At 42.9% G+C, this 144,179-nt stretch overlaps 1 protein-coding gene across 5 annotated transcripts; it reads right to left on the bottom strand.

Annotated features, from left to right (window-relative positions):
• Window positions 1–51,386: 51,386 nt before the first annotated feature.
• Window positions 51,387–129,480, bottom strand: LOC147435576 (dual specificity protein phosphatase family protein). Of its 5 annotated transcripts, XM_086488593.1 has the most exons (12): window positions 129,362–129,400; window positions 129,202–129,294; window positions 128,954–128,986; window positions 72,514–72,683; window positions 72,235–72,436; window positions 71,123–71,299; window positions 68,309–68,469; window positions 67,166–68,213; window positions 66,951–67,097; window positions 54,430–54,657; window positions 52,451–52,608; window positions 51,387–52,371 (listed from the first exon to the last, which is right to left on the bottom strand). In XM_086488593.1, exons 5-12 carry the CDS (start codon window positions 72,376–72,378, stop codon window positions 52,125–52,127), a joined length of 2,310 nt encoding a protein of 769 aa, XP_086344719.1. In that variant the 5' UTR covers window positions 72,379–72,436; window positions 72,514–72,683; window positions 128,954–128,986; window positions 129,202–129,294; window positions 129,362–129,400; the 3' UTR covers window positions 51,387–52,124. The 5 variants fall into 5 exon arrangements, with proteins under 5 accessions (XP_086344719.1, XP_086344717.1, XP_086344720.1 ...); XM_086488591.1 differs by lacking the exon at window positions 128,954–128,986 and having other exon boundaries at window positions 129,362–129,480; XM_086488594.1 differs by lacking the exons at window positions 129,202–129,294; window positions 129,362–129,400 and having other exon boundaries at window positions 128,954–129,002.
• Window positions 129,481–144,179: the final 14,699 nt, after the last annotated feature.

Genomic DNA, 144,179 nt, shown 5'->3' with positions numbered 1-144,179 from the left:
AAGAGAGAGAGAGAGAGAGAGAGAGAGAGAGAGAGAGATAAGACGAAGAATGCCAATAGAATATTAAATTTGTTGTCTAGGTTATAAGTTTTTTATCCTCATTATGAGTAGCGACGAGGATGTGGGACCGTCCAACCGAAACACCTATCTCTCAACGAGGGTCTTATGTCCTTGTAATCAATGCAAGCATGCTGTGCGACGGACAAGACGTGTTTCTTTGCAGCACGTTCGTGAATTTGGCGAGTTCGATCCATCTATTATAGATCGAGTTGTTGCCAATTATAACTCGTCGGACTCTGACGCTGGCCAACAAGCAGCAATCTTGCAACCCAATAGACGTATTCGCAGGCGCTTTGGTCAAGCAGCATATGTGAGGCCACAAGATGTAGCCTCTGACAGCTCGGGGGATGATCATGCAGAGCACATTCCCAACGAGGCAATGTTTGAGCCCGAGATTGATGAAATGATTGAGACGATCATGGATTCAGAAAGGCTTATCTATGATGATATGAAAAGTGAAGCCGATACATCATTGTATAATGGAGCTCGTATGTCTAGATTGAAAGCACTCCTGGTTCTTCTCAACATGCAGGCAAAGTTTGGATGGAGTGACACTAGCGTCACAGCGCTTTTCAGGTGATCTATTACAATTAGTTTACTTTAATAGAACTCATGGTGTATAATGATCTGATAGATTTTTACACGACTGTATCATATTTTTATGTTGTGTAGATTGCTGAAAGAGCACATTCTACCAGCTGACAATGTGATGCCAGATTCCCGAGATGAAGCAAGAAAGATTTTGCGAAACTTGGGGATGGATTACAATTCTATCCACGCTTGTCCTAATGACTGCATTCTTTTCAGAGGGGAATACACAGACATGGAGAAGTGTCCGAAATGTGATTCCGAAAGATATCGAGTAGATCTCCACGGGACAAAAATTCCACAAAAGGTTTTGCGACATTTTCCTTTGCTTCCTCGCATCAAGCATTTCTTCGAATGTAAGTCCATGGCCGCAAACAGCATTTCTTCGAAATGTGGATCGTATGGAGCAATATTGGCCGCAAACAGCGTCTGATGGATCGATAAAACTTCCTAAAGCACCATGGATTTTCACAGGAGCCCAAGAACGCAAAGTAAAAGAGGCCATTCGATCTTTGCGGACCCCCACTGGCGTAATGCACTCGCTCCGAACGTGTTTTACTAAAGAAGGAAAGCTTACCGGTTTGAAGTCACACGATTGGCATAAAATGTGTCAGGTACGTTCATAGTGGACTTTAATATCATTGCATAAAATGTGGACTTTAATATCATTGCTGCACATACTTTACAGTTTATTTTACCGGTTGCCATTGAGGGATGTTTGTCTCTCGACATCCGTAACACAATCTACAAACTTGCAAAGCTGGTGCAATGGATCTCACAAAAGGAGATCGACGTAGACTCCATACCATTCGCCAAACTAAATGCTGCGGAGCTTGTGTGCATGTTTGAGAAACATTTTCCTACTACAATGCTAACCATTCAGGTGCATCTTCTTATTCACATAGTTGATGAGGTGGAAATAGCTGGCACAGTTCATTCCAGATGGATGTTCTTCTTAGAGCGTTTCATGAAAACGCTTAAGGGATATGTGCGTCAAAAGGCACGTCCGGAGGGTAGCATGGAAGAAGGTTGGTTGGTATCAGAGTCCCTAGTGTACATTGGAGAGTGGCTAGACGGATTTGATAAATCCCGGGACACGCTATGGCGAACCATAGATGATGAGCGCATATCTGGGATTGTCATGTGCAATCTCGGTGTTGAGAAGAAGATGACGGAAGATCTAGAGGCTAAAATCAACCGATTTTGCATGCTTCACAATCCAGTGATGCAAAAGTGGATTTCACAATATGAGGATGCAAAGCAAGAGCGACAAAGGGCACGAATCGAGTGGAGACGGGGAAGACGACCACCGATGCACTATCCAGCGGTTCTGGAGAGCCTACCAACCTTCATGAGCTTAAGATGGTTGCACAACCAATTGAAAAGCGCACAACAATGCGGTGACGAAGTGACTGAAGAAGAGTGGGAGTACTCTCGGGGTTGCGCGACCAAGGTAAGTTTGCAATGTACGACTAGCAAGTGACTTTATTTATAAACGTTTGAACGGCCACTCATAATCTTTGTTCGTTGTAGTATAAGTCATACACAGCAGCATGGTGTAAAGGTCGACATTTTAGGGTGGAACGAATCGACAAAAAGCGTTTTACTCAAGATTGTGGAATCATGGCAAAATTTGAACAGTCTAGTCGACGACGTTCCTCTGATGCAGATCCCGTGGTGGCGGAACTCACTTACTTCGGCACGCTGCAAGAGATTTTGAGGATCGATTACAGAGGATTTTTTGTCGACTTGTTCGACGTGCAATGGTTCAAGATAATCATGGAGGGTCGAAACGCTACTGTGCGTAGAGGAGAGTCTGGTTTTCTTGAGGTGGATTCTACTAAGAAATGGACTGACCTAAGAGACACTTTCGTACTACCCGAGCATTGTGAACAAGTAAGTATATAAATAGTTAACATCCCCCTTTTACAAGTTATGTGCTTGAAAGCTCTCATGTAAGTTATGTGGCTCTGGCAGGTAGTATTTCATCCTACAAAGTCTACATCAAACTGGTGGTACGTCATAGAGGTAGCCCCTCGTAGTGCAAGGACGTATGAAGGCTACCATGTGCCAATCACAACGACATCAATGGAGGAGATCAGAGAAGATGCTCAATCAGAAGCCGCTGCGGTGGTGCCATACGAGCATCAAGATGCTACTACTCTATATGGGGTGCATGCAGAGGAGCTACAAAATGAAACAGAGGATATGTGTTTAAACGGAGAGCTCTATATAGATATAGGAAGTTATGCTGAGTTATGCGAGGATGAGAGAGAGATCTCTTAAAGCCACAAATATTGTATTTGAACAATTTTGCTCCGTGCTGTAAAAGCTCTAGCTCTCTAAGTAGCTTCCATGGTGTGTAACGCTCTTTTCTACTCGCGCTCACATCTTTTGATTGAAAATTCTGAGTTTTCGACTTGCCTCTTCTACCACTCGATTCATTGCGTCATTTTATTTATATGCGTCATTACGTCATTGTATTTAATGGTCTTTGCGTCATTGTCTACTCTATTCATTCAATATTAAGTTTAAATATTCGTGTGTTTAATGCAGGTATGGATGATGAGGAGTTTCTTTCTTCTTTGTCACCGCAGCAGAGACAGTGGTACGTGGAGCGTCATCGCTCTGGCGCATCATCGCGCGTTCCTACACCATCCGCATCTCCCTCTCTTTCGGAGCATTCGGCGCGCTCCGAAGCTTCGGCGTCGACGAGACGAGCGTCACACTCGTCTAGACACCGGCGCTCTAGTGGTGGCGGTGGCGGTTGTTGTGGGGATTCCGCCACCGATGCCTCCACACCGCCTCGTGTTCGACGAGGCTCTTTACCCTCCCCTTCTTTGCCCGCCCCCACACCAGCCAGAGCATCGCCGTCTACGCCAGGTTTTGCACGGCTGACTGTTCCTAGAAGCTACACACCTCTACCTACTCCGCCAGGAGCCACCCCACTCGACACTCCTCGCTTCGGGGCCCAGACGCCGGTGGAGACACCTGACGTCCGTACCCCCATCGACACGCCGCTAGAGACCCCTGCCGGGACACCCAGGTTCACGCGTCACCGGCCAGAGGGCTTGCCTTACTCCGTCGACATCAGCGGCGGCATCATCATGGATGATGACGGCAAGAAGGTGATCTCGCGCATGCGTGGTCTTTGCTCTCAGCTGTTTAGACACTATATACTAAACAAATGGAGTGAAGTACCAAGTGATTTAAAAAACAGAGTCATCAGCATACTTCATGATGAGTTTCCCGTTCCAACACGGGATCAGCGCTTCAATGAAGACCTGATGAAGATTCGAATGCGCGAATACTGCAAACACAAGCGTTCCGAAGTGCAAAAAGCAATCAAGAATGGGTGGAATAGGCCAGATTGGCTGGCCAAAGAAGATTGGAAGAATGCGAAGAAAGCAGCGCGCGAGAATCCCGACAAGTGGAAGCAACAAAAGGATGCAGCCAGAGCGCGAGTAGAGGCAGGGAGCTCGCACCACTTGGGGAGCGGTGGATGGGCATCATTTGAGGCCGATTTTGTAAGTCTTTTCACATTGCTCTTTATGCATGTTCGATAGTTTAGGGTTTATGAGTTTTTTAGTTCTAACATAATGAAATCTTTGTATGTTTTGACAGTGGTCGATGACAGGACGTGATCCCACACCGTACGAGCGCGAGTACGCAGGCAGGAAGGGCTTAAACGCCCTGATGGACATTCTCAGTTCTCGCGGCGGCATGGTTAGTATTAGGGTTTACTCTTTTTTATTTTTTGTATTGTTTTATAAATGTCGTTATATGTTTATATTTACTGAAAACTGTCTTATTGTCTTTTTTTGCAGAATCCGACAGATACGCCGCTTGGACGCGATGAGACGTCTGATTAGACGACGTCAGTTTAGCCGTAGCTAGATAGCATTAGTTTAGGGTTTCTCATAGCTTATGTATCATGAGACGGATTTTATACGTCTTTTTGAACCATGTATATTATTACATTTGTCACCGCAATTCCTTTTGCCAATCAATTCTTTATGCCTATGATGTTGTACAATTGTCATTATTACATTTGCCAATCAATTCAGTTTGTCTATGATGTGTACAATTGTCAATTTTGCAAACAATGCGTCTTGTGGGTGACTATTTTGGGTCTATTATTTACCTTTGCACTTTTTTTAAAAAGTGAATCAAGTACAATATGGTTGATGGGTGGCAGGGCATTCAATGCCCTGCCACCAAAAAAATATTCTCTCAGGCGTCGCTATAAGCGTCGCTATTTATGGCTCTGTAGCGTCGCTATATGCGTCGCTATACTCTTCTGTGAGAGCGTCGCTATAAGCGTCGCTATAGGCGTCGCTATGAGCGTCGCTATATAGCGACGCCTATAGCGACGCCTATAGTGACGGCTATAGCGACGCATATAGCGACGCTCTCGTAGCGACGCTTTTAGCGACGGTTATAACGACGCCGGGGGTTATAAAAACCCAGTGTATTTCCGTCGCTAAGAGCGTCACAAGAGCACATAACCTCTTGTAGTGTTGGTACGCGCACACCAAGTATCATTGGTCTTGCAGAAGAGGTCAAGATGAAGGTAACCGAAGAAGGATCAAGCGAGAAGTTTATTCAAAGAACTGAAGCAGTGGAACAAGAGGTTAAAGAATCAAAAGATGCTACCCAGTTGGGGGAGGTAAGTCAAGAAAATTGTGTTACAAATGTGAGTACATCTTTAACCTTGAATGAAATAGGCACCAAAGCGATCAATCGACAGCATTGGGCAGTAAGGGTAAGAAGGTGTAAAGTGTTGATTAGGCCTCGTGAGAGTAAGAGGAATGCAAAGGGCATGAAAGATACAAGAGAAGAGGAAGACCAGCCTGCTAGCAAGGCTTTGCAGAAGGTGGACAACATATCAAGCAAAGGGGAGGGTTTTGAAAACGGAAGCCTATGCACCAGCATGGACCCAGGACAGTGTAGCAAGCTAAAGGAATCTTGCATCAAGGCAGTTTCACTTGAGGACCATAACGAAGAGGTAAGTATGACTGAAGGTTTGGAGTTGGATATTTCTCCAGAGCCTTGGCAGCCGAGCAAGACATTATTGTGTAGTGTTATAGACTTGGAGATGGGTAATGCCTCTAGTCTACTGAAGGGTGTTATAAACTTGGAGATGGGTAATGCCTCCAGTATATGTGAGGATGTTCATAGTAAGTTTGATGATCAATATGTTACCAACCTTTTAAGGATGTTCCAAACTCCTCCACAACACAGCATTGTGTTTGCATGGGATGCATCATACCTATGGCTATGACTAGCCGCTATAACATATAGAAAGAAGATCAGCATGGAGATAAGAGCAAAGGAGCCATGGATAGAAAAAAACCTGATAGAATGCAAGAATGAAGACCTCATTCGCAATTTGGTACAATTTTTTACAAATAGTGCATCCTCTCTTTGGAGAAAGGTAAGTGGATTACGCTTGTATTTAAGCCGCAAGGTAGGTGGCTTGCTATTAGCATCAGTAAACGAAGCTCACATGTTTCAGCACACCCAAAAGAAGCATGATATGCTTGCAGTTTTTTCCAATCATGGCAGTAAGCAGGATTCTGAAAACAACTGGAGCTCACCACACCAACAAGGCGGCCATATATGGTGGATTCTTGGCACACTCTTGGGAATCATAATTTTCAGTTCTGTCTTTGCAAGAGCCAAGATGCTCATTTCCCCTCTCGCTACTAGTGGTTACAAATTTAGTCCAATTTGGCATGCAAATTTTATTGTTCGGACACTGCAGACAATGATCCTATTTTTCACTTGGGATCCAGGAGGACATTTGCACAAAGTTCTGGAAGCCATGGGCTTCCCCTTTAATCAACCGACACTATTCCAAGGAACAAGCTATCACTCGGACCTGTTACAGATTCATGAATATCCCAGCAATCTCACCAATGTCCAAATGGAATGGCTAGTTCAGAAGGCAACTCGATATCGGATCCTACAGCTAAGCGGAAGAAGAAACAGAGCTAGAGACATGAATGCCTCTAGCCTTAGGGGGAGGGCTAATGAGGCAAGCTTTTCCATGCATGGGAACCCCCCCATATATTTTTGCCCTTTTACCAAAATATTTCCCATTATATAAGTTACTTTTGATTTTTTCTTCCTTTTTCACAAACAATTTAGCCTTTATTAAATAAATAAGATTTATGCTAATCAATCACGATGTAGCATAAATAAGTAAGCTTTATTTGTTGATCTCTCTTTTGACCTTAAATATTACAAATATATAAATTACATTATATATTTTAGTATTTTCTAATATATTTTTCATGTATGTATATTATTCCACCCTACCAAATATTTTATTCACTAGTTTTCATTTTCAAACCTCAACCCCACTTTCAAATTTCAATAATACCTCCATCTAGATGATTTCCAATCTTTTCAAAACTCTAGGTCATGTTTTCATACACATGAAGGAGCTTACACTTGAAGGCAAGAAAGAAGTCCACTCAAAGGGGACCACCAAAAGACTTTTGCAGCCACAAATAATACATTATTTGGCTGAATTTTTTAAGTAAAGAAGAACCCCAAATCTGAAGGAGCGTTCAACATGAAAGATGTAGCTCGTGATCTCAACTTTTAGCTCAAATTTTTTCAAAATTTTTGGAGTTATGAACGCGGAGCTATGATTTTTGTAGTGGACCCCAGTTTTCTCATGTAATGGTGACACAGGCCATCCCTAGTTTTCTTCCCTCTAGAATGGCTATGGTTCTACAAGTCTTCAAGCATGATTGCAAGAGACAAGGCTATTTTAATGAGGTCTTGGCAAGTCTAGAGTGATTCTATCACCATTTTTGGAGGATCCATCCTCATCAACAAATATCCACCTTCGACAACCTCTCTTATAATTTTCTTACCTCTCTCTTCTCTCCCTAATAAGCTTATGTCTAGCCAAAGCTAGACTATTGTAAATATTTCCTATCCTCTACATCCTACCCACATTCTCTCTTCTTCTCTCTCTATTGACTCTGGTATTTTAAATAATGAGGCGACAAGATGGGAGCCACAGTCACATGCACCCCATTTTCCTAGTCACCAGAGTGCGACACTCACTTCAATTAGAAATATTGCTAAATCCTCTCCTCCTTCCCTATATAAGGAGGCCATGAGAGCTCACCAGGAAAAAAACAAAAAACACACACAACATCACCAAAGAATACACTATGCATTGTGTGTGTGTAGTGCACACACACACACCCACACCATCACCATCACCGCAATCACTATGCTCGTCTTGAGCATGACCTCTACACCCTTAGGCTATGGAAGATGAAGGGCAGCTAAATGAAGGATGATGGCCATAACCCTCGTGCGAGTCTTCGCCATCAACTCCCACCTATCCGCCATGTGCTTTACCACTCTCTCCCTTCTCATTCCCCTACCCTATGCTCCCCATTTCATCGCCTTATTCTCTAAATAAAGCTTGAGGTTTTGTGAGTATGTTTTACTGCAATGTTTTTCCCATGTGAGGTGTGCGGAATCGCCACCTAGTCTTGTGTTTGGAGTGAGCTTGTGTATGTGTGAAGGGTGTGCGGATTCGGCATCCTTCTGTGGTGCCTAAGTACTAAGCCGCACCCTCCCTTACTCGCTCTCTCTCTCTCTCTCTCTCTCTCTCACACACACACACTTGATCTCATTTTCCTTCCTCTTCATCATTACTCCCAAGCATCCATCTCTCTTGGATGAAAAATTTGTTATGGTGGTGTGTTGTTTGCGTCCTAGCCGTTGAAGCTAAGTGGTGCCCCCTGTTTGCTTTACCATGACAGGCTCGAGACGCGCCATTCAGTCCGCGGTGTTTTAGAGGCCGTCAAGGTTCGAAGTTCTCTTTGCTCCCTTCACCATCAATAAGTTCACCCGCTATTCTCACAAAGTAATCTCACAAGAAGTGCTTTATCTAATTTCCTAATTCCATTGCTCTCAAAGTTCATAGGCCATTTACATTACATTGGTATTAGAGCATTTGGTTTCTCTGTTCTTGCTTAAGAAGAGAGGTCCTTAAGTAGCCTATTAATGGTTGAGTTTTTTAATTATATTAGGGTAAGTGGGACAGGGATCTATTATCGGTTTTGTTGAGCCCACTATATGGGATATGGTGCACACCTCGGGAGCTTTGGTATTAATAATGGAGTCTTCTTAGACTTGCCTATGGCTTTACCATTATTGAGCCATAAGAAGTTCGAAAGGAGCTATCCCTTGGCAACTTTTCTTTGTTAGGCCCACTCCACTACTCTCTATAATTAACCAATTCGAGCCGTGGGTGTTACTTAGGTGCTTATTTTCAAAGGCTAAGAGGAGTAGCAACTAAGGTTTTGAATTGCCAAAGCATACACTAAGTAAACACATAAGTTTAATTAACATGGTTGACAATAACCAAGAGAGTAGAATGAGCATTGATAACTTTGATTTTGCGCATGAAGGTGCTAATGATGATGCCCCCATGTTTGTTGACTATCTTGTTACTAGCTGGTTGCAACAAGCTTTGGGCAACCCCGCGTTGCAAGCCAAAGTTACTCAACAACTCCGTGCTTATGGGAATTCCTTTCCTCCCTAAGAGGAGAGAGAGCTTACGAGGCCTCTTGATGAGAACCCCAAAAGAAGACTCTCTCCCATACGTATAGAGGAATCCAAAGAACAAGAAAGGAATGAATCCCTAAGTTCCTTCGAAGATGTGGCTCCATGAAGACGACGGACTAAATGATCGCCAACTCCTCCCAAGAGGAAACGGTTAACAGAGAGGAAATAAAGGAAGAAAAGGGCAAGAAAGAGGTCACCCTCTTCTCCTTCTTATTCACTTTCCTCCTCTTTTGATGAAAGTTATGGCTATCCTCCTACAAAATACAAGAGGGGAGGACATCGCAAATCTTACCTTGCATGGCGAAGGTCACAAAATCTCAAGAAGTTCAAACAGGGAGGAAAGAGTATCTCTTTCCTTACCTATGATGGCACCTTTAGTGCTACCGACAAAGTATTGGCCTTCATCCAACAATTTGATGCGGCCTTTGGAGACGAGGGCTTCATGGAGTCCTCCAAGCTACACCATGTAGCTATGCACTTCCAAAAATCGGCTCTTCAATTGTGTGCTAGCCTTTGTGGCGATGGCCCCAAAGATATGGAAAACTCTACGAGTTTTCATCGTGAAGCAGTTCCTTGCAATCAATGCAAAGGACAAAGTGCTCATCAAATGGCGTAGTTTGAGGCTTCTCTCTCATGAGTCTATCCACAAATATGTGGAAAAGTTTTGGGATTTACATCTCAAGGCTAGGGTCTTTCAAAAGATAGACTTTGCCGAGCAAAAGAAACAATTCTGTGTTGGATTACCTAAAGAGATGGCCGAGTATGTCAACTCTCAATGGCTTGGTTCTATCACCAAAGTAATCCACCACACCATGGTTACTTCGCACATCAATTTCCAACAAGGGCCTAGATGGAATGTCAAGCCCATGGAAAATAAAGACAAAAGTGATGCCAAGAGGAAAACCAATGCCTAAAATTCTTACCAAGGCCATTCCAACAACAACAACAACAACAATCAATCCAAGGAGAAGCGAGTTTAAAAAGGTAAATATAAACTCTCTCCTAAAGAGCTAGAAGCTTTTCGTAAGGACCACAAATGTTTTAAGTGTGAGGATCAAGGCCATGGTTATCGTTCTTGCCCCAAGAGAATTGCCCGCAATGAGACTCCTAGAGCCTCTATGTTTGAAGCTCCAAAAGAGGATACTCATTGCCAAGTATTTCTCCTTTCCTATGCTTGGGGAGAGATGCAAGAGCATGATGCCTTTATTTTGTTTGAACCTATTTCAACTCACAACTTTATATCCATGGATTTGACCACCAAGCTAAGCATACAAGCCCACAAGATGGGAGATACATTGAAATCCGATGGAGCTATCAAGGGACAAGGCCTCTCAATTACTCCCTTAATTGGAAAATTGAGGCTTCATGTCCAAAGTAATGTGAACAAAGAGGATTTCTTCATCTCCCCTCTCAAACATGAGGATGTTATCATTGGGGCACCATGGTTTAACCGCATGGATTCCAACATGAAGTTCCCTGAAAGGAGAATCTACTTCACCTACAGGGAAGAGAGCATGTACATAGATGCTAATGAGTCGGGGAACACCATATCCTTGCAATAAAGGGAATCAACAGGAGTTAGAGTCGTCTAATTTCCTAAACGGATCCCAAGATTTTTTCATTGATGACATCCCTAGTGAACTACCTTTAAAATGAGGGTTGATGACCATGCAATTAAGCTCCTACCAGGAAGCTCACTGCCTAACAAGCCTCCTTATCGAGTTTCACAAGCTCAACAAAAGGAGATCATGAGACAAGTGTATGAATTGGTCGAAAAAGAGATGTTGAGATCTAGCTCCTCTCCATTTTGTTCACCATTGCTTTTAGTGTAAAAGAAAGACGACACATATCCCATGTGTGTCAACTATAGTGCATTAAATAAGATTACTATCAAAAATAGATTTCCCATGGCCGCGAGTAGAAGATCTATTTGATTATTTACAAGTTTTGTCCTGACAAATGCTCTAGACGCATTCAAACTCATGATGGACAAAAATCTTCAGGCCATTCAAAGTCTCTTGAGGAGTACAAGCGACACCTCCAGGTAACCTTTCAAGTTGTGAGAGAGAGTAAGTTTTGCATTACTAAAAAATAAAGTGATTTTTTCCTAAGAGATTCAATATTTAGGTCACATTATCTATAAAGATGGCACTCGTATGGATCCAACAAAGTTAGAGATAATAAAAGGATGGCCTAATCCAAGGAATCTACATGAGGTACAAAGCTTCATAGGTATGTGTGCATACTATAGATGCTTCATTAAAAAAAATATCGCTAATAGCAAGCCCATTACATGACTTAACAAAAAGGAATATTAAGTATTCATGGACTGAAAAAGTGCAAGAAGCTTAAGGAGAATCTTATCTCTGAACATATGCTCACACTACTAATCTCTCAAAGCCATTTGACGTCCAATGTGATCCTTGTGGTAATGGCCTTTGAGCTATTTTGGTTCAAGAAGGGCATGCCATAGCATATGAGAGTCAAAGACTCAACTTCAATAAGTGAGTGTTGGCCAAATACAAAAAAGAGCTAGTAGCTATTCTATATGCCCTAAACACATTGGAGAGGGGGAATGGGAAACACACTCGACACACACGCAATGGCCCCTATATAGCTAAAGGTATTCACAACACCCCTGTCCTCTCAAAAACACCTTCAAAGAAAGCAACTCACACTAGCAGGGCCTCGCATGCACTTCGCCCAACGCACAAACACTCTGCACAATCCTCAGACAGCTACCACATCAATCTTGCCCGCTTCTCGCACTTCCACAATTCAACACCTCTCTCTCTTTCTCTCTCACACACAAGCTGGGGCCCAAGGGGGCGCACATGCTCACACACACCGGCACCACACAACCTAGAGACGAGCAAAGAAGAAAGGGGGAAAGAGGGGAGAGACGACGCCAAAAACCGGCAATGATAACTTCCATTGCAATGAAAAAACACCATGTACAACATCCATGTAGTCTGCTCTTGGCCACACCATGGCCATCACCCATCCGTACAGAGGGACACACACATCCCTCGAAACTCAACCATGTTGTCACACACTTCGACGAGAAAATTCACCGCTAGCTTCACATCGGCGGCAACTTCGTGTCTTGATAGCCCTTGGTAGCCGCCTTCTCCGCAAGGCGCTCGCTCTTTCAAGCCGCTTCACAGGCCACACTCTTCTCCCATGGCTTCGACTGCCGAGCGCACCAAAAAACTTCCCTTTCCTTCTTTTCCATTCTCCTCTTCCCCTCCAACCCAAGGAAAAGAAAAGCTTTTTTTCTCTTTTCGCAACCGCTGCCTTCCTTTTCTTTCCCTTTCCCCTTTTTTTCTTTACCCAAGGCAAAAAAAAAAAATCCTTCTTTAGCAATGGCGCCCGGAGCCACTTCCCTCTTGCAACTTCCCTTTTTTTGTTTTTTCTCCTCCCCTTAATTATTTGGGCTGCCTTCCTTTTTTATCTCTACCTACCATTCCCTTTCCCCTTTTTAATCCAAGGGTCTCTTTTAGTCTATGCTTCCCATGCTATCGATGTCCACACTTGCTCAGACTCACTGATCTTTGCCGTGCCATTTCACACTGGAGCTTCACTTTATGGCCTCCAAACCCCAAGAACTTTGCTACATATGGACTGCCTGAATAACGAGTCATAAAAGCTGGGAAAAACCCCATTCCCCTTCGTTGTGATTGCTTGCCAGCTTGAACTAGACGTTTCCTGGTGCTCATGACTTTGATTAAGAAGCCGTCAATATCAGCTAACTCCCCACATCGCATGCTATTTTCCAGAATCTTCGTGAGCTCTAAAAACATGCTTGTCAGCGTGCCTACCACCACCACGGCCCGGTGAGCACATACCCGACCCCCTGCAAATATTCCACAGGCCATAACTTGCCTGTCTGAGCTTTGAATGGCAAACCGAAAAGACCGGCATGCTCCACAGCCTGAGCTTTACACTTGTATCTAGTGATCCCAATTTCAGCCACATGTTTGTACCTACCTCGTCCGTCGGGGACCTGCGAAGCCTTCTAACTTCGGACTTGCATATCTTTCACACCGAAGCCCTGTTTGACGAGCTGTCTGGACGAGCTTATAGAGCATCTCGAATACCACATTTCGGGACACATTCCTTGCATTTCGAACACCTTGACTTTCCATCATGATTACCTCGCTTTGGAGGCCCCTCGCCTAAAGAAACACTTTAAGCATGCATTTTCGTTGCCACTGTCCTGTTGAGGTCTCCCACACTGGCTTTAGACCTCTACCATGCACCTGTCAGCATACACATCATTGCATTGCACACTTCCTGGCACGGATCAACTTTGGTTTCACCATCATTGCCCACCCCCTAGTTGAACATTTATGTTAACCATAAATAGGCTTATTGCACTAAAAAATTGCCCCCCCAAAACAAACTCTCTGCACACCACAAAACCACCTAACATAAGTACAAAACCTGGCATCTGGTACCTGCTACCTATGTTCATGCGGGTTGCCCAACCCCCTGCTTTACCTGTGATCAACCGCCTGGGTCAAACACCATGTACTAGTCTCTTCCGTCCACCTGTAACACCCTTGCATAGTGTCATACCAAGGCACATAGCCAACTGCATACCCAAACCGCCAACAACATACTTCTAGTATTCCATGCACCCCATGGCATATTGCCCACTCGCAACAAAGCACCTCCAAGAACACCAAATAGAGCACCATCGTGCTCACCATCCAAAGACATACCTGCACCATCGCTTGCACCGAACAGACCTGACATACCTAACCCACCCTCCCAACCATGTAAAGCTAGATCCTCATCCAGCAAATCCTGTACCTGCTCAACAAGCCACTGCACAGCCGCTTTTATCAGCATCCCTTTCAACCACCATTCACAAATCCCTTTAGAAATCTTGGACACAATCTGGGAATCCGTATTCTCTGCCACCACAGAGTGCAGTTGCTGCATAGGAAGCACCTCTATCTTTGGCTCCATGCTTGACTTCTCATCTGCATTTCACTCAATCCCAACATCATCAAGATCCCCCTCATCAATTGGCCCTTCAAGGTCTACCAACACCACCTTCCTGTCGGCTTCTATTACATGCCCTTCAAGCATCTCCTCTACTACTGCATCATGCTCCATCAAGGAAGAGTAGTTCTCTATCGCATTATCCTCATCTTCTCCCCTAGGAAAGGTTTCTCCATCCCGCCTAGCAAAGCTTTGCACCTGTTGTACCACTATCGCACACTCCACCGCCACTTTCATCAGCATGGCCATTAACATGGCACCGCACATCACCTTCACCTGCATATCATCACCTGTAGGCTCGGGATCCTCCTCTTTGTCTCCACTAAACATATCGGTTTGCATTTCACCCTACTCTTCACACACATCCCTCGTATCTCTACTCACATGCAAGAGATCAAACTCGTCATACCTTGACTGAGACGACTCGGTCTCTTAACTCGTATCTGCGTCCATAGAGCTGTCATTTGACCCAATCTCCTCTTCGGTTTCAAGCTCGGAAATCTTCTCTAGCTTCACTGCTTCAACTTCGTCTACAAACCGCACTCCTTGCTCTTTACCGCACTTCAATGGAGCTTCAACAGCTTCACTCGAACTTGGCAGCACATCCTTTGTCCACTCTGGAACCACCTGCAGTTCCTCCACAACTGGAACCGCTCTAGCCGGCATCTTCGGCATGGGAAACATCCTATCTCTTTGTAGCCAACGAACCCTTGGTTCTTCTTGCACCTGCACTTCTCTTTGTACTACCTGTGGCTCGGCTATCACCGCATCACACTGTCTTGGCATCACAGAGCCTTGCAAACCCTGCCTAGCCTCTCGCTTCTTCAAAATTTTCTTGGTTCGCCCTCTCGCTAGAGCTACAGCCTCTTCGTATGACACCTGGCCATCAATCTCCACCTTGTCTCTTACTTCTTCATGCAGGCAATCCAAAAACTTGCTCAATTTTAAAAACCCAACATTCTCAGCAGCAGTTACCTTTATCAACTTTCCTCAAAGGACTTCAAACTCCCATAGGAACGCTTCAAAATCCGCTTCCAAGCCTTGCTTCAAATTGTCAAGCCTTCTCTTTACTTCATCCAGCTGCGCATCTGCTACATATTTGCTTCGAAAAGCTGCTTCCAGTGCTTCATGATCCTCATTTTCCTCATTAGACAAGCCATCGAACCATAGCCTCACTTTACCACGAACCAGGACAGGAAACACCTGTACCTTACCTTCTTCTCTTGACAAATCGCTTTCTAGCACGAACAACCCATAGTCTCGGAGCCAGGTTCCTGCATCTTCAAACCCATTGAAAATGGGAAATCCCGTCCAAGCCATTACTTCTCTAGCAGCACCTGCTCTTCAAAGGCCGCACCTTTGGCATCACCAAAATCATCGCTTTGTCTTCAAATAGGAGCATCGGCGTGCTCCTCCGTGGGGGCATCAGAAGATGGAGAGGGGGAATGGGGAACACACCTGACACACTCGCAATGGCCCCTATATAGCTCAAGGTATTCACAGCACCCCTGTCCTCTCAAAAACACCTTCAAACAAAGCAACTCACACTAGCAGGGTCTCGCCTACACTTCGCCCAACACACAAACACTCTGCACAATCCTCAGACAGCTACCACATTTATCTTGTCCGCTTCTCGCACTTCCACAATTCAACACCTCTCTCTCTTTCTCTCTCACACACAAGCTGGGGCCCAAGGGGGCGCACATGCTCACACACACTGGCACCACACAACCTAGAGACGAGAAAAGAAGAAAGGGAGGAAGGAGGGAGAGACGACGCCAAAAATCGGCAATAATAACTTCCCTTGCAATGAAAAAACACCATGTACAACATCCATGTAGTCTGCTCTTGGCCGCACCATGGCCATCACCCATCCGTACAGAGAGACACACACATCCCTCGAAACTCAACTACGTCGACACACACTTCGACAAAAAAATTCACCGCTAGCTTCACATCGGCGACAACTTTGCGTCTTGATAACCCTTGGTAGCCGCCTTTTTCGCAAGATGCTCGCTCTTTCAAGCCGCTTCAGACGACGCTCTTCTCCCATGGCTTCGATTGCCAAGCGCACCAAAAACCCTCCCTTTTCTCCCTTTCCTTCTTTTCCATTCTCCTCCTCTTCCCCTCCAACCCAAGGAAAAAAAAAACCTTTTTCCTCTTTTTGAAACCGCTGCCTCCCTTTTCTTTCCCTTTCCCCTTTTTTTCTTTCCCCAAGGCAAAGAAAAAAATTCCTTCTTTAACAACTGCCCTCTTGCAACTTCCCTTTTTGTTTTTTCTCCTCCCCTTAATTATTGGGCCTGCCTTCCTTTTTTATCTCTAGCTACCATTCTCTTTCCCCTTTTTAATCCAAGGGTCTCTTTTAGTCTATGCTTCCCATGCTATCGATGTCCACACTTGCTCGGACTCACTGATATTCGCCGTGCCGTTTCACACTAGAGCTTCACTTTATGGCCTCCAAACCCCAAGAACCTTGCTACATACGGGCTGCCTGAATAACGAGTCATAAAAGCTGGAAAAAAACCCCATTCCCCTTCGTCGTAATTCCTTGCCAGCTTGAACTAGGCTTTTCCTCGTGCTCATGACTTCGATTAACAAGCCGCCAATATCAGCTAGCTCCCCACATCGCATGCTATTTTTCAGAATCTTCGTGAGCTCTAGAAACATGCTTGTCAGCATGCCTACCACCACAGCCCGGTGAGCACATACCCAACCCCTGCAAATATTCCACAGGCCATAACTTGCCCGTCTGAGCTCTGAATGGCAAACTAAAAAGACCGGCATGCTCCACAGCCTGAGCTTTACACATGTATCTAGTGATCCCAGTTTCGGTCACATGTCTACCGTCGGGACCTGCGAAGCTTTTTAACTTCGGACTGGCATATCTTTCACACCGAAGCCCCGTTTGATGAGCCGTCTGGACGAGCTTATAGAGCATCTCGAATACCACATTTCGGGACACATTCCCTGCATTTTGAACACCTTGACTTGCCATCATGATTACCTCGCTTTGGAGACCCCTCGCCTAAAAAAACACTTTAAGCATGCATTTCCGTTGCCACTGTCCTGCTGAGGTCTCCCACATTGGCTTTAGCCCACTACCATGCACCTGTCAGCATACACATCATTGCATTGCACACTTCCTAGCACGTACCAACTTTGGTTGCACCAACATGGAAACACTATATCTTGGGGACTTTATTCATCCTACAAATGAATCAGAAAGCTTCAAGAGCTCATGACGCAAGCCAAGCTCTCCGACAAAAAGATGAGGTGGGCAAATTTTCTTTTTCAATTTAAATTTCATATTGCTCACATTGCTAACAAGCACAATCAAGTGGTCAATGCACTTTCACAACGACCAAGGGTAAATGTGGTGTCTATAGCAACTCACAATGATCTATCTTTTATGATAGATGAGTATGCTACTGACCGAAACTTTAAGTACGTAATTAGAGTCTTTGCAGCAGGGAAGAAAAAAGAACCATTCACCTTGAAGGATGGTTATCTTCCAAATGGAAATAGGCTATGTGTTAATCACTTATACAATAAGAAATTCATGTATGAATCCCATGCTTCTCCTTATGCCGGACAAAGAGAAATTCCAAAGTCTAGTCTTTGAGGAGTAGAAACGTATTTCTGTTGGTCTATCATGAAAAGTAAGCATACAAGAGTATGTTCAAAATGCGTGGTATACCAAAAGTTGAAATTTGATCGAGGGAAGCAACTTGGATGGTTTCAATCGACACGCTTAACAAGAAAACATACTATGCCTATCAAAAAGACTATTAAGGCACATCAAATGGCCACCCTCTTCAGATCTCAAAGTTTCAAGCATCATGGATTTCCAACATCCATAGTGTCGGACAAAGATCCTAGAATGACCTGTAATTTCTAGAAGGGTCTCTTTAAGAATCTAGGAAGTAGATTAAATTTCCCTTTCGGCCTATCATCCACAAATGGATGACCAAAGTGAAATAACTAATCTAACGATTCTTGAATCTACTAAAAGCCTATGGCATGGAAGTAGATCAATGTTCTCAATGCGAGAAGTACCTTCCTCTTATAGAGTATGTGTACAATGGCAACATACTTCTATGGGTTAAAGCACCTTTTGAAGTTAAAGAGGAAGATCCAAAAGTCCCTTACTACTTAAATTACATGGGAAGATCTTCGCTACTACTGATGAATATAGCCGAGACTCACAAGAATCTTTTCCAAAGATTAAAGAGGTTATATCCATCTCAAAGCAAAGGCGACAAGGGATGTTGCTAATAAGCACAGAAGAGTCTTAGCCTTTAAGGAAAATGATTGGGTCTTGCTAAAGTTTCGCAAGGCTCATCTAAGGCATACTAAGGGCCACCAAGAGTATTATGCTAAAATAGCAAAAAGATACTATGTTCCTTTTTAAATTCTTAAGCCAATCAATGAGATGGCTTATCAATCAAAGTTTCCCAACCATTGGCTTATGCAACATGTTTTCCATGAGAGCCTACGTAAGCCTTACAAAGGAGCACCATCAAAAGAAGCAATAGTTGTAGACCCTCCAAAAAATAAAGATCAAGGGGTGAAAGCGTGGTTTGGTGGTACAAAAAAAAGACCTATTTTACTTCTACCAATGAAAAAGTGGGGACTTGTAAATTTTTTGTAGTTTACGTCAAAACTTTTCGGACCTTGTGTTTTTAGATTCTCCTTTTGAAGATCTATCCACTGATATATAGTATGATAGGTAGTTTTTCATGTGACATGTAGAAATTGTAGCTCAAAGATTTGTCAAAGGTGTTGTCAAGGATAGTCCTTTTTGTACCACCAAAGCGTGCTTTTAGCCCAAGAAGAAGTACTTCAATCTGAGTCTATCCTACGACATGAAGACAAGGTATTAATAGACAATAAGATTATCTGGTGATATCTTATTAAGTTTAAGAATTATTCTTTTAAAGATGCTAGATAGATGCAAAGAACATAGCTTAAGGGTAATATGAACCTTCTCAATGCTTACAATGATGCCTTAAAGTAAGCATATGAAAGTACATTTTCAATGAACAATGTTTTTGTCTTATAGGACTAGATCTCTTTTTATTGTGCACAAATTTAAATAGTATGCATGCTTACAATCATGTTTGTGGTAACAACGTCTCACAAACACCAAGTAGAACTTGTCACTCTACTTTGGAAGTATGATATGGACTAAAGAGCAGACATGCTTGCAGTAGCTACGTCTCCCAAGCACCAAATGGATTAGTCATCCATCTTGGAATGATGTGTCGTAGGGTAAAAAGGGATCATCTACCCGCTAAGAAACATGGACTAATGACTGGGCTTTATCTTCTCTACCTCATAGTCGAGGACGACTATGATTTCAAGAGAGAGGTGATGTCAAAAAATCTAATACCTAGCTAACCCAAATGATTTTCTCATATTAAACTGATCATTTAATGTGGAAGAATAAACGGGAACAAGAGTTAGAATAGAGACATGTGTTTCTAGACCTATCGTAGTAGGGGACCAAAAGGAGAGATGATTGCATCTCAATAGGGGTCCAAAAGGAGACGGTCTACCAAAGAGCAATGTGCAATAAGTGCTTCTTAACTTATCTCAATAGGGGACCAAGAGGAGAGATGGTTACATCTCAATACGGGTCCAAAAGGACGTAGTCTATCAAAGAGCAACGTGCATCTAATGGAGCTTAAAAGACCTTAGGGTTAGCTTCATTAAAGACCTCCAATAATTAGTGTTAAAAGTCCTTTGACCTTAGGCTTGCTCACTAAGGTGCTTGAGGTGCTTGTTGTGCTTGATGACTAAGGTGCTTGAGGTCCTTGTCGTGCTTGATGACTAAGACGCTTGAGGTTCTTGTCATGCTTGATGAGGAAGGGACTTGAGAAGCTTTCTATGCATGGGGGGTAAGACGCTTGAGTCAAAAACAGACCCTACAAAGGAGGGAGAAAGCCCCAAAGTTAGGGGAATCTCTGACTTAACCTCCCACTCATCCAAAGGACACCCTTTTCTCAAGGGGCACATGGGACACATGTCAGACTCTCCCTATGCTTAGCCACATGATGTGCTTGAACGCTATTCGCTAGGCTAAATAGGGGTCCAATGAGCTTCTAGTTTTATTCAAAAAATATCTAGATACTTTCAAGCTCTTCCTCTCTAATGGGTAAGGAGGAAACTAAGATAACCCATGTGCTTCAAATGCATGCTCCATGTGATTGGCTAGGAGGAGAGGGGTCCAATGAGCTTGAGACATGAGAAAAAGGTAGAACTCGTCCCAAGCAAGCAAGGGGTGTGTTGTGGGGGTATACACCACACACACACACTCACACACTCATTTTCTCGATTCATTCTCACTTGGTGAAAGTAGAGGAACTCCACCTCCTTCTCCAAGCTTGTGAAAAGTGAGAGCCTACACCAACACTCTTGGCTATGGAATGCAAATCCAACCAAGAGCCATGCTGCAATGCTTAAGCTTTCCATCTTCTCCATCTTCATTACTATGCTATTATGTATCTTAGAAATAAGAGTCATGATAAGTGAGGAACTATTTCTTTCTCCTATGGAATGTTTCTTCTTCCTCTTCCCTACCCTCATTCCTAGCTAGCTCTCTCCACCTTCGAAGGTGTTTGAGGCCTTGGGACTGAGGCTTGGGATAGTTAATGCTTTGTACAAAGTTTATGTTATGCTTGTGATGCATGAAGCTTTCCATCTTCATTGCATCACCTAAGTCACAAGGAACACAAAGATTGTAATGTACCAAGTCTCTCTTGATGGGAGAAACTATAATACAAATGCCTATTGGAGGGGGGACTGGCTCCGTATGAATCCGGTCTTCAATAGTTGTCATGTTCTCTAAACTCTCTCTCTTGCAAAAGTATTGTTCATGCCAAGATAACTAAATACCATGTTTATGTTGCTACCATCAATTAAGTTCACCCGCTATGCTCACAAAGTAATCTCACAAGAAGTGCTTTATCCAATTCCCTAATTCCGCTACTCTCAAAGTTCATAGGCCATTTACATTACACATCTTCTGCCTTGGATTTGTCGGATTGAAGTCTCCAAATTTTCAACTTTCAACTTTGTCAATTCTCAATTTGGTAGATGTTGATGTGGATTTTTTATTTTTCATTGTGGATTGTGGATTTCGTCGATTGTCACTTTGTCAATTGATGATTGTAAAACCAATGCTTATTCTCCCTTCCCTTTCTCTCTAGTACCGGTGTGAGAGCCCTCTCACCCTCTCTCTCTCTCTCTCTCTCTCTCTCTCTCTCTCTCTCTCTCTCTCTCTCTCAGACACACACACACACACTCACTCACACAGGATGTAGTGAATGACACTCACTTTGTCACTCACTTACACATGCATTCTCTCTCTTTCTCTCTCTCTCTCTCTCTCTCTCTCTCTCTCTCTCTCTCTCTCTCAGACACACACACACACGCACACACACTCACTCACACAGGATGTAGTGAATGAAACTCACTATGTCACTCACTTACACATGCATTCTCTCTCTCTCTCTCTCTCTCTCTCTCTCTCTCACACACACACACACACACACATAGGCTAACAACAGGTTGTCAGGCGTACAATTTTGACTATTGCAGGTCATTGAAAAAGGATGGAATCGCATAAAATCTGAACTACTTCACTCAATTTTTCAAAGGCTCTTCAATCTGTCTATGGTAAGAAGGACGACCCAACGGGGACTCAACAACTCAATTTTGGTGTTGATCCAACATGCCATGCAAATCAACCATAACACAACGCGTGGAGCCCCTCTCCTTCCTCTAATTTTTCAAACTCCATTACAAAGAGTATAGATAATGGACTATTGAATAATAACAAAAATCTATTGTGTACCTAGTGCTCAAGAAAAACCTAGGTTTAGTATAATCCCATGTACAAATTTTCTCAACTATATCTAATGCACTTTGGAGGCCCTTGCCACGTGACATAAGGAAAGGGCTTCGAGGGGGCACCAAGGCAAAGTAAAAAAGAGAGTGAATTAGGTGCCAAGAAAAGGGTCTCTCTCTCTCTCTCTCTCTCTCTCTCTCTCTCTCTCTCTACATCCATAGGATGGGCCACACATTCGTAAGATTTAACTTGAATGTTAGGACGCCCACAAAAATTGGAGGAAAATACTTAGGTTTAGTATAATCCCATCTAATTTTTTTGAGATTTATCTCTAGTTATGAATGACTTTTATCAACCAAGAAGAAGCGCTTGCCGAAAAGAAGAAGGTAGGTCCTTGATAGAAATATAGTGTATTTGCAAAAATGTTCGAATATGTTTTGGGTCACAGTGTGTATATGTTGTATTGGTTGGAGACCCCTATGCAAAGGACATACCAAGGTATGCATGTATTCTTTTTGAGTTAATTCAGATCAAGTCCTTAAGAGCATTTTTTTTAAAAAAAAACTACAAAGGTTAGAGAACATAAATTTATGTTTAGAGAATCTACAAAGTGGAGAGTAGTTTAATGCAAAAACCTCCAAACATACTAAATTTATCTCTAAAATGTGTGAAAAAAGGTATGGTATACCCAACAAGAAGTTTAATGCAAAAAGCTCCAAACATACTAAATTTGCCTCTAAAATGTGTGAAAAAAGATATGGTATACCCAACTGCTTGAAAAATCCTCAATTTAGTATAATTCCACTTGTGAAATTTATCTCTAAATAAAGGTGAGGAAACCTACAAAGTATAGAGAAGTTGAGTGTAAAGCCTTCAAATATGATCAAGTTGCCCCTAAAATTTCTCATACGCAAGTTTTCTAAGTCTTTATGAGAAAGCACTATGCCTCAACTTTATTTAGCGTAACCCCCCTTACAAAATTTTGAGATTTGCCTCTAAAATTTTAATTTTCCTTTAAAGGCTCAAAAAAACATATATTTAGTGCAATCCCACTTACAAATTTTGAGTTTCACTTTTGAATTTGAAGTCAACCCAAAGTCTAGAGAACTCAAAAAGCTCAAAGAAATCTAGCATAAAAACTTTTAAAAATAGTCAATAATTGTTGGAGTTGCCTCTCCTCATCCACCTTTGCCGTTTGTTGAGGTCTGCTTCTACCTTGGGCTTGCACATCTTCTACCTTGGATTTGTCGGATTGAGCTCTCCAAATTTCATCAACTCTCAATTTTATAGATGTCGATGTCGATTTTTTATTTTTCATTCTTGATTGTGGATTTCGTCGAATGTCGCTTTGCCGATTGCTGATTGTAAAACCAATGCTTATTCTCCCTCCCCTTTCTCTCTAGTACCGATGTAAGAGCCCTCTCTCTCTGTCTCTCTCTCTCTCTCACACACACACACACACATGCATTCTCTCTCTCTCTCTCTCTCTCTCTCTCTCACACACACACACACACACACTACGTGCAAGACATCCATAACAAATTGTGGGACTCCTATCGCTGAATTGTTGAGCTCAATGTACTTCATTAATGCAATGCAAATGTGGAAAGCCTTCATGCAATGCGCCAACACCTCGAGGAATGGCACGTCAACTTTGTCTCTTAAATTCACACACATGGGTCTCTCTCTCTCTCTCTCTCTCTCTCTCTCTCACACACACACACACACACTCACACACACACACACACACACAAATACATGCATCTAGCGTTTGCACTTCGAACGTCAAAATCAAAGATCATTTATGACATAGAAGGTCCGTGCAAACCTTCGAAAGGAGGTTCATGGAGCAACACATGGAGAAATTTTTCTTATGGCCTTCAAAATGTAAAGGAAAGCCACCCTTCAAATGATTTTCAAAAAGAGAATGAATTAGTGGTCAGCCTTGAAATTGAGGGCTGGAGTGAAATAGCCTCCCCAAAAACTATAAGCATAAGTACTCTAAATTTAGATAGAGTACTAATGTCTTTTTGACTTTCCACTATCAAAACTCCTTAGAAGTCTTTTCATTTTCTACCATCTAGTACTTAGCCTTCACTTTTGCATTTTCAATTAAATGTTTTTTAAAGGTTCTCTTTAATTTGAAATGAAGCAAAGTATGGCACATGGAGGGTCTCTCCGTCCTTGAAAATTTTAGCGGCTTCATATATAGTATAGATATATATTATAGATATTGTGTGGGACTCTAGTGATATGCACACTTTCTCTAAGTGTCAATCCCTTCCTTCCAATACACAAACCAAAAAATACATCGAAAAAAGCTTTATGACACGAGTTAATTTTCTCATGCATTGTGTTTTTGTTACTCAATTGCCTTGAGAGAGGACATGCACCACACATGCTCCCAAGATTTACACCTCTTGAGATAGTCTTAGCATGACTTGAATCCTAGTCTTTCTGCATTGCGCGAAGCAAAGGTCTAAACATTGGGATAGTTATGTATCACACGAACATCCTCTTACATTCCTACAATCTAGCACTTGCTCTACGTTCCTACAATCTAGTGCTTGTTCTAGCTAGCTAACTACAGTTGTATATAAAAATCAATCATACTATCTTTGTCATTCAAGGGTGGAAAAGTAATAGTAAAGAACTTTGGTACAATCAAAGTCTAACCTTAGTATGTACACATCCATGTCGATGTTGCAACTTTTGAAGCCCAAGGACGCCACAAGTAAACAACTTTCTTTTTTACAATTCAAGTGTCAACATGCTATGTGAAAGTTCATCCCTACTTTTTACAAAAAAAAATTGGGCGCACAAGGAACAACATTCTTACAAATGTAGGTCTCAACAAGCCACCAAAGAGTCAACAAGTCCTTACAAAACTACATCCCTTGGCATTGGCCAAGGCTAACCAGAGTCAACAAGTCAAGTTGAAAGTCACCAAGTCAAGTTGAAAGGACAAAAAAAATATGTTCTATCAATCATAACCATTTGAGAGTTCAAAAGTGCCAAACTATGCATAAATTCTCAATAGCCCACATGTATGGACTTTTCACTTAACTAGAAAGCCTCTTCTAGGAAGTGCTCAAGGCATGGGCATAATGGGAATCTAGCCTTGAAACATTCAAGCTACTATCTCTATCAAGTTTAGTTGCTTTCAAGGTTGCTTCTTAACGAGCAATTTACTCGTTTTTTGGGTATTTCTCCTGTTTTCAACCGTTGAAAATGCGAGTCTCCTTGTAAAGAATACACTAAATTAACCCAAAAAAAAAGTATGCAATTTAAAAAAATTGGAAAACAAGGGTGCCCATCAAAAATCACCCCGGATTGCTTCACTCAAAAGAGAAAAACTAGTCAATTACAAAAAGCAATGCAAGGTTGCTTGAGCATAACAACTTTGTTACACTCACAATTTGTCTTCACGCTAAAAATTGTGAAGATTGCGCTCATTGGTTCTTTTCAAGTATGGCTACTTGTCAAGGAGCTCGTAATCTATATGGAATGCTCTTTGGCTACATCACGTGTCTTTAAGATTTAGCCAAAAATTCTAAGAAGGGCACATGGAACTTCTAAAGTTGTTGGAACTTCTAAAGTTGTAGGCTGATGATTTCATTTTCAATATATTCAATTGACATGAGGCTAATGTAAACCCCTCATAGATTGTATCATTGTGTACTTTCAAACTTCCCAAGCCCCTAATCAGAGCTAGAAAAAACATTTTTCCTAACCGATCAAAATAAGGAAAAACTGAAAATTCTCCCGGTTTTCACGTCAAAATTTGAAGCTTTTGCCGGTAATTACACTAAAACTTGTGTAAATTTGCCGGTTTTCTTAAAGGCAAACTCAAAATCTAACCGGGATTTTATAATTTCAGCCGGTTAAAATACACTAGACCCCGGTTTTTTTCTAACACTACCCCTAATCGTGGAGAAGCCCTCTCAATTTTGAAAGAGAGATAATTGATACCTTTATTGTAGCCCTCGTTCGTATCCCTAAATAGGATAGATAAATAAACGTGGGCAATTTTGGAACCATTCCATTCTCTCAATTTCAAGGGTGACTACTAACTACTTTTATTTTTTAAAATTACTTGAAGGGTGACTTTCCTTTACATTTTGAATTAAAAAAATTTCTCCCTGTTCAGCTAAATAAACCTCCCTTCGAAAGTTTGCATGGATTTTCTATATCGTAAATAATCTTTAACTTCGATGTTTGAAGTTCAAAAGCTAGATGTATGTATTCGTGTGTGTGTGTGTGTGTGTGTGTGTGTGTGTGTGTGTGTGTGTGTGTGTGAGAGAGAGAGAGAGAGAGAGAGAGAGAGAGAAAAAGACCCATTCTCTTGATGTGTGTGAATATAAGAGACAAAGTCGATGTGTCATTCCCGAGGTGTTGATACATTGCACGAAGGCTTTCCACATTTGCAGTGCATTAATGAAGTACATTGAGTTCGACAATTCAACAATAGGAGTCCAACATTTGTTATCGACGTCCAACACAAATTTTGTGTGTGTGTGTGTGTGTGTGTGTGTGTGTGTGTGTGTGAGAGAGAGAGAGAGAGAGAGAGAGAGAGAGAGAGAGAGAGAGAGAGAGAGAGCACCATTCACTACAGCATGTGTGAGTGAGTGTGTGTGTGTGTGTCTATGAGAGAGAGAGAGAGAGAGAGGACTCTCAAACCGGCACTAGAGAGAGAGGAGAGGGAGAATAAGCATTGGTTTTACAATCAGCAATGAACAAAGCGACAATCGACGAAATCCATAATCGAGAATCAAAAATAGAAAATCGACATCGACATCTACAAAATTGAGAGTTGACGCAATTTGGAAAGTTCAATCCGACAAATTCAAGGCAGAAGATGTGCAAGCCCAAGGTAGGAGCAGACCTCAACAAACAGCAAAGGTGGATAACAGGAGGAAACTCCGACAACTCTCGACTATTTTTTAAGGTTTCTACGCTATCTTTCTTTAAATTTTGTCAGTGCTCTCGCCTTTGAATTAACTTGGAATTCAAAGGCGAATCTCAAAATTTGTGAGTGGGATTGCACTAAATTTAGGTTTTCTCGAGCGTTTTAAAAGCAAATTATAATTTTTGAGGCAAATTTCAAAATTTTGTAAAAGGGGTTACACTAAATAGAGTTGAGGCATAGCGCTTTCTCCTAAAAACTTAGAAAACTTGCATATGAGAAATTTTAGGGGCAACTTTATTATATTTGAAGACTTTTACACTCAATTTCTCTATACTTTTTAGGTTTTCTCACCTTCAAAACTATAATTTAGAGATAAATTTCAAAATCTATAGGTGGGATTACACTAAATTGAAGTTTTTCAACCATTTGAATATACCATACCTTTTTTCAAACATTTTAGAGGCAAATTTACTATGTTTGAAGGCTTTTGCACTAAATTTATTTGCACCTTTGTAGATTCTCTAAACCTTAGTTTATGTTCTCTAACCTTTGTAGTTTCTTTTTTTTTCAATGCTCTTAAGAGCTTGATTTGGATTAACTCAAAAAGAATACATGCAAACCTTGGCATATCCTTTGCAGAGGGGTCTCCAACTAATACAACATATGCACTAATACAACATATGTACACGGTGACCCAAAACATACCCAAATATTTTTGCAAGTACATTGTATTTCTATCAAGGACCTATCTTCTCCTTCTTGGAAAGCCGCTTCTTCCTACTTGATAAAATCCATTTGCAACTAGACATAAATCTCAAAAAATCTAGATGGGATTATACTAAACGTAAGTTTTTTCCTTCAATCATTGTGGGTGTCCTAACATTCAAATTCAATCTTATGAGTGTGTGGCCCTTCCTATAGAGAGAGAGAGAGAGAGAGAGAGAGAGAGAGGCCCTTTTCTTGGCACCCAATCCACTCTCTTTTTTTCTTTGCATTGGTCTCTCCCCCCTCCCCCTTCCAAGCCCTTTCCTTATGTCACGTGGCAAGGGCCTCCAAGGTGCATTAGATATAATTGAGAAAATTTGTAGGTGGGATTATACTAAACCTAGTGAGCATTGATACACAATAGACTTTTTTTATTATTCAATAGTCCATTATCTATACTCTTTATAATGGAGTTCGAAAAATTAGAGTAAGGAGAGAGCCTCTACGCGTTGTTTTTTGGTTGATTTGCATGGCCTATTGGATCAACGCCAAAATTGAGTTGGTGAGTTCCAGTTGGGGTCATCCTCCTTACCATAGAAACATTAAAGAGCCTTTGAAAATTGAGTGAACTAGTTCAAATACTATGCAATTCCATCCTTTTCAATGACCTTCAATAGTCAAAATTTTACGCTTGACAATGTGTTGTCGGCCTCTGTGTGTGTGTGTGTGTGTGTGTGTGTGTGTGTGTGTGTGTGTGTGTGTGTGTGTGTGTGTGTGTGTGTGTGTGTGTGTGAGAGAGAGAGAGAGAGAGAGAGAGAGAGAGAGAGAGAGAGCTCTATTACAAGAAAGTAGACAAAGAAATAGAAAGAGTGAGGTGGATCATTGGGACCAAGACCAAGACCTTTATCAAGATAGCTACTAATGAGAGAGAGAGAGAGAGAGAGAGAGAGAGAGAGAGAGAGAGAGAAGGAGAGATGTAGGAGCCCATTCTATTGTCCAAACTTAGGGGATGCATTCTGTTCCATGCTCTACCCCCCCCATGAGCAGTGGTGGCACTTTCCTGTGCATTAGAGCAATGTAGGGGTTGACGTATTGAGCGATATTTATTTGCAGGTTATGATGGTGATGTAGTAATTGAAGCAAAAAGTTAAAATGGGTCCTTTTCTTGCAATTGTGAATACAAAGAGGATGCATAGCATCTTAGCATTGGATGCATTTGGCTTCTCCTATAGCTAGCAATGTTATTTTAGCTTCTAGGAGCCATTACTTCCGACTACTTTAGCTTCACATATTTGGAGAAGCTGTAGATGTTTTACATATATCCCAAGGAATGTGTGTGTGTGTGTGTGTGTGTGTGTGTGTGTGTGTGTGTGTGTGTGTGTGTGTGTGTGTGTGTGTGTGTGAGAGAGAGAGAGAGAGAGAGAGAGAGAGAGAGAAGAGAGAATGAGTCGTGCAGCAGAGCCATGACCTTCGCCTGCTTCGACGAGTGCCCCAACTACTCCTAGCCGCACGCTTTCTGGCCACCCATGGCTCCCCCCCTCCCACCCGCTTTCCAGCTGGACCCTTGCCATGACACCCATCACGCTGTCTTAGGTACTTCCTCTATCGAATACGCCCGACACTCATGGCCAGCGTTTTACGCGATGTGCTAACTCCTGACGACAACATCAAGGTGAGCATAAGGTTACTTTGAAGCCAACAATAGTCTGGCCGCACCTGTCCATATTCAAAGACTGGGTTGTGGTTCTCTTCTTCACAGGGAAATTACCTACAATGCAAGATATTGGATACAATATCGACGTTGGCTTCAAGAGGGCTGTTGTGGACAAGATATTTTACCCAGATACAGGATTGTTCGAGATATTGTTTTACAGCAAAGAGGATCAATTAGCCTTTCTATATGCGTCCACCATTGTGCTTTGTGGCCAGATAGTGCACACTATACCTTGGCAGCCCATTAAGCAGATTAAAGACGAGCTTCTGACCAAATGCCCAGTTTGGGTTGAATTCGTTGATCTTCCCACCTTCCCGTGGCCTTGTTTAAGGGAGATGCCTGAATCATTTGGGAAATTCTTGTTCTCCCCACAATTCAGTGCATGAACCGCAGAAAAGCCTGCATCCTTTGGCAAACCGACCACAAGCTTCCCGCGACCCTCAAAAGATCTCGAGACAGTCGGAAAGTTGGTCATCTATTTGAATTGGGGTAGTCTTGTAGGCTCTTGCTTTCATTGCGGTCAGTTGGGCCACTTTTCCAAGAACTGCCCCACAATGCTCTTTCCTACAGTAGATCTCATCCCCTCTTACCCTAGAAGCAAAACAATGGTTTCTAGGGAACAAATCTTTGGCAAAACTCATCAGACAGAGAGAAATGCTTCTCCGAACCCTGAACCCAATACCCCTATCACCCCTGCCTATGCAAGTGCACCAAGGGCAGCTAAACCCACCAATCCTAGCAACAAATCAGTCAATTTCAAGGGAAAAACAACCCTATTCAAAACCCCAGGTTCCAACTCCTCAGTACCCTCGACATCAGCTAACCCCAGAGGTATTTCGAACAAGGAAAAACGGTAGCAACAGATAATGAAGGCTTTACTCTATCTAGGAAAACCTTCAAAAGCAGAGGTTTTTCATGAGGTTATGCATCCATGAACTTTTATAATGCCCTCATGGATACATGCCATCCCAGAGACTTTAGCAGCTATGGATACCATTTTGGTTCAGCACAAGTCGGTCAAAAAACAACAAGGCTCCCAAGATAGATCTGCGACTCAGCTCGAAGTCAATATGGTGGACACTGATAGAGAAGGAGACACACAAAGTGTTCAAATCTCTCAATGAAATTAGCCACATACAATGTGAAAGGGTTAAATGATCCCTCCAAAATCTACACTTTCAACCGCCAGCTTCTCTCTATGAATTTAAATGTATGTTTGGTACAAGAGCATAATATCCATCATCGAGCTGGCCAAACCCTGCATTACAGAATCAAGGGCTATTTCAAATGCAAAACTTCGGCATGTTTTGGTCATCTGAATTTTTCCAATTTGCTACGTTTGTAGAAATCTGATGTGGTTTCTTCTTTGCCGCCTCTTGAAGCACCTGCCAAACATGTTTGTGAAGGCTATATTTTGGGTAAGATGCAGCGTTCGAAGTTTCCAAAGGATGGTTCAATTAGGGCCACATGTAGGTTGGATCTTGTGCATAGTGATGTTTGTGGGCCCATGCAAACTCCATCCTTGGGCAATTACCTTCACTTCGTGACTTTCATTGATGATTACTCCAGGCATGCATGGGTATTTCCTCTTAAAGAAAAGTCCGAAGTCTTTATGTGCTTCAAACAATTTCTGGCTATGGTTGAAAATTTCTTGAAATACACTATGGGCACCCTCTGTTCCGATCGAGGGGGGGAGTATATGTCTCATGAATTTAATGCATTTTTGGCTAGTCGTGGGATAAAACACCAATGTGCAGTGCCCTATACACCTCAACAAAATGGTGTTGCTGAGAGAAAAAACAAGTCACTTACGGAAATGGCACGATGTATGGTCAAAAGTCAAGCTTTGCCGCACTCTTTTTGGCTTGAGGCCATCATGTGTGCCACTAATGTACTTAACAGGTGTCCTACAAAAGCTTTGTAGTCTATTACTCTATATGAAGCATGGCATGATAGAAAGCCTTCTATTGAGAACATGCGTGTTTTTGGTTGTTTGGCATATGCTTTGGTGCCACAAACAAATCACAAAAAATTGGATGATAAGGCTGTCAAATGGATTTTTGTTGGTTATAGTGCTTAAAGCAAATGTTACAGGTTGTATCATCCACAAACAAAGCGTATTCTGGTTTCGCAGGATGTAGTGTTTGTGGAAGATTATGTTCAGCCCTTGTTGTCATGTACTAGAGACAGTAATGTAAGCTCACAAGACATTTATGACACTTTGTTGCCTCTTTTCATTGGTGGAAGTCTGAATGTAAATTCCAATGAGGAAAATTATAGCCTATGGGGGTTTTTGAAAATGTTACAAATCAGCCTATTACTGATGCAGATGTACATGATGTACTTCATGAGGAAAGGGCTGAAAAATGAGCAGGCTAGAGGTATGCCAAATTGGCTGGTGCATACATTGCGTGACAGTAAATTGGATGCACCTTTGTCTATTCATACTCGTTCAAGCTCTCACCATGCATCTTATGCATCAGATTGTTATGCTTTGGCTGTCTTTAGCTTACATGATGTTGAGAAACCTCTATCTTTTGATTAAGCACAACATTCAAAAAATTGGATGGCTGCCATGCAATCAGAATATGATGCACTTATAGAAAATGACACATGTACGTTATGTGATTTTCCTCCTGGGAAAATGGCCATTGGTATGAAGTGGGTTTACAAGTTGAAACGCAAGCCGGATGGTGAGATCGATCGCCATAAGGCTCAACTTGTTGCGAAGGCAAAAAGGCATAGATTATGAAGAGACTTTTGCTCCCACTTTTCGTATGACTACTGTACATTTTCTATGTGCACTGGCATCTCATTTTGGTTGGGATATACATCAATCAGACATTGTTACTGCTTTCTTGAATGGTGACATGTTTGAGGAAGTTTATGTAACGCAGCCTCGCGGTTTTGTCAAGAAAGGACAAGAGGACAAAGTGTGCAGATGTAACAAGGATTTGTATGGGTTGAAGCAATCTCCTCGTGGTTGGTATGAGAAATCTGACACTCATTTGGTCAAACAAATCTTTCGTAATAGTCCAACATAAAGCACATTGTATGTAAAGCCTGAGGGTGATGTACTTCTCATTATGGTTCTTTATGTTGATGATTTGCTGATCACTAGATCAAATGAGAGACATATTGCTAAATTTAAAACTGATTTGAATGCTACTTTCAAGATGAAAGATTTGGGTCTGTTGCATCATTACTTGGGTATACAGTTTAAGCAGTGTGATGGTGGTATTACCTTGTGTCAGAAAAGTTACACAGAGACATTGCTATGTATGTTTGGACTTGAGGATTGCAAACCTATTTCCACTCCCATGGAAACAGGTTTAAAATTGAGGCTTCATGACGCTGGTGATGTTGCGGATGTCACTCTTTACCAAACTGCTGTTGGATGCCTCATTTATTTATGCAACACGAGGCTAGATATTCAGTTTGTAGTCTCACAGGTCAGCAGATTAATGCATAGCCCAGGGTCTAAGCATTGGCAGGCTGTCAAGAGGATTTTCCACTACCTTAGTGGCACTTTACATCTTGGCTTGTTTTATCCCAAGAGAGGATCATTGCCGCCAGACTTACATGCTTTTTTGAACTGAGATTGGAGTGTTTGTTTTGACACGGGAGTGTCCACAAGTGGTTTTTGTTGCTTGGAAATTCATGTATATCATGGTTGAGCAAGAAGCAACCTATTGTGGCCACTTCTAGTTCTAAGGCTGAGTACAGTCTTCATAGCTACGGTTGAGTGTGTATGGCTCAGACGCCTTATGGATGATTTGGGTGTTGGACAGGACACTACCAACACTATCTACACTGATAGTCAGAGCGCACTGGCAGTTGCGAGGAACCCAGTTTTTCATGCTTGCACAAAGCACATTGAGGTGCATTACCACTATGTCAGGGAGAGGCTCTCAGCAAGAGAGATCAGCTTGGCTTATGTTCCAACACGGGACAAGCTTGCATATATTTTCACAAAGGCATTGTCTCATGAGAAGCTCAAAGCTTTGGGCTTACTCCCCTTTGTGGACCGATCAGGTCCTTAGGGCAAGGCACTTCCTTTTACTCATGTACCATCTCTCGTTCACCGCACCTCTTTAAGAGGTTTTTTCCCCCGTGCATTGTATATATGCCCATCACTGTAGGGCTATCTATTCTTCCATTGCACAATAATTAATGCACTCTCCATCGTGTGTCTTGAGCTTCCTTCATCTTCTCCAAGCTCTGTGTGTTTCTCTGCAACCCTAATACCAACACGCTACCCTGCTTTCTTGGACTATCTCCGCGAACTTAGCTACCTACAGGAAGTTCTCAAAGATCCAACCGTTCTTTGTCTTCCAATTGTATATAAAGTAGGCCTTGTTATCATTCTCTTATATGGTTTTGAGATTAGGACCAATTTTCTTAAGCCTAGCAATAGTAACAGGCGAATTTCCTCTTGCAATGGCATAAATGTGAAACTACGCAGGATGTCAAGCTCAACACATACGAGGAGGCTAGTATTCTCATCAACATGCTGCTTCCAGGAGTGTGTGTGTGTGTGTGTGTGTGTGTGTGTGTGTGTGTGTGTGTGTGTGTGTGTGTGTGTGTGTGTGTGAGAGAGAGAGAGAGAGAGAGAGAGAGAGAGAGAGAGACAGAGAGAGAGATTCACCCGCTAGAACTCTAATCTCAAGGCTAGATTTGAAGTTGTCTCGGAAAAACCAAAAAAAAAAAAAAGATTTTAGAGTAAAAATGGGTAAACTGATTGAATCCTCATCATATCCTTTTTCTGGTTGGTTAGGAAAAATGCCTTTATTGAGCACTGAGAGAGATTTATGAGGTAGAACGAGATACATGTGTGTGTCCCGTGGCTGTGGAAAGGAAAAGAGGTAAAAAGTAAAAGAGCCAACAAAAAGAAAGGAGAGAATACCACATGAATATGAGCATTAACAATTGATTTTAGATTTGATGCTTACACTCGTAGATTGTTTGTACTGTATAATGTAAGTCATGTCTATAAATTAACAAGCTTGAGAGGAAACAGTTTTATGTGTGTCTGTGTGTGTGTGTGTGTGTGGCAGTTCTAAATATATACATATATATAAACCTATATATACGCAAACGAACACTACAGTTCACACACCACTAATTCTAGGACAATACAATGGAATTGTACAATAATCTATTTGCAGTTGAAAATAAATTTTGTACAAGGCAGTAAAGATATCAATGTAAATCAAGGGGTGAAGCCGTCCCCAACTTCGGAGTAATGTAGCTTCAAGTTAAGTGAACATCCATAGTCATCAATATCTTAGAACTGAATGCTTTAAAAGAAGGTAGCCCTCACCTGCACCCATAGCCACAAGAAAACAATTCGTTAGCACGTGACTGTATGCAGGTGATGCTAGGTATCCCACTTGTTATCCATGTCACTTTTAAAAAAACACATAGTTCATATCTCGTACCTTGTTTTTAATAAAAAAGATCCATGGATTATTGCCAATCCAATACGGAAAGTGAAATCATCATAGTGTAGCTGTTTAATTTTAGGATTCAAAACTTAAAAATTTTTCAAAACCTTAGTAGGTTTTACAGGCAGATTATCCAAGCCAGACACGAACTACCTTCTAATTTAGACAAGAGAGAACTACAAAGTAAATGCCATTAAAGTCCAGATTTCAGTTATGGACAACACCTAATTCGAAATGAGAAGTCTAAAAAAAAATTGACTTTCAAACCAGATCTTAATCCAAAAAACTTTCCAAATATATATATATTTTTTAGAAACCAGAGATACTTAACTAATTTTTAGATCTAAGCCCTTTCAAGCTATAATCCAAAATATTATAAACAACTGCCACTGTCATTATTCAATGACTGACAAATTTTTGTCCAGGTTCGTAATAAAACCAGACATTATACAATAGTTTTTTAGACAGCTCAGTCAATAGAGCAACTCCAGACAATTTCCGAAATATAATCGAAGTAAACGTATCAAGCCAAGAACATCTATAAACTACCAGTAGTAGATATTGCATACTAGTAGGCTAAGAAAAGTTCACATAAATACGAGATATCATATACAAAGCGAGTCAGAAGCTGTAAAGTTTATTTGTATTACTCAAGGAAAAAAAAAGTCACAGCCAGAAGCAGTCATTTGATAAGCTGAATCAGAGATTCGCCAAGCCGACCTTCCATTACATTCATCATCTTGTGAAGTATTATGGTAAAAACAAACGAGGGAGAAGAAACATAACCAAATTTCCACCAAATTAGGGTATGCGAAGTCATTTTCAGCTTTTCGAGCATTATCCAATTAGGCAATAACTCGGAACAACGGTATCAGTTTAGCCAGAGTCTTTTTTTACACTTTTTACGACATTAGGTATAAGCACCACGGACAAAGTCAGCCTGCGGTCAGTAAATGTACCCATCGTAAACCGAACCTTTAGTTTTACAACTTCATCATGGAATTCGACAATCTCTGCTCCCAGTTTTGAGCAATACATATTTTATATATTTTTTATAAAACCATCAACCCGATTCAAATCCCTGCAGTAACTGATTCATACTTACCTTCTTCAAGAAATCGGCATCCTCAGCCAGTCAGAACTACCCTTTCCTTAATAGACAGAATGCCTTCCAAACCACAATATAGCCATACAGATATATCAACAAGAGTGCTGTCATTTCCAATCCAGCAAAGTCAGATTTATCAAATCCCAAAAATACCATAATTTATAGAACCTGGAATTTGTTCCTTCAAAATGTTTATAATACGGGAATCTTCAACTTTAGTCTACGAGGCTCATATCTTCCAACAGTCCAGAGGTAAACACATACCATAATTCCCTATATTAGATAAATCGGTTCCAGAATCGGGTTTATTATTAAAAAATTAAAACAAGACTACTTACCTTCAGTCTGTATAGTAAGCAAGAGAGAGTAAAAAATCATATCCATGCTGGTAAATACTTGTAACTCCAAGTACAGAATCAGCGAGAAGGAGTAAGTCACCCTTGAGCTAACCATTTTTTGGGTTTCTTACCTTTGGTGAGTTACAACAAATCCTATAAAGTTTCATTTTAGCATCCGAATTACAACTAGTAAGCAACAACCCTGGCAAAAAGCAATGTCAGCAAACATTTTCAAGTTTTAAATGCTTCAAATCAACAATCATTTAATGATATGCATAACTTCAATATCTTCATCCCATTACATCCCACTAGGTTGCCCTACAGTAAACTGCTTGCGTCACAGTCATCCGGTAACATTTTGCCCCAACCATAATTTCCAGAATTCAACCAATAACCAGTCCGAACAATTCCTCAAGCACCAGATCAAATTGAAAGAACAGTTAAATTTTACCAGTGTTAACTGATATCTCAATCATAATTTTGAAGCATTAATTCCCGTCAAGCCAAAACAGGCAGAATCCGATTAACCATATCCCCCCTTTTTAAAAAAAATTAGAAACCAACAGAAATATAACCTGCAAATTATAACTAGTAAGCAACAACCCCGGCAAAAAAATCCATGTCAGCAGACATTTTCAAGCTTTTAAATTTCTTAGTTTTAAATGCTTTCAAATCAACAACCATTTACTGATATGTATATCATCAACATCCTCATCACATTAAAACCCAATCGGCTGCCCTATAGTAAACTGCTAGAGTCACAATCATCCGGTAGCCAAATGCCCTAGCCATAATTCCCAACTTTCATCCAGTACTCAGTCCAAACAATTCCTCAAGCACAGATCCCAGAGCAGTAAAATTTCACCAATGTTCATTAATATATCAATCATAAATTTGAAGCATTACTTCCCGTTAAGCAAACAAGCAGAATCCGATTTACGATATCTCCCCCTTTTTAAAAAAATTTAGAAACCAACAGAAATATGACCTGTAAGTTTGAAGCCGAAGCCTCCATGATAGCTTTATCACTTTTTTTCGGCATGATGAATTCACACAGCAACGCAGAAATGAAAGCAACACAGAGGTCACAAATCACAGTGCTAAGTGAGAATAGGCGCTCACCTTATGATCCATTTATAGGTGAGATTATGTCACGCTACAGACGGGCATGAAGACTGAACGCTTCCCCATCGAGGCCGGCTTTCAAGACCCTTCACCCCGGGATCATACTCAGCACAAGATCTGGGACTGAGACGCCAGAAGAGAGCTCCCAAAACGTCTCAGCTCAGCAAAGCCAGGGAATTCCTTACAAGCGGTAGAACGCCAGCGCGCGATACACACAATAGGGTACTGCAGAGAATACGAAATCTTATACAGGTGAGATTTATACAAGGTAATTTTTCCTTATGTACAAGGCGGTCCCACATACACAATAAAACACTACAACAAACTATCTAACCAAATTATGTGTTAACTTGCAAGTGGCAGTAGATAGCAAGTGTATGTAAGCCCATATTTAAAAAAACCGATATACGTTCTTTATACGATCTAGTGCTCTCGATCTTGGTTGGATACAAACCGCCAGTAATCAATAACACTTTATCCCTTCAGAGTCTAAGGTAAAAGCTCTGTTCACTAGGACACATTTAGAGACAGAAGCTAAAGCAAAACTAGATGAGGCCTCTTTTCTTCTTGTTAAATACAACCATTGGGTTCAGTCATCAATCAGTCTATATAAGACGAGCATATCTTTACCAAACCACTGTATAGCAACTGTTGAGAGCAGCTGATTGCGAGTAAAAAGTAAACATCTAACATTGTCATCAGGTGTATTCTACATATTTATCTGTTATGGCTCATACTGGGGAACAGGTTTTAGCAATATCTATTGCACATCTTCAGCAGTCGAGTGAGTCTACTAAGCGAGCCACACTCCTACGTTATGAACGGATTTTATTTCCGCAGTTAGGCACATCTGTGACTCAGACAAAGTTGTGGACATATCAGAACCGAGTGACCAGGGTGACACTTTGGGGTAGAGAGCATTTTAGGAATAACATTCGTCTGGCGATGGTAACTGAAGCAATGGGCATAGTGCCACGATACTATTATGTAGAATATTCAATGAAGCGAGGTTTTTCAGAGCGATTATATCTGCTAGCGCAGTTTCTTCCATTGGGAAAGATTTTTTTGTATCGCAGTTATGGCCAGCCACTCAGAGGGTATTTCAATATCACACCATGAACCTTGGAGTATGGTGTACTCTTATCTACTCGAATCCTACCATTGTCAGAATGTCCAAACACCTGTTTCTACTGTGACAGCTGTTTGTGCGATCATGTCATGGATGGTCTACTAGACATGTAAAAGTGAAGAGCAAGGAGGGGGTTTTTTTTGGAAAAAAACCAAGTTTCTTTCAAACTAAATAAAGTGGTGACACTTGAGAAACGAATCGTGTATTAGCGCGCGTTTGTGTGTGTGTGTGTGTGTGTGTGTGTGTGTGTGTGTGTGTGTGTGTGTGTGTGTGTGTGTGTGTGTGTGTGTGTGTGTGTGTGTGTGTGTGTGTGTGTGTGTGTGTGTGTGTGTGTGTGTGTGTGTGTGTGTGTGTGTGAGAGAGAGAGAGAGAGAGAGAGAGAGAGAGAGAGAGAGAGGAAACAACTTTATTTGTTGTTGCAAAAGGCCTAATAGCCCTATGCGGTTGTGGAATTATAACATCATTACAGGATCCAAATGTCCCAGTACAAACAATTAAGGTAAGAAAAAATGTAAACAAATAAGTGAACCAGTAGAGTTGGCTGGTAGCTCCTCTCCCAAAGCTTGATCTCCAAAGTAAGCCGCAATCCTAAGCACCATCACATAAACTCTCATGGGCTCCTACATCAGGGCATCAATCTCTGAGGATGGTGACGTCGGAGCAGCACCCCAACCAAGAGATGTATGAGCCAAAAAATTAAGGATATAGTTGAGACAACCATGGACTCAGAGATGATGTCTATGATGACATCAAATGTGAGACTGAGACACCACTATATGAGGGAGCTAGAGTGTTTAGATTGAAGATGCTCTTGCTTCTTCTCAATATGCAAGCAAAGTTTGAATGGAGTGACACTAGAGTCGCATAACATTTTAGGTGACTATCTAAGATTTGTTAACTCCAATTATGAAATGATGATGTTTGAAATCTGCATTATTGCTTTTTTTGTATGTAGGTTGCTCAAGGAGCATATATATATATATATATGCTAGCTAATAATGTGATGCCAACCTTGAGAGATGATGCAAGAAAGGTCCTATGACAATAAGGGATGGATAATCCCGTTCATGCTTGATCTAATGATTGCATTTTGTTTAGAGGAAAGTATGCAGACATGGCGTATGTAGACATTCTATTTTCATTGCTCACACACCTTCACACATGGGTAGCTATGGTGAGGGAGGCATGGAATATTTCTTAGCATCTCTATCACTTGAGAAAAGGAAATGGTATAGGTACTACTACCCATCCCCGGAGTAGCTCAAGGTGCTAGGCCATCACACCACCCATCCCCTAAATGATCCACATCTTTGTAGTGATCTGCAGCTTTGAGTCATCTCTCTCTACCAATCGCTCACGTTGTGAAGGATTGGGGGGCTAGCATCTACAACACCTCAAACCACCACAAAGAAAAGAGGATGAAGAGAATAGACATCTCAAGAGGATATGGGTTGATCTTTGTTCACAAATTTTCTCAACCTCACACATGCTCAACCTCGACTAGCTTCCCTCTACATTACCATAACCCCATCTATGAACAATTGGGCTTAAGGAAGCACAAAATCCACTAAATTTTGAAAAAAAAAACAATAAAAATCTTTGCAATTTTGATCATAAAATCCATAGCCTCGCACCATCTCAACAACCCTTACATATACGAGATGGGCTCTATAGTTGCTCCCAACCATGCACATAAACCCATCAAAAACCATGCCAATAATGAGCTATACAAAAAATCATGATGTTCATCCAAAAAACTTGGGAAAAACCATGATGAACATGGGAAAAAACATTCTCATTCCACAACGATAACAAAAGACTTTCACTGCCAAACCTGAGTCGTAGATACACGCATACAAGTGAGCTTTGCTTCATGTACATTCCATCACCAAAGAGCAAGAAGAGGGGTGAAAGTGCAGATTTTACCACCCATGTTCATGGTCCTCTCGATGAGAGACACACTCTCCAATCAAGGCTCCAGCACCTTGCACACACTACATAATCCCCATGTACTATCGTAGGCTACAACAACCGAGGCTTTCTTCTTCCCAATGGAGACCCCAACTCACTCATGACCCTAAGTTGATTAAAAATTTATTTTTTCTCCCTATTCTTAAATCACTTATTCACTCTTTGAAGTCTCAATACTTTTATGTACAAAAAGAGAAAAATTATGTACCCTGCACAACTGGCCCACATGCGTAGAGACAGTTGGCACACACCGCCTTTGTACACTTGGTACAAGAATGATTTATGTACATCCAAGGGTCCCAAAAACATTAAAAACCACTTCTTAAAGTCTTTGGGGTGGATCGCATCATTCCTCAAAAACACGTCACAACGTGATTTCTCATGGACGTGGCATTCTAGTGGTGGAGGTGGATACTATATGGAGGTGGCACCACTGATGCTTTTGACCTGCCTTGCAGTCATTGTGCGCCTTTAACCATCCCCTCTCTTTTTCCTTCCAAACTTGCCACAACCTTGCTATCTACTCCGACTTTTGCTCGACAATCAACCACTCCTTGCTTCACACTACTAAGCACACCACTTCACACCCCTTGCTTTGGAGGTGCCACCACCTATGGCTTCACCCCTTGCTTCATCCCTAGGTTCATCCCTATTGAGACCCCTGTTTTGACCCCTTGATTTCATCACAATATGCGAGATAAACTTCCTTACTCCCAAACCATTCTCACACATATGGCACTATGTACATTGTAACATTTAGTCACATGTAGCAAAAGGCATAAAAAGTAAGGTGCGTTTTAATTTCACATTATAACGTGCCACAGCATGACATCCATCCCCTCTAAACTGGCACATCCTTCGGCATGTGCCACAAATATCTCTTTGTAGGTTTAATTTTCATTTAAGTCAACATACATGTCAATTTTATCATCAGTTTTAAGGAATTCTAACGCATCATCCTCTCTTTCTTCAGTCTCATCCATAAAATTTTCAGCAGAGAATTATTTTTTACTTTCTTGTGAATCGAATGGATATGTGTCACCTCTTCTTTAGAACAATTGGATTCTTTTCCCTACAATAGGAATCTTCATTTCTGTCATGTCCAGTGTAAGCTGCATTCCTATGCACATGCTTAACAACATAAGGACCAAAGAATCTTTTTGGAAGCTTACTTATTGTTGAATGTTGGTTGCCAAGACTAATATCATACAACCACCTTCCTCGATAGCTTTATGTTTGAGCCTATGCCTCTTGTCAAATATGTCCTTATTCTTTAACCTTGAATCTTTTAATCGTGTTGCATAATCTCAATATCTTGAGGCCTTCTTTCTAATTGTTATATGTTCAAAGCAAGAAGGTCTTCCCTACTGATTCCATCCTCCCAAGGTAATACATTCAATGTGGAAATTACACCTCAATTGGCGTTACAGGTTTTTGACCATACATCAACTCAAAAGGCATATAATCAATAATTGAGCTATGAGTTGTACGATGGGTTCATGAAGCATAAGGTAATAACCTAGGCCACTCTCCCAGTTTACCTTTGTAAGCCTTAGCCAAATATTTAATGATACGAGGATGCCCATGCTTTGATTTACCATTCCCTTTAGGATTGTAAGCAGTAGTGAGAGCCAGTTTAATACACAACCTATAGAAAAAAATCCTAGCTTTGTCGACGTCCAACTCACCCCTATCTCATGTACTTTTCTCATCATATCCGGAACAACTAATCACATTTTCCAACCGAAACTCACATAACCATTCCATGCTTTTTGTTCTTAGAGCATAACCTTTAGCTTGGTTACTTAAGTCTTCTCATGCAAGCACTATGTATCTCATTTCCATAAGCCCAACAACATTGTAACTAGATCTACTACCCACTTATAGTTCATGGCCAATGGGTAAGTAGGGTGAAACCCATGACGTACATTTGGATACATGTGATTAGTTTCACAAGACTCCACAAAAAGTGAGAAACATCTTTCTACATACTTTTCCATTAATACCTTGCCGTTAGGAAATAAGACGTAGCTAAATAGATAATTGAGTAGATTACTTAATGGAGAGAGACAGATTTACATACATGAGATTATAGAGTAGAGAGAGAGAGAGAGTACACACGATATACGTGGTTCACCCAATGTGGGTTACGTCCACGGGAAAGCAGCCACTCAATGGCTTTAGTACTTAAAAACAAGAAGTAGTTTTCAAAGGGATTATACCCTTAATGGAGCTCCCGCCTTGCTTCACTCTCACCACCTCACACTCACCTTGTTGCATCAACTTCACACACTATGAAACGTGTGTAGAAATGGCCTCCTTTTATAGGCCAAAAGGGCTGCCCTCTCTCATGAGAGGCAGCCATGTGTAGCCGCCCTTGTGTAGATAAGTCCAAATCGGACCCTCCAATCCGCCCATGTGTGGCCGCCCTTGAGAAGACAAGTCCGCTTTTGAATTCAGCCACCGGCCATTGAATTCGGCCACCGGCCACCAGCCATTGACTTCCGACCCACCGGCCATTGACTACCGGCCACCGGCCAACCGACGGTTGTTTTCCGACCACTTTCCGGTCGCCGTCCGGCCATAATATTCCGGCGAAAAGGAATATTTCGGCGAGGAAAAAAAAAAGTCTCGGGGGCTTTCGTCCCCGAGGCCCCTAAAGTTGCCCTTGATTTTTTGCCGTTAAAATTTTGGTTTCCGGCGAGTGATTTTCCTTCACGCACGTTGGCTTCTCCTCATAATGGGGGCCTTACAAATGTGCGTTTTTACCACAGAAAATTACAAGGGTAAATCAGGCTCCATACTTAACAATCTCCCACTTGGAGACTGATCTCCAAACCAAACCTGTGACTGCTTTCCATTATGGCTTCTTATCCTTGAATGCCGATTGAAGATGAGCAAAAGCTCAACTTCTCCTTGTTGACCACCTTTGTAAACATGTCTGCAGGATTCTCACTTGTATGCACCTTTCCTAGCTTTACTTGTCCCTCTTCCAAAAGAGTGCGTATGAAGTGATATCTCACCTCAATGTGTTTTGTCCTTGAATGAAAGATTGAGTTTTTTGCAAGATGGATAGCGCTTTGGCTATCACTGTACAAGACACAATTGTCTTGTTTGAATCCAACCTCTTCTAAGAATATGTGAAGCCACATAATTTATTTTCTTGCCTCCGTCATTACTACATACTCTGCTTCCGTGGTAGAAAGTGAAACCACTTTTTGCAGCTTTGAAGCCCAACTTACTGCTGTGCCTCCAACCGTGAACACATAGCCAGTAGTGCTCCTTTGAACATCTTTGTCACCTGCCATATCTGCATCAGCATACCCTTCTAGAAAAATATCAGTTCCTTCAAAATACAAAGCATTTGTTATTGTCCCTTTTAGATACCTAAGTATCCACTTCACAGCTTGCCAATGCTCTTTACCTAGGTTGTCCATGAATCTACTCACAACTCCCGCTGCATGTGCAATGTCTGGCCTTGTCCAGACCATAGCATACATTAGAGAACCTACTGCTGTAGCATATGGAACTTTAGACATATAGGCTATCTCCTCTTGTGTCCTTGGACACATATCCTTTGTTAGTTTAAAGTGACCAGCCAAAGGTGTAGAAACTGGTTCTGCATTTTGCATTGCAAACCTTTCTAGTACCTTCTTGATGTAATCTTCTTGAGATAGCTTTATTGTCTTCTTCGTCCTATCCCTTGATATTTTCATACCAAGTATCCTCTTTGCAGCACCTAAATCTTTCATTGAAAAAGATTTAGATAGCTCCTCTTTTAGGTCTTTGATGTCCTGCATGTTAGAACTTGCAATCAACATGTCATCAACATACAACATTAGGATGATGAATTTCCCATCTCCCAAATTCTTCGTGTAGACGCAGTGATCCGAGTTGCATCTTGTGAATCCATGCTCCAACATCCATCGATCAAACTTCAAGTACCATTTTCTTTATGCTTACTTTAAACCATACAAGCTCTTCTTTAATATGCAACCCATTTTCTCCTTACCTTTTACTTCATACCCCTTTGGTTGACGCATGTAGATTTCCTCCTCTAATTCACCGTGAGGGAATGCCGTATTTACATCCATTTGCTCGAGATTTAGATCACGAGTAGCCACAAGGCTTAAGACAAGCCTAATTGAGTTCATTTTTACAACAGAAGAAAATATTTCATTGAAGTCAATACCTTTCTTTTGAGAAAAACCTTTTACCACAAGCCTAGACTTGTACCTTTTCTTCCCACCTTCTTCTTTCTTCACCTTGTACACCCATTTGTTTTGAAGTGCCCGCTTACCTTTAGGCAACTCAACCAACTCCCATGTTTGGTTGCGATGTAGTGAGTCCATCTCCACTTGCATGCTCTTCGTCCATTCTTCTTTGGATTCGTGTTGCATAGCTTCTTCGTATGATTCTGGCTCTCCAGAAACTGAGATCAAGAGATGGTTGAAGGAAGGAACAAACCTTTCTGGAGGTCTACTTGCTCTTTTAGATCTTCGTGGAATAGGTTGAGGCTCCTCATTTGGTTGACGTTGTTGTACATTGTCACCGTTTGCAGTCCTTGAGTCTTCACCGTCCTCAAGCTCCATCTACTCATCACCTGTTTGTTTTGTTTGTTTTCTTTCCAAGTAATCTTTGTACATATTTTGTTCGTTAAAAATTACATCCCTACTCCTTAAGATTTTACCATCTTCAGGATTCCATAGGCGATACCCAAAGTCACCTTCTCCATAGCCAATGAAGAAACAGTTTTTGGACTTTGCATCTAGCTTTGATCTTAGGCTTATATCTATGTGCATGAAAGCCTCACACCCAAACACTTTGAGAAATGCATAATTCACCGGTTTACCTATCCATGCCTCTTCTGGAACTCCCCCATCCAATGCTGTTGAGGGTGACCGATTGATTAAGTACACAAACATACTTACAGCTTCCGCCCAAAGCTCAAGCGCTAGGCATGCATGTAGCCGCATGCTTCGTGCTCGCTCCATGATTTTCCTGTTCATCCTTTCCGAAATACCATTTTGTTTAGGTGTCCTTGGGGTTGTCCTTTGCCTCCGAATGCCATTGCTAGCACAAAAGCTTTCAAAAGCTTGGCTGCAATATTCACCTCCATTGTCGGATCTGAGGCATTTAACTTTGGTACCTGTTTCATTCTCCACAAAGACTTTCCACCTTTGAAATATGGAAAATATATTGGACTTATTCTTCATGACATAAATCCATGTTTTTCTAGTCACATCTTCTATGAAATGTTACATAGTACAATGAGCCACCAAGTGATGGTGTACTTGTAGGACCCCAAACATAAGAATGAATCAACTCAAGTTTTTTATTTTTTCTTTCATTTCCTGATTTTTGAAATTTTACCCTCTTTTGTTTACCATAAACACAATCTTCACAGAACTCTAAGTCCACTTCTTTCAAACCTGGAAGAAGCTTCTTTGTTTGAAGGATTTACATTCCTTTGGCACTCATATGCCCAAGTCGGTAGTGCCACACCGCACAGTCAACTTCTGTAGTTGCTGCACAAGCTGAAGGTTGCGTGCTAACAGTACACAAGTAAAGTGTACCGACTTTTTCTCCCTTGGCAACCACCAAAGATCCCTTTGAGATCTTTCACCGTTTGTTTCCGAATGCAATGTTGTGACCTTCATCATCCAATTGTCCTATAGAGAGCAAATTTTTGCGAAGAGAAGGAACATGCCTAACATCTTTAATCTTCCATTCATTTCCGTTAGCAATTTTGACAGAAACTGTACCTTTGCCAACAATCTCACAAGCTTCATCATCTCCCAAGTATACATACCCAAAATTACCTTTTTTGTAGTCGTGGAAATGTTGCTTGTGTGGTGTCGCATGGAATGAAGCCCCGGAATTTACTATCCAGGAATTAGACACATTGTCTAATGAGAGAATTAGAGCATCTTGCTCTACTTTACCTGCCACATTGGCCTCCGATGTTGGCTTGTTGTCTTGAGACTCTGTCTCCTTCTTCTTCTTGGACCAGCAATCTTTCTTGACGTGGCCCTTCTTGCCGCAGTTCCAACATTCAAGAACTGACTTTGTGCGTGACTTGCTCCGTCTTGAGCGATCATGACCCTTTTGGTTTTTGAACCTCTCCTTAGGCCTTCCTCTTGTTTCCACTGACAATGCAGCACTTGATGATTCTCCTGTACTTGTCCTTCGTATTTCCTCACTTAGGAGAACACCCACAACATCATCAAACTTAAGAGTATTTGTGCCAGAAATAGAATTACTTACAGCCATCACAAGGCTGTCCCAACTATCCGGTAGAGATGATAGTATAAGGAGAGCTCGCACTTCATCATCAAAATTGATTTTCACCGATCGAAGTTGAATTATGTTTTTGTTAAAGTCATTTAGGTGTTCTGCAACTGAACCATTCTTTGTCATCTTTAGATTGAACAAGTGCTTCATAAGAAATACCTTATTGGATGCCGATGGTTTCTCGTAGAAGTCGTCAAGTGACTTCATCAAGTCCTCCGTGGTCTTCATCTCCGAAACATTGAAGGCCACCGTTGACGCCAAGCTTAACCGGATTGTTCCCAGGGCCTTTTGATCAAGGATAATCCATGCTTCATCTGCCATCATTGCGGGCTTCTTTGCAAGACCGCCTAGTGGCAAATAGAGGTCCTTCTGGTAGAGATAGTCTTCAATCTGCATCTTCCAATGTTGGTAGTTTTTGCCGTTGAACTTCTCAATCTTGAGCTTCCCTTCCTCCTCCAGAACTCCCACTCAATTCAAGGAATCCTTTCCCTGAGATAATTTAGCTACGAGCAAACTTTGCTCTGATACCAGTTGTTAGGAAATAAGACGTAGCTAAATAGATAATTGAGTAGATTACTTAATGGAGAGAGACAGATTTACATACATGAGACTATAGAGTAGAGAGAGAGAGAGAGTACACACGATATACGTGGTTCACCCAATGTGGGCTACGTCCACGGGAAAGCAGCCACTCAATGGCTTTAGTACTTCAAAACAAGAAGTAGTTTTCAAAGGGATTATACCCTTAATGGAGCTCCCGTCTTGCTTCACTCTCACCACCTCACACTCACCTTGTTGCATCAACTTCACACACTATGAAATGTGTGTAGAAATGGCCTCTTTTTATAGGCCAAAAGGGCCGCCCTCTCTCATGAGAGGCAACCATGTGTAGCCGCCCTTGTGTAGATAAGTCCAAATCGGACCCTCCAATCCGCCCATGTGTGGCCGCCCTTGAGAAGACAAGTCCGCTTTTGAATTCGGCCACCGACCATTGACTACCGGCCACCGGCCAACCGACGGTTGTTTTTCGACCACTTTCCGGCCGCCGTCCAGCCATAACATTCCGGAGAAAAGGAATATTTCGACGAGGAAAAAAAAGTCTCAGGGGCTTCCGTCCCCTAGGCCCCTAAAGTTGCCCCTGATTTTTGGCCATGAAAATTTTGGTTTCCAGCGAGTGATTTTCCTTCACGCACGTTGGCTTCTCCTCATAATGGGGGCCTTACAAATGTGCGTTTTTACCACAAAAAATTACAAGGGTAAATCAGGCTCCATACTTAACACTTGCTTTGATTTTAGTAAATGTGGCCCATACACCTCTGTGTCTGGCATAAAGACTCTCATGAAATTTTTTGATAAGCTCCCCTTGAGTGTCCTTATCATTCACAACTCTCAAAAGGCATCCCATTTCTTTGTTTTGGATGCTTTCACAAGTACCCATCTTTCAAAAAGTATCCATACATTTTTTTGTGTATTCTTTTTGGACTCTTGATCAAATTGTCCTTCTTGCCTTGTCGAAGTGCTCAAATAACATTTAATAAGAAACCAATCACCTTGATATAAGTCGTTTGCAAATGATTCAGGTGCATTTGATAGGAATCGATGATCACCCTTGGCATGAGAGCTACTATAAACTTAGTGCCTGCATCGTCATCCTCGACATCCATTTCTTCTTCATTTTCATACCTAGCTCTATAAAGCATATCCGCAATTGGATTATGTTTCCTTGCAATATTCTCAAGTTTTGGATTTAAGGACTGTATATGGGCAATCCATCTCAACATAGCAATGTCGAGAATTGAACAGCTTGTGATCATTCAAAGAAGGGGTGGACCTTAAGTCTCCATTATACTCTTTATCACACTTCAGTGTTGTGACTGATTCCCATAATTTGTTTTTTACCTGTGGATAATTGTGATTAGCATTTAGGACCTTTGCCCCAAATCTTACCACATATTTCTTACCATCTGTATCATCTTGCCCAATCACCTATCCAATTCTTGTGGGGCTAATATCCACTATCACAATTAAATGTCTTCCATATTCACAGTTTGTTTTCCTTAAGGTTGAAGGTATAAGCAACAACTTCTTTAATTTCCTCATGGCATGTGTATGCATCTCTTCCCATTGAAATTTTTTATTCTTTCTAAAGATTGATAGAAAGGTTCTGTTGCATCAATCATGATTGTTACCTTAATGATAGATTGCATATATTGAATAAAGCACCTCCTTTTCATATACATCATGTGAGGAATTTTCTCTTCTTATACCACTGTAATCCTGCTCTACAAAGGTCTACGGACGGAACCCCATATATCCCTATATTCCTTGAATTCTTTAGTTGTCTTTGGTAAGGGTTCTCTCTAAGAGTGTCAGTTACTTTCATGGTCCACACAAATTGTAAGGAATTGGACTACACACTTCACATTCCTTTCCTAGCATAAGTGTTCATCGTCTTCTAAAGTTTTAAACTCCCCCTTCTCTTACGTTTTTTCTCTGATGGTCTTAGTCTCAAGTCCTGTTGGCTTCTCTATGATTTCCAAGTGAGGTTCCTGTTTTTCTAGCATGGATTGTGTGATCTACACCAAGTTTCTGTATGCTTCTTCATCCATCACCTTTGTTTCCATACAAGTAGCAAAGATATATGGCTACCCAAGGATAAGAGATTATGTAGAAATCTCCTATACAAAAAAAATTTTGTCATCTTTCACATCCCTTATAGTCACCCTCACATTTAGACAAGCTCCGTATAGCTCCCCTAATGATTGAAGGGGTCACTATGTATAAATTTTGTATATCGGATATATTCAAGGACTATTTATAAAACTCCTTCTCTATGAATTTTTGACGAATAAAATACATCCTTTTCTTATTCAATCTTTTTTTTTCAATTCCATTTTACGGTACCCTTCTGTATGTGAAAATGTGAGAAAAAAATGAAAATCAATAACTCCTATTATATCCATGTTATAGTCACATGATTATTCCCCCTCATCCCTAATGAGAGTTATTTGTTGCACAAATCATCCATCCATAATTTATATTGATTGGCCATTTTCCTTTTTGATATAGACTCTTTGACATGAGGTTAATCTTTGATCCATGATCTATTAGTGCAATATATGGCTTTGTAGTCTCCCACTTTACCGAGCTCTCAGTAGTTTTTCTTTCCTAATAACTCTTATGAGTGGTCTCATATTCATCTTCAGCATCCAAGAAGTGAACCTATTTTACTTCTCCTGTAGACTTGTAAAATCAAACAACGTTTTCATCACCTTGCTTATCATAAACCTATACACATTGTGCATTTAAAGTTTCTCCTTCACCCTGTACATGGATAGCCTCATTAAGAGACTGATGCTTTCTCTTGATAATGTCAATAATTTCTTCATGGAGCTCACGCTTCGCTATGCCAAGCACCTCACCCAAAGTAAATTCAATATTATTGTTCAAAATCCTCTTCCAAACCTTTTTGAGATATGTCACTACCTCTATATCAGACTGTAGCTTGTAAGCTGGATTCTTTGCTTTACCATTTCTTGTTTCCTTCTTTTTTTTAGAAGCTTCCTGTATAGGCACTTCAGGTATAGGTATCTCTTGTGGAGAGGTTGATCTAGGAGCAATATATTGTTTCTTCCTCCACTCTTTGTGACCGTTTTTGAAGGTCCTTATCCCCATTCTCACACCTACGTTTCTCTTGAACAATGGCCTCATTGGCTTCACATTTGGCAATGTACGCATACACTGGCAAAGAGTCTACAAGATCAACTCAACTTGTTTCTAGCTAAATGCAATCTCTAGCTTCAAGCAAAACCTCTTTATTCATTTTATCCTTCATAGCAAATTCTATTGCGCATGGCCACAATTCACTAGTAGGGCTTTGATCCCTCCTTGAGTGTCTATGAAGATTCATCTATGAAAGGCAAACATGGACTTCTTGAGTGAGTTGGCTAGAAAGTAGATATGGAAGTTATGCATAATAATCCATAGGGTCTGTTTGAACTATAAGATTTCCATTTTTACAATATTCTCCTCCTTTAGTCTACTCACAACACTCTTGAGTGCCTCCTTGTCTCTTTCATTGATGGGTGTCAATAGGAGTCTCTCATTGAGAGGGGCCATGAGTGTGAAGCTGCTAAAATCCCAGGGTTTATGATAGCAATTTCTGGCATGCAGAGCTCCAATAGCTATCAAATGGTATAAAGGGCTCAATGTAGGTCCCCACGAATTTTTTGGTAATGCCTAGAGTAGTGATATTTGTCGAGTAGCAATCGCAATCTCTTCTTCATCTAGGCCATTTGAGACCAATCATAGGGTATTAAATTTGGTAAACCTTTCAAAATGTTAATGCAATAACTGATTGAATCCTCATCATGTCCTTTTTCTGATTGGTTAGGAAAAATGCCTTTAATGAGCACTGAGAGAGATTTATGAGACAGAACAAGATACATGTGTGTGTCCCGTGGCTGTGGAAAGGAAAAGAGGTAAAAAGTAGAAGAGCCAACAAAAAGAAAGGAGAGAATACCACATGAATATAAGCATTAACAATTGAATTTAGATTTGACACTTACACTCGTAGATTGTTTGTACTGTATAATGTAAGTCCTGTCTATAAATTAACAAGCTTGAGAGGCAAGAGTTTTGTGTGTGTGTGTGTGTGTGTGTGTGTGTGAGAGAGAGAGAGAGAGGAAACGACTTTATTTGCTGTTGCAAAAGGCCTAACAGCCCTATGCGGTTGTGGAATTATATCATCATTACAGGATCCAAATGTCCCAGTACAAACAATTAAGGTTTTAAAAAAAGCAAAAAATGTAAACAAATAAGTGAACCAGTAGAACTGGCTGGTAGCTCCTCTCCCAAAGCTTGTTCTCCAAAGTAAGCCGCAACCGTAAGCACCATCACATAAACTCTCATGGGCTCCTACATCAGGGCATCAATCTCCTCGTCTGTGAAGAACCTTGTAGGAGCTGCTCTATGCCTCTCAATAAGGCCTGGATGCGGCGATGGAAAATATATCCATGATGTCATCTGTGAGAGGGACGAGGCCGTCGAGATGCACTACACGGTGTGCTCTATCCAGGCGAGTCCCATGAGCTGAAAAGAGACACAGCATAGGGTCTTGCTGAGAGCTGCTGTTGTGGCAGAAACACGTGGAACTCTTGTAATAAACCATGTCTGTGCCTACGTATCTCTGTCAAGAATATCCCAAGGCATCTCTGATGGATGGATATGTGAGAGAGAGAGAGAGAGAGAGAGTATATCACTGCCTAAGGGTTGTGGGCACCAGGATGAAACCTCTGCATATGGCTGTTCAAGGCAGCCAGGCTTAAGCCAGTAGTCTTGCCACAAACATAGCAGATTTGCAAAGTGGGCCTTTTCTTTTGCCATTCCATTGAGCTGGATCCATGAAGTTCCTTGTCAAGCTTGATGAGCGCCTGCATGAAACCATCATTCGGCTGTGAACGAGAATGTGCTGTTTTCAGTTGCTTCCATGCCTGAGAAAGGCTCATATGCCTGTATTCATACACCCCACAAAATGAACTCTTTAAGCAATAAGGGATGGTTCCCACAAATGTACTGTTAGACGCGTTACTTTTGAGTCATCAAGTAGGCGAGTATGATTGTTGCGCTCCGGCTTCTCCCTTCAAAGCAATGAACAAGACACTTCCCAGCTGCCCTTTCGCAATCACGAATGAAGTCGCATGCTTCCTGAAACTTGCAGCTGATATCAGCATTCTCCTGGTCCAGAACCTAGAAAATGAAAGCAAAGAACAGAATTTGGCACCTTTGATTTACATAATGGGCAGAACAGAAAAAAAAAAAAAAAAGCTCGCATGGACACTTGCCGAAAGCAGTCTTTCACGACAATCTTCAATGACAGTTATTGTCTTTGGTAGTTGTGAGGAACCAAGTGGTTCCATGCTTGCCGTACATAACGAGAAGTTTTGAAAGCTTGCACTCAATGAAGTGGAGCGGCTCGAGTCAGGCATAGTAAGCCATTCATAAATCATGGTGACACCTACAATGTGAGCCTTGAGGTGATACTTTGGCACAATTACATGCAGGCATGCTCATGCTCACGCCTACAATGTGAGGTGGCACTTGGTACATGTACACAAGAGCATCTTTGCGCTCATTTTCACCAGCTTGCATGTACGAAGAAGCGAGATAAAATTTCTAATATGAGGCAGAAGGGATGTAGAAGGCTTCACAGGATCCAGCAGCCACCGATACAGATTACCACTCCCAATGTTTGGCAAGAGTACACCAGCATGCTATATGAATTCATGGTGCTCCAAATCAAGAGCCATAAGCCCTCCATGGATCTCTAGGCCAACACATTGCGATTTTTACCGAGAGAGGAAGAGGGAGAGAAGCTAGGTTACGTGGGCTGCGGACCATATATTGTAGTTTGCAGATAACATTGTACTTATGTCAGCGTCTCCTTGGGGACTACAAGAGCATCTGAATGCATGCCATGCCTTCTGCACAGTTAGAGATCTAAGGGTGAATCTTCAAAGGAACAAAGTCATAATTTTGAACACCTGAGCTAATTGGGTGATGAGATCTGGCATTACCATTCAGAGGCTCGACTTGCTATGTTGCGCTTCGTGCTTTAGAGTCTACAAAGGCAGTGTACACGTGTGGAATCCCATGAGGCAAGAACCAAATGTGGCTTTTGGATACTATACTTATCCTGACAATTCTCCACGGGAAGATATTTGGGGAACAGGCCTTATCAGACAAGGATTCTGCCACTAGCAAAGCATGATGAGCTAGAGAGGGAGTATAACAAAGGATTGGATCATAGCTAGAACATTGAACTGATGATATCATGTACCACGAGCACAAAGACCATGTATCATGTTGTGGTTGAACATTCGTACAATGGCGTGTGAAACACTCCATGATACAAGGTGAGGAGGAATGCTAAGAGAGGGGGGGGTGTGTGTGTGTGTGAAGGGTGTGAAGAGAGAGAGAGAGAGAGAGAGAGAGAGAGAGAGAGGTGTTATATTAACGTCTTCCAAAGGCCAAAATGACCTATGAGACCGAAAAGGGTTACATCCATATGGGACTAGTACAATGGTCTTGGTAACGTAAAAAATAAAATAAACGATGGTACCTAGTGTGGGTACAATCACATGAGGGTTAATAAGGTGTACAATGGAGAAAGAATACAATGGTGATCATCCCATGAACTCCCTCATGTGTCTTTGCAGTAGAGAGAAAGTGTGTATCTTACTGTCCAGAAAAGGCCAATTTGGCCCATGAGACCAAATCAGTACATACAATGAAAAAAATCTCTCATTGAGAGGAATAGAAAAATAAGCCTAAAGCTAAAGGCTGAAATAAGCTACGTATGTAAAAATTACATCCATAGTCCAAACATACAAGGTATCCCTGAAGTATCCTCCCTCTAAATTGTTTACCCCATGGGAAGATGTAGGTCACACAGAGAGAGAGAGAGAGAGAGAGAGAGAGAGAGAGAGAGAGAGAGAGAGAGAGAGAGAGAGAGAACTGAGCAAAAAGCGGAAATCATATACGTTCATATAATCCAAATAGAAAGAATACCTCAATCTCCTTGTAGCAAGCTAACTTGTTGAACTCCTCTCCAAAAGACTTGAGTTCACTTGGGCACAAGCACAAGATGTGGGTGATTCCCATATACTGTAAAGTATGTAGAGACTTAGCCGCCATAGCTCCTCCTATATACAGATTCTCCAAAACTTGTGAGGGCCTTTCAGTGTCCGCCCCTTGTGAGATAAGAGTCATTCTTTCCAGCATGTGTTCCAAGCGTACCTGTCAGAAAGTCAATTGCTGTCAATTTCATGAACCACAAAGCATTACGCAATACCGAAGTTATAGTGCATGCACAAGAATCCTTAAAATCAACAGATCAAGTGAGATAACCAAAGTTAGTCTCAACCAAAATGTAGTGAAACTAAATACTTGAAAGGTCCATGAAGAATTGTTGCTACAATGAGCAGGCTTTTGAATAATGCAAGAAGAAAAATGAAGTGGTCCTTTAGAATGATCAATAAGAAACCAAATCTGCTTTTTCCCCATGATGTGGGAGGCTAACCAAGGACAAAACACTTATAGCATCCTGGACTACATGGGTAAGTAGTAGGGAATGATCTCTCTCTCTCTCTCTCTCTCTCTCTCTCTCTCTGTGTGTGTGTGTGTGTGTGTGTGTGTGTGTGTGTGTGTGTGTGTGTGCGCGTGCGCAGGAAAGGAGTCTGTATTTAGTCTACAAAAGAGATGTCAGGTGCAACGGAATTGAAATGGTGACAAGGTCTAAACTTTACACTTCCACAAATCTTTACTTCTTTCCTTGCTTGAATGTGTGCTACTTGGCACAAAACACTTACAGCATCCTGGACTACATGGGTAAGTAGTAGGGAATGATCTCTACTAGTAGGGAACATCTTTCTCTCTCTCTCTCTCTCTCTCTCTCTCTCTCTCTCTCTCTCTCTCAAGTGTTGGGTTCTCAAGAAGTATCTTTTTGATGCATTGGTGACACCGGTTCTTCTTTATGGAGTTGAAGTGTGGGGTGGGAGCATCTCAAAGTTTACTTGGAAAGAGTTTGAGAATGTCCAAAAGCGTTTTCTTACAAACTTTCTCCAAGTTAAGACACAAACACCATATATGCTCCTACTTCTTGAGTCGGGATCTCTTCCAATTGAGGTTATGGGCATGGAAAGGGTTGTGGAGTACATGATAAAGATGCGTCAAAACCCCTCACATCGACTTCCTACAATTGCATGGGAAGCAAGCAAAAAAGTTCAAAAGACGCATAAAAGCAAGATCTTGAGCACGGGATGGATGCAAGACATAAAGAAGTGGTTTGGGAGATGGGATGCATTACACTTGCTACATGATGCTTCAATTGACTCTCAAGTGAATGAAGCTTTTCTACAACGCCAATGTATTACGGCTTGGGAGAAATCCGGTGGGTCACGCTTCATACATTACACCACCTATATTGCCCCCAACTACAAAACCATGTTCTTCGCTGAGAGAGGAAACCGTACTCACACTTACATGCTTGAGCCTATTCCCTTGTCCGCGATACGCACTATCGCAGCAATTCGGCTTAGCTCCCATTTCCTTCGATGCGAGATAGGGCGTTGGGGCAATGGAGAAGAGTCAAATCGACTGTGCACATTATGCTCACTGCAAGTTCGAGAGTCTGAGTACCACACACTACTAGAGTGCTCAGCTTTTGATCACATCCGAACTTGCTTCTCTCACATTTTCAGCCATAACTTAGACCTACACACTTTCCTCTCCCAGCCAAAGTGTGGGCTCTCCATTGCGACTCTCATCACTACAATTTTGGAGCATCGAGAGTTACTCATCAGCCGTACACATACTACATCACATGTAACTTTGGTCCCATAGGTCATATTTGACCTCCGAGGACGATAATAAAATCTATCTATCTAAATCTATCTATCTCTGTGTGTGTGTGTGTGTGTGTGTGTGTGTGTGTGCGTGTGTGCGCGCGCGCGCGTGCGCGTAGGAAAGGAGTCTGTCTTTAGTCTACAAAAGAGATGTCAGGTGCAGCGGAATTGAAATGGTGACAAGATCTAGACTTTACACTTCCATAAATCTTTACTTCTTTCCTTGCTTGAATGTGTGCTACTTGGCACGTAAGATGGTTCCTTTTATTTCTTTGAAGAGAGAGAATGTGAGAGAGAGAGAGAGAGAGAGAGAGAGAGAGAGAGAGAGAGAGAACGAAACCTCCTCTCAAGGACCCCCCACACTGTTATCGGTGTGTTATTTGCTTTTGATTGCGTAAATGAAATGTACACAAATGCAATACGTCAAATGCAAACTCTATTGACTCGACTGGGAAATGTCACCGCGGTAACTCTGAAAAATGAAGCACCTCCAAGGCTGATTTGATGCGCCTTTGGATCCGTCTCGATGAGAGGTTGCTGATGGCCGCCAAGGGATAGATCTCGGGCTGATTTGCGCTCCTGAAGTGAGGAATGAAGGGCTGAAATCTGGCTGCAAAAAAGTAAATCTGGCTGCATTTTCTGACGTGCAAAGCAGGGCTGAAAACACAGATGACGATGGAGCCGATAATGGACAGCAATGGGAGCACTCGATGCAGTGAGGGGATGGCCGAGGAGAGGCTCAATGGGCTCCCGAAGGTCCGCGAACAAGCAAGGAAGGCAGCATTAGCAAATCCAGCACAATTCCGGCGAGAAAAGGGTCTGAAAACTTAAAACACTGGGCTGATTTGCTGATCGGGGCACTTGCTCGCAGTCATGGACCAAAATGCCAAGGCTAATCTACAAATGCAAAACGCTAGGCTGATCTATGGTGCTAGTTCTCAATGATCCAAAACGCTCGCTGACCTGCTCCTTCTAAAGGGCAAAATACTGCTTATGAACTTTTTAGGACTAAGGTAGGGGAAACTTGGAAGACAGTTATAAAAATAAGTCCGATTGATGAAAACAAAGTTATAAATATGCAAAGTTTATGGATGAAACTGCCGCACAACTGCCCACCCGAGAATCCGATTGACACAAGGAATGGCTCATTGGATTCCTCTACCATGCACGTCATGCCAGATGCCCACCGTAGTATAAGGGTTCCAAAACTCGAAAACCTGATCTAATGGACTCGTGCGGAAATGCAGGTCCTACGAACGGGCTCACAAAATTGCCAGTACTAATCCTCCTAGGATACAAGACACTCCTATTTAGAGATATGTACAAAATTGGCTATGGAAGTTGATGAAGCATGTCCACGTAGCGCACACAGCCGTAACGACATTGAAGAATGAAAAGGGTAGAGATATTGTACTTGATGTAAAATTAAAGGGCAAGTCTGTCCTGCTTCAACCGTTTCAAAATTAATAAAATCCAATCTGCTTGTTTATGATCTACTTGAATGAGTTAAATGACAAGAAAACATCCAATATGTCCGACCCTTAAAGAAACAACAAGATTTCTTGCAAGTTCAACCCCATTGTTTCTCTGAGGCCTTGCCAAGAGAGTGACCTCTTCACAGAGACCTAAAGATCACACGATTGGTTTGATTCCCGGTAGCACGCCACCAAACCAGTCAGCTTACCGAGTTAGCAGAGCCAAGAACAAGGAAATTAGTGAAAGAGCTTCTACAAAAGGGTCTAATTCAGCCCAGTACATCACCTTACTGATCGCCCATGGTGTTGGTATTGAAGAAAGATAGATCTTGGAGAATGTGCATTGATTACATAGTCTCAACAAAATCATCATCGAGAACATGTTTCCAATACCTAGGATCGATGAAATATTGGACATGTTATAGGGTTCTACATGCTTTGACAGAATTGACTTGAAGAGTGGCTATCATCAAATCAGGATCGCTCCTGAAGATGTATACAAGACCGCATTCAAGACGTCCTTTGGATTGTACGAGTATTTGGTGATGCCTTTCTGTTTCACAAATGCTCCTGCAACGTTCATTAAGATGATGGACAGGATTTTTTGAGAGTACCGGTCATTTATGGACACCTTTTTCGACATCATCATCGTATTCTCCGCCACCAACTTTTACCGTGACCTGCTGTCAGCAACGCCTCAGTCAGAGCGTCGGGATGCATGCAGAGAGCAGGTGTGGCCCAAATGCCTTGTCTTGTGACTGAGGAGATGTGCCAGAGGCTTGAGCTGCCTCTTCAGCTTCTACAGGAGCTCCACGCGGCCCTCAGAGCACTTCCCTGTGGTAGCTGTCCAGGTGAGGATGGTTTGACTCCCAGCTTTTTCTTAGAGTATTGGGACTTGCTTGGCTCAGATCCCTGCAACGCTTTTCACTACATCCTACACACACGAGAGATGCCTGACAACATGAGTGAGGGCCTGATTTACCTCATTCCCAAAGAGGGTGCCTCCTTGGACAAGATTCGACAGTGGCGGCCCATCACTATCCTCAATTCAGCCTACAAAATTCTTGCCAAGGCTCTGATTTTGAGGATTCAGCCACTCCTAGAGAGCATCATACATGGGACACAGACAGGTTTTGTCAAGGAGCGTAGCATCCTTGACAACATCTTTACTTTCTAGAAGGCATCTACACTCGCGCGCCTCCGTGGTGAGGATCTGGTGATACTTTTTCTCGATTTTGAGAAGGCCTACGATAGAGTTGACTGCGACTTCTTGGAGGGCACTCTACGCAGGATGGGCTTCTCGGATGCTTAGATCAGAGGTGTGTCAGCTCTTTACAGACGAGCACACAGTCAGGTACTTTTGTAAGGAAGTTCTTGTCAAGGACTCCAGACACCCGAGGCGAGTCACTTTGTTCCAGTGGCTAGTTGCACACAGAGCTACAGCTGTGGGAAGTTGGCTAGTACATAATGGCCTTTCGGTAGCCTAGCAGCTTGTGACCATCCTTTGGAGATTCAGCGTCACTATTTGTGGGACTCGCCCATGGCACAGCAGGTTTGGCTTCGGGTTCTTTGACTGATGCCAACTCTTTCCACAGCGCGACAGTACACTTGGGGGTGTTGCTGCCTGGTCTTCCACCAGCAGGATGATAGTGATCAAGGAGGTCGACCTACACTTCAGCCTGCTATACAGAGCTTACCCTCCAGGAGTGGTGCAGTGAGAGAGAGGTGTGTTGTGAGCTCATCTTTGGCCCGTTGCTTCTGCATCTTCGAGGCTCGCCCTGTCCCACTGGCGGAGACTGTTCGTGACTTTTGGCTGGAGTTGATCCATACTCTCAGGGTGTCACAAATTGATGACGTGGTAGTGTCCGGACACACACTCACGCTGACGTGGGCTGACGTGGCAACTGTACGGAATCCCATAATTCACGTTGATAGTACGGACAAGAAAAAGTGATGACTGGTTGCTGACATGGCAGTGCATAAGGATTTCCGCTTTTTACGCTGGCTGGCAGTATGGATTTCCGCAGCTTACGCTGACTGCTTTTTGTTGACAGATTTTAGCCAAGAAGGCTTTTGGGCCAAATTGCTTTTGATTTGAATGCTTTTGGCGGTCTGTTTTTAGCAACCCTTGTAAAACCTTTATAAGTGACCTAAGGGGCTCACTCTACACAGCATCTAGACACAAAGTCTGAGAGCGAGCACCCGAGCGGGTCGGTTGTACTTTGCTCGGCGATTAATATAAAAAGAAATATTGAAAGGAGCGCCAGTCTTTGGGCCACTATCTCTTGGCACGGAACTACGTCGGGCCGTGTCGATTCTCTTTTGATTTGTGAAGTGCTTTGAAGTGAATCTCTGCAGTGTCGCGGTAGAATCTTGACTTGGGTGTCCAAGTTTGTTACAATGGTCTCAGAGCACGGCCGATTTCTCTTCTACCGAGAAATCTGATCCCTTTTCTCGCGACACTTATGGATACCGAAAAGAATCATTCGACCTCTTTTGCAACCGCTGAGGTGGGAGAAGACAACACACAAGATTTAAACGACTTAACAGAACATGAGTACGGGCCACCTCGGCCTACACAGTATTAACTTTTGGGGATGCAACGTCGACAACAGGTTGACGAGTGCACAAAGCAAATGCTTCAGTTTGCTAAAGATCCCCAGTTTGCAAAATTTTTGTCTCAACAGTCCATGGCTCAAGTGCATACTCGGTGGCAAAAAGCCATTGAACCACCAATTAAACCGGCAATCAAGAAACCTCCTTCTCCGAGGATGTTCACTGAACAAGAACTTCAAGAGGTGGTTCAGACCCAGATTGGTTAGCTTTTGGACACGAAGAATCAATCGAAAAAGCAATTGAAGAAGCGCAAGAAGGGGACTGACTACCCTGGTTACTTTGGCCGTCAATCTTCTATCTTCTTTTGCATTTGAAAGAAAGCAGAAGAAGCATGTGCGTTTTGAATGACTACCCAGTTCTTCTTCTTCCTCTTCTTTTAACAATTCTTCTAGCTCTTCCGACTCGAGCGAGAAGGACAGAAAGGGCCAAAAGCGAAGCAAAAAGAAAAGCTTCGGAAAGAGCAAGAAAAAGGCAAAGAAACTCAGATTCCGACCAGTTTCTGATAGCTCTACAGAGGAGTTATCCTCTGACAATTCGGACTCTGATCACCACATGTTTTATGCAAAGAAGAAGCACTTCTACAGAGCCAACCAATACGACTTTCTCGAAGACAAGAGCAAAAAGATCAAGGAGTTCAAAGATGGTGGACAATCGATAAAATTTGAATCCTTTTCTGGATTCCAAGATGCTCCAAGGGCTTTGGCCTTCATCCAACAGTTTGACATAGCCTTCTCTGGAGGGCATTACTCAGAGCACTCCAAGATCAGGAGGGCTGCATCTTTTCTAAAAGGAAATGCTCGAACATGGTGGTCCACTCTTCTTCTAAGGAACGAAGCTCCAGTCAAGTGGTTGAAACTCAAACGGCTGTTTATTTCTTCTTGGCTGACCCGGGAGTACAAACGGGATGTACGAACCGCTTGGAACCATCTTTGAATGACCAAGGGAGATTCTTTGGACGCTTATTGCGAGAGGTTTTGGGACTCTTTTCTACCAAGCTCTTCATTTAAGAAAGTCACCTTTAAGGAACAGATTGAGCGGTTTTGCTGCGGACTCCCTACAGAGATCCGAGATTACTGCCTTGAACAAAAGTCGGATTCTATTCAAGAATTAATGGGTCATGTGAAACGGGGTTTCTCGATACATTCGCGGAATTTTTGACTTACCCCACTGATAAAATCTTGATTCAAAGGACCACACAAACCTCCAATAATGAAAGTACAAAGAAAAAGAGTTCCCAGGAAAAGAAGGATACACGACCCGACTGACTCTTCGAGAAAGGGCTAACTATCTCAAAGAGGGGAAGTGTTTTGGTTGCAGGGAACAAGGGCACATCTCCGCACAGTGCCCCAAAAAGGCACAGTAAGGACAGACTGAAGAGCCAGAGAGTTCTAGAGCAGCCGAGAAACGTGGCAGAAAAGGCAAGATGAAAGCTGGACTAGTACCGGGGATTGCATGGGAATTGACCCAAGCCAAATAGATGAAAGTACACAACATTGCCGAGCTTGGGGCAAAGTGAAAGATCAAGAAGCCCTTATCTTTTTTGATGGAGGAGCCAAGGCCAACTTCATTTCACCTGATTGGCGGCACGGCTCGAGATTACGCCCGACAAGATGGGGCCACCAGTAGAGGCAATTCTAGCGGCGCCCGCCCGGGATGTAGCCATTACACCCGGCTTGGGAAACTTCGTTTGCATTGTCAGGGGTATTTAGGGCACGAGGACTTTTACATCATGGGTGTGACGTCCTCCTAGGAGTCCCTTGGTACCATGAGAACAACGTCGTGGTCGACTATCGGGCCAAGAAAGCAACTTTGACAAATGAAAAGGGCAATAAAATTGTACTTGATGTAAAACTGAAGGACGAGTCTGTCCTTATAGCCATTTCCAAATTAATGAAATCTAGTCTTTTTGTTTACTCAATCTATTTGAAAGAGTTGAATGACGAACACAAAACAAACATGCCTGAACTTGACAAAGAACGCCAAGATTTTCTCCACACACATGCTGATTGTTTCTCTGAAGGCCTGTCAGGCAAGTTACCAGCATCTCGTCCTGAGGATCATACTATTAATCTGATTCCTGGAAACACACCACCAGACCGGCCACCTTACCGTGTTAGTCGAGCCCACAATGAAGAGATCATGAACCAAGTGAAAGACCTTCTTGAAAAGGGTCTTATCCAGCCGAGTACATCACCCTACTGCTCTCCTGTTTTGTTGGTACTAAAAAAAAACGGATCTTGGAGAATGTGCATTGATTATAGAGCTCTCAATAAACTCACTATCAAGAACAGATTTCCGATTCCAAGGATCGATGATATTCTTGACCGACTTCAGGGATCCTCTTCTTTCAGCAAGATTGATTTGAAAAGCGGATATCATCATATCAAAATCGCTTCGGGATCAATCAAGCTTTGGTTTATAAGAATTTTTGGTGATGCCTTTTGGACTTACCAATGCTCCAGCGACTTTCAACCAAATGATGGATAGGATTTTCCGAAAGCATCAAGCTTTTATGGGCACTTTCTTTGATGATATTATAGCTTTCTCCAAGGATGAAGCAGAACATCGACACCATCTGCTACAGGTCTTTCAAGCATTGCGTGATCACAGATTGGTTATCAATGCCAAAAAGAGTAATTTTTTCTTGCCGGGGATACACTTTCTGGGACACATCGTCTCAGCAATAGGAGTACAGATGGACCCAGCCAAGATTGAGACTATCCGCGATTGACCAGATTTGAAGAATGTTCATGAAGTTAGAAGCTTCTTGGGCTTGTGTTCTTACTACCGACGGTTCATTCAAAAGTTTGCAGAGCTAGCTTCCCCTTTGCACCTATTGCTCAGAAAGGAGTCCCTTTCTCGTGGGGATCGACAAAGGTGACTGCCTTTCAGATAGTTAAAGAAAAACTGACTACTGGACTACTGTTGGCTTTGCCAGACTTGCAAAAGTCATTCGAAGTATATTGTGATGCTTGTGGTCGTAGTCTAGGGTCTTAATGCAAGAAGGCCATGTGATTGCCATGAAAGCCGATTGTTTTCAAGGCGAGACTTGATAGCACAGATTTATGAGAAAGAGCTATTGGCAGTGATCCATGCTCTTACTCAGTGGCGACATTACCTACTCGGAGCCGACTTCATGGTCTTTACTGATCATCAGAGTTCACGCTACTTCTTGTCATAGAAGCAGCTTTCGGAAAAGCGGATGCGGTGGGCTAACATCTTGTCGCACTTTCACTTCCGGATTGTCCACGTGCAGGGACAGAAAAACTTGGTGGCAGATGCATTGTCTCGGAAGCCCTTAGTCTTGGCTATTTCCGCGATTCATCATAGAGCTTTGAGGATATAGTTGATCAATACGCCACCGATCCGGATTTTTTCCGTGTATTCACTCGAACACGGAATGGGGAGATAGTAGCGGGATATTCCATACGGGATGGCTACTTGATAAAGAAAACGATGTTGTGCATCACACAGTTGTTGAGGGAAAAGGTTTTGACTGAGTACCATTGTCCACCTTTTACGGGTCACTGCGGCATCGACACCACCTTGAAAGGTATGGAGTGTTATTTCTTTTGGCCAAGACTCAAGAAGGATGTGGACGACTTTGTTTGCAGTTGTTTTATATGCCAAAAGGTCAAGTTTGACAAGCATAAAGCACAAGAATTACTACAGCCTTTACCCATACCCACCCGCCCTTGGGAAAGTATTGCAATGGATTTCATCTTTGATCTCCCGAAGATACAGAGTGGGCACGATGAAATTTGGACTATCATCGACATATTTAGCAAGCAAGCTCACTTCATTCCAGTGAAGAAAATAGTCAAGCCGGACCATTTAGCGAGATTGTTCATTGTACAGATTTTTCGATTACATGGCATGCCTAAGACAATAGTCTACGACAGAGATCCGCGATTCACGAGTTTGTTTTGGAGGGCTATTTGGGAGAACATTGGCACACAGTTGCAGTTCTCGTCATCATTCCACCCGCAGACATATGGGCAACCTGAGAATGCAAATCCAAGTGTTCTAGATTTATGAAGTCTTACATATCTAATCAGAAGACTCAATGGGGAAAAAAGATTCTTTGGTGGAATTTGCCTACAACAACACGGTTCACTCTTCGACGGAGAAGGCGTCATTTGAGATAATTGAAGGTGCTCCGAAGGTTCCACCCTTCCTTAGCACTAAAGACAAGATTTTTAAAGCCGACCAATCCACGAGGGACTTGGACACTGCTTTTGCCAAGATCGAGGCTTTAGCGAAATCTCAAGAACGACATAAGAAGGCAGCAAATTGACATCGACGAGATTTGAAATTAAAGGAAGACGATTGAGTGCTCTTACGTTTTGAGACGGCACGCCTAAGAAAACAGAAGGGAAAGGAGCGGCTTTTTCCAAAGCTCAGCATGAGGTATTATGACCCTTTCCAGATTAAAGAAAAGATAAATGATGTCTCCTTTCGACTCAAGTTGCCCGATACTTGGAAGATTCACAATGCATTCCATGTGAGTCTATTGAAGCCTTTTAAAGGTGATGTGCCAGTTGATGGGGAGCCTGATGAGCAGCCCGAAGTGGAGGAAAGAGAGGAGATACTCATTCTAGAACAGATTTTGGCACACAAGGAAAGAAAGACGAAAGGTAAAGTGATTCGGCGGTTCTTGGTTACATTCAAGAACTATCCTGCATTGGATGCTAAGTGGATGGAGGAGGACCTAGCAAATATTCCTCAAATTTTGGAACTTTACCTTGAAGCATTCGGTTTAGCATAGACTACTCTGCCGATAGAACACCAAATTCAACAAGGGTGAATCTAGTGCAGCGGGTTTGCACAAGAGGGGAGTTACTCCGCTCCTTTCTCAATAGATTACCCAGATTTTTGAATAAGGTCACTAATGTCCCCTTTGGGTTTCAGGGATACTAATGGGCTGACAAGTATTCTGTTGTATGACTTTATGACACGGAATTCATATGATTGATTTGTACTCTCTCACTTGACTTGTTTGAGTGTAGGAACTGAAAGACGAAATGACTGTAGCATTTCGGTCTAATAAATCTCTATAGACATGATCGCAATAAGGATTAGTTAATCGGGCATCAGTGAGGTCCGGACTGGATCTAAATGCGATTACTAAATACGTTGCTGGCAGTCATGATCTGAGATTTGAAATGAATTTTTCTATGATTTGTCATGTGATGTCCTATGATGTCGACTGATGTCCTGTGATGTGACTGTCAAGTTGTACAAGTGCTAGATGTGTTGTCTAGTGCAAGTACTAACAGTCAGTTTCTACTAAGACAGTTTATGGCCTCTGTTTGTTTTGCAGGCGTAATCCAGGGCGATTACAATTCTTTCAAGAGGGGGGTATGTCACAAATTGATGACGTGACAGTGCCCGGACACACTCACACCTGCTCACATGGGCTGACGGGGCAGCTGGATTGTGATTTGTGGAGTAGTTTGAAGTGAATCTTTGTTGTGTTGCAATTGAATCTTGACTTGGGGTGTCCAAGTTTGTTACACAGGGGTCAATTCGGCTCCGACCGTATGCAGGAGCGCAGAAAGGCTTTCCTGCAACTCTTGCGCCCAAGGCCCTTCTTCACCATGGTCCACAGTGTGCCCAGATGGCACTACCGACCACCTATGTGGCTCTTTCCTCCTCCCATTTTGTGATTTAGCCTCATTGTACATATTTTGTTTACTCACTGGGAGAGTCACCCCATGCTTTTGATGTAGCCCTCTCTAGTAGAGGTGGTTTGTAGCCCTATGGGCACTTTTTCTTAACTAATGGAAGGATCTTTTTCTTGGGAAAAAAAAAACATGTGAGAGTTGAGTATCCATATAACTCAATCAGATAATGAATCCTTTTGGAGAGAGCTGGAGAAAGGCATTCTTGTAGCAGGCCATCCTCGTGCCATGGGAAGAGCGGATTTTGATCCAAGTCATCTATATGTCCCGCCTCAATATGTCACCTCTAATGATTCTAATCAGTTCTAATCTGCTGAGCTAGAGTGTAGAGCAAGCAATCTAGACCGTGCTCAACACAGGAAGTCTATCAATCTGCTTGTTATGTAGCCTCATCCAAGTGCTCATGTGGGCATACCAGCAATGTTTGTCACCCTCGACCACTAGCTGCATGGATGAAGCCAATGCTAGTCATGGGTATCTATCTCAAGGGAGCCCTGTAGAGGAAGGTCACTGCCTCAAACAAGGCCTCAACCATCGTAAGTGATGGACCCATCTATACATGAATGATCTCGTGCGGAATGGAGGCCATCGCCCTTATCATGCATGATAGCATCATGACCAATGGTCTATCCGTATGCTTCCGCCCATCGTAATACTCCCTCTCAGGCACATCAATCTCCGTTAATGGCTGCTTCTGTGCATGGTAGAATGTACCGTTAATAAAATCATTCCTTACAGAAATGAAATGAAACAACAGGATTATTTAAGTTTGCAAATGGCCTAAAAGACCTATGAGAGCAACAAAAGAGATTTTTGGCAATAAAAATTTTTCTTTAGACCTTTGTTCCCAATGGAAAAATAATGAAACAGGCTATCAAAGACAATAGACAGCATGAAAAAAGTACACACACCTTCAACTCATAGTTACGAATGACACTATGATTGCTGCCTCCTTCTAAGAATCCAGTGACAAAACCATGATCTTCACAAAAGCCGTGCCCTTCCGCATCCAAAATTTCATTCCAACGTTTCAGCTCTTCATTTAGCCTAGCATCAACCTATAATAGTCTGTGTGAATGAAGGTCAATCTCAAAGCCTTGTTAAAGATAGTCTGCAGAGAATAAACCTTTGCAGTTCGATTGACCGATTTTAGCTTGCCAGTTAGTTGCTTGCTTAAACGAGGGCTTCCATGGCTTGGGCTCTTATCCGGTGTCTTTTTCAAAGAATTGTCATTAGAACAAGGATACTCTATGGCACGTTCTTCTGGTCTCCTAGGGCTATCTTCAATTTGCAAGTTTGAACGTTCTGCTTCAATGTTTCCCTTCTGAACAATGGAAGTCTGGGAGTGCAAAACTGTCTCGTGGGGTCTTTGACTTTTTGGTGATATGCTAGTCTCAGATTCAGGTTCATCCATTGTTGGTTCATCTTCTGGTGGAAACATGGCATTGATTGATTGAAAAAACTTCAGCAGCAAGATTTGCAACATCCGATACAGTTTCAGTAAGAAAATATACAGATTCTGCATATCTCTAATAGCCTTCTTTAGCCCTGTTTGGAAGGCCTTGACAACTTTTATCTGGTCAACATCGTCTTGAATGACCTTCACAGAAGAAAATCCAAGTTTACCTCCAGATATGTCATACAGCATACTCGAAGCATAATCTGGACAATTAAGAATTAGTTCAATTAATTTGGGATATGAAACTTTGTCCAAAGCCCGCTTCCCAGTGGGAGGCCGACGAGGAACCCCCGAGTCAATGGTTATAAGGAACACAGGATTGTCTCCTAACTTAGTTGCATCATGTGCTCGCCTTTCAAACATGTCCGTCTTCTTCAACAATGAGTCACAACTCTGTAGACCAAGCACACTATCAGCCGAAGAAAACCTTCTCTCACTGTGATTAACAGCTGCTTGGTTATTAGGAGACATTCTTGTCTGCGAAGTAACTGAGAAGAACCGCCCAGAAAATTGATGTCCCAATGGAATTTCTTGAGCACACAGCAGGTTGTCTGGGTTCCCACGCCAACCCAACTCTGGACAACAAAGACGATCTTCATTCCGCAGAACCAGGTCTAAGAGAAATATTCGTGCCAAAGCGGCTGCTGTGTTTTGTGCTGCAGCTTGCGCATGAAATGCATTTTTGCTTTCAAGCAAAGGACAGCCTTTGATATAACTAAAATGCACATCAACAAAAATATCTCAGCAGTAATATACTTGCATTGACGTCATTCGAGGTTTTGATGATTTAAAGTAGCAATAGGAAGGTACCCCATCAAAAGGACGCAACGGCTTAAATTCAACACTTCAAGAAATTCAGCGCATGTGGCCTTGTTATCTTCATCTCCAACAAAAGTTGCAGCATCTGAGCATTTCTCAACTGCTTTCTGAAGCTCCATCCATTCATCGCTACCTTTGTAGATAACTCGCGACTGGTAACCGGAAAAGAAAGCTCGATGTCAAGAAATTGATAAAAAACCAATTAACAACCAGCGTATCACAAAAGAAAAAACTGTGAACGGTCACATTAGACAGGCAGCTGGTTTTTCGTGGAATTTTATATCCTGGTGCTATTCAATAATCAAAGAAAAAACGTCCAGGCTTCAACCCATTCTTCCTTTCCTTGTGTCTGCCATGCACCAGCTTCACCATCAATCTAGTTATCTCATCCAGGCCGGAAGTTTTGAAGTACTAGAATTAAAAATTCCAGAGTTAATGCTTTGAGGATGCAATACAAATCACAGATGCATTCACTTGAACATGAATAGATTCCATCCGCCTAGAGCGGGTCTAAGGTACAGGCTTGTGGACTCTGGTCCAACCGTACAAAAAACAGTTACAGCACTGTTGCACCGGGTCTATCTACTCAAAGCAGGTCTATTATGTCCATTTGCTAAGGGTCCACACAAAGCCAGTCCATCCGCTCAAAGAAAGTCTTTAAGAGTCCGTATTTCATCACCAACAAGTCCAATCGAAATCAAACAAGTTCAAACAGTACCCAAACAAGATTCAAACAAGTCGAACCAAGATTGAACAAGCTGAGACAAATTCAAACAGTAGTCTCGAACAAAGTGCCTGTCTATTCAACTACTGCATGGTCCATTAGCTCTTGCATAGCTGTGACCTTTTTGAAAGGCAATACGCCTTAGTGGTGAAGGCAACCCAATGGTGTATCTCTCACGTTGATCTTCCAAAGTTCCCTTTTGCAGGCAAATACGCCTCAGTCGTGAAAGGCAACCCAATGGTGTATCTCTCAAATTGATCTTCCAGAGTTCACTTCTTGAAGACAGAGACTGCCGAATACACATCCCAAAATCTCTTGCATAGCTGTAAACCTTTTTGAATGGCAATACTCCTTAGTGGTGAAGACAACCCAACAGTGTACCTCTCACATTGATCTTCCAAAGTTAGAATTCTTGAAGACAGAGACTACCAAACACACATCCCAAAATCTCTGATTATAATCCTTTGAAAGTCTCCATAGGAACCATTTTTTTGGTGTCCAAGTCAACAAGAAGTTGTACTCCAGAGAAAAGTGTAATAACTGCTAGGAAATTTATTCTTAAAAGCTTGCAATGTCCTCAACACATGCAGCTCAGTGGACAAATAATTCAACCATTGCAGAGCATCATCCTTGAGGAATGCTACTTCTATGTAATTTGCAAGAGAATAGATGCTGGCAAACTGTTGTAGAAACTGAAAAGCTTTCTTGGTGTCTTTGAGAAAATAAATAACTCAATTGTGAGATCATCATCCTAGGAGTCTTCGGTTGTGGTAGACTAGTCGCCTTGTGGATTCTTGGAAAGCAGCTTCGGTAACTTCTTGCCAATGATCCTTGTAAAATCTTCAAAATCCAGAATCCTAGTTGCACGTATGTAAAATAGGACTAGTTTTCTTGCTGGAATAACAAGTTACTTCACTCGAATACCATTGTAGCCGGAAGTCACTACGCGCTGACATTTGTAGTTTTAACAGACTTAACTCTTATTGTTGAGGAAAGTGGATATGTTTGCCACTTACAGTTTCGATGCCAATAATTTTTTGAAACAAAAATGCATTTTGGCAGCTATCTTCACAGGCCTAGAGTACTTGAAATGGTTCATCATGGTTCATTGGCACATGCTGGTATCTTTGCAACAACACGACGGATGTTGAAAACTAACATCACAAATCCAACAAGAAGTTATTAGGGAAATGTAATGAGATAACAAGATGCATGATTACATGTGCGAATGAATTTAAATGTTTGTATGTGTATTTGTTTTATTCTACATCTCACGATCTTGAGCAATTGCATTGATTTTAGAGGACTCCTTCGCTGAGAGGGAGCAACAAAGTGAGAATGAGCCTGCTCATGCAATCAGAGCTATAATTATCACTCCCAGATGGTAACTCATCAAAACTCTATGCTTCCAAGACTGACTGTGCACACCTATTCCCCCTCACATTTAGAAGCCTATAAAGGCTTCACAGGGTGGCTAAGACTCTGGTTATATTGATCATTGTGATTTTGTTGCATGGCCTTACTGCAGTGAAAGTGCCTCCTGTTTACGAACCCTTTTCAGCTATGGGAACCGGATCCGTAACAGAAATAGCATGCTTCAGAGTTGTACTTCTGCCCAAAGGGGTAACTCTTATCACTCAGTTCAATCCTGCCATATAGTTACCTTTTACAACTGTTCATTTCCTTTTCTCATAACAACACAGCAGGAGTCGGGAGTCACAAGCTGAAGACTTGTGGAAAATCCACCCAAATGAGATAAAAAGAACATCGTGAAGCTATACACGGCTTTAGGGACACTTATTTGCACATTTCCCTTCAATGTTTTGAAAACAAGCTCATAAAGAGTAGTTTTGATTAGCCACTTGCCAACACTAGAGACTCAAGCACATAAGTAATAATCTAATACAGTTCTTTGTGAAGAGCAGTTGTCAGAGCACTGAAGTATTTTTTCTTGCATTCATTTTACAAGCACTAATGGCCTGTCAAAAATTAGAAAGTGGACTTCTGATTCATGAACACATACATGTGCTCAACTTAATCATACAATTTTAATGCAACAGAGCAGCAAGGAGCTCGCATACCTGTGGACAAAAAACTCCCATATGTTTTGCTAGCTCATTTCCCAAACGCTCACTTTGAGTGACCAGGCTAGACGAAGTGAACTTTAGCACGGCTACAGCCTCCTTTACAGCAATCTGTGAGTTAAGACTCTCTTTGAATGTTGCAAAGAAGACAATTCCACCTGAGTTCACTGTCACCTATTTGGAATAGTATTAGTTGACAATGTAAATTTCACCAGAGAAAACTCATTGTCAAAAATTCATGATCATTACGTGTCATAGGGACCTCGCATTGGCAACATCTGCACACAGAAAATAAAACCTAGGTTTACCCCTCTATGACAAAACTGGGAGTTTGCAGTGTTCTTGACATAATAACTAGCCATATTCAAATCTGGCCTCCACCATGTGAAACACTGTGACATACATACAAGGTACCACATAAACATACACTGAAGGATAATATTATCTATGCGACACTCTCCCTCCCAGCCCAATATTGCAAATGATTGCCCTAAAAGCTTAAATTTCCTTCTTGTAATGTTTTGAATTATACTGTTTCAAGAAAACGGTAGGTTTACAAAACTGTCTAAGCCATGGCCACTATAATGTGCTTTAGAACAATGTTCTTCAATGAACTTATGTTGTTACATGGATATTTGAGTGTGACTTTTGTCTTGTTGATGAGTCTTTTGGCGGTAAGGTGTTGAAGAGTACAGTTAACAAATAATGTTTATGGAGGAACAAATTTGCTCGGGCTACTTTTTACAGGATTGTTTTAATATTCAACAAAACGCGACATCAACTCATGAAAGTCGGAAGCACCATCGTTAGATTTGAGATGTAAACATGGTTATGTCAAAACTGGACATTAATTAGCTTCAAACATGTATACGTACATTGCAACTAAAACAGCTTCACAAGGTAAGGAGCCTTGAGAAATTCTAATATTTGTGACCATAATAAAATGAAATGCTCTATATGAGCCTAGCTTTTAATTTGCACTTGATAGTAGTAGTTTCCGTGACTGTGAGATGGGAGGGCATACAATCCAACATGCACAACATGCCAAGCCAAATTAAAAACTTTGATTAAAAGCACTATCGTAAGATGCACAACTGCTGGCCACCAACCTCTACTGGCTTTGACATGTCATATTCGCTACCACTACTATGAGCATGTTGAGTGTGGTGTAATGAGACCAGATTTTCCCATGTAAAACTAGGAGAGTTGATATCCATTTCAACAGACATCTTGAAAATCTCTTTCAGGCACATCTCCTCCGTGTCAAGCTCAGCTTCTCTGGAAGATATACAGCTTTCATTGCCCACAATGCTGTACAAAGACCAACTTCTCTGAAGCTCGTATTACTTCTTGATGTATGAAGACAAATAACTAAAACACAAACAAACCTTCCATGATCTTCTGCAACTAAGCGAATGTTTGACAAGTCACTAAGTGTGGGCCGTTGATGAGCCTCTAATGTGAGACTTGCAGTCCTTAATCGCCTGCGTATTGATGTAAACCAATTTTTTAACCTGTAGCCTATGAAAGCATCAGAATCCCCAGTCCAAAAGAGAGCCTGCCACATCAACAGGTAATGTCATCGCCATGTGTTCTTCAAACATAACCAAAAAAAGGCAACGATGATTGTAAAGAAATCAATTATCCAGTGGAATCTCCCCCCAAACTAGAACACATGCACGCATGTGCACGCACGCACACTTTCTCTTGGTGACCAAGTTTGAATTGATTAAAATTACGTACAAGTTAAAGCCACTCTAAACTGGTGGCCATGTACAATCATGAAAGACCTCAAACTGCTGGAGTGGAACATCCCCCACATGCAGACAATCACAGAGAGACTGAAGCAGCTGGGTACAAAAGTATGGGTAGTGCAAACCAAAAGAATTGCTGCCGTGACAAAATGCCAGCTGAAGACGATTTCGCATCTGATAAATAGTCTAAATCCCAAGACTGCATGCACGTGCAAAAATATGCAATACTTGGTAAAGTTGGGTTCCATTGGCCAAAATGCCAGAAAAATCTTCCAAAGTTGATGCGAAGGAAACCTAACTTTATGAAAAAAATCCTGAGCATGAGGACAACACCACATATGTGATACAGCCTCATAGCAATGGCAGCAACAGCAACACATAAGTAGAAGCAATCAGCCGGCGTGCCAAAAGGGTGGGGCCCCAGCAAAGTGTGCACCTCTGATGCAACATATATATATATACCTTCGTAAGTTCAGAATAGTCTGAACTCACGAATTATAAGAGGGGATAAAACACTCGTAAAACTACAAAAGCAAGAGACACAAGGGAAAACAGAAAAAAAACACTTTATTTGCTATTAAACAAAACTAGATAAAACAAACCATTATTTACTTCTTTTTTTTAATTAGAAAAGGCATACACAAAATAAGTTGAGTAGCTTTTAAAAAAACCCTATTCGAGAGGCATTTTGCATTTCCAACTAGTTTGCAGAGTAATTCTTCACCAACAAATGTGCTTTTGCAAAGCCATGAATAGTCACACACATGCATATTGCACACACAATCACAAGAAAAAACACAACGGTTCCCCAACTTAACCTCTTTATGCTTCTCTCCACAAAGCTAAAATGAATGCACATGCATACACACTTTCCCTTTTAGCTTAAATTACTAGTGGAAACCCCAAAGTTACGGAAAAACCACAAAGAACAAGAATACAGCAAGGCATGCTCCTCTCTCATAAAAAAGATACAGAACTGTTAGGTGCAGCGGAATGAATGTTTGCGCTTTGCTCAAGATGAGTGCTCCGAACTGTGCTCAAGGTTCCTTTTGTTCTTATGGAAGGTAGAGCCTTCCGTTCTTAATGAGAGAATGCTATGATCACAAACAAAGCCAATGGACACTGTGCGTGCAAGTGTATGAAACTGAGAGATAGAGAGAGAAGAGAGATACGACACCAGAGACGTTGTAAAACCCTCCTCCGAAGGCCCTACTCTCGTCGGCGAGAGTGGTCTACTATTGATTGCACAAAGTGGTACAATGATGATACATGGAAATTGATGCTACTTGGGACTATGTCAGTGACAACGACGGGGACGACAACGACGACTTAAGGGCTGAAATCTGAGGTCTTCTGATTGCTGTCCATAAAAACGCTATGGCTGAAAATCTGGGACTGTTTGGGACTGCTGAAAACGCTGGTTTTGGTTGCGTTTTGAGATGCTGAAAATGATGATCTTCTGCAATGTCTAGGGCTGAATCTGCTGCTGTTCATGAATGCTGAAAACGCTGATACAATGGCTTCACCGAAGGCTGAAAATGAAAACGCTGGCAGATCTTGGTAGGGTTAGTAAAAACGCTGGGCATCTGGGACTGTTGGCGATGGTTGCAAGGCTGAAACGCCAGCTTGGGGGAGGTGTGGGCGATGACAAAAAACGCTAGGCTTAGGGGATGGAAAACGCCAAGGTTGGGGGTGCTGCGGGGTTCTTGCTGAGAGAGAGGGAGTACCTGCTGCCTAGGGCCTTTTGTGCTCCTTGCTCATCCGCCCAAGAGTGCTAGCTTTGGTTTGCTTATATACAAACTTAGCAAAATTGCCCTACCTACTTTTGTTGGAAAGTCCCTTAAATTAACAAGTGAAAAATGTCAAAAATAGGGAAAATAGGCTACATACACTGAAAAATCCCTTGATGGAATCTAATGGATTCTGATGAAAATACCGATGATCATGTTGTGTACAACCAGAGGATATGCATCTACACTAAGCGACTGGGCATGCACGGTCTACGAATAGACTCACAAAAGTGTCACATCACTTCTAATCTAGACTGACTGGATTGACTGAACCGTGTTATGTTGTAGCTTGTCCACGGACACATAGTGTTGGATGTGTCACGTGACATCCCCTCCTTTTCAAAGTGAGGTACTGGTACCGAACTGTATGGCGTCGAGGGAGATCGCCAATAGCATCCGGAATCCTGGAAGGGACTCTTCGCAGGCCCACTCTGATGTGTGGGTCGTGCAGTACTTGAACTTCATAAAGGTCTGCAACGCATGCTTCTTTGGGCCGCGCCGAAAGCGACAAAGTCTTCTGTGGCTCCTTCAATGCTTCAACTTCGTCTAGAGTCGTGCTTCTTTCTTCTTCAAGAATCTCCATGGCTGAAAATTCCTGAAACCATTTCCAACAAAAAACCATGAACATACCCATTCCATGTGAAGTGAGTGAAAAAAATCTTGTTTTCCTCAAAGACTCTGCATGCAATGTAGATGAACAAAGAGAGGGAGTGCTAAACCGTTCACCACATTCACGCAAACAATAAGATCGAATCTTTCTCTTATGATCTAGAGCAAGCAACTGTGGAAATTCACAACGGAAATGCCCATGCTTGGTGCTCATACTTTCATGTGCTCGTTTGGAAACTGTGTCATGCCAAGGAAGAGACATAGAATGTGACTTCCTTACATACATACTTTTCAGCTTTTCATGAAAAATCCGCATACATTCGTGCTCATCCACGAGAGAAACATGCTCAACATACAATATGTAATGCCTAAGAAAAGGGATCACATAACGATGCCGACTAAAATACAAGAAACGGTCACGAATGAAACATTCGAACAATGCGTGTGTATCAATCATGCGAACACATAATACTTCCTATGAGGGTTCTTTGGACCTAGGCTCGAGAGTCAAGATCGATCCTTCGGGATTAATCAAATCTGCAACAAGGTTAGCTTCGCTAGAAAAAGAATCAACTAACACATCATCCTTGTGAACAATCACATCTTCTTCATGCAACTCATCATGCTTGTGAAAAATCACATCGTGATCATGCAAATCATCATGCTTGTCTTTAACATCCAAATCATCATGCTTATCATTGTCAATCAAATCATCATGCTGCTCACAATCATGCAAATCCTGTGTGTCATACTTTGGAGAAAAAGAGACTGAGAGAGTCTCCTTCTCCTGAATCCTTTCAATCTTGTCCTGCATATTAGCAATGAGAGATGGAGAATGAACAATGTCTTCTCCATGAATGACAATGGGAGAATCACTTTTGGCATTGAGAGTGAAAGTGTTAGCCTCCCAATCAATGAGAGGGTTAGCATCACGAAACCATCGAATGCCCAAAATCATATCACATCCTGAGAGGAGAAACAACAAATCTTCTAGTGAAGGCAGCTTTTTGAATTGCAAACAACACATCAAGGCACTCCTCCGTGATGAGAGCTTCCATACCGGGAAGGAAACCAAAGACCTCGATAGGAGATCTCTGACTAACTTCGAGGCGGGCTCTCTCAACAAGAGAGGGACTGATCACATCATACATACTACCTGGGTCAAACAATATGACAAAACGCTGCCCCGACGTACGACCATAACATTTAATGAGAGAATCATCAATGGGAGGGTCATGAGAAACTTGGGGCACACTCGTGTTATCATTAATTGCATTAACAGAGGAAGTGGGTTCTGTGGATTCTTTAAATTCATACGATTCAAGCTTAGGACATGTTCTATTTATGTGACCCTTAATGCGACAATGAAAACAACGACCTTCCTTAGAATAAGTGCTTTGCTGTTCCGACGTGATGTATCCTCCTACAATTCCTTGTGCTACCTTTTTATCTGGAGTAAGCTTAGGTTTAGCAATTGTGTTAGCCTTACCCTTAGATTCATTGGAAGAATTCTTTTCTGAGAGACTGTTGGAAGATTGGTTAGAAGAGTTACCATTCTTACCGTTCTGAGGGGTTCTGAGAAGTCTGCGAGGTACTTGTGGAAGTCTTGTTCTCCTTAGGCTTTCCCTTGTTGTGCTTCATCTCCTGTGCGAGAGCAATCGCTACCGCCTTGTTGAGATCGATTGGATCCAGCACCTCGACATCGTACTTGATATACTCGTCTACCAATCCATAAAGGAATGCCTCTTTGCGTTCATCATCCGACTTGCGTAATTGGGTACCTAGCTGTAAAACACGATTAGAAAAGGACATAACCGGCATACCATTTTGCTTGAGAACGCGCCAATCGTTCTTCAATCGTGCGAGGTACTGAGGTGGCATAACCCGCGCCTTGAGCTTGTCTTGGAAATCAGCCCAATTGAAAGAAAGGGGCGTGAATTCGTCGGCTTCCTCTAGGTGCGCAGCTAGCTGTGCCTCTTGCCACGCGTGTAACTAATTGATGGCATCACCGGCAAGGTACATAGCTGCCGTTAAAACTTTGCATTTTCCGATCTTCTTAGTTGTCGCAAAATAAGCATTAAATTGATGCAACCAAGAATGAATAATCATAGCATCCATCTTACCATCATACTTACTGAAAGTCAACTTCTCTGTGACTGGATGGTTGGAATCCGCATCTGGCTTGCGCCACTTGATGAACTCCCACGATCCTTGGGTGGTTCGGATTTCGAGGCTAGCACTTGTCGAAGGAATTCTTGAGTGCGTAGCTCTCTTTGAGCTTCACGCTCTGCCTCCCTTTCTGCTTTTCGTTCATTTCATTCATCGCGCTCGCGTTCGAAAGCAAGGCGATTTGTTTCTTGTTGTGCCAACGCAACTCGATTCGCTTCTTGTTGTTGTATTGCATTTCTTTCATTGCGTTCCAAAGTAATGCGAGTCGCTTCTTGTTGTGCAAGCATCATGTCCATCATTGACTTGACCATCATCTCCATAGGAGTTAGTACAACTCGTGGCGTAGATGGCGAAGGGGGAGGGTCGGAAAAATCTCTTGGTGGGAAAAATCCTTCGTCACCTCTCTCATGCTCATCACCTGTATGCGAAGTATTCATTCCGCTTCGGGTGATGACCATGCACTATGATCTTTGGTTCTTAAGTTCACGAGGAACTTGGGTTCTTGAGGTTCTTGAGGTTCTTGAGGGTCTTGAGGTTTACTTTCGCTTGCAAACCGTGTTTGAGAAGGATCTTCTGTTCACCCGAGTTCTACTCCTTCCCGCGGGCGCACCCCTTGGTGGCCTTGCGCTCACACCAAGGTTTCTTTTTCCCACCTCACATCGATTGGCCAGCCGCTAAGTGCACGGTCCGCTCTCAATGAGTGAAAAGAGACACAAGGGGAGGCTGGACAAGCCCTTCTTTCCTGGGATTCCTGTCACTCTTCAAAAACACGATTAAGAATCGACACGCCCAAGCGAACTTTGGTTCGTGCAACCGCAACAAGCAAAAAAATTTCTTGTGGTTCTTTCCTTGAGTGATACAGAACACTGCCAAAGCTCTGATACCAATGTAAGGTGTAGCGGAATGAATGTTTGCGCTTTGCTCAAGATGAGTGCTCCGAACTGTGCTCAAGGTTCCTTTTGTTCTTATGGAAGGTAGAGCCTTCCGTTCTTAATGAGAGAATGCTATGATCACAAACAAAGTGAATAGACACTGTGCGTGCAAGTGTATGAGACTGAGAGATAGAGAGAGAAGAGAGATACGACACCAGAGACGTAAAACCCTCCTCCGAAGGCCCCACTCTCGTCGGTGAGAGTGGTCTACTATTGATTGCACAAAGTGGTACAATGATGATGCATGGAAACTGATGCAACTTGGGACTATGTCGGTGACAACGATGGGGACGACGACGACTTAAGGGCTGAAATCTGCGGTCTTCTAATTACTGTCCATAAAAACGCTATGGCTGAAAATCTGGGACTGTTTGGGACTGCTGAAAACACTGGTTTTGGGTGCGTTTTGAGATGCTGAAAATGATGATCTTCTGCAATGTCTAGGGCTGAATCTGCTGCTGTTCATGAATGCTGAAAACGCTGGTACAATGGCTTCACCGAAGGCTGAAAATGGAAACGCTGGCAGATCTTGGTAGCGTTAGTAAACACGCTGGGTGTTTGGGACTGTTGGCAATGGTTGCAAGGCTGAAAACGCCAGCTTGGGGGAGGTGTGGGCGATGACCAAAAACGCTAGACTTAGGAGATGGAAAACGCCAAGGTTGGGGGTGCTACGGGGTTCTTGCTGAGAGAGAGGGAGTACCTGCTGCCTGGGGCCTGTTGTGCTCCTTGCTCATCTGCCCAAGAGTGCTAGCTTTGGTTTGCTTATACACAAACTTAGCAAAATTGCCCTACCTACTTTTGTTGGAAAGTCACTTAAATTAATAAGTGAAAAATGTCAAAAATAGGAAAAATAGGCTAAATGCACTGGAAAAATCCCTTGATGGAATCTGATGGATTCTGATGGGAATACCGATGATCATGCTGTGTGCAACGAGAGGATATGCATCTACACTAAGTGACTGGGCATGCACGGTCTACGAATAGACTCACAAAAGTGCCATATCACTTCTAATCTAGACTGACTGGATTGACTAAACCCTGTTATGTTGTAGCTTGTCCACGGACACATAGGGTTGGATGTGTCACGTGACAAGAATAGAGCCAATAACCTAAGAACGAAAGATGTATAGTTCCAAAATGCAATGTGCAACATCTCCCACTTCCACAGGCTATTCCACAGCACTCTACCCAACAAGCTAATGCGCTTTTTAAGTTGGTTAACATCGACCTTTGCAGGCCTATGCATACTTCATCCCTTAGGCGGAGCTCTATTGGTAGTTGATTTTGGCTTTACTTCGGTATACTTCTTCAGGCACAAGGACGAAGCTTTTGAGATCTTCAAGAATTGGTGGACTCTACTAGAGAAGGAGAGGCAAAGAGGTGTCTGCGAACAAGGAGAATTCACCTTCAATGCTTTTGTATAGTATTGTGCAGACCATAGCACCCAACATGATCTTGCAAATACTAGGTCACCCTCTAAGAATTGTAATGGAACAAAAGAATAGGACTTTGATGGAGATAAACCGAACTATGCTTGAGCATCGGGATTTGCTCGAGTGTTTGTGGACCGAGGCTGTTGCTACAAATGTTCATCCCCTCAATCTATCACAAACGGGAGCACACAGCAATATAAAATACATTCGGATAAATAGGATTTATCACTTATTACTGAAGCCAGAGGATATAGAGAGAAACAGATAAAGAGAGAGATAGAGAGTGAGAAGATTGACACGATACTGGGGACCAGAAGATGGGTTGGTCCCCCCCCCGTAATAGTATCTTTATTACTGAGGAGAAGTCTATACAAGCACTTGAACCGAACGTATTACCGCGTTCGTTCTAGAATAAGACTTGATGGTTGCCGGAAGCCTCGGCTTCCAATTCCTAGGGCAAAACCCTATTCCAAGGAAACTTCCGTTCCTTATTCCAAATCCTTGAGAACCAAGGTTCTCGCCTCTGGATCTCACCTTCCAGACTCAGAGCATGACATCCCTGCAACTGTCTTTTCCAACTCTGTTTCCAAAGTCCTCTTCCCTCAGAACAACTCTGCTTTCCCGGACACGAAGTACTTACTTGGGAATCCCAACTTCCGGATCACAACTTAAGAGACTACTTCTCTCCGATCCGTGGATCTACTTCCCAAACTCGGGTACGAAACCCTTGGGCTGATCTGGCTCTAGTTCCTCAGAGCGCTTTTCTCTTGTAGAGGCTCATGCCTTCCTCTGCTCCTACTCCCTCACGAAGAGGAAGTACACCTGCAATCAAATACTCAAAGATCATAGCATGAAAATCGTTACCTTCAAAGTCTCGACGCTCAAAACGCAACTCGGTTCTCGAAAAGCAATTCCTCGCAAGAGATCTCTACATAGAAAATCCTCTCTTCCAATCCTACACACAAAAGAGGTGTGTTCTCGAGTTCCTTCTCGTAAAACAGCCCCGTCTACGACGTTTATGGGCTGAAAACAGAGAAAAACAACAGCTTGTCGTGATGGAAACACGCTCTGTAGGCACTTCTTCGCGAGAGAACTTGCGCACTGGGTCTTGGCGACATCGGGTACACTTTTGGGGCAGCCATGGGTATCACCGGCAAACGTCTTCTTTGCGGGTGAACTCTGCAGCAAGATCTCCTTCTTGCAAAACTGATCCTCCCCTCTGAGTGAGGGCATGTGATGCTTTTATAGCTCCTAGCCACGGGCACAAATAGCTGCTCACGTAGAGATTGCAGCCGTTTTTTTTTTTTCAAAAAAAAAATTCCCTTTTTTTTTCGTTGTTCTGTCCGAAAAAGAGAGAGAAAACGTTGGCTGATCTGTGGCCTTATTTATCAGATGGCTGCCCACTTATTAAATGGGCGGCCGGCGTATTTTAAAAATAGTCTGAATCTGCCCAAAAACTCAATAAAACCTTATAAGTTAAAAACAATACGTTCACAGCACTTCCCAGGCGTCCCTGGATGCAATCACACACACAGTTGCAATGCAAACATAGACTTCCTCGCGGGAAAGCATCTGCTTTCCCGAAAAGCAATCCCGCTTTCTCAGAAAGCATCTGTTTTTCCTCAAAGTTTCCTCTGAACCCATCTTCATTCAAGTGCTTGCTTTTCCTTGTGCACAATTCCAACACAGTTCGGAATTTCCTCGACTATGGATATCCCCTTTCCGATGCACCTGCCACCCACCTTGTGACGCATCAGGAATACCCATCACCTAGTCCTTTCCTACCGAACTTACAGTACAGTCTCCTTCACGATGCTCTATGTCACCCATCCTATGACGCATCAAAGATGTCCGTTCCCGGATGGTCGGATACTTCTTTCCAATGCTCCCTATCACCCATCCGATGTGACGCATCAGAAGTACCCGTTCCTGGTGGCCTTACAGATATTCCCGTTCTCAGTGCTCCCGTCATTACTTTGAATGACGCACTAGGAATACTCTGTACTCGGATGTCTCCAGTGAGAAAATCCCTCTCACTTAAAATTCCAATAATTCATTTAGAATTATTTTTCATGTTGTTCCAAGCGAGAAAACCCTCTCACTTATAAATCCAATAATTCATTTAGAATTATTTTTCTGTCAGATAAAGCCAATTTAGCAACACAACCGGTCTCCTTCAACTTCGTTCCTTCGTCATACTCCATTTGAGATGCACTTTAATAGAAAACCTAATGTCTCTCGGTTTCAACTTTTGGAAACGATGCCTATCCACGTTCTGAAGAAGCAAAGGGGAAAATTTAATTTGAAGTCTTAACTCTGCTAGAGAAGGACACAGGCAAGCATGTGCGTGCAAAGAAGGGGAGAGGTCACCTCCTATGCTTTTGTACAGTATCGTACAGAGCATAGCATCCAGCATAAGCTTGTGAAGACTCTAAAATTTCCTTCACGAAAGGATCAAAGAGGTGATATCCTTGGATTGAAGCAATGTGTTGAGTTTGGATTGAAGATGGTCATTGCAAAAAGGGATACGTTGCTAGTCATGAATCAATTGCTTGGTTTGTGGAATGTTAAGAAAGACGATTTGAAGAAGTGATTCTATGGCATCAAGAAGATTTTACATGAGTTTGAGAAGATACAGTTTAAGCATGTTACTCGTGAGCAGAATAAAGAAGCTGATGGGTTGGCTAGGGACAAGTTGGATGCCTTGGTAGCTCTTTCAAAGGTCAAGGAAGCCTTGTATGCAGGACGGGAATCATTACAAGATGTAGAAGTATTTCTTGGTAAAGGGCAATGTTCAGAGGACATGTCAAAGATTCGACGTAAGAGAATAGTTGCAAAAGCAAGAAACTACACATTGATAGGTGAGGATCTCATGCTTTATGGCAAAGATAGCATTCTGAGAAAAGTGCCCTACAAAGAAGAAATAGGCTTGATTTTGAAGCACTACTTGTCTTTCGTATTTTGAGAGCAGGTTATTGTTGGCCCTCTATGATGAGAGATGCTTATTTTTGGTGCAAGTCATGCTATGAATGCCAAGTGTTTGCAAACCAAAAGCTTTTGGCTGAGCCTCAAAAAGCTAAAATGTCTTTTGATGCATCTGCAAAATGGGGGGTGGATGTTGTAGGTCCATGCCAAGGACCAACAATGGCAAAAATTATATCCTTGTGGCTGTGGAAGCAAAAGCTGTGAAAGATGTAACAGCAGGAAGAGTAGCCTCTTTTTTGTATGAATAGGTGTGTTGCAGGTTTGGAGCCCCTATGGTTATCATTTTTTATCGTGGACCCGGCTTCAAGGAAAACTTGTTGGTGCTCTGATGGAGAAATTGAAAATTCATCATAGGCATTCTTCTCCTTACTACCCACAATGCAATAGGCTGGTTGAAAACTGCAATGGTCAAATTGTGAAGATGCTATCAAAATATCTAGAGAGCATCCTAAAGAGTGGGACTTGGACTTGGAAGAGTGTTTGTGAGCTTATAGAACTGCGTATAGAGTGTCAACACAATTCACTCCATATGAGCTTGTTTATGGAAAGAAAGCTCTTATGCCCGTACAAGTGCAGTTGGATGCCTTGAAGTTGTTGTGCAAAATGCAAGATGCGCATAATGACAAACTGCATGAAAGAATTCTTTCTCTAGAGTTGTTGCAAATGAACAAAGAGAAAGCCAGTGATTATTAAATTCAACAAGAAGAGACAAGGATGGAGAAAATTAATAAGAGGCTGCCAAAGAAAGAGATTAAAGAGGGAGATCTGGTGATGAAGCATATATGACTCTCGCTTGGATTTCACTTTTCAAAAGAAGTTGAGGGACAAATGGTTGGGTCCATACAGAGTGAAGCGTGTATTTTCTAATGGCACATATGAGTTGGAAAATTGTCTGGTGAACGCTTGCCCTACAGAATAAATGGTTAGAGATTGAAGAAATACTTTGCAAGGGATGTGGTTCCAGATGCAAATAGTCTGTTGGTTGAGCATAAATGCTCTACCTAGAGGGTCGGCAATGATGATAGACCGCTTTTGGCATGTACTGAGTAGCGTGTATATGCATCCGGCATATGTACAAAAAATGTAAAATACATGCATTTGGGAGTTTTGCAAAGTTGTTTTGGGTTTGAAACATGATGCGATGTGTATACATTGTGAATAGTCAGGTTTGTGAGCCAACAACCGAGCACACGTACATGCCAGGACAGGGTATTGAGGCCTTGGATATAGTTCCATGTGGCTTCTTTTGGTTCTAGGGAATGTGTTGAAGCTTTCCAGAATGTAAATAATGCAAGTGGGAGGCGTGGGCACCCTCGACCCGCCCGAGAAGTCAATAATTGTCTATTTACGGTGCCTGATTTGCGATGATACGTGCACCGCCCTAGAAGTGGTCAAAAATGGAATGTGGAGATGTGGCAAAGGACTTTGAGTATCAAGGATCAAACATACAAAATTTGGTGAATTTTGGAGTTCGTTTGGGGTTTTTCCCGCAAAAAATGCCCATCCTGGATCAAAATTGGCCAAAACTTGCCAAAAAGGGTAAAAAAATGATCAAAAATAGTGTGAAAAGGGAGTAAATTGCCATATCACTCACGGTGCCATGAGTGTTCAAGCAAAAGGATAACTTTTGAAGCCAACACTCAGCACTTTCACCTCTCTATGTGCGGGAGGAAGCAGGGTTCCTACATGTGGTCTAATGCAGTCCTGTCGCGTTCGCATCCTGTTTTCGAGTGTGAAGAGTGAATGAGAGCTTTTTCTCTTCAATTTTGCACTTGGGAGAGTCTATGGAAGTTATGAGATTTCCATGGGTGTGTGTGCGCGAGGAATTGAGGGAAGAAGGTGCGCCTTTCTGCAAGACTATGTGACCCTATATCGGTGCCATTAGGGTTGGGGCTACTCCAAAGAGTCCAACAGAGTGGAGTTGGGTGAAGGTTTTGAGAGAGTGCCTTTTGTGGTTTTAGTTTTTTAATTTTAGATGGTTTTTCTTGTATATTTACGTCACCATCAAGTGTGATTTCAAGTGTTGATCAACTCGACTCACCTTGTAGTCTCTGCGGGCAAGCAAGGGCTTGTAGGTCGAAGTGTTTGGAGTTTGAATAGGGACCGTGGGGAGAATTTTCATTGAGCTCTTGAGTGGTGGTGTGTGGGGTGGAATTAAGTAAATTCCTTGTGTTGTGTTGAGTTGTGCACAGCGTCTTTTGCTCCATCAACGTGGTCATTAGCATAGAAACAATCTATCCTAGATAGATTCAGGCTCCCTGCTCTACGCTCAGACGTAGAGAATATGAGGCTATTTGGGGGCCATACAAAGACTCCATGCTGCCATACATCCAAAATCCTCATAGTCTACATAGGCGCTCACAAGCAGCTAACTCAGCCCCGTGAATTGTAGCATGGCTGTCTCCAATCCATTTGCTGGTTTCTTTCCCTTGATTTTTATTTAATTTTTGGGGACCCTCTTTTGAAATCAGAAATGTCCGGCCATTGCATAGTCAGTGGCCAATGACCGAGAGCTTCACCTACATGAGTCAAGGCAAAGCAGCCACAAGACAGGTGTGTCACGGGAAGGGGCACCACGTGCCAGCGGAAAAGAACAGCTTGAACAACTAAATAACAATTGAACAGAAAGAGATGCACGACACAAGACGGAGAGTGGTGGAGTTCCATCCCAAGAGAGCACTGGCCCCAAACATTGGCGCCCCTTTCGGTATTTCTTTACATTACTTGAACTCTGTACAACGCCGGTACTCCATCCTCTACACCTCACGCGGAGCATGCCAGAGAATGAGCCCTTGGCTCTTGGCCATGAAAAGCACTAACACGAAAAGCATCTAGCCTCAAAAGTTGCCGCCGAAAGCTGCTCAACGTTAATCACGAAAATCCGTATACATTCATTATGTCAACATGAATTGCAGAAATCCGTACAGTTGCCACGTCATCATGTCAGTGCGAATTCTGAGAATCCGTACAGCTACCATGTCATTAGTTCTCCACGTGTGTGTGTGTGTGTGTGTGTGTGTGTGTGTGTGTGTGTGTGTGTGTGTGTGTAGGGTTGCTTTATTTTAATGCCTTTGTCACTTGGGCCCCATCGGACGGGGTCCCATAAGTTGGTGGGAACTCTTCTTTAAAAATAGGCCACTCGGCAAGACTTTGTAAGTCGGCAAAACTTCTTCTGCTTCTTCTTCTTCTTAGGGTTTAGGCCCCTCGGCTTAAATCTGCAGGTTGGCTTCGTTCTTCAGTGACTTGACACGTCCGTAGTTTGTGGCATCCCTCCTTCGTGAAAGAAAGTAATTGTCCGCGATTACAACATATCTCAAGTTAGCTCAAAAACTTCCGATGGTCATTCCGAGGGACAATCAATTTTCTCATTCCCATCGGAGCTCTTGATTTCTTGGGTCGTTGGCTTCCCAGAAGAATCTCATCCAATAAGGAGTCTCTCTCTCTCGTGCTCACTCTCCTTGGTTTCTACGCTTCCGCATCATCGACTTTGACAAGTGGAACATAGAGAGAATGTTTGCCCATCGCATATGCTTTTCAAATAACTTTGACTGTGTCAAGAAGTATCACAAGGTCTGATGGTCTTCTGAACAACAAAATCAGCACCTAGTAGGTAGTGTTTCCAACTCGAAAGCGCATGAATCACGGGCAGTAGCTCTTTCTTATAGATTTGCATAGTCTTCTCTAGCCCTCGCAAAAATCTGCTTTCATAGGCTACTACCTGACCATCTTGCATTAACACGACCCCAATACTATTCCCACATGCGTCACACTGGACCACAAATGACTTCCTGAGATTTGGTAAAACAATTACTGGATCCAAAGTCGTAGGGGTGAAGCAATCTCGGCAAAGTTCCTGATAAACCTTCTATAGTAAGAACATAATCCCAAGAAGCTACGGACATCGTGCACAGTCTTAAAGTCTAGTCATGTCTTTATAATTTCAACCTTGGCAGGATCCATTCGAACACCATCCTTTGACACTATGTGGCCAAGAAAGTGGATCTCTTCCAAGAAGAATTCACTTTTCTTAGAATTGACAAGCAACCTGTGACTGTGTAGTTCTTCGAACACAATGGTCAAGTGACGCCTATGCTCCTCTTCATTCTTCGAATAGACTAACACGTCATCAAAGAATGTGCCAACAAACTTTTGATGTGGGCGGAAAATCCAGTTCATCATCCTATTGAACATGGCAGGAGCATTTGTAAGACCAAATGGCATCACTAGAAACTCATAAAGACCAAATGTCGTCTGACACGTAGTTTTATGCACATACTCTGGCTTGATAGAATCTAATGGTATCCACTCTTAAGATCTATCCAGCTGAAAATTGCCGCACCCTCTAGTTGGTCAAGAATATCATCAATCCTTGGGATAGGAAACTTGTTCTTGATGGTATTCTTATTCAACGCACGGAATCAATACGCATGCGCTAAGAGCCATCCTTCTTCTGCACTAAAATGCATTGGGGAGCAAAAGGGTGAAGAACTAGGTTGGATCAGCCCTTTTTATAACTGCTCGTGCTGTTTCTGAAATTGTGTCAGGCCAAGGAAGAGACATGTAAAAGCGATTGACAAAACGGACAATCGAAAAACGATGTGAATTCCTTGAATGCAAACTTTTTTTATTTTCGAGAGTGATCCGCATACATCCGTGCTCATCCATGAGTGAATCATGTGCATCGTACAATATGGCATGCCTATCAAAAGGGAACACGTAAAGACGGTGACGAAAATACAAGAAACCGTCACGAATGAAAAACTCGAACAATGTGTGCTGACTAATCATGCAAATACACAATACTTCCTGAGTGATTTCTTTGGACCTCGACTCGAGAGCCAAGATCGGTCCGTTGTAACTGATCGTATCTACAATGAGGTTAGATTCACTAGAAAAATCATCATCTAAACCATCATCCTTGCGAACAATCACATCTCTATCATGCAAAAAATGTGCGTCATGCTTTGAAGAAGAAAGGACTAAGAGAGTCTCCTTCTCCTGTTCCTTTTCAAGCTTCCCCTGCACATTAGAAATGAGAGGTAAAGAATGAAGATCCCCCTCACCACGAATGATAATGGAAGATTCACTTTTGGCATTTAGAGTGAGAGTATTGTTTGCCCAATCAATGAGAGGGTTAATCTCACGAAACCATCTAATGCCCAAAATCATATCACATCCTGAGAGAGAGGACACGACAAATTTTCTACGGAAGGAAGCTTGCTGAACAGTGAATAACACATCAAGGCACTCTCGTGTAATGAGAGAGTCCATACCACAACACCTTGAGAGGAGTTGTTGGCTAATCTCTAGACGGGCTCTCTCTACAAGAGAGTTACCAATCACATCATGCATACTACCTGAATCAAACAATATCACAAAACGTTGACCCTTCATATGACCATAACATTTAAAGAGAGACTCATCAATGTGTGTGTCAGAAACATGTGGAGACTCAGATTGGTTCACCAAAGTGCTTGGGGTAGCTGTCGGTGCTTTGGGTTCTTTAGGTGGTGTTGTCTTAGAACAAGCCTTCTTAATATGACCCTTGACGTGACATTGACAACATCGACCTTCCTTAGCATAAATGACTTGTTCTTCTGGCGTTATGTACCCTCCTATAATTCCTTGTGCAGCTTTTCATATCGGTGAGCTTAGGTTTAGCAAGTGTGTTAGCTTTACCCTTAGATTCATTTTGAGAGTTCTTTTCCGAAGGATGAGAGGAAGATTGGCTAGAAGAGTTACCATTCTTACCATTTTATTGTTCTTACCATTCCATGGGTTCTGAGGAGTCTGAGAGGTACTGTGAGAAGACTTGTTCTCCATAGGATTTCTTGTGTTGTGCTTCATCTCCTGTGCGAGAGCAATCGTGTCACGTGACACATCCCAACCCTATGTGTCCGTGGACAAGCTACACCACAGCAAGGTTCAGTCAGTCCAGTCAGTCTAGATTTAGCAGTGATCTGGCACTTTTGTGAGTCTATTCGTAGACCGTGCATGCGCAGTCACTGAGTGTAGATGCATATCCTCCAGTTGCACGCAGCATGATCATCAGTATTCCCTTCAGAATCCATCAGATTCAGTCAAGGGAATTTTCCAGTGCATTTAGCCTATTTTTTCTATTTTTGGTTATTTTCACTTATTATTTTAAGTGACTTTCCAACAAAAGTAGGTAGGGCAATTTTGCTAAGTTAATATATAAGCAAACCCAAGTTAGCACTTTCTGGCAGAAGAGGCAGCAGGAGCTTCCCGCTCGACAGGCAACTTCTCAGTAGTACCTCCCCCAGCACCCCTAGAGTTTTTGGATCCCCAACCTCGCCAAGCATTTTCCCAGATCCTTGGCGATTTCAGCCCTTCATCATCACCGTCGACAGTCAGGCCCTAGCATTTCCTGCTAGGCATCCCTATCGCCATCCAAAACCCACATCAGCCCCAGCGTTTTACTAACGCTAGCAACATCTGCATCTTCTCAACGTTTTCAGCCCAAAACGCCAGCAAGCTCCTGCAGACCCTCAGCGTTTTCAACAAGCGACATCAGCAACAAAAACGCAGATTTTCAGCAGCACAAAAACGCAGATTTCAGCAGATAGAAACGCAGCAGAATTCAGCCTAAGTGGTTGCAGAAGTTCCCTCATTTTCAGCCCATAGAAACGCAACCAAAACAGTCATTTTCAGCCACCGAAACAGTCCCGAAATTCAGTAAATAGAAGATCTCAGATTTCAGCCATCAAGTCGTCATCGTCATCACCGTCGTCGTCATCGGCATAGTCCAAGTTGCATCAGTCCATTACATACGCATTGTACCACTTTGTGCAATCAAAAGTAGACCACTCTCGCCGATGAGAGTGGGGCCTTCGGAGGAGGGTTTTACAACCTCTCGGGTGTCGTATCTCTTTTCTCTCCTTCTCTCAGTCTCATTCACTTGCACGCACAATATCCACTCACTTTGTTCGTGATCATAGCACTCTCCATAAGACGGAAGGCTCTCTCCTTCCCTAAGAACTAAAAGGAACCTTGAGCAAATAAAGATCACTAATCTTGAGAAAATACAACATTCATTCTGCTGCACCTTACAAATCGCTTCCACCTTGTTGAGATCCACTAGATCGAGTACCGTCGAGTCAGCCAACATTTTCAGATTCAGCCCGCTGTCCGCAGGCTTCAGCATATGCGTTTTCAGCGCATTGTCGTCGCATCGTCGCCATCGCCATCCTCACCGACATAGTGTCAGTATTCAACAGAAAGTCAGCAGTTTGCAGATTTCAGCATTTCAGCCCTAGCGTTTTCAGTTTTCAGCCCGTCCTCATCATCGTCATCATTGTCGTCTCGCCATCGTCGGCAAGTGCATTGCATCTAGACCATTGTACCAGATTTGTGCAATCTATAGCATAGACCTCTCGCCATCGAGAGGGGGGTCCTTGGAGGAGGGTTTAAGAACCGTCTGGTGTCGTCTTCTTCTCTCTCTCTCTCTCTCTCTCTCTCTCTCTCTCTCTCTCTCTCTCTCTCTCTCTCTCTCTCTCTCTCTCTCTCTCTCTCTCTCTCAGCACCTTCATTCACAATAGCATTCACTTTGTTTGTGATCATTGCAATCTCTCTCTAAGGGAACAAAAGGCTCTCCCTTCCGTAAGTAAAAGAAACCCTTGAGCACAGTTCGGAGCACTCATCTTGATCAATATCAACATTCACTTCTGCTGCACCTTACAATGCGGCAACTGAAGGCCATGGGAGTCTACAGCTCTTCAATCGGGCATCGGATTATCAAGATACTTACGTTTGAAGTCGGCAACAGTTGCCGACAAGATGGTATCAAGTGAATTTTTGTGATTTTGGACGGCTCGATCAACGAGCTCGGTGCAATCAAAACGGGGTGGTACTCACGTGGCTTGGCCATCAGGTAACTGAGCAGGAGATTGTAGGGCACTGAAGCATGGGCAATTATGTGATAACTTTGTGGAATTTTTTGGTGGTTTTGGGGAGCCTTTGAGGGCCAATGCTTCCAGGAATGCCACGTGGCTCTAGCCATATCCCACGTGAGCAGTACACGGCAAAAGAGAAGGGGTACATAACCTAAAGCATGGGCTAAACGTTGGCATCACAAGGAAGTGAAGCTATGGTGGATTTCTGTGTCGAGAGCTGCGGGCGTGCGCGCGGGCGGCTCTGTCGCCGTCAGGAGTCGGTGCGACCCATAGTGCCGCTCGGCGTCGTATGGGGGTAGTAATGATGTGGCATGGTGCAGGCACTCAATCCCTCGGCCCGATTGGGTGCAAATCTTTTTTGAGAGCAAGGGGGGAGTCCCACCCTTTTCATGGCGCCATGACAACCAAGGGGACTCTCCCACATGTCTTGGCATCCAAGCATTCAAGAGGCGCCTCACATGCAGGAAAAGCAAAGCTAAAAGAGGGAGTTTATACTAAAAATAGAAGAGGTTGTACATGACCTATATGGGCCAGTTTTTTGGCAGTTTTGTGGGGACTCGGTTTTTGAAGAGGAAGAGGGAGTTCTCAGCAGAGCTCGATGTGACAAACTGCTGACGTGTCAAAGCCTAAAGATTGGAGCCAACTTACAGATGTGGCCAAGGGGCTTAAACTGTCACAAAGTGATGACGTGGCTGCCCGAGAGCAGAAACCCTAACTGCTGAAACCCTAAATCTAGAAAAACCCTAACCCTAAAACCTGCAAACCCTAATTTTGCTGCCAAAAACCCTAAAACTACAGAAACCCTAACCCTAACCCTAACCCTAAGGGTAGCAAGGAGATTTCCGCGTTTTGCGCAGGCTGATGACGTGGCAGGCTGTACGGATTTCCGTGATTTACGCTAGCAGCTTTTTGGCTTTGCTTTTGGACCAAAAGCTTTTGAGTTTTGAAGGCTTTTCATTGTAATTGCTTTTTAGGCCAAGGGCCTTTAAATATGAGGTTAGGGCTCATTCTCTGGCATGCTTCCTGGTGAAGGTGCTGAGTCTGGAGTACCGGTTTGTACTATGTTGATGCAATATAAAGAAATACCGAAAGGGGCGCCAAGGTTTGGAGCCAATACTCTTTGGGGTGGAATTCCGCCACTCCATGTCGCCTGTCGTCTCTCTCTGTTTCAGTTCAGTTGTTATTGAAGTGCTAAAAGCGTGTTCAGTCTGTTCTTTTCTATTGGCACGTGGTGCCTGTCTTGTGATGGTTACAGATGTGGCCGAGGGGCCTAAACTGTCACAAAGTGATGACATGGCTGCCCGAGAGCAGAAACCCTAACTGCTGAAAACCTAATTCTAGAAAACCCTAACCCTAAAACCTGCAAACCCTAATTTTGCTACCGAAAACCCTAAAACTACAAAAACCCTAACCCTAACCCTAAGGGCAACAGGGAGATTTCCGCGTTTTGCGCTGGTTGATGACATGGCAGGTTGTACGGATTTCCATGATTTACGTTGGTAGCTTTTTGGCTTTGCTTTTGGACCAGAAGCTTTTGAGTTTTAAAGGCTTTTCACTGTAATTGCTTTTTAGGCCGAGGGCCTTTAAATATGAGGTTAGGGCTCATTCTCTGGCATGCTTCCTGGCGAAGGTGCAGAGTCGGGAGTACCGGCTTGTACTATGTTGATGCAATATAAAGAAATACCGAAAGGGGCGCCAAGGTTTGGGGCCAATACTCTCTGGGTGGAATTCCGCCACTTCATGTCGTGTGCCGTCTCTCTCTCTTTCAGTTCAGTTGTTATTAAAGTGCTAAAAGCGTGTTCAGTCTGTTCTTTTCTATTGGCACGTGGTGCCCGTCTTGTGACACTCGAGGGGAGCGTTTGCAGGAGGCTCAACGAGGAGCTCTCGGAGGAGGTGTTTTTGGAGAGCAGGAGGGTTCTCAGCGAGGAGAACTCCGCGAGGAAGAAGACTGCCGAAGTGTTTTTTTTGCACTCATTGTGCTCATGCTGACAGAGCCGATGGTAGCAGGTTTCATGGTGTTGTTGTAGATAGTTTTGTGTCATAATCGAAGAAAATCATTGCCAAATTCTGTGTCGTTTCTTCCCCTTTCCCCCCTTCTCGTCTTTGCTCTGCTCCAAGTGCTTGGCGCCGGTGTGTGAGAGATGTGTGTGCCTCCCCGGGCCTCTGTGTGTGTGAGAGAGAGAAAGAGAGAGAGGTGTGCATTGTGAGATTGTTCTAAACGGGCAGAATTGGTGTGGTATGCTATCAATGATTGTGTAAAACGTTCGTGCATTGGTATGTGTACAGACGGTGGTTTGCTTGTGGATTGTGTCGAGTTTTGAAGGTAAACTCTGGTGGATTGGGGTGCTGTGTATATTCTGGGCTATAGAGAGGCAATTGTTTGTGCGCTGGGTGTTATGTCGGGTGTGTTTCTCTTTCATCCTTACCAACGTCTCGGTTGAGTCCTTGGCTTTATCTGCGTTTTCTGACCCCTGTGACGCTTCAGGAGCCGCTTTTGTGAAGGGCTTCTTTGCTGAATTTTTCTTGGGCTAACTCTCTCTGACGTTGCCTCGGAACCCACTGTCCTCTCCCTTCAACAAGGCATGACCACTGTTGGCAACTTCCATAAGCTGGGTAAGGGTAGCCATTTTGTTCTTTGTACAATAGTTTCGAAGCCCTTTAGGCAGCCCACAACAATACTTCTCAATCTGTTCTGTCAGTGGCACAAACCCGTAGGAGGTTACTGAGAGCAACGCTTTACAGAACCTCTGATTGTACTCCTCTAGGCTCTTGCAAGCAACCGTAGTGAGTTGGTGCCAATCTGTCATGACATCGGCCTCGGATTCATTCGACAGCCACGCAGATGCAAACACCTCTTGGAGTAAACCCATGTGGTCAGTGCCTGTCCTTGCATCAACAGTGTCGTCCACCATGTACACGCATTACCCGTCACAAACGAGAGCGTATAACAATATAAAATACATTCGGATAAATAGGATTTATCACTTATTACTGAAGCCAGACGATATAGAGAGAAATAAATAGAGAGAGAGATAGAGAGTGAGAAGATCGAACACACTCGGGACCAGAAGATGGGTTGGTCCCCCCCCCGTAATAGTATCTTTATTACTGAGGAGAAGTCTATACAAGCACTTGAACCGAACGTATTACCACGTTCGTTCTAGAATAAGACTTGATGGTTCCCGAAGCCTCAGCTTCCGATTCCTAGGGCAAAACCCTATTCCAAGGAACTTCCCTTCCTTATTCCAATTCCTCGAGAATCAAGGTTTTCGCCTCTGGATCTCACCGTCTAGACTTAGGGCATGGCATCCCTGCAACTCGTTTCCAACTCTCTTTCCAGAGTCCTCTTCCCGCAGAACAACTCTGCTTTCCCGGACACGAAGTCCTTACTTGGGAATCCCAACTTCCGGATCACAACTTAAGAGACTACTTCTCTCCGATCCGTGGATCTACTTCCCAAACTCGGGTACGAAACCCTTGGGCTGATCTGGCTCTAGTTCCTCAGAGCGCTTTTCTCCTGCAGAGGCTCATGCCTTCCTCTGCTCCTACTCCCTCACAAAGAGGAAGTACACCTGCAATCAAATACTCAAAGATCATAGCATGAAAATCGTTACCTTCAAAGTCTCGACGCTCAAAACGCAACTCGGTTCTCGAAAAGCAATTCCTCGGAAGAGATCTCTACATAGAAAATCCTCTCTTCCAATCCTACACACAAAAGAGGTGTGTTCTCGGGTTCCTTCTCGTAAATCAGCCCCGTCTACGACGTTTATGGGCTGAAAACAGAGAAAAACAACAACTTGTCGCGATGGAAACATGCTTCGTAGGCACTTCTTCGCGAGGGAACTCGCACACTGGGTCTTGGCGACATCTGGTACACTTGGGGCAGCCATGGGCATCACCGGCAACGTATTCTTTACAGCTGAAATCTGCAGCAGCATCTCCTCCTTGCAAAGATTGGTCCTCCCCTCTGAGTAAGGGCATGTGATGCTTTTATAACTCCTAGCCACGAGCACAAATAGCTGCTCGCATAGAGATCGCGGCCGTTTTTTTTTTTTTTTTTTTTCAAAAAAAATTTTTCGTTTTTTTTTTTTCGCTGCTCTGACAGAAAAAAAGAGAGAGAAAACACTGGCTGATTTGTTGCCTTATTTATCAGATGGCTGCCCACTTATTAAGTGGGCAGTGGGCAGTCGGTCACCTTTAAAAATGGTCTGAATCTGTCCAAAAACTCAATAAAACCTTATAAGTTAAAAACAATGCTTTCACAGTACTTCCCAGGCGTCCCTGGATGCAATCACATGCACAGTTGCAATCAGACATAGACTTCCTCGCGAGAAAGCATCTGCTTTCCCGAAAGGCAATCCCGCTTTCTCAGAAAGCATGTGTTTTTCCTCAAAGTTTCCTCTGAACCCATCTTCATTCAAGTGCTTGCTTTTCCTTGTGCACAATTCTAACACAGTTCGGAATTTCCTCCTGACTATGGATATTCCCTTTCCGATGCACCCGTCACCCACCTTGTGACGCATCAGGAATACCCATCACCTAGTCCTTTCCTACCGAACTTACGGTACAATCTCCTTCACGATGCTCTATGTCACCCATCCTATGACGCATCAGAGATGTCCGTTCCCGGATGGTCGGATACTTCTTTCCGATGCTCCCTGTCACCCATCCGATGTGACGCATCAGAAGTACCCGTTCTTGGTGGCCTTACATATATTCCCGTTCTCAGTGCTCCCGTCATTACTTTGAATGACGCACTAGGAATACTCTGTACTCGGATGTCTCCAGTGAGAAAAACCCTCTCACTTAAAATTCCAATCATTCATTTAGAATTATTTTTCCTTGGTGTTCCAAGCGAGAAAACCCTCTCACTTATAAATCCAATAATTCATTTAGAATTATTTTTCTGTAAGATAAAGCCAATTTAGCAACATTACCTTTCAAGAAAATGGTAGATTTCCTAACCTTGGAGGCCTCTCTAAAATTCCCCCCCTGCATAGACACTATCAAACTACTGGAGGAAAGTAAGAGCCTTCGTCTTGTCCTCAAATCCGCTCAAAGTATCAAACTTCACAGTTGCACCACCTTCTTTGTATGGTATTGGCTTTTCCAGTGCTCCCAAATTATTATAGAGAAGTGTCTGCAACATGGGCACTGTAATAGGGATCATCGGCGCCCCTTGGCCATTGACATTCTGAGTCACTCGTGCCATAGTTGTCTGCCGGTCGAAAAAACCAGCCATGCCAAAGTTTCCTTGTGGCACCCCAAACTGGCTGTGATTACACTGAAACCCTTGTTGCATGCCAATATTACCATACATGGGGTTTGGCATCATGCCTTGCATACCCCCAAAGACTGTTCCTGGCATATAACCCAGGATGTACCATGGGTGGTGGAAGAACCTGTTGCATAGCCTGGAAAACGGTTCCCTGTCCATTTAATGTAACATTTGGACTCTGAAAGGTGGTTGGTTGAACTGGCAAAGCCTGTGGAATCGGCATCTCAGCACGGCAGGAAGCACTCGCATGTTGCGGAGTTAGTTGGGACTCGAAGACAAATCCACTTCTTAAGGAACAAGTGATTCGGTCCTGGCGACGGAACCATAAACCGGCCCGTAGACTCACTATAGGGCAGTAGACTTTAGCTTTCACCCGATCTTTCCACTGTTAAACTTTACGACACAGAGGAACTTCACTTCAAACAAAAACACGGCTTGGCAGCTAGAGTGCTTCCAAGCAGACACCGACACCCTGTAGGCCCCAAAGACTGGCGCCCCTTTCGGTATTTCTCTATTCTTATTGCAAATAGACTATCCGAATGCTTTCACCAAGCTGTCCAAACCTGTCCATGGCTGTAATTGCAAATTTTTTACCCAATTTCGCCATCATAATGGAGCAAAACCCCTGTAGGTCAAAAATACACGTCAAGGACACTTTCCCTTGCATTTTGGACGCTTTCCGATGAGATGCATGTCAATTTCAGCATGCTGTAATCCCCTATTTTGTCACTGTCAGGTGCCTAAAACCCTGTATACGCATCCCAAGGCTTTCTTGAGGCTCCCCTGGTGATTTCTTGCAATTTAGGTGCTAAACCCTAAGCCTGCAAAAAAACAAAGCAAGCTGTAATTTTCTGTTTTAGATCGTTTTGAGCGGAGCGAACATGTCTACGCGTGTCTCAAGTGCTCCCGCACGCAATGGGACAATTCCCCTTTGAATCGGACGAGTTTTCACCCGAGAAAACTCTCCATTCTCGCAATCCTTCGTATTGGAATTGTGCCTACCTATGGGGGATTAGCAATTAGCTAATCCAGTACCGGTTCAAAAGGCTCTTGCCTTAGCAAACGCGCATAAAAACCCCAGAATTGTCCATGGTCAACTGAGAACCCCAACTACAGGGGCATTACTATATGCGCAAAGGGGGGAGAGATGTGCGAGAGCAAGTCATTGCGCTACATGAGACAACGGAGAAGGCAAGCTTTCCATTAAAGCTGTGATCAACCCACTACTCACACACACAATGTAGTCACTTTTGTGCAAGATCAGCCTCCACTCTCAATTTTGGGTGCCTCTCTTGCCGCTGAGTCTGGAAAATCCGTATGGAGCTCCCACGTGTCCCTTATGCCCTTAAATTCCTAGTACCTTTTAAGTTAAATTCCTAGTACCCACCAACTTATAAGTGTCGCGTGGGGCTTAAATGACTTTGAATTGAGCCTAGATACCCTTTTACTGCTCAAATTTCAGTGCCGATTGACCCGTCCAACTCATGGCGACCTGGTCTTTACGGCTGCTGCGGGTGAAACTCTCGACCATTGGCCGTTTCACACTGGCCATACAATGTCCAACCAATTGTGACTTCAAAAGAGCGTCTCAAAAATCAAATAAAATCAAGGGAAAGAAACCAACAACTAATGTTAGTGGTTGTCACAACCTTGTGACACTCTTTCCTTCCTCCAACAATTAGATATTGCATATGCAGAGGGGAATTTTTACAATTGCTTCGAAAGTTTCAAAGAGTTGCCACTTTCTTAAAAGGAAATGCGCGTTCAAGGTGGACAACTTTATTAATGCAAGGGCAAGCACATGCCGCATGGGTTTCTTTCAAACAGATTTTCGCATCTACATGGCTATCAAATGAGTTTTGATGTTATCACAGATTGGCACCAACTCAATGCGGCTAATTACAAAACTTTAGTGGAGTACAATCGAAAGTTTTGTAAAGCGCTACTTCCAGTAACTTCCTATAGATTTGTGTCATTAATAGAGCAGATAGAAAAATATTGTTGTGGGCTGCCTAAAGGGCTCAAAAATAATTGTACAAAGACTAGAGTGGCCATTGTATCAGCTTCTACTATCACTTTTGTAATTAAAAATTGTTTGTGTATTTGATTTTTGCACGTCATGTTTCAAATAATTGTCAATCAAATTTATCGTCATTAAATAGAGAAAGGTCAGCTCTTTTGCGAGAGTTCAACGACTGTTTTTATTACCATCTCAGTTTTACTGCTGGAGAGGCCTAAGGATCATGCGATAGATTTGGTGCCAGGTTGTAGCCCACCAAATAGACCTCGGTGCAGGGTTAGTGCAGCCCAGCAGAAAGAGATTATAAGCCAAGTAAAGGAGCTGCTAGAAAAAGGATTGATTCAACCTAGCGCTTCACCCTTTTGCTCTCCAATGCTCTTAGTGCAGAAGAAAGATGACTCTTGGCACATGTGTATTGATTACCGTGCGTTGAATAAGAATACCATCAAGAACAAATTTCCTATTCCAACGAATGATGATATTCTTGATCACTTAGAGGGTGGTAGAGGATGTGCACAAGACTGCATTTAGAACGACATTTGGTCTATATGAGTTTTTAGTGATGCCCTTTGGTCTTACAAATGCCCCTGCTATGTTCAATAGGATAATGAATAGAATTTCCCGTCCACATCAAAAATCTGTTGACACATTCTTCGATGACATGATAGTCTATTCGAAGAATGAAGAGGAGCATAGGCATCACTTGACCATTGTGTTCAAAGAGTTACATAATAACAGGTTGCTCACCAATGCAAAGAAAAGTGAATTCATCCTAGAAAAGATCCACTTTCTAGGGTATAAAGTGTCAAGGATTGTGTCCAGATAAATCCTGCTAAGGTTAAAGAAATCAAGGCATGGCCAGCTTTAAAGACTGTGCATGTTGTCCGTAGCTTCTTGGGACTTTGTTCTTATTACAGAAGATTTATTTGTAATTTTGGGCGCAAATTGTGTGGTACGCAAATTCTATCTTCATAATACAATACATCATCTTCTATTGTATATGTTGCAAACAAGTTCATTTCTGCATGTGTGGGAGTTGTTGTTCAAAGTACTCGAAAAACTTCAACAAAATCTCGATGAGTCAAAGATTCATCTTTTAAACAATCAAGAATATCAAAAACAATTGTAGATCTCGCCATATTCGTAGCTTGGGGCATTCTACTGAGTGCATCTAGTATTGAATACTGAAGTCTTGAAACATATTCAATGATCATGTGGAAATTTGCTAAAAATTCCACCCAGCGTCCTTGTCGAGGATTCATTACTGGCTGTGTGAAAATATATTGCAGTGATTGATGATCCGTCTTGACAACAGAGTCAGCTCCCAAACGGTACTGTTTCCATGTATGATATGCATGGACAATGGCTAGAAACTCCCTGTCATAGACTGGATATCGGATCTGTATAGCTGTCACCAACGTGTGACTACTATCTATCCTTTTTGTTGATTTCTTTCTTATTATCTATTTACTTTCACTTTTTGGAAACACCCCTCGGGAAATCTAACTGCCGTGCATTGCATAGCTAGTGTGGAACTGTCCAGAGGGAGTTCAGGCCTGAGGGCAAGAGAGCACTAAGGTTGGACAAAGACTATGGTTAGCCAAAGTGGGGTCATTGACTAGCCAAAGTGGAATCCTTTGCTACAGAGGCTACATTTCAGTTTTGGGTGTGGGTGCAGTGTACAAAGGGGGTCGGATGACCTAGAAAGATACAATGGCAGCATCTCCTAAAATTTAGAGAACTGCTATTTTGGGACCTGAAAATGTGTTTGCGTCATTACCTCCGGAATGACAAGGGGAACATTTTCTTACTCTGCCGTGAAGTCAACTGGGCAACTCGTTGGGAGATTTTTAGGCGGCAACCCCGAAACGGGAAAATGCTTGTAAATGCGGCAAGTGGCACATTCTGGTGCACTTTCCTCATGCAAGAGAAGGTGGCGCTGAATTTAGGAGGAGGAGGGCTCATTTTCAGATTTTGTCACAGGTTAAGAGCTATGGAGTGCTTGCTTTCCCTCCTATGTACAGTGCGGTGCCAGGAGTGATGCCCTGCACGCTACGCACTGCCCTCTCTCTCCCCTATGGCAGTATGTTATGCCCCTCTAGTGGGCTTTTCATTTGACCAATGTACAGTTGTGTGGGTTCATGCGCGATTGCCGAGGCAAGAGCCTCTTGCACAAGTACTGGGTTAGCTAGTGGCTAATCCCCCACAGGTACAGGTGAATTCGGAGAGGTTTCACACCAGAAATCTCGTCCGATTTAAAAGGCAAGTAGCCCTAGAGGTGCGGGAGCTCGAGGACTTGCTACGGATGCGACCGGCACGCGAAACGGAGCCCAAAACAGTAAATTACAGCCTGCTGTGTATTTTTGCAGGTTTAGGGTTTTGGCCCTAAACGGTCCCTAATACCCCCAGGAGGTTCGGGGACGCGAGGGGACCGCTGTAAAGGTGATCTGGCGCATTTTCGGGGCTGAAAACAGAGAATTCAGCGTGCTGCAGATTCTCGCCAGGTTTTGCAAAGTGCCCGTATGCGTCGGGAAAGTCAGTCAATGCGTGGGAATACTGACTGTGAAGGGTCCTAGTACAGTTATGCTGCCGAAATCGGGCCGGAACAGTTGAAATTCAACCAAGTTTGTGCGGGGCAGCTTGTAGGGAACCACAACGTTTATTCCCTCGTTTATAACAATAAAGAAATACAGAAAGGGGCGCCTAAGTTAGGGGCCAATCTGGTGTCGGTCTACTCATACAGGTGCAATCTAGCAGCCTGTATCCCTCTCCCCTTTGTTCTGTCTTGAAAGTACAGGTAAAGTGGACGACAAATTAAATGGGTGAAAGCAAATAAGGTTTAAGTTTAAAGTCTTACCGCCCTTTTTGGATTGAACACGCCGGTTTCAATAGCAGTAGGCTTTTTACTGTCAAATGCAATAACTCTGTCATTTTGCATCAAAACTCCTCCACAAGCACGACCTGAAGCATCTATCATTACTAGAAATGGTTTTGTAGGATCTGCAATGGCCATGACTGGAGTAATAGTCAAAGCCTATTTGAGATCATTAAAAGACCTTTCTGCTTCTAAGGACCATGTAAGCTTTTCAAACTTCATCAACACTGAGAGAGAGGAGCAGCAATGTCCAAAAACTTGTAAACCTTGGTATGATAGAAATTTGCTAAACCCAAGAATGAGCGAACATCACATACGATTGTTGGAAGAGGCTGTCACAAAGTGATGACGTGGCTACAAACAGCAAAAATCCTAATTTCTGCCAGAAACTCTAATTTCTGAAAATCGCAGAGACGATTTTTTTTTTTTTTTTTTAATTTATAATGTGCGACGCAAATCCTAGCTTTTTGCTACGCAAGGATTTTGGATGAGAGAAAGAGTTGAATTGCTTTATTTTAACTCTCATTGAGAGAGAGAGAGAGAGAGAGAGAGAGAGAGAGAGAGAGAGAGAGAGAGAGAGAGAATTTGCTTTTGCTTTCAAGCTTTTGGGGCTCTGCTTTTGGGCATCCCTTGTAACCTTTAAATTAATGGTGAGGGCCTCACTTCTCAGAGCATCTGGACGCAGAGTCTAAGAGTGAAACCCGAGCCACTCTCTTGTACTTTGAACTGATTAATACAAAAAGAAATACCGAAAGGGGCGCCAGTCTTTGGGGCCAATATCTCTAGGCACGGAACTCCGCCGGGCCAGTGCAAATCTATTGTGATCTGTGAATTGTTTTGAAGTGGTTATTTGGTGCCGTCGCGATTGGTTCTTGACTTGGAGTGTCCAAGTCTGTTACAGTGGTATCAGAGCACGGCCGATTTCTCTTCTACGGGAAATCCGATCCCCAATTTTTTTCCGCGGCACCTATGGCTTCACGCAAGGATCAGTCGACTCCCTCTGCATCTGGAGATGCAGGCAGGGATCACAACGAAGATTCAGACAGAGAGTATGGCCCACCTCGGCCTACTCAGGCGGAGCAAAGAGAGATGACGCGTCGTCAATTGATCGGCGATGCAACGAAGATGATGCTCAATTTTGCGAAGGACCCAAAATTTGCAAAATATATGAGCGAGACTTCTTTTGAGGAAGTGCATGAGCAGTGGCAGAAAACCACTATACCACCCCCGAAACCCACTCTCAAGAAACCTTCTGCTCCCAAGAAATATTCAGAGAAGGAATTAGAAGAGGTGGTTGATGCACGGATCGCCCAGCTTTTTGACGCGCAAAAGAAAGCCAAAAAGCATGGCAAAAAGCAAAAGAAAAGCACCGACTTCCTGGGATATTTGGATCGTCAGTCAACTTTTGATAAGGCAAAGAAACAGAAGAAGCGTGTTCGATTTGAAGGAGTACCTAGTTCTTCTTCTTCTTCTTCTGACAGTTCTTCTAGCTCTTCAAATTTAAGCGAAGAAGACAGAAAAGGTAAAAAGCGAAGAAAGAAACAAAGCTTCGAAAAGGGCAAGAAAAAGGCAAAGAAGGCTAAATCTCGCCCAGAGCCTGACAGTTCTACTGAGGACTCGTCTACAGACAGCTCAGATTCTGATGATGGAAACTTCTATGCGAACAAGAAGAATTTTTACAAAGCCAACCAGTATGACTTTCTCAAAGAAAGTCCGAGAGTTTAAGGAAGGTGGCCATTCGATCAAGTTTGATACTTTTTCAGGATACTCAGATGCTTCGAAGGCTTTGTCTTTTATACAGCAGTTTGACATCGCTTTCGCGGGAGGACGCTATTCAGAGCACTCCAAGATTCGGAGAGCTACCTCTTACCTTAAGGGGAATGCTCGTACTTGGTGGTCCACGCTTCTTTTAAACAAGACTGCGCCAGTTAAATGGCTGAAATTTAAAAAGCTTTTTATTTCTTCTTGGTTGACGCAAGAATATGAACGAGATATACGAGCTGCTTGGAACCATCTTTGGATGACCAAGAAAGATACAATCAATCAATGCTTATTGTGAAAGATTCTCGAGCTCTTTTCTACCCGCCTCTTCATTCAAGAAGATCTCGTTTAGAGAACAGATTGAGCGGTTCACCTTGGGTCTACCTACAGAGATCCGAGATCATTGCTTTCAGGAGTTGATGAGTCATGCGAAGCGGGGCTTTGCCATTCACTCTGGCGGTCTGACCTACCCCACGGATGAGGCCATGACACAACAAGCCGAACAAACTTCTGGGAATGAAAGTAGAAAGAAAAAGAGAAACCCAGAGAAAAAGGATGCACGACCCAAGCTTACTCCTGAGGAGAGAGCTCGCTTCATCAGAGAGGGGAAGTGCTTTGGATGCGGGGAACAGGGACATATCTCTGCGAAGTGCCCTAAAAAGGCACAGAAAGAACAGAATGATAAAGACGACGACAGGCCTGAGAGTTCGAGAGCAGCTGAGGAACGTGGTAGAAAAGACAGATAGAAAAGCAGAATTGGTACCACATGGCGTGAGACCTGCACCGAATCTAATGAATGAAAGTATAAACTTTGCCGCTTTTGTAGCGAAGTGAAGGATCAAGAAGCTCTTTTGAAGGAGCCAAGGCCAACTTCTTTTCACTTGGAATTGGCGGCTCGATTTGGAATTACGCCCGACAAACTGACGCCACGGGCGGAGGTAGTACGACTCGCACCCGGATGGGATGTTGCCATTACACCGAGCATTGGCAAACTTCGTTTGCAATGACAGGGGTGTTCAGGGCACGCGAGTGACGTTCTACTCAGGATCCCTTGGTACCACAAGAACTACGCCGTGGTTGACTACCGGGCCGGCTTAGCGATTGTACTTGATGAACTTCAGTTTCTTACTCATTCTTATGGGAGAGAACTGAACGATGGATAAAGGTTGAATATGTTTTGACTTGATCAAAAGAACGCCAAGATTTTTCTCCACACTCATGCCGATTGCTTTTTAGAGGGCCTGAAGATCAAACCATTGATCTGATACCTGGAAGCACGCCACCGAACCGGCCACCTTACCGTGTGAGCCAAGTACAAAATGAAAAGATTATGAACACAGTGAAAGACCTCTTGGAAAAGGGTCTTGTCCAGCATAGTACTTCACCGTATTGCTCTCCACTGTTGTTGGATTTGAAGAAAGACGGATCTTGGAGAATGTACATCAATTTTAGCGCTCTCAACAAAATCACTATCAAGAACAGATTTCCGATTCCTAGGATCGATGATATACTCGACAGGTTACAGGGATCCTCGTGCTTTAGCAGGATTGACTTGAAGAGTGGATATCATCAAATCCGAATTGCGCCGGGAGATGTCTACACGACAGCCTTTCGGACGACTTTTGGGTTATTTGAGTTTTTGGTGATGCCTTTTGGCTTAACCAATGCTCCTGCGATATTTAACCGGATGATGGACAGGATTTTGATTTGGGCTCATTTCGGCCTCCATTTCCACTACAGGCAGTACTGCACAGGCTATTTCGTCATTTTGTGCAGAATTTCTGTCAGTGCCGATTTCTGCATAACAGGTGCCTTATAGTCTTCTACGGTTTGTGCTATATAGCACAGGTTGTTCCCACTCCGTTTCTCCTATTTTCGGGCAGTTTTCACATCAGGTGCAGCATTTACCATGGCTGACAACAACAACACAGATGTGTTCAAGATGTTTGCTGCTGAGGACAGGTTGGATGGGGACAACTACGCTATGTGGGCTTATATGATGCAACATGTTCTTGTGTCAAAGGGTGTCTGGAACATTGTGCAGGGCATTGATGTACGTCTTGGTTCTAAGGATGTAGGCGATGTTGAGGATGTTGCAGGTCTTGCTGCAAGGATTGCAACTGTTAGAATTGTTTTGCCTACGGCAGAACAAGCTCGTTGGGATGTTAAGGATGCGCAGGCTCCTGCATTGATTGCGTTGTCTGTGAAGCGCACCATTGTTCCTCACATCCGTTCAGCAAAATCTGCAAAACAGGCTTGGGATATTCTAGCAGGTCTTTATGCAAGCCGCAATGAGGCTAAAATTGCTTTGCTGCGTAAAGAGCTGGAGTCGAAGATTATGCATGAGGAAGATGATATGGACACTTTCCTTGCTAGTGTCAAAGATATCAATGAGCAACTTATTTCTGCAGGTGAAGTTATTTCAGACAGTTCCCTTGTGCAAACTGTTCTTGATGCCTTACTAGATTCTTACCAGACTTTTGCTAGTACTTGGAGACTTATGACCCAAGGAAATCCAGAAGTTGTCAAGTTTAATGCATTATGCACATTGCTGTTTTGCAAGAGACTCTTTCCAGAAAAAACAGGACTAGACAGCATGCAATTGAACAGGCTTTTATTGCTTCTCAAAGAAAGAGTGGTAACAGCAATGCAGCCACTTCTTATGGTTCTACTGCGAGTGGCAAAATTTCTGTTCCTAATGCTTTTGCTGGCAGCAGTTCGTCTGAAAATTCTGGTGATAAGGGCAAAAAGAAGATGCGTTGCCATTATTGTAAAGCCAATGATCACTTGATCAATTCGTGTCCTAAGTTGAAGGCCAAAGAGGCTAAGAAGAAAGAGGGTGGTTCCACTGCAAATGCTGGTTCCACTACAAATGCAGCCATTGTTGAGTCTTCTGTGAAAGGAGACTGTGTTGCTGATGTTGATGCAGAATGGGCTTTTAGCGCAGAGTGCACTTACAATCCTGCTGTCCATGATGCATGCTTTGTAGTTGCTGCAGATTCACATGTGTGGTATTTCGACAGTGGTGCTACAAAGCACATTACCTCACATCGTGAATTGTTTACCTCTCTCGAGTCTGTCCCTCATGGGAATTCAGTCACTTGTGCCAACAACGCCTCTTATCCAGTTCAGGGAGTTGGAAAGATTGTGCTCACTGCTGCTAATGGCAGTGCCTTCACACTTGTTGATGCACTTTATGTAACTGGGATCAAGAAGAATCTCTTGTCTGTATCCGCACTTGCTAGACTTGGACTTGTAGTCAAATTTGTGGATGACAGATGTACAGTTTATGATCTCAGTTTTGGTGATGAAATTGTTGCATCTGGGCTTTTGTGCCGTGGGCTGTATAAGCTCACTTTGTATGACAAGTGTGGACAAAATTTTGGAAATGCTATTGCAGATTCAAGGGCTATTTCAGATGCAAAACTTTGGTATGCACATTTTGGTCATCTGAATTTTGTCAGTTTGCTACATTTGCAGAAATCTGATATGGTCGCTTCTTTGCCGCCTCTTGAAGCACCTGTCAAACATGTTTGTGAAGGCTGTATTTTGGGTAAGATGCAGCGTTCTAAATTTCCAAAGGATGGTTCAGTTCAGGCCACATGCAGGTTGCAGGTTGTGCATAGTGATGTTTGTGGGCCCATGGAAACTCCGTCCTTGGGCAATTACCTGTACTTCGTGACTTTCATTGATGATTACTCCAGGCATGCATGGGTATTTCCGCTTAAAGCGAAGTCCGAAGTTTTTATGTGCTTCAAACAATTTCTGGCTATGGTTGAAAATGTCTCGAAATGTACTATGGGCACCCTCTGTTCCGATCGAGGGGGGGAGTATACGTCTCATGAATTTAATGCATTTCTGACTAGTCGTGGGATAAAACACCAATGTACAGTGCCTTATACACCTCATCAAAATGGTGTTGCTGAGAGGAAAAACAGGTCACTGACGGAAATGGCACGATGTATGGTCAAAAGTCAAGCTTTGCCACATTCTTTTTAGCTTGAGGCCATCATGTGTGCCACTTATGTACTTAACAGGTGTCCTACGAAAGCTTTGCAGTCTATTACTCCATATGAAGCATGGCATGATAGAAAGCCTTCTATTGAGCACATGCGTGTTTTTGGTTGTTTGGCATATGCTTTGGTACCACAAGTGCAGCGCAGAAAATTGGATGATAAGGCTGTCAAATGTTTTTTTGTTGGTTATAGTGCTGAAAGCAAAGGTTACAGGTTGTATCATCCGCAAACAAAACGTATTTTGGTTTCTCGGGATGTAGTGTTTATGGAAGATTCTGTTCAGCCCTTGCTGTCATGTACTAGAGACAGTAATGTAAGCTCACACGACATTATGACACTTTGTTGCCTCTTTTCAGTGGTGGAAATACGAATGTAAGTTCCAATGAGGCAAATGTACAGCCTATGGGGGTTTCTGAAAATGTTTTAGATCAGCCTATTACTGATGCAGATGTACATGATGTACTTGATGAGGAAAGGGCTGAAAATGAGCAGGCTAGAGGTATGCCAAAATGGCTGGTGCACACTTTGCATGACAGTAAATTGGATGCACCTTTGTCTAGTCGTACTCGTTCAGGCTCTCGCCATGCATCTTATGCATCAGATTGTTATGCTTTGGCTTTGTCTAGCTTACATGATGTTGAGGAGCCTCTGTCTTTTGATGAAGCACAGAATTCAGAAAATTGGATGGCTGCCATGCAATCAGAATATGATGCACGTATAGAAAATGACACATGGACTTTATGTGATTTGCCTCTTGGCAAAAAGGCCATTGGTACGAAGTGGGTTTACAAGTTGAAACGCAAGCCGGATGGTGAGATCGATCGCCATAAGGCTCGACTTGTTGCAAAAGGTTATGCACAGCAAAAAGGCATAGATTATGAAGAGACTTTTGCTCCCACTTGTCGTATGACTACTGTACGTTTTCTATGTGCATTGGCAGCTCATTTTGGTTGGGATGTACATCAATCAGACATTGTTACTGCATTCCTGAATGGTGACATATTTCAAGAAGTTTATGTAACGAAGCCACGCGGTTGTCATAAAAGGACAAGAGGACAAAGTGTGCAGATGTAAGAAGGCTTTGTATGGGTTGAAGCAATCTCCCCGTGCTTAGTATGAGAAAGCTGACACTCATTTGGTTAAACGAGGTTTTCGTAACAGTCCAACAGAAAGCACATTGTATGTAAAGCGTGACGGTGATGTACTTCTCATTGTGGTTCTTTATGTTGATGATTTGCTGATCACTGGACCAAATGAGAGACATATTGCTGAATTTAAAACTGATTTGAATGCTACTTTCAAGATGAAAGATTTGGGGTTGTTGCATCATTACTTGGGTATACAGTTTAAGCAGTGTGATGGTGGTATTGCCTTGTGTCAGAAAAGTTACATAGAGACATTGCTATGTAAGTTTGGACTTGAGGATCGCAAACCTATTGCCACTCCCATGGAAACAGGTTTGAAGTTGAGTCTACATGATGCTGGCGATCCTGCTGATGTCACTCTTTACCAAACTGCTGTTGGCTGCCTCATTTATGTATGCAACACGAGGCCGGATATTCAGTTTGCAGTCTCACACGTCAGCAGATTTATGCATAGCCCAGGGTCTAAGCATTGGCAGGCTGTCAAGAGGATTTTCCGCTACCTTAGTGGCACTTTACATCTTGGCTTGTTTTATCCCAAGGGGAGATCATTGCCGCCAGACTTACATGCTTTTTCGGACTCAGATTGGGCTAGTTGTTTTGACACGCGAGTGTCCACAAGTGGTTTTTGTTTCATGCTTGGCAGTTCATGTATATCATGGTTGAGCAAGAAGCAACCTACTGTGGCCACTTCGAGTTGTGAGGCTGAGTACAGGGCAGTCTTCACAGCTACGGTTGAGTGTGTATGGCTCAGACGCCTTATGGCTGATTTGGGTGTTGGACAGGACACTACCAACACTATCTACACTGACAGTCAGAGCGCATTGGCAATTGCGAGGAACCCAGTTTTTCATACTTTGTGTTGGGTTCATGCTCGCACAAAGCACATTGAGGTGCATTACCACTATGTCAGGGAGAGGCTCTCAGCAGGAGAGATCAGCTTGGCTTATGTGCCAACACAGGACAACCTTGCAGATCTTTTCACAAAGGCATTCTCTCATGAGAAACTTGAAGCTTTCTGCAAACTTACTCCCCTTTGTGGATTGATCCTGTCCTTAGGGCATGGCACTTCCCTTTACTAATGTGCCAGCTCTCGTTCACCGCATCACTCCAGGGGGGATTTGTTACCATATACATGTGGTAGTGATGTGTGTGAACACACTAGGACCGCCGGGGCATTTTTTCCCTCTTTAGGAGGTTTTTTCTCCCGTGCATTGTATATACGCCCATCATTCTAGGGCTATCTATCTTTCCATTGCACACTAAGTAACACACTCTCTATTGTGTGCCTTTAGCTTCCTTCATCTTCTCCAAGCTGTGTGTGTTTCTCTGCAACCCTAATTCCAACAATCTGGGTGCGGTCTTGATGCAAGAAGGCCATGCCATTGCTTACGAGAGCCGATTGTTCTCTAGGCCGGAGATGACACCACAGATTTATGAGAGAGAGCTTTTGGTGGTTATCCATGCTCTTACTCAGTGGCGGCATTGCCTACTCGGAGCGGATTTTACTGTCTTTACAGACCATCAGAGTTTGCGCTACTTCTTGTCACAGAAGCAGCTTTCGGAAAAGCAGATGTGATGGGCGAACTTCTTGTCACAGTTTCACTTCCAGATTGTCCATGTGCAGGGACAGAAGAATGTGGTGGTAGACTTTGTCTCGGAAGCCGTTGGTTCTGGCTATTTCCGCGATACATCATAGGAGCTTCGAGGATATGGTCGATCAGTATGCCACAGATACAGATTTTGCAGATATTTTCACACGGAAACGGGATGGGGAGACAGTAGCTGGATACTCCCTTCGCGAAGGCTACTTGATGAGAAAGACTATGTTGTGCGTTATAGAGCCGTTGCGGGAAAAGGTTATGACTAAATGCCACTGTCCACCTTTTACGGGTCACTGCGGCATTGTTACCACCATGAAGGGGTAGAGAGATACTTCTTTTGGCGGAGACTCAAAAAGGATATGGAAGAGTTTGTGCACAGTATGCCAGAAGGTCAAGTTTGACAGGCATAAGGCATAGGAATTATTACAGCCTTTACCCATACCCACCCGCCCCTAGGAAAATATTGAAATGGATTTCATTTTTGATCTCTCGAGAACACAAAATGATCACGATGATTTTCCGATTACATGGCACGTCTGAGATGATTGTCTCCGACAAAGACCCCAGATTTATGAGTTTGTTTTGGAAGGCAATTTGGGAGAACATTGGCACGCAGTTGCAATTCTCGTCATCGTTCCACTTGCAGACTGACGGGCAATGGGCAATCTGAGATTGCCAATTCAGTGGTTTTAGATTTATTGAAGTCTTGTATCTCGGATCAGAAGACTCAATGGGAAAAGAACTTACCTTTAGTGGAATTTGCCTACAATAACACGATACACTATTCGACGGGGAAGACACCATTTCAAATTGTTGAAAGTGCTGCGAAGGTTCCATCCTTCCTGAGCACGAAAGATTAGATATTTGAAGTGGATGAATATTCGCGAGATTTGGATACGGATTTGCCAAGGTTCGCGAGACTTTGTAGAAGTCTCAAGAACGACAAAAAAAGGCAGCGGATCGCCATCGTTGCGACTTGAAACTGAAGGAGGATGATTGGGTGCTCTTACTTTTTGAGAAGGCACGCCTACGAAAGAAGAAGGGAAAGGAGAGGCTTTTTCCAAAGCTTAGTATGCAATACTACGGACCTTTCCAGATAACTGAAAAGATAAATGATGTCTCCTTCCCATTGAAACTGCCAGATACTTGGAGGATTCACAATGCATTGCATGTGAGTCTCTTGAAACCTGTTAAGGGTGATGTGCCTGATGATGAGGAGCCTGATGAGCAACCCGAAGTGGAAGAAAACGAGGAGATCCTTGTTCCTGAACAGATTTGGCACATAAGGATACAAAGACTAAAGGTAAAGTCCAAAGGCGGTTCTTGGTTAAGTTCAAGAACTTTCCTGCATTTGATGCGAAGTGGATGGAGGAGGAGGACCTAGCAGATACTCCTCAGATTGTGAAACTTTACCTCGATGTTTTGGTTTAGCATAGTCTACTCCAAACGGAACCTAGAAATTCAACTTGGCCGAAGATCTGGTGCAGTGGGATGCACAAGAGGGGAGTTACTCCGCTCCTTTGTCAACAGATGCCTTGATTTTGATACTAAAGTCACTGATGTCTCTTTGAGCTTCAGGGATACTGAGAGCTGACAGTATTCTGCTGGATGACTTTATGAAATGGGATTCCTGATCATGATACTCATTTGTTCTTGACTTCTTTTGAGTGCAGGAACTGATAGACGAAATGACTGCAGTATTTTGGTCGGATTGATCTCGAATAGACATGGTTGCAATAGGGGTTAGTCAATCGGACATCGATGAGGTCCCGATTGGACCTAGATGTGATTGCTAGCTACATTGCCGATAAATCATGGTCTAAGATCCGAATCAATGTTGAATGTCATCTGATGTCCTATGATGTCTGGTGATGTCCTGTGATGTCGTATGATGTGACTGTCAATTTTGTACATGTGCTAGATGTGTGTTCCTAGTACGTAGGTACTAACAGTCAGTGTCTGCTAAGACGGTTTATGGCTTTTGTCGGTTTTGCAGGCGTAATCGCGGTCGATTACAATGCTTTCAAGAGGGGGGTATGTCACAAAGTGATGACGTGGCTACAACAGAAACCCTAATTTCTGCCAAAAACCCTAAAATTCCTGCAAACCCTAATTTTTGTCAGAAACCCTAATTTTCGAAAATCGCAGAGACGATTTTTTTTTTTTTTTTTTTAATTATAATGAGCGACGCAAATCCTAGCTTTTTGCTACGCAAGGATTTTGGATGAGAGAAAGAGTTGAATTGTTTTATTTTAACTCTCATTGAGAGAGAGAGAGAGAGAGAGAGAGAGAGAATTTGCTTTTACTTTCAAGCTTTTGGGGCTCTGCTTTTGGGCATCCCTTGTAACCTTTAAATTAGTGGTGAGTGCCTCACTTCTCAGAGCATCTGGACACAGAGATTAAGAGTGAAACCTGAGCCACTCTCTTGTACTTTGAACTGATTAATACAAAAAGAAATACCGAAAGGGGCGCCAGTCTTTGGGGCCAATATCTCTAGGCACGGAACTCCGACGGGCCAGTGCAAATCTATTGTGATCTGTGAATTGTTTTGAAGTGGTTATTTGGTGCTGTCGCGATTGATTCTTGACTTGGAGTGTCCAAGTCTGTTACAGAGGCCACTCAACAATAACTTTGATTTCCTGCGGGTCAACTGCTATTCCATCAGCTGATATAACATGACCAACATACTCCATCCGATCCTTGAAAAATTCATTTTTTTCCTTGTTGATGTTGTCAAATTGGCTTTATCTGACAGAAAAATAATTCTAAATGAATTATTGGATTTATAAGTGAGAGGGTTTTCTCGCTTGGAATACCAAGGAAAAATAATTCTAAATGAATTATTGGAATTTTAAGTGAGAGGGTTTTTCTCACTGGAGACATCCGAGTACAGAATATTCCTAGTGCGTCATTCAAAGTAATGACGGGAGCACTGTGAAAGGGAATATCTGTAAGGCCACCAGGAACGGGTACTTCTGATGCGTCACATCGGATGGGTGACAGGGAGCATCGGGAAGAAGTATCCGACCATCCGGGAACGGACATCTCTGATGCGTCATGGGATGGGTGACATAGAGCATCGTGAAGGAGATTGTACCGTAAGTTCGGTAGGAAAGAACTAGGTGATGGTTATTCCTGATGCGTCACAAGGTGGGTGACGGGTGCATCGGAAAGGGAATATCCATAGTCGGGAGGAAATTCCGAACTGTGTTAGAATTGTGCACAAGGAAAAAGCAAGCACTTGAATGAAGATGGGTTCAGAGGAAACTTTGAGAAAAAACAGATGCTTTTTGAGAAAGCGGGATTGCTTTTCGGGAAAGCAGATGCTTTCCCGTAAGGAAGTCTATGTCTGCATTGCAACTGTGCATGTGATTGCATCTAGGGACGCCTGGGAAGTGCTGTGAAAGCATTGTTTTTAACTTTTAAGGTTTTATTAAGTTTTTGGACAGGTTCAGACTATTTTTTAAAATACGCCGACCGCCCACTTATCATCTGATAAATAAGGCAACAGATCAGCCAACGTTTTCTCTCTCTTTTTTCTAGCAGAACAGAAACAAAAAATTATTATTAAAAAAAAAAAAAAAGGCCACGATCTCTACGCGAGCAGTTATTTGTGCCCGTGGCTAGGAGCTATAAAAGCATCACGTGCCCTCACTCAGAGGGGAGGACCAATCTTTGCAAGGAGGAGATGCTGCTGCAGATTTCAGCCGTAAAGAAGAACGTTGCCGGTAATGCCCATGGCTGCCCCCAAGTGTACCAGATGTCGCCAAGACCCAGTGCGCGAGTTCCCTCGCGAAGAAGTGCCTTCGAAGCGTGTTTCCATCGCGACAAGTTGCTGTTTTTCTCTGTTTTCAGCCCATAAACGTCGTAGACGGGGCTGATTTACGAGAAGGAACCCGAGAACACACCTCTTTTGTGTGTAGGATTGGAAGAGAGGATTTTCTATGTAGAGATCTCTTCCGAGGAATTGCCTTTCGAGAACGGAGTTGCGTTTCGAGCGTCGAGACTTTGACGATTTTCATGTTATGAACTCTGAGTATTTGTTTGCAGCTGTACTTCCTCTTAGTGAGGGAGTAGGAGAAGAGGAAGGTATGAGCCTCTGCAGGAGAAAAGCGCTCTGAGGAACTAGAGCCAGATCAGCCCAAGGGTTTTGTACCCAAGTTTGGGAAGTAGATCCACAGATCGGAGAGAGGTAGTCTCTCAAGTTGTGATCCGGAAGTTGGGATTCCCAAGTAAGGACTTCGTGTCCGGGAAAGCAGAGTTGTTCTGCGGGAAGAGGACTCTGGAAAGAGAGTTGGAAACGAGTTGCAGGGATGCCATGCCCTAAGTCTAGACGGTGAGATCCAGAGGCGAAAACCTTGATTCTCGAGGAATTGGAATAAGGAAGGGAAGTTCCTTGGAATAGGGTTTTGCCCTAGTAATCGGAAGCTGAGGCTTCGGGAACCATCAAGTCTTATTCTAGAACGAACGTGGTAATACGTTCGGTTCAAGTGCTTGTATAGACTTCTCCTCAGTAATAAAGATACTATTACGGGGGGGGAACAACCCATCTTCTGGTCCCCAGTACTGTGTCGATCTTCTCACTCTCTATCTCTCTCTCTGTTTATTTCTCTCTATATCCTCTGGCTTCAGTAATAAGTGATAAATCCTATTTATCCGAATGTATTTTATATTGTTATGCGCTCCCGTTTGTGACAGTGGTATCAGAGCATGGTCTCCTCTCTTTCTCTGTAAAGGAGGACGACTCTGGGAAGATACAGGAAGAAGCCATGACAAGCCAAGAGAGAAGTAAGCAGGCGGAAACCTAAGTCCTGCAAGAAAAGCTCGTAGAGTTGAAAAAATTTTATTTTTTATTTTCTCTCTGCAAGAAGTCGACACAAGACTTGGGATTCTCTGAGAAGGCGACAAGAGCATGATACTCAAGAACCTAGAGAATCCAAGGAGCGGAATGCTTGAGATCCTTCAGAATCCAGAAAATATCCATGAACGTCAATCCAGAACTATAGCCATGAGATCCCATTGTGAGCGGGATGAAAACACACACAGCGCCTCTATAACGACCCGACACACACTCTTGGGAAGATACACACACACTAGGGGGCACCACTCGGCTTACACAACACACCTGGCCGAGACAGGAAACACACCTATGGAGTGAGAGGAGAGAAACTATCCACTTGCCCACTCCACACAGAGACACACACTCACACTCACCCAAAAAACTCAGCTCAAAAGAGGAGAAATTCTGATGTTTAGATACAAATAAGCTTGGGCCAACACCAATGGGGCAAATAGCTCACACAAAATGGGTAAAAGAAGCCAGATACAATCACAAACTAGAGCAGAAACTTCACTCATAGGAGAAACTTACACAGAAAAACAACCGGAAAAGAGTGAGGAATTTGGCAAAATAGACAGCACCATCGTGTCCGGAACGGCCCAAAACCCCAGTCTACAATGTCAAAGTGCTCAAATCCGACCTTGGATGAGCAGTTTACGGCTAAAACAAGCTCCAAAATGAGCAAAAACACACTTGCGGCTGTTCCTCCTCTCTTCTCCACGTTTTTTCTGGTCTTCTCTCTGTTTTTTCAGTTCCCACACTTAGCTTTATTAGTTGGGCACCCGTGGCCTTTTAGATGACCTCAAACGGACCCCGAACAGGCCAAAAACTGACCTCGCAGTGCATAGTTGTCACCTTTTTGCATCATCCGCACACCTTGCACTCAATTTTTCCAAATAATGCATCCCGCAACCACGTGAAGTGGCCCCAAAAAGTGGTCCTCATGATGACCTTTCTGCATAAGTATCACAAGAAAACACGCACGTCGTGTCCATACTTCTCCGCGTGCAAGTATTGACCCCATTCGACCTCCTGACGCCACTAGATGCCATCTGACGCACCTGCTTACCTCATGTCGTCGGCCCGCGGATAGCTTCCTCGAGAAGTTTTTCGCGCTACCAACTCCTCCTTATTGTAGAAAAAACACAATGGTACTGGTAATAGTGAAAATCGATGCACTATGTACACCTTGTCCTACCTGTACACATGTGGGCCCCACGTAACCACCTGGCTCTGAAAATTGGGAAATTCTTTATTTGCTGCACCATGCATGTATATGTACATATGCGCAATCCCTTGCTCCAAAAAACTCCTGACATAATTTGCCCATCCCCTAGCCTGCTAGATCATTCATGATCAGCAGTAGCAAAGAGAGATATGAGACTCGCCGCATCACAGGTATCCTCATCCCTCACCGACACTGCTTGATCCACAGACAGCTCATCTTGCTCCACCATCATCAATCTAGCATGATACAATTTAAGACGCAATCCATTTACCCTTGACTTATGTAGAACACCATCCAGGTTAGCCAGCTGATATGTGCCATTTGAAAAACACTCCACTACCATGAAAGGTCCTTCCCACTTAATTTGAAACTTCTTTTGGAAGGTGTTGTCCAGCTTACTGTTGTAGCGCAAAACCAAGTCATGTTTCTTGATACCCTTACTTTTGACCTTTTCATTTATCTTTGCCAAAGCCTTATCTTGCATCTGTCCATAATGCTCCAATGCGCTCATCCTATCCAACTGGACCTCTTGTAACTGCAAGAGCCTCTCTTTGAACGCATCACTAGGCGGCCCAAGCAACTTCTCTAACATCTTGACCGCAGGCAACTCTACCTCCACAGGCAATAGTGCTTCCTTTCCATACACCAAATGAAATGGAGTAAACCCTGTACCTATCTTGACCGAAGTACGGTAAGCCCATAATGCACTAGGCAATTCCAAATCCCAATTCTTTCCTTGGTGCTCTGTCACTTTAGAAAGAATTTGTACCAACTCACCATTGAATCTTTCATTTAAGCCATTACACTGCGGGTAATAAGGAGTGGTATGTTGGTGCCTAATCTTCATCTTTGTGCATAAGAAGTCTAGCAGTTTAGCTCTAAATCCTAGCCCCTTATCTGAAAGTAGCTCTAATGGCACCCCAAACTTGCAACATATTTCATCATACACAAATTTTGCCACATCCTTTGCAGTGATCTGTTTTACTGCTCTAGCCTCTGCCCATCTAGAGAGATAGTCCACTGCCGTCAAGATATAGCTTTTGCCCCTGCTTGTGATAGGTAACGGGCCTATTGCATCAATCCCCCACTTTTCAAACACATCAAACGCCATAATGGTTTTTCGTAGCTCTGGCTTCAACACTCTCTTCCCAAATGCTTGACACCTATTGCAAGACCTACACCAATGGTGAACATCCTTGTGCAAACTAGGCCATACATACCCCTCTTGCAAAATCTTATGCAAGGTGATCTTTAGAGCAAAATGGCCACCACATGCGCCTTCATGATTCTCTTCCAACGCTCTGTAAAGCTCCTCCCGCCAAGGTACACGTCTCAACACGAGATCAGCCCCTTTCATGTATAAGACATCACCAATCAATTTGTACCTGTATGCTCTACGCACAAAGCCATACTTCTTAGACTTCTGAATCTCCTTTGGAATAATTCCTATTAGCAAAAACTCCTCTTCTTGAGCCAAACTTTCCCGGCCATGATAAAGAGGTAAGGTGGTCCTCAACACAAATAGCTCCCCAATCATGCTTTGAGCTGCTTCATGTGCCTCTCCATTTAGAGCACGTTCAATGTGTCTGATGCTCCATGCTTCGAACTTTTTTAACAGGCCTTTAATTCTGAAGCACATTTCTTTCAATGAGGTGTTCTTGCTCTTCCACAGACCCAGCACTTGCTTCACCACTAACAAGGCATCACCTTTTATGCTCAACCTTCAAACCCCATGCTTCAAACAAATGTGTAATCCGGATTCCAGAGTAGCATATTCAGCCTCATTGTTACTATGCACATCCAACTTGAACCCTCTCTTGCATACTAGCTTCCCCTCTGGAGCATAAAGTGCTATACCCCCTGAAGCTGCATCATGGCTCTTTCTGTATGAACCATCAAAGAACAACACATGTGCATTGCTGATCTGTGACACTTCTTCAACTACCTTTCTCACCACCTCTTCCTTAACAATAAGGGGATTCTCCTTGTAGGTCAACAAATCAGCTAGGGTAGCCCTTGTACTATCTTCCACTAGAAAAGAGAACTCAAACTCTTGCAGCTCAATTACCCATTTCTTCACCACATTTGACATGTTAGTGCAATTAATTAACTGTGGCAAAAAGGCATAACACGTCAAGAAAACAAAAGGTCGTGGTAGCAAGTAATGACGAAATCGTCGACAAGCAAATATTACACTAGCCATCACTAGCTCTACTTCCGAGAACTTTCTCTCCGCTACCAACTTCACTCGGCTTGCACAATACACTGGCCTCGTATAATGGCTACCCTTCCCCTTTTGCAATAGCATGGCTCCAATGGCATCATCCCCTACTGATGGATTTACATAAAACACTTGCTCCCAATCAGGAGCCTGCATGGCTGACAACCCCCCTAACACCTCTTTTACCTCTTGAAACACTTCTTCACACTTGTCATCCCATTGCAATGGATCATGCTTTGCCACTTGTTGTAATGGATAAAGAATCTGAGAAGACAATGGAATAAACCTTGCCATGTACTTCACTTTGTGTATAAAGGTTGCCAATTGCTTCGTACTTGTAGGTGATGGAAGAAGAATAATAGACTTAACCTTGTCTGGATCAGCCTCAACGCCATTTTCTGACACCATGTGACCCAATAACTTCACCCTTGGCTGTGCTAGATGACATTTCTTTGGATTTAGTTGTCCTCCACATTCATCATATCGAGCCAATACCATCTGCAGCTTCTCATGGTGTTCAGCCCTACTGCTGTAGACACAGAAGTCATCCATGAAAGCTTTAACACAACTACCAATGAATGGTTCCAATACCCAATTTGCTCTCTCTTGATAGAAACATGGTCCATTTGACAACCCAAATGGCAATACTGTGTAGCAATAGCAGCCCCATGGCGTAATAAAAGTGGTCTTTGTGTGGTCTTTAAGAGCAATCTTCAATTCAAAATAGCCTGAAAAACCATCACACACACTGTACCTCTCATAACCTGCCACTGAATCCAAGATCTGATCGATGAATGGAAGAGGATATGGGTTCTTCTTAGTGGCTGCGTTTAAGGGTTTAAAATCTACACAAATTCTCCACTTTCCATCCTTCTTTGGACTGACCACTACTGGACTCACCCATTCTGTGGTCTCTACTGGAACTATGAACCCCGCCTTCAATAACTTGTCCACCTCTACCCGCAAGGCTTCCATTTGCTCTTGACCCATCCTTCTTAGCCTTTGCCGCACTGGCTTAGCACCTTCTTTCAGCTCTATATGCATCTCTTCGCCCTTGAACCCTCTGATCTCTTCATATGAAGTAATGAACAAATCAGGAAAACTAGCCAGCATGTGCAAATATATATCCTTCTCCATAGCTGAGAGGTCTCCACTGATCATTTGTGTCAACAATTCCTGCTTCTTTGACAACTCAACCTTGGTTTGCATCAGCCCTTCAATCACTTCATAAGGCCCTTCACTTTCATCTTCAACCTCAATCACAAATGCAACTAAACCAAACTCCTGGATTTCTTTGTCCATCAAAAGAAATGTAACATCAGCATCCTCATCATTGCTGGTAGTACTATCACTGTCCTCATCTGTCACCGTGGAAGAGTCTTCATCACTAGACTCATCCTTATCTTCATAAAGCTCCTCTAATCGTTTCCTTGTGTCCATATTATAAAGCTTCTTGGTACCTGTCTTTCCATAGAGGCTAATCGTACCATGTCGCCAATCTTGAACAGCTCCCACTGCACGTAACCATGGTCTGCCCAGTATAATAGGATATGCTCCCAACCCTGCTGGCATCACATGAAAATCAACCACTGCCTTTGCATCATATGCTTCCACTTCTAAGCTCTTTACAACACCCAAACATTTTACTTTCTGATGGTTTGCCAATCTGATCCAGAAACCTGACACCCCAGACACTGTAAGACCCATCTTCTCAACGCATGAGTGTGTAATGACACATATTTGGGCTCCACCATCCACATAACCTTGTCCCAAATTTTTTCTTTTATGCCACACATCTACTATTGGGCAAATGTCTGGTAGCTCATCCATTGCCAACACCTTCACTGAACCTCTCTCTGGCTCTTTCTCCATTGGGTTAACCATCCTCTTCCACTGTCGCTTTAGCTTAGGCACCATCTCTATAAGTTGCCCAAAAGTAACATCTGCCTTCCTGCTTGTCAGATCCTCCTTCAAGTCATAGCTTAATTGCCCATCCCCTAGTGGAAAATCTGAAACATGAAACTTTCGACGAGCTCTCTTTTTCCTCTTGGCCTTGACATCCTCACCTTCATGACTCTTTCCCTTCTTCTTACTAGGACCTGGGGCACTTCTTCCTTCCTTGTCCTCTATAGTCCTCTTCCCAATAGGCATCACTAATGTATCCTTTAGCTTTGATGCCTTCTCTAAGGTAACCACACTTAACACTTTTGTCTTTCCCTTTTCCTCTTGGGTTAATCCACTGGTTCCTTCATCTCCCTTAATTTCGATGCCATAATCATGCGACCTAGTTAGCACCTGTTTTGGCAATGGATACATGTCTCCCCCCATCCTTGGTGGCTTATCACATTGCGGGTTGATGTGACCCAACTCTCCACAATTGTAACATGTGGGCGTCTGCCTCCAAAACCTACCATTGCTTTGTCCAACACCATTTCTAAGCCTTTCTTCACCTCCTGGCTGATTTGCAAACCTCCCTCGACCTCGATTATTTTCCACTTGACCTAGCATGTTTAGGCTGAGATTCTTCATCAAATCTACCACTTGCCTCATGTCTTGCCTTAGCCCATCATCATGCACTGATGTAGTGACCACTGCTGGCATAACCTGAGTAGTAACAGGAACCACTGGTTCATGATGAACCCCTGACATGCGACCTTGTAAAGACTCTATAGGCTGAAATTCAGACCTCATGGGCAAAGACTCCACCCCTAACTGGCTTATTTTCCTCAACTTCCACTCTTTGTTCCTTGCTACCTCTAGTGCATCTTCATATGTCCTAGGCTTCTTTAGCTCCACTCTCCAACGTATACTCTCCCAAAGACCAGCCAAGAACCTGTCCTTTATCATGTCAGGCGGGGGTACCTGTGGTGTAAGGCCTTGCACATCCGCTCCCATGCCATGAGAACTTACGTATGTACGCATCTACTGGCTCGCCTTCCTTTTGCACCAAACCTTGTACTTTTTGCCACACTTTGTCAGGATCTTCTATCTTCACAAACTCCACTTCCAACCCATGCCTTAGATTGTCCCAACTCAATCTTACAGGTGGATCCACTGCACGCAACTCCTCTTCAAATGTTTTGGACCAGACTCGTGCATCACTCTTCAAACAAATTTGGAGAAGACGTAACATCTGCGCAGGGTCATGAATCTGGTTACTAATGCAAGCAACCTCCATCTTTTCCAAAAATTCTTCCACATCTTCATCACTTCTGCCATGAAACTCCGGATAAGAGAAAGCCATGGCTACCCAAGTTATAATGCTTTGAGAACCCCTTCGAACACACGTGCAAGAACCCAAAAATTTTCACTACCCAATCCCCAGAAACTTCAATGGAGCTCAGCTTTAGATAAGGACAAACACATACACATCAAATGAGTTTTCATAGTTAATCATCGGAATGACAACAGGCAAAGGACATTCCAGGATCTCTCGTAATCTTCTTGGCCCGAACATAAAGACTATGCGCTGCTGGAAAAAAATCTTCACTGGACACATGAACATTTATCTGGATTGTCTCAGTTAAATGAAAAGGAGTGAATTGAGGGCCATTTTGATCATCCATTAAAGTCAACCATGCAGCTCACAAAAAGCACACCTGTCTTATCCTCTGATTTTTGCCAAAATTTCAGCAACATAACAGCATAAATGGCTCAAAAGACCAAAAAACCAGCCATCATAACTTGGAAAAATTTTGACAAAGTTTCCCCAGAAGTAGAGCAGTGTGAACCCAAAATATAGACTGTATATGTATGCATAAACTGCCAACAATAGAACCGGAGCATCAAATAGGACTCACTAGTATATAGCCTATGGTGAGGTCACGAAAAGGACGCTCCAGCTACCTGTATCACCGAAAGGATCTCCACATTTGAGAATCCCCCAGCTCAATAAAAACCTCACGCTATCGACCCTCACACGAAGGCTAATGCAAATCGCGTATAGTCAAGTCTCAGAAATGACTATCTTCCAGACCAAGTCTCAGAAATTGTTGGGACTGCCAAATACAACCAAGTATGGCTCCACAAATGCGTACAATGGCAGTTTCCACAAGTAACGTACAATCCAGCAGACAATGCGCTCAAATAGGCGCCAAGTGATGCATGCCCACAACAACTGCAAGTGACACCAATACTAGTATATCACTGTACTGCAGCTACCTGTACCTGTGTGAATCACCTGTACCTGTACCTGTACCTGTAACCTGTAATCTGTAACCTGTAACCTGTAACCTGTAACCCTGAATCTCGAAGCTTGAAGCTCGAAGCAGAAGGTACTCGAAGAAGATCCTCAGTGGGGGCACCAAAAGAATGTGAGCGGGATGAAAACACACACAGCGCCTCTATAACAACCCGACACACTCTTGGGAAGATACACACACACACTAGGGGGCACCACTCGGCTTACACAACACACCTAGCCGAGACAGGAAACACACCTATGGAGTGAGAGGAGAAACTATCCACTTGCCCACTCCACACAGAGACACACACTCACACACACCCAAAAAACTCAGCTCAAAAGAGGAGAAATTCTGATGTTTAGATACAAATAAGCTTGGGCCAACACCAATGGGACAAATAGCTCACACAAAATGGGTAAATTTGATGCACCATGCATGTATATGTACATATGCGCAATCCCTTGCTCTAAAAAACTCCTGACACCGTCATTTCAGGAAGGATATGAAGAAGGTCTTTAGACCTCAGAACACTCCGGTCAAGTTTGATACTTTTGACGTAACGGAAGATGCTCCGAAAGCTACCGCTTTCATTCGACAGTTTGAAGTTGCCTTTGCAAACGGCAATTTCTGAGAAGCGTCGAAGGTGAGGCATGTGACCAAACACCTCAAGGGGGATTGCAAGTACTTGGTGGTATACCAAAGCTTGGCAAGGAACTTACAACAAGACTTGGATTCAATTCAAGGCTGAATTTTCAGACAAATTTTTTTTTTCTCTACGCTTTGAGGAAGGCATTCAAGAAGATTGGGATTGGTTTGCCAAATAGGAACACGAGCGAGTCAAAGCAAGTAGTGGTTCACTCTTGCCAAGGTAGCTCCATTCTCGATCCTCTCTGAGGAAGGAAAGATGAACAAATTTAACGAAGGACTTTTGCCCGAATTTTGTAAACCCATCTGCAAGATACTTTGCAGCAGATGGTGGAGTCAGCAATAAAAGCTGAAAGTGTACACCTTGATGTACATAGAATACAATCCCCGCAGTGGGACGAGAACCATTGAACACAGAAACAACGAATTTTTGTTACCTCTCCTCGAAGGATACATTGCTATCCGGAGAAAGTTTGGAGTAAGGGAATTCAATCTAACTCCTGAGTTCTGGAATAAAAGACCCTCGAACTTTAAGTGAGAGAGAAGGTTTTCGATCAAAGTTACATCTTTGCGGAAATCATAAAGTGCATCGTGCTTATTTGCTCTTTTGCACAAGGTATGGTTATGTCTAACTGGGACTACTCACTCTTGAGTGTTTATGAGAGTAGGATCAAATTGAAACATTGTTTTCTGAAATGAATTGGTTTGCTTAACGAGCCGGAAGGTCAACTATTGATCTGGTATCCGGTAATTCTCGAACAGATTACCTGCTACTGCAGGTAGGAAAATTATGAAGAAACCATTTTGAGCTTTCCAAGCAAAGAAAAGCTTTCATTAAGCTTGAATACTCTTTAAGCCCACACCCTCTACCCGGTCAGGGAAGACATGGTAGTGCTTTTTGCACAAGTGAATGAACACTCTCTTTACGAGGGAAGAAACAAGTCATGGCTACGGCCTGTGCTCGAGGACTCCCAGGATTGAAATCCTAGTTTGTTTAATGAGCGGGTTTTGCTCTAAGATCGAGCCAAGGGATCGTCAGGTTGAGCGTCTTCGCTCTAAGGATCTTACGAAGGGAAGGTAATTTCCCAGGTTCATCAAAACTCTTAACACAGCTTAAGAATTATGTACACCTTTGGGTACATGGATAACACACGAAGATGCAGACCTATGCCAAGGTGGGTCATATACCAGTTGATTTTTTTTTCTGCTGAACTGAATGAGATGAACCAACTTCCTTTTCATGAACTGGACGAGAGTTTGGTATACTCTCTTGAGCGCCTTTTTACGCGCAAGGATATTCCGACACGAGAATCTCTATTTGAGATGTGTTTGGTAGAAGGAATTTGAGTTTCTCTACGGAGAAGAGGTTTTCTGATGGTCGTTGATCATTGAGTACGCTATGTGTTGTTACCATTACAGTAGCAACTTTTGGTTGCGGTATATGTTTCTCCATGAGCAGGTCAAGTAGCATTTACACGCTGCTGGAATAAATTCGAACTATTCTGTTCGTAAGAATATAATTCGCCAACCGTTTCAAAATGGTAAGAATTACAAATGGGAGAATGTCCCTGAGAATCAAAGAGGGTTCGCTCTATTGTGAACTAGGTTTGAACGTACGTTCAGAAAATGCTATGGCTAGAATCCTATCTGCCTGAGATTTTGCAAGGCGTCATTGATGCTTGCAAAGAGGCAAAGATTGGAAGGAAGTGCGCCGTGCACAAGGAATCTTCGGATTGGAACCGTCCGCCTACGTTGAGCGACGGCCCGAAACAAGAACCTTCTTTAAGGTGATCACACACTTTGTTTGTGAAGGAAGACATCAAGATTAATACTCTTATGATTTGGGCATTCCCTATGTGGAAGGACACAAGAGGTTTAATACCCTCTGGACTAACAGCGCAGGATTATGCGCAAGGACAAATACCTAACATTGATTTGAACCGGTAAGCTAAGTATTGAATTATTGGATTTTTGAATTTTTGTTTAATTAAATTTTTAAGTTCTCTTTTTAGAAAGGACTAGCTCAACTCACCATTGAGCAAGATTTGAAATTTTTCCGATTTCTCCTTGGCAGTTCAGTTGGACCTCTACAATTGAGGACAACTGTTTATAAGTGAGAGGGATGTTGCCAAATTGGCTTTATCTGACAGAAAAATAATTCTAAATGAATTATTGGATTTATAAGTAAGAGGGTTTTCTCGCTTGAAACACCAAGGAAAAATAATTCTAAATGAATTATTGGAATTTTAAGTGAGAGGGTTTTTCTCATTGGGGACATCCAAGTACAGAATATTCCTAGTGCGTCATTCAAAGTAATGACGGGAGCACTGTGAAAGGGAATATCTGTAAGGCCACCAGGAACGGGTACTTCTGATGGGTCACATCGGATGGGTGACAGGGAGCATCAGGAAGAAGTATCCGACCATCCGGGAACGGACATCTCTGATGCGTCATGGGATGGGTGACATAGAGCATCGTGAAGGAGATTGTACCGTAAGTTTGGTAGGAAAGGACTAGGTGATGGGTATTCCTGATGCGTCACAAGGTGGGTGACGGGTGCATCGGAAAGGGAATATCCATAGTCGGGAGGAAATTCCGAACTGTGTTAGAATTGTGCACAAGGAAAAAGCAAGCACTTGAATGAAGATGGGTTCAGAGGAAACTTTGAGGAAAAACAGATGCTTTTTGAGAAAGCGGGATTGCTTTTCGGGAAAGCAGATGCTTTCCCGTAAGGAAGTCTATGTCTGCATTGCAACTGTGCATGTGATTGCATCCAGGGACGCCTGGGAAGTGCTGTGAAAGCATTGTTTTTAACTTATAAGGTTTTATTAAGTTTTTGGGCAGGTTCAGACTATTTTTTAAAATACGCCGGCCGTACACTTATCATCTGATAAATAAGGCAACAGATCAGACAGCGTTTTCTCTCTCTCTTTTTCTGGCAGAACAGAAAAAAATATATATATTATTATAAAAAAAAAAAGGCCACGATCTCTACGCGAGCAGTTATTTGTGCCCGTGGCTAGGAGCTATAAAAGCATCACGTGCCCTCACTCAAAGGGGAGGACCAATCTTTGCAAGGAGGAGATTTCAGCCGTAAAGAAGACGTTGCCGATGATGCCCATGGCTGCCCCCAAGTGTACCAGATGTCACCAAGACCCAGTGCGCGAGTTCCCTCGCGAAGAAGTGCCTACGAAGCGTGTTTCCATCGCGACAAGTTGCTGTTTTCTCTGTTTTCAGCCCATAAACGTCGTAGACAGGGCTGATTTACAAGAAGGAACCCGAGAACACACCTCTTTTGTGTGTAGGATTGGAAGAAAGGATTTTCTATGTAGAGATCTCTTCTATTCACTTGATTAATCGCTCACCTAGCAAGGCTTTGGGTGGAAAGTTGCCTGAGGAGGTGTGGTCTGGCAAGCCACCCTCATATGCACATTTAAGAGTGTTTGGTTGTGAGGCCTATGTTCACATCCGGAGTGAACTGCGCACCAAACTAGAACCAAAGTCTCATAAATGCATTTTCCTAGGATATGGTGAGGATGGTGAAATGGGGTATAGATTATGGGATCCCGCATTACGGAAAATCATACGCAGCAATGATGTCATCTTCAATGAGGATTGCATGCACAAACAGCCCACAAAGGTCGAGGAAGTGCGCCGGGTTGTTTTTCGTGAAGATGTTACATATGGACAGCCAAGAAGGCCCAATGTTCAGCAGCCTTTACATGCTGAAAATGGTTCTGAAAATCAGCCATTAGCTGCTGAAAATCAGCCCCAACAAGTTGCCATTGATGCACCACAGGTAGGGGAACAGGTTGATGCTCCTAGACCGCCCGTTGTTGCGATACAACCGGCTGAACAGCCTGCTGTTTTTGATGGTTTACAGGCTGAAAATCCACCTATTATGGATCATTGGGTGCGTAGGTCTACTCGGGTGACAAGGCCCCCCGATAGATATGAACCGTCTTTGGACTATGTCATGCTTACTGATTGTGGTGAGCCGTCTTGCTATAAAGAGGCTATGCAACGGGAAGACAGTAAGAAATGGTTCAAAGCAATGGTTTCGGAAATGCAGTCTTTGGAGAAAAACCATACATGGGACTTGGTTGATTTGCCTAAAGGGCATAAGGCTCTGCCATGTGAATGGGTTTACAAGACCAAGGTCACATCTGATGCTTCTTCTAAGTACAAGGCACGTTTGGTTGCTAAAGGGTACAAGCAAAAGCATGGTGTGGATTTTGATGAGATTTTTTCTCCTGTTGTAAAGCTTGCCACATTACGTCTTGTTTTAGGCCTGGTTGCTTCTGAAGATATGGAGTTAAAGCAAATGGATGTCAAAACAGCGTTTTTGCATGGCGATTTGCTTGAGATGATCTATATGATGCAGCCAGAAGGTTTTGTGTCAAAGGGGCAAGAGAAGAAAGTATGTAGACTCTTGAAGAGCTTGTATGGTTTGAAACAGTCTCCCCGTGCATGGTATCACAAGTTTGATACATTCATGAGGTCTCAAGGATACAAAAGAAGTAATTCTGATCACTGTTTGTATATCAAAACGGCAAGTGATGGATCTCTTCTATTGCTGATTTTGTATGTTGATGACATGCTTATTGCGGGTAACAATGTCACGGAGTTGGATGCATTACAGCAAAGCTTAAAGAATCGCTTTGACATGAAGGATCTTGGTGATGCTAATCATATTTTGGGCATGCGTATCTCTCGAGATAGACCTAACAGGCGTCTGTATCTATCTCAACGAGATTATGTTAATAAGGTGCTACATCGTTTTCATATGGATGGGGGAAAGGCACTTGGTACTCCGCTGCCTCCATATGTAAAACTGACTGCACATGACTGCCCAAACACAGATGATATGCGGGCTGAAATGGCCAAGATTCCTTATGCATCAGCCGTTGGCAGTTTGATGTATGCTATGGTTGCTACACGTCCGGACATTGCATTTGCGGTGGGAGTGGTAAGCAGGTACATGAGCAATCCTGGCAAAAAGCATTGGGAAGCAATGAAGTGTATCTTGAGATACTTGAAAGGCACTAAAGACTTGTGCATTTGTTTTGGGAAGAGTGAGACATTTGTGCATGGCTTTACAGATGCAGATTTTGCTGGACATCCAGATTGCAGGAAGTCTACCTCTGGATATGTGTTTACATTCACAGGAGGTACAATTTCTTGGATTTCTAAACTACAAAAATGTGTTGCTTTGTCTACCACTGAGGCTGAGTATGTGGCTGCCACTGAGGCATGCAAAGAAGCTTTGTGGCTCATGCGTCTGGTAGAAGAGCTTGGCATTAAGTCACCGGTTCCTGTGCTACACTGTGATAGTCAGAGTGCTATTATGCTTGCAAGGAATCCTGTTTTTCATGCCAAGACAAAGCACATAGAGGTGAAGTATCATTTTATCAGGAGTGTGCTTGATGACAAGAGCATTACACTTGTCAAGGTGCACACAGATGACAATCCTGCAGATCTTTTGACCAAGAGTCTTCCAGCAGAGCGGTTTGTATATTGCCGTCAGATGATGGGTGTTGGATGAGTAAGTGCATGATCAGCTGTTGTATCATAGTTAGCTGATTCTTTGATCTCCCAAGATACATTGCCTTTAGGTGGGAGGTTGTTAGGGAATAAAGGCCTAAGTGCCTTGTACTTATAACTTATAAGTTAAAAAGACTTATAAGTGAGGGGGCCCAAGTGTGAATGGCCCCCTAGTCACTTACTCATATACTCAAAGGTGAAGCCCAAATAAAGCATAGCGTGGCTTTTCCCAAAAATTCTACGAGCTCTCTCTCTCTCTCTCTCACGTTTTCTCTACGTGTGCTCTTTCTGCGCCAATCTCCTCTTCTCCTTCACTCTCATTGCATAGGACAGCAAGTGGGCTCTCTCTCCTGCTCCCCCACAATGGCTAAAACCTCTTTTTTATATATCAGTGCAACACAACCCTTTCTAACTCCAAGTCAAGAGTACTCTAATAATGTGACCTTCCTATAACAACACCGCACCTAGACTGCTACCACATCCATCGCAATGCACCTCAATGACTTTTGAAGATTTGCAAGATCCAAAACAAGTCTTATGATTAACTTCTCCTTTAGTCGCTCAAAAGTAGTGATCTAAGTAGGTATGAAGCTCTTCAAATATTCTAGTTAGCCTCTTGTGATAGGAACAAAAGCCCACAAAGCTACTCACTTCATGCACGTCCTTCGACTACGGCCAACTGCAAATAGCCCCTACCTTGGCTAGATCCATGCAAACATTCTCAGGAGATATGATGAGACGAAAGAAGTACATCTCCTTCATGAAGAACTCGCTCTTATTCTATTGATGACGAGAATATGCTCCCACAACGCTCAAATGCTAGGTGCTCTCGATGATAGCCTTGGACTTGAGAAAACAATGATTTCATCAAAGAATGTGCCATACCTCTTATGCTCTCCGAATATCCAGTTCAATAGCCTGTTGCCATCACAAGAGCATCAGTAAGCCCGAAAGGCATCACCAAAAACTGGTACAATCCAAAGGATGTCTTCTTATGCACATCTCCGAGAGCAACGTTGAGATGCACCAAATTGTATGTATTTATTTGGTCTCCTAGGCCATATCGGCCTCTTAAGAACATAAATTCTCTCTCTCTCTCTCTCTCTCTCTCTCTCTCTCTCTCTCAATCTTACACTGCGAAAGACGGACGAAGGGAAGTTGATGCCTGCCTCAAGGGAAGCTTCCTCAAGATCCTGTAGAAGCTCAGTATCCATTGATTCTCGTTCCTGCGCTTTTATGACCCATTAAAACGGAATTCCGTCAGAAGAAGAGCTTCAGATATAAAGTTCTCACCTGGCTGTACATGGTGGGCGAGTCCATAGCTAAGCTTACAGAGCTAATTATGACAAACCCACGCGTCTAGTTAATCTAGCCTTCTTCTGGTGTCTTTTTTTTTTTTTTTTTTGGGGGGGGGGGGGGGGGGGGGGGGTGGGGGGGCCATGTGGCACCATGAGAGAGACTCGAAACTCTTCTGTTTAAGAAAACATACGACAAACCTTTCAGTTGGTGATAGTGAGTTTTGAAACTCACAATACAAAATTTCACCTCTGTAGTTAGTGAGTGTGAGTTTGAAACTCAGAATGGGAACTATGCTTTGAGTGGCCATTACCTTGTGTATGGTCACAAAGCTGCTGTAAAGGCATCTCGGATAAGTATTTGATATGGGGTCACTCGACAATCTCGGCAATAAAGGGGACAATGGCTATCAATCCGAAGTGGTGGGATCGACGGTTGGCAACTTGGATGCAAACAATGGAGAGGCTCAATTGGATGGGATGAGCCTTGTACAAGTACTAATTTTGTCCTAGTTTGCTTATGGTTAAGCGTGTTTAGTTTATAGACTTATGTTTTCCCCATAACAAGGGGTGGGGGGTTGGTGTCATTGGCACTTAGCTACAAACTCCATGTTTAAAAGCAAATGCTCCACCATAAAGCTAGTGTGTGCATTCTATTTAAGGAGGCAAATGTGTTGTACATGAAGTAAATCTTGAGCTTGGGCTCCTCCATCTTCAAAAGCAAATGCTCACCATAAAGCTAGTGTGTGCATTCTATTCAAGGAGGCAAGTGTGTTGTATTTGCACATCAGTCGCAATTTTTCATATCGTGCACCCATTGTTTACCCCAAGGTCACACTCAATTCACAAAGAATATCAGACAACCTAGTCTCGCCTGATATGCAAGTTCATTTATGATATTGATTTACATTTGCGATTGAGGGAAGTCTAACCCTAGAGAGTGGTATACATAGATTATAACTCGTGTTCACCAAGAAGTCCCAAGAGCATGAGCTCAATGCATAGCATCTGTGCATGCCCAAATTATATAAAAGCTCGAGGACATAAGGACAATGTCCATCCAAACTACACCATGTGACTACAAGCTATCATTGTGAAAGTGCTAAACTTGAGCAGTGTTTGAACAATGAGGCATCAACAAAGGCAACATCTCCAATGTACCATGACTTATCCCAAGGCTTGAGCGTAAAAATAGGATCATCATGTCAAGCAATGGAGCAACCTAGGGGCATTTTCCATGTATAAGTTATGTACTTTTGGCGCAAAGTTGGGTGATATTCATCATTGGTACGCATACTTTGTGTCAGGACACCGGCAAGGCCGGACTAGACAAGGGCAAGGCCGGGCTAGGCAATGTGAAAAGGGAGTCCAACTAGGGCAAAGGGCTAGGGGCCATGCTATATAGTGGGTGGTTGGGTGGTGGACTCCTAGGTTCTAGTTCCCCTTATCTAACATTGGACAACTTGGGACACGTGTTCCATGCGCCAATACCCATCATTGCTTGAATATATATCTCATTATCGGGATGTTATCCTCAAGTTGGAAGGCTTAGATAACTTTCAACAAGTACGGGGGTTTATACGCGGTCTGACACCAAAACTTAAGAAGTACGTCAAGACCCAAGACCCTAAAACATTTGAGGAAGCCATAGTGAAAGCACATATTCATGATGATCCACATGAAAAGAAAGCACATAATATTCACGTGCCTGGACGCACTCAGTATGGGCACAACAAAAGGAAATTTATAGTTGCCAATTCAGATGCATCTAAAAAACCCAAGGGGTCCAGGGATCCTCTCTCTTCTAAGGACTTTGATAAAGCTAAGAAATAAAAATTATATTTTCAATGTTTAGGAAGCGGTCATGGCAAAAAGGATTGTCCCAAGGGGAAATCTGGTGCTCATGGCAAGGAGAAAGCAGTGCACACGGTGCAACTGCTACCTCTTGAGTCTTCCTCACGATTCTCTACAGTGGAAGTAGCACACACAGAGGTGGTACATGAATGCTGTCTCACAGCTTCCATGTGGCAACAAACCTTTGGACCACATGAGTTAGTACGTATGCACGGATCTCTGCAAGGCCACAAGGGTGCGCATCTTGGTAGATGACGGTGCTACTCACAATTCATCAATTATGGATTGGTGAAAAAACTCAAATTGCCTCAAACTCCGAGTACCCACTGTTACAAGGTAGCAATGATGAATGGACATGATACCGAAATCTCAGATACTCAATGCCAAGTTGTTCCGTTGGAAGTACAAGGTTACTCCACATGCTTGGATTTTCAGGTTATGAACATGGAAAGCGCAGACGTGGTTCTTGGTAGGGAGTGGTTTCATAGCCTAAGACCATCACTGAAGTGTAGCTATGAGCACAACAACTTGATGTTTGAATCCCATGGCGCACATGTGTTGTTGTTAAGAGAGAAGGATGTACCTTCATCACCATTGATTTGTACCGCTGAGCTTATGTAGCTCGTTTTTGATAATGAAATAGATCAACTTTTCTTGTGTTACTCACTGTCTCATTTTCTTTCTGTTGAGCCAGCAAAGGATCACACCCACATTTTTGCTCACACTCATCATTTTGTAACCATTGATTGTAATAAATGTCTTTCCGACATTAATTTTGATTTGAGCCATTCATTAAGTAACGAGACTCAATTGAGTTTCCAGCTTGTAATCCCGAAGTAATTTCACTTGCTGATGTAATTAGTTAGAGATGTTCTCACCTCCAAGGCTGAGGTATATAAGCCAAATTTTTTGTAACCTAAGGGGAGATTATTAATCAAAGTGAGTTTTTTGAGCGCCGTGACTGTGTCTGAGAGAGAGAGAGAGAGAGAGAGAGAGAGAGAGAGAGAGAGAGAGAGAGAGAGAGAGAGTCTTATCTACTTGCTACGCGAGCTACAGAGCCGCCATTGGAGAAGCGACACCGCCATTGTGTTAGCAACGGCGAGAGCTACGCACAGATACCAAGAGTGCGCGCTATCGGCTTCTACGTGTGGTAAGTTCCTACGAGCTTCGGTGTGAATTTTCTTCCAACTCGTGTGTCGGAATTGAGCGTGCAGCATATCTATAGAACCACAACGAGTAGAGCTACACATTAGTACCATCGGGGTCAAGTTTCGGTCACCTGTATATTTCGGCCTGTCTTCATACGCGTTTACCGCACGGAGTGGTTATAGGTTGAGTTTGCAGTTCAAGTCTTTAGGGTGTTGTTCTTACCTAGTATATAGACTTCCCCTTGAGTTTGAGATTGATTCAATGATTCTAGATCCTGTTTCGTATAGCATTCGTTCGTAGTACGGATTTCAGTCACTTGCGTATTTTAGAACTTAGATTTGATTTCCTTAGTAGTGATTGTCATTAGAAGGTCGAGTAGGTGATTTGACACCGACCTAGTTGTTTCCATGCGCCTGCGGGTCAAGCTCCGTCCTCGTCTGACAAATTCGGTTGTTGGTTGAGTTCTCGCTATTTAGCTTCCGCTAGCGGCGTAACCGCCTTAACATTTGGCGCCGCTACCGGGGACGAGAGCCCTAAGTAGGTGACCTTAGACTAATCCTATGAGGTGAGTCGTATAAACTACTTTGTATACTTTAGTTAGAAAAGATCTAGGAGTGGTGGACTCCGAAGATCTCGAGAGATACTAGGAAGTGGGGTATTCCTGGGTCTTCCGTGTTGACAGTATTTTTAGTTTAGCTTAGATTTGTTTGTTGTTTTGTTGGTGTTGAGTAGTTGTTCATAGAAGAAGAATTTGCTAGTCCGTGAGTGGCAGTGGATCTCTTTAAAATCACAATTACCAAACCCATTTTATGATTAGGAATAGCTTAGGTAGGACTTCATTTGATCTTGATCTAGAGCTAGTAATCATTGGAGTATTTGCTTGATATGGTTGATTGCATGTTAGATCACTAAACCATCGAGTTAGTAGTGAAACTTGCAATAAACAAAAGTCTGAGAAATTTTCTGTGTATCTGGGAGTTGCTGAGCACTTGAGAAAGCTTTAGGAAGGATTCTGTGCCAAAAAACTGGAAATCTGCAACTTTAAACATCATACGCGTATGATGTCTAAATGACCAAACAGAGACCAAAACAGAAATTTTGACTTTACCAGAGTGTTCAAAAGGGGGGTTATACCCTAATTTCAACTTAAAACAAGAGCATTAACACTCAAAGAAACCCAAAAAGACAAGTCGGAGTCCAAGAAACGCAAAGAATAGGAAATTTTGGATTCAGATCTTGTTTTTACATTCAAACCTGACAAAAACACTTGAAACTCAATTATAAACATTGGAGAAGGCTTAAAACCAAGAATAGTCAAAATCTGGGACAAAAGACATCATACGCGTATAATGTCTTTTAGCACATCCACTGCTTATTTTTTATATCTGACCTGACAAGATTGTTACAAACACTGTAGAAAGCATAAATACCAAGTCTTGACCCAAATTGATGAAAAAGACATCATACGCGTATTATGTCTTTGACCTAATTTTGGACATATTTTGATACTTTGCCAACACAGATCCATTGTAATAGCTGTCTAGAGGTTATATTTCAAGTTTCATCCCATTTGGATCACAATTGACCCAAAACAAGTCAAAAGCGGAAAATTGCCAAGAAAAGCCTAAATTAGCCATAACTTGCTCAAACAGAGTTCAAACTGAATTTTGTGAGTGGACAGAGCATAAGGGGGCTACTGAGAGTGAGCATAACCAAAATAGTCCAAATCTGTGAAAAAAGACATCATACGCGTATAATGTCTTTTTCAGCATAACTGCAACAAAATTCTCACTTGATGAAACAGAAGTTGTCCAACTGACAAGATTAAACAATTGACCAAGTATCAATCAGTTTGGATCAACTCTGACCACAAAAACTTGGGAAAACAAATTGCCGAGACGGAAAAGTTAAAGTCCTTTAGGGGAATTGATGAATTTGAGATCGGGCAGGAATCTCCAGAATAACCAACCAAAACAAGGGGAACAAGCAAGTGTCATATCAACCGAGGGAAGTGTAAACCAAAGTTGGGTGCAACCATTAGAGCCAATCTTTGAAGGAAGTGTTTCTGATATTTCTTCGGAGAGATCTTACGAGATTTTCACCGAACACTTGGAACACTTGAACCTGAACAACAGAGAAAATATGGCAGCAGGACCATCAAACCCTTCCGCCACAATGAAGCTATTGTTCATAAAATACCAGTACGACAATGAGCAAGGTGCCAAGATCTACAAAGATGGAATGGACCGCTATTGTGTAAAGATAGAAGATAGACCTAGTGAGTTCAAGGACTTAGTGCCTGTGAGCTATAGCGGAGATAGATATCTAGATGACGAGGGTACCATGTATTTGGTAGTCCTAAACCCTAACATTGTGGACAAGTGGGGATTGATGGGCAGCAAAGCCAAAGTAGATGAAGAACTTGAGGAGAAAGCACCAATAATGAACTTCCCTGATGCGAGGTTAAGAAGACAGAATGAAACTACAAGGATCAACACTGATAACATCTATGTGGGGCTATACAAATATAATAATGGGGAGCAAGATCTCTATTATAGATGTGAAGAACCCTACACTGGAGAGTTGACAGACCAAAAAAGACTTTATGTCTTTACCTACACAGAGGGATCGGAAGTGAAAATTTCCGCTTACGACAAGTATGGGAGGCAATACTCAACAATGGGCAAGAAAGAATTAGAAGGATATACATACTTTGGGGGACCACTACATCAGTATTATGTTACTTCTAGCTCACAAAGACCAGCACCAACAAATGGAGTGCAAAACCCAATGACAACAGAAGGACAAAGAATTCAGGCTGCTGACTCTTTCAATCAACCTCAGTATTCGAAGCCCGGACCAATGGGATCATTACATTCCAGAGAGTCAATGGATACGAATCGAGGTAGTGCAGTTCCAATCCCCATATATACCACTCCAGGTCCAAGGTTCGAAGCGAAACCATCACATTTACCTCCTAGTAGTAGACTCAGGGCAGGGGAACCGACAAGGGTAACCCATGAAGTCCATGATGCTAGAGAAAGCTTTAACCGGGACACAGGAGCAATGAGATTGGTAGCAGACCATAGACGTATGAGACCATCTCAAGTAGCCAAGTGTATGCCAAAGAAGTATGGTGGTTCAGGAGATCCGTATGCACATATGTCACTCTTTAAGCAAGTCTTAAGAGCTGAGCAGATAACAGATTTCCATACACAATACGAGGGATTTGGTCTTACTCTAGAAGGTACGGCATTGACATGGTTTCAACCACTGAATGGAGGGGGATTCCATGACAGTGACCATTTGCTAAGAGAGTTTGCTGAGGAATTCTCAAAACGAGGGATTAAGCACAATACGGTCTCACAAATATATGCTTTCAAACAGAGAGAACACGAGAAAGTGAAGGAAGCTTCACTTCGCTTCAAACAATACATTGAGAGATGTCCAGTACGTGAACGAACACAAGATGACAGACTATTTGTTCTCTTTATTGAAGGATTGAGAAACGACACTCTCAAGAAGGACTTGCACTTGAAAGCTTGTACAAGTTTCAAGCAAGTAACGAGAGAAGCATTGTACTTAGTGGATAACTGTGCGGTTTATGGAGAGGTGTCAGCGGATACAGATTTTGCATCCAGTAGTTCTTCCTCCGTAGCGAGCGATACTATCACTAAAAAGAATGTTCAAACAACAACCATGCCAAATGTAGAGCAAATGATAGAAGATGCTCTAAAAAGGATGGCACCATACCAAAAAACATTGCCAAAACCACTGAAATGGTGTGCTATTGAACAAAAATGGACAAACCATCCAACAGAGGAGTGCTATTACAACAAAGGGTATGTAAGGGAGAGTCAGTATGCACCTCCTGCTCAATTAGCACCACCTCAGGTACATCCAGTACCTCGATACCCAACGGGAAATGTACCAGGACCTATGGTGATAGAAAGACCGCAAATGGTATTGGGACAACAACCACCTTTACCAGGAGCAAGACCAGTGGGCATTAGATATGCACCAACCTTAGAGAATCAGGAAGAACAAGCCTTAGTGCCTGTTCAAGCCTATTATGAAGAATCTGGTGCACACATGTCTCCAACTGTGTATTACCCACCAGAAGAACCCAAACAACCAGAACCATGGGGCATGATTGGGAATGTTGGAACACCAACAGTTACAAGTGCTTCTGATGAAGAGAGATACAATTAGGACGCAAGAACATTGATGTTCATAGCTCATGGAGGGTTAACAGGACAAAGACCATCCTATCCACAAAGGACGAATCAAGTGGGACCAAGACCAGCACTAGGACCCTGTTACAAGTGTGGAGGTGACCATCTGATGAATGTTTGTCCACATACGGAAATCATTAGAATTAACTCTTATTGCACTGAGTGTGGGGTTACTCACTTCATTGAGGATTGTTCAAAGAATCCAAACAAAGTGCAAAAGATGACATTGAATATGCTAGAAACTATTCCTACTAGCAGTGGGTCCAAAAATGAAACTCTGATACCAACGCAAGTTGTTACTAGAGCTCAAGCTAAGAAAACCACTAGAGAACCTGAGAATGAAAAGTTAGCAATTGAAGTGGTTAGTAAAGGACCGCGGAGTCAGAGAAACACATGGAAAGCTAGAAAAGCACGCATGAAGTTGAGAAAAGAACATGAAGACGCTATTCTAGCTGAGGAACTAAAGCGAACTAAAGATAGATTAGAAAAACTTGAGAGTCAAAACGGGAAACGAGAGATGAGCCCGGAAAGAACGAAACAAAAGAGTATCAAAGAAACAACGAGCTTAAGCTCAGGGGGATCAATGCTAGTCGACAAAGTACACGAACCATTGGACGCACTGATGAGAGCTTACGAAGCTAGGTTAAAGAACAACCAAACACAAGAACAGAGGTGGATGACATACCCAAACGCGGAATTGGAAAAGCAGAGACTTGAAATGTGCCAGAGAATGATCGAGACTGCACAAGCCTTATTAGAACCACCAAGAGAAACAATGAATTGTGGAACGGAAAACCCAATTCAGCAAGAGACTATCATTTCACGGGTAGCTGAAAAGACTCCCAGTGCACAAAAGCCTAAAAATACACACAAGGATGACCCATAGTATTGAACACAACCGATCAGGAGATAGAGAGTTTTCATCCAGTCATACAGAGGATTTACGGAAGAGATGAGGATTACAATGAATTTTGGAAACAAGTGAGAGAGGCAAACTTTGCAAACGAGCTAAGTTGCCAAGCTAATCAGACAAATTGGGAAAAGGACATCAGGAATCCTCCCATAGTGGAATTTGAGGCAGGATCTCAAGTGGACTTGGATCTGCAATCTTACTGGGGAGATAGGGGCTTTGTTAGAACAATGGAGAGCAAACCTCATTCACTGAATACCTTACCTTCATACTTAGGAGAGTATGAAGCAAAATCCGAGATTAGAGCACTTCCCTCACGAAGAATCTCATCAGAAAAAGTCATGGAGTCGCAAGGATTGATAGAGATCTTGTCAACACCACTGACATGCACTATCACTCTAGCTGAGCTTTTGAGGCTAAGACCACATATGTGGACCACTGTAGGAAAATGCTTGGAGAAATTTGGGATAAAAGACCCAACATCGAGACTGAAAGAGGGTATACAAGAGCTGAGCAAACCACAAAAGAACGCTAAGCTTGTACCCTTAAACAAGGTCGAAGAGTATTGCGAAGGTGAAGAGGGGAATACAACCTTACCAGTTGAATTCCAAGGAGTGAACACGATGGCAATACTAGACAGCGGAGCTGGGGTAGCCATTGCTACAAAAGAAATCTGGAAAAAATGGGGGAAACCAGTAATAAGGAAGACTAAGTTGAAACTCCAATTAGCAGATGGACACATGGAGAAACCTATGGGGTTATTAGAGAAAGTCGTAGTAACTTCTTGCGGCATTGAATATGAACATACTTTTGCTATTGTCGATTTTGGCAAGGAGAATAACTATGATATCATACTGGGAAGACCATTTATGAGACAATTGAAAATGGTCCAGGATTGGGGCTACGATCACATATACCTGAGAAATATGGAAACCACTACACATGTGAACCTGAGAGACCATAGCTACAAAGATGTGAACCGAACACCGGTAGAGGAGTTTGATTCAGCTACTTTGGCGGGATCTGAATTTCCAGCTTGGTTAGGTAAGCCCAAGGAGTTATGGATGTGTGGAGCCTCGAAATGTGGAAGTCTGAGGCGAGAAGAATATGTTTTAGAAAGGGCTATCGAAGACGAAACTTATATAGGAGAACCCTTTCCAGAGGACACGCTTGAACCATTAGAATGGACACACATTCTAGCAACCCTAGATATTTGTGCGATTCCGGATGGTCCCACAACGAAATTTTGCGACAAGGACGGGTACGACATGGTTCCGTACTTCATGCTGAGAACTACACTCGAAAAAGAAACTGAAAAGAACGATACACTGGAAAAGGAAGATGAAGAAGAGGTGTTTCACGACATTCCCGATCATCCAGAGTGGGGAAATGAAGCAGACAACAAGTCAACGGACAATTCAAGCAGAAACGAAGAAACTATAATGGATGTCCGATTTTATGATTTTCCGAACCAAACTAAACAACGCCAGAAACGCTATAGAGCAAAGAGAAAAACAAAGGGGGTTAGAACCAATCCGATGCCTAGAATAAGAGGAAAAAATCAATTCCTAATGCTAGTAAAGGCGGAAGATTGTGTTAAGGACAAGATTTCTGGAAGAATGAGAGGCAATGAGCAAAAGAGCTTACGAAAAGACAAAAGAAGCTCAAGAAATCAAGTTCAAAGGAATGAAACGAAAACTGAAACAGAAAAATCAGAAAAGAACAAGCGCAACAGAGAACACACGGAGTCCAAGTTAGAACGTAGAAACAAGTACAGAGAGCTCAAGAAAACTCTGAAAGAAGTTTGGACGACAGAAATTGAGAGTGGAGAGGACGAAAACGCCAAAATCAAGGAAAACATGGATGTTCCCTCTCACTACAGGAAATTCACAATAGAGGATAGGAAGCTGGTATTAACCCAACCTATTCGAGAGAGAGGGGAGAACGAATCTTATGACGGACCGGAGGATGCAAAAAAAGTTGATTTAGCAGCTCCAAGTGAGACACCTAGACCGGTGTACATAGCCACAGATTTGTCTCTATGCGAGGAAGAGAGACTTTTGAGTCTTCTCAGAGAGTACAGGGATGTGTTTGCATGGTCTTATAAGGACTTAAAGGGAGTTGACCCATCAATATGCCAACACACAATCCCACTAAAACAAGACGCAAAGCCTAGCAGACAGAGACCATACACATATAATGATACGTTTGCTAAGCGAATCAAAGAAGAGATAGATAAGCTAATGGAAGCTGAATTCATATACGAGATTGAACACACCGCACTACAAGAGGTTGTGTACTCTTGTGACGCTGTTAGCGACGGAAATACACTGGGTTTTTATAACCCCCGGCGTCGCTAAGAGCGTCGCTACGAGAGCATCGCTAAGAGCGTCGCTACGAGCGTCGCTACGAGAGCGTCGCTATCTGCGTCGCTATATGCGTCGCTATGAGCGTCGCTATATAGCGACGCCTATAGCGACGTTTACACAGAAGACTATAGCGACGCTCATAGCGACGCTACAGAGCCATAAATAGCGACGCTTATAGCGACGCCCGAGAGAATTTTTTTTTGGTGGCAGGACATTTAATGCCCTGCCACCCATCAACCATATTGTACTTGATTCACTTTTTAAAAAAAGTGCAAAGGTAGATAATAGACCCAAAATAGTCACCCACAAGACGCATTGTTTGCAAAATTGACAATTGTACACATCATAGGCAAAATGAATTGATTGGCAAATGTAATAATGACAATTGTACAACATCATAGGCATAAAGAATTGATTGGCAAAAGGAAGTGCGGTGACAAATGTAATAATATACATGGTTCAAAAAGACGTATAAAATCCGTCTCATGATACATAAGCTATGAGAAACCCTAAACTAATGCTATCTAGCTACGGCTAAACTGACGTCGTCTAGTCAGACGTCTCATCGCGTCCAAGCGGCGTATCTGTCGAATTCTGCAAAAAAAGACAATAAAACAGCTTTCAGTAAGTATAAACATATAACGACATTTATAAAACAATACAAACAATAAAAAAGAGTAAACCCTAATACTAACCATGCCGCCGCGAGAACTGAGAATGTCCATCAGGGCGTTTAAGCCCTTCCTGCCTGCGTACTCGCGCTCGTACGGTGTGGGATCACGTCCTGTCATCGACCACTGTCAAAACATACAAAGATTTCATTATGTTAGAACTAAAAAACTCATAAACCCTAAACTATCGAACATGCATAAAGAGCAATGTGAAAACACTTACAAAATCTGCCTCAAATGATGCCCATCCACCGCTCCCCAAGTGGTGCGAGCTCCCTGCCTCTACTCGCGCTCTGGCTGCATCCTTTTGTTGCTTCCACTTGTCGGGATTCTCGCGCGCTGCTTTCTTCGCATTCTTCCAATCTTCTTTGGCCAGCCAATCTGGCCTGTTCCACCCATTCTTGATTGCTTTTTGCACTTCGGAACGCTTGTGTTTGCAGTATTCGCGCATTCGAATCTTCATCAGATCTTCATTGAAGCGCTAATCCCGTGTTGGAACGGGAAACTCATCATGAAGTATGCTGATGACTCTGTTTTTTAAATCACTTGGTACTTCACTCCATTTGTTTAGTATGTAGTGTCTAAACAGCTGAGAGCAAAGACCACGCATGCGCGAGATCACCTTCTTGCCGTCATCATCCATGATGATGCCGCCACTGATGTCGACGGAGTAAGGCAAGCCCTCTGGCCGGTGACGCGTGAACCTGGGTGTCCCCGCAGGGGTCTCTAGCGGCGTGTCGATGGGGGTACGGACGTCAGGTGTCTCCACCGGCGTCTGGGCCCCGAAGCGAGGAGTGTCGAGTGGGGTGGCTCCTGGCGGAGTAGGTAGAGGTGTGTAGCTTCTAGGAACAGTCAGCCGTGCAAAACCTGGCGTAGATGGCGATGTTGTGGCTGGTGTGGGGGCGGGCAAAGAAGGGGAGGGTAAAGAGCCTCGTCGAACACGAGGCGGTGTGGAGGCATCGGTGGTGGAATCCCCACAACAACTGCCACCGCCACCACTAGAGCGCCGGTGTCTAGATGAGTGTGAAGCTCGTCTCCTCGACGCCGAAGCTTCGGAGCGCGCTGAATGCTCCGAAAGAGAGGGAGATGCGGATGGAGTAGGAACGCGCGATGATGCGCCAGAGCGATGACGCTCCACGTACCACTGTCTCTGCTGCGGTGACAAAGAAGAAAGAAACTCCTCATCATCCATACCTGCATTAAACACACGAATATTTAAACTTAATATTGAATGAATAGAGTAGACAATGATGCAAAGACCATTAAATACAATGACGTAATGACGCAGATAAATACAATGACGCAATGAATCGAGTGATAGAAGAGGCAAGTCGAAAACTCAGAATTTTCAATCAAAAGATGTGAGTGCGAGTAGAAAAGAGCGTTATACACCATGGAAGGTACTTAGAGAGCCAGAGCTTTTACAACACGGAGCAAAATTGTTCAAATACAATATTTGTGGCTTTAAGAGATCTCTCTCTCATCCTCGCATAACTCAGCATAACTTCCTATATCTATATAGAGCTCTCCGTTTAAACACATATCCTCTGTTTCATTTTGTAGCTCCTCTGCATGCACCCCATATAGAGTAGTAGCATCTTGATGCTCGTCTGGCACCACCGCAGCGGCTTCTGATTGAGCATCTTCTCTGATCTCCTCCATTGATGTCGTTGTGATTGGCACATGGTAGCCTTCATACGTCCTTGCACTACGAGGGGCTACCTCTATGACGTACCACCAGTTTGATGTAGACTTTGTAGGATGAAATATTACCTGCCAGAGCCACATAACTTACATGAGAGCTTTCAAGCACATAACTTGTAAAAGGGGGATGTTAACTATTTACATACTTACTTGTTCACAATGCTCGGGTAGTATGAAAGTGTCTCTTAGGTCAGTCCATTTCTTAGTAGAATCCACCTCAAGAAAACCAGACTCTCCTCTACGCACAGTAGCGTTGCGACCCTCCATGATTATCTTGAACCATTGCACGTCGAACAAGTCGACAAAAAATCCTCTGTAATCGATCCTCAAAATCTCTTGCAGCGTGCCGAAGTAAGTGAGTTCCGCCACCACAGGATCTGCATCAGAGGAACGTCGTCGACTAGACTGTTCAAATTTTGCCATGATTCCACAATCTTGAGTAAAACGCTTTTTGTCGATTCGTTCCACCCTAAAATGTCAACCTTTACACCATGCTGCTGTGTATGACTTATACTACAACGAACAAAGGTTATGAGTGGCCGTTCAAACGTTTATAAATAAAGTCACTTGCTAGTCGTACATTGCAAACTTACCTTGGTCGCGCAACCCCGAGAGTACTCCCACTCTTCTTCAGTCACTTCGTCACCGCATTGTTGTGCGCTTTTCAATTGGTTGTGCAACCATCTTAAGCTCATGAAGGTTGGTAGGCTCTCCAGAACCGCTGGATAGTGCATCGGTGGTCGTCTTCCCCGTCTCCACTCGATTCGTGTCCTTTGTCGCTCTTGCTTTGCATCCTCATATTGTGAAATCCACTTTTGCATCACTGGATTGTGAAGCATGCAAAATCGGTTGATTTTAGCCTCTAGATCTTCCATCATCTTCTTCTCAACACCGAGATTGCACATGACAATCCCAGATATGCGCTCATCATCTATGGTTCGCCATAGCGTGTCCCGGGATTTATCAAATCCGTCTAGCCACTCTCCAATGTACACTAGGGACTCTGATACCAACCAACCTTCTGCCATGCTACCCTCCGGACGTGCCTTTTGACGCACATATCCCTTAAGCGTTTTCATGAAACGCTCTAAGAAGAACATCCATCTGGAATGAACTGTGCCAGCTATTTCCACCTCATCAACTATGTGAACAAGAAGATGCACCTGAATGGTTAGCATTGTAGTAGGAAAATGTTTCTCAAACATGCACACAAGCTCCGCAGCATTTAGTTTGGCGAATGGTATGGAGTCTACGTTGATCTCCTTTTGTGAGATCCATTGCACCAGCTTTGCAAGTTTGTAGATTGTGTTACGGATGTCGAGAGACAAACATCCCTCAATGGCAACCGGTAAAATAAACTGTAAAGTATGTGCAGCAATGATATTAAAGTCCACATTTTATGCAATGATATTAAAGTCCACTATGAACGTACCTGACACATTTTATGCCAATCGTGTGACTTCAAACCGGTAAGCTTTCCTTCTTTAGTAAAACACGTTCGGAGCGAGTGCATTACGCCAGTGGGGGTCCGCAAAGATCGAATGGTCTCTTTTACTTTGCGTTCTTGGGCTCCTGTGAAAATCCATGGTGCTTTAGGGAGTTTTATCGATCCATCAGACGCTGTTTGCGGCCAATATTGCTCCATACGATCCACATTTCTAAGGTCAACTCTGGCTCCCAAAGTATCTTTCTTGCCGGTCAAATGGTCCCATAGTAGATTACCCACATTCTTGAATATGTGCATTGGATCGAGCAAGTGATTGATCATGAGTCGGGGCCAGTATGGTAACTCGTACCATAGAGATAGTCTCTTCATCCCTGGAGGCAATCTGTCATCGCACATCTCCTTCTGCTCTAACCATGCTTGTGCAGACATCCTTGGTGGCTCTCTTCCCAAAAAGCCGTCGCGTAACACATGATTCTC

This window comes from Adiantum capillus-veneris, chromosome 18 (assembly GCF_014529385.1).
Source record: "Adiantum capillus-veneris isolate H3 chromosome 18, ASM1452938v2, whole genome shotgun sequence".
Lineage (NCBI taxonomy): Eukaryota > Viridiplantae > Streptophyta > Polypodiopsida > Polypodiales > Pteridaceae > Adiantum > Adiantum capillus-veneris.
This window is presented reverse-complemented; position numbering and strand designations above follow the sequence as displayed.

Bases quoted from the DNA above. Each gene is read 5' to 3' on its own strand.
- LOC147435576 (XM_086488591.1), bottom strand. From the start codon at position 129,388: ATGGACTCGCCCACCATGTACAGCCAG. The intron at 68,470-71,122 runs GTATGCGAGCTC...TCCGGTTACCAG, and splicing joins TGGGAGTTTTTTGTCCACAG to TCGCGAGTTATCTACAAAGG. The intron at 52,609-54,429 runs GTATTCTTTCTA...TTCATTTTCTAG, and splicing joins CTTGCTACAAGGAGATTGAG to GTTCTGGACCAGGAGAATGC.